Genomic DNA, 144,179 nt, shown 5'->3' on the forward strand with positions numbered 1-144,179 from the left:
GAAAACCCGCTCCCAACTCACCGACATCCGCGAGTCCGCAGATCTCGACGAAAAAAGAGTTCCACCCGAACTCGACTCGGACAACCCAGGAAATGTGACAACTCAAAACCGAACTCTTGGTTTGGTCGAGTTCGACACAAATTCTGATTCCGAAAAGCCTCACTTTTCCAAAACTCTTTGAAAATACCTGGCTCATCCGAAGACAATTAAACGCTCTGAGATCAAAAACTCAGAACTACTCGCCGGAGTAGATCAAGTTTCACGATCAATTGAGGGCTGCATCAAACTTGCAGAAATCGCTCTCAGTTCATCTACGCCTCAGCAGAACCCTAAAGCATTAAACCCATCGCAGAAGAGGTCGGGCGATACGCTCTCAGGGGTCGATCAGGTAAATTCAAAGCTTGCTAACCACATTAAGGTGGCCGAAAGCAATCTGCAAAACAAAGAGCAGAAACCGGGAGGAGGAATCTGCGAGGGAGCTGGTGAGACAAACCCCCGGCTTATTCGGATGGGACCATCTATCTCCAGGATATCTCAGAGCCCTTCACCGAAACCTGCTCACACTCGGACTCCGAAACCAGTCGAGTCCAAGTTCGATCAGGACTTTGATCGCTTCATGAACAGTCTCGAGAACTTTGAACCATTTGACGATCTCGAAGAATGGTCAGATAATGTCGAGCTGTTCATGAACGCCATGGCCAAACCAACCGAGCATGCCGACGCTCTTCGAGAATAGGCCAAGCTTAAAAAAGGAAAAGCCAAGGCCCCAGAACAATCCAGCGACTCAATCTATGACAAACCCTGGATTAAGGAGCCTGAGGGGCTAACTCCTACTCAATCATGGCTACACTGGATGAACGAGAACGCCCTCCATGTAGACATGGGCATATCGCTTCTCGCTCACCCAAAGCATACATACTCAAGAATCGGTGGGCTAACAGACTCCGAATCCGAGTACTCCTCCGACCCGGAGGAACAACTGGATGACCTAATCCAGTATAGTAAACAAGTCGAGTCCAACTCGGCTAAGAATCTCAAGTCCGATCAGGACTCCCTCCCTAACCTAATTATATATTCAACGCCGCAAGGACGGACAGTGCACCTCAGGAAGCCACAAGATCCCAACGCTTCTGCCTCACAGCTAGTGGATCTGCCCTACCAACAGAACACTCCTTTAGATCCGTCCCCAAGCAAACAAGACCAAGAAGTTCAAGACCTGTGCCGTGAAATCCTCATGGTTCGTATCGCCGAAGAACCTGAGGGCAATCCCACGGAGCGTCTTAACCTCGACGACTACAATTCTGATGATTTCAACGAGTACCTTTTCGACAACATGGAAACTACTCCTCCTACAATCACAGAAACCCAAGTCGCTACCAAGGATAATCTACCTACTCCTCCTCCTCCTCCAGCGGTGACCGTCACCGTCCAACTGGACGAGCAGCATCCAGCAGAAGACTTCTACGAACGTGATCGTCAGCTCAACCAGAAGAGGGCGTTCAGGCGTCAGCGCCTTGCTAACAGTCTTCAGGAACAGCAAGGCAACAACTACGACTACTCCAACTGCGATCTCCGCAGTGTGATCAACGTTCGGCGCGATGCGCGCAACGTCATCATCTCAAGAAGAAAGGAACAGAAGGAAGTCGAGGCATACAACCCTTCTTCCAACTACCGCATCCCGCCAAAGGCTTCCGCATCTTTCAAGAAGTACAAGCCGGCAACCACCAGTACCCGTGCTCAGGGTAAACCACGCAACTAGCATCAAGCTGAATCGTCTCAGAGCAGAAACATGATCAACAAAGTACTGCTATGCAAGTACTTTATCCACCCAAAGAGCTCTCACACGATCTTCCAGTGTGACTCACTCCGCAAAGCCCTTGGGGCACCTTTCCTAAAGGAGACACCACCAATAAATCTAGTCGACCTCTGTGTCGACTAGTGGTACTAGTCGACCATCATATCGACTAAGTTCCTTTTTCGAATGAGCCTTATTCAGTCATGTAAACCATTGCTCACGTCCAACGAGCAAGGGGTAGGTCTTAAGAGTCAGAGTCTGTCACTTTACAATTATTGTAATTTCGACAAATCCAAATAAAATTGATTTCTCCCATATCGACTACTTGGCTCTCGCTCGCACGACCAATACCCCACCTCGAAAGACCTTCTCAGCATTAGAGCAGCTATCGAGTAGTTTTTATGGTTGTCACTCGAGTGCTTTTTTGACATTTACATCTTGGGCAACCCGACGGGGTTCGTACCTAACAGTTCTGTCCTAAAAGACACTCTTGTCCTCCGGTAGGACACCCTACTCGTCCCGCTCGAGTAGGTCTTGGATACTCTTTCGGCACCTTCATCTTGGGCAACCCGACGGGGTTCGTACCTAACAGACTTGCCATAAGAGTTACTCCAGTCCTTGGTTAAAAGGACACCTTACTCGCCTCACTCAAGTAAGTTTTGGATAGCTTTTTGACATTTACGTCTTGGGCAACCCGACGGGGTTCGTACCTAACAGTTCTGTCTTAAGGATTACTCCAGTCCTTGGTTAAAAGGACACCTTACTCGCCTCACTCGAGTAAGTTTTGGATATCTTTTTGACATTTACGTCTTGGGCAACCCGACGGGGTTCGTACCTAGCAGTTCTGTCTTAAGGATTACTCCAGTCCTAAAGGACACCTTACTCGCCTTTCTCGAGTAAGTTTTGAATATCTTTTTGACATTTACGTCTTGGACAACCCGACGGGGTTCGTACCTAACAGTTTTGTCTTAAGGATTACTCCAGTCCTTGGTTAAAGGACACCTTACTCGCCTTGCTCGAGTAAGTTTTGGATATTCCTTCAACATTTATGTCTTGGGCAACCCGATGGGGTTCGTACCTAATAGTTATGTCGTAAGGATTACTCCAGTCCTTGGTTAAAGGACACCCTACTCACTGGCTCGAGTAGGTCTTGGATACTCTTTCGGCACCTTCATCTTGGACAACCTGACGGGGTTAGTACCTAACAGACTTGCCTTAGAATTACTCCAGTCCTCAGGTATGACACCTTACTCGCTTTGCTCGAGTAAGTTTGGGATGTTTCTAGAATATTCACGTCTTGGTTAACTCGACGGAGTTCAATCCTAACAGTCCTATTCTAGAAACCAATCCAGTCCATTAATAGGACATACTACTCGATATGATCGAGTAGTTTGGGCCATTTTCGTAAACAGCTGCATACTATCTGGGTAACCAAACAAGGTCTATCCTAAATGGTCAACTACGAAAACCCCTCAAGGAGTACAAATAAGTTCTTGATACTCTAAAATAATTTGACACAAGTTTCCCGCTTACTTAGTTTACTATGGGAATCTCCGTTACATAATCTTTTTGCCTCGAGTACTTGACGGGTACTCCTCGCTTGCTTGGGATACAAAAAGAACTCCTGTTCTCCCTTAGTAATCTAAGTACTTGTTGAGAGCTTCCTGTCTTCTTATCTATCGAGAAACTACTTAAAACTCCTAAAGATACTCTAAATGAGATCTCCCCCCAATTTGGACAACAAAGTCCACAATAGCTATGCGCTAATAAAACAGTCCCTTTGAAAAGGAAACCCATACTAAGCTACGGCTTTGAACACCCCCATAGTGCTATTTCCACTTGATTAATCCCAAGGGATTCAATCCTAACCGGTTAGCACCATGATTTCAGAACCATACAGATTCGATTCTATTCGAGAATGCCTCCCGAGGCACTTATGGATACAATGCATCGTATCTACTGTTATAACTGAGTGGGCGCGATGCTGCCTACACTTAGGACCCTCGAGTGCAGCTACTCGACACAACAAAGGATTCGATAATCCTACCTCCAAGTACTTAACGTTACACAAATATCCAACATTTGTTCAAAAGTACTTCTGGCTCACACGCCAATTCAATTACAAGACAAGCTTAAGGAGACTCTGCCCTACTCAAGGCTTCTACAATCTGATCAGCCACCCTGGAGGTTTCCGCCAAATACTCATGAAACTGTTCTTCCGTACAGTCAGCCTTGGCACCTTGCCCAAGGACGTCCAGACGAGTGGTTGGCCAATAAGACTTCACCAGCCCAAGCACGTGACCTACGTACTGATGGGTGATGTCGGAGACAAACCTCTCGAAGGCTCCAGGCACCCTGCGAAGCCTCCCAGCTAGCATGAGCAATTCGTCCCCATCCTCTTGTGGGATATCCATGGCCTCCGTCACCTCCAGGGCAGCATCTCTGATTTCTCTCAGCTCCACGAGTTCTTGCTGCATCGAGTCTCGAGACTCCGACAAAGTCATGAGTTGTTGCAGCACCGTCGCGGCCTCATGGTCAGAGTCCTCCTTGATCTTCTTAAGCTTCTCTATTTCATCAGCGTTGCGGTACATAAGAATCTTTAGATCCGGTACCAAGCTTTCTTGAATCTTTAAAGATTCTGCACAAGCTGTGTACTCGATAAAAATAAAATCTTATAAACACTAAGCAGATCTACTAGTCGAGTGCATATCAAATGCTAAAGACTAACCTTTCTTTGATTGGGAAAGCTTCTTCAGTATCCCCTCAAGAGCAGTCTTCTCAGACGAGAGTGTTTTAACCCTCTCTTTGAGAGCATTTAGCTCTATCTCATCTGGAGACTGGACACTCACTCGTCCCAGTGCTTCCTGCAAAACAAAAAGATCAGAATACTACTCGATCTACTCCAAAAGTACTCGAAGTATTCGACTACTTACTTCTAGCAGCTTGACAGCTAGCTCAACATTCTCTCTTGGCAAATTGCTTCCCGATGTGACCTGGGAAGCACTCACCACCACCTCTGTAATAGCCCTCTTGGGCACTTCTTCAATTTTTCCTACAGTATTCCCTGTGACTTGGGAATCTAAAGGAAGAACATGCTACTTAAATTACAATAAGGGCAAATAAAAGGATACTTTTTCCTACAAGGCACTACAAGCTTACCTGCAGGGGTCTCCGCAGGCTGTTTATTATTGCCTCCCTCAGGAAGCTTCCCGCCTTCTCCTTCTTCCGGAAGCTTGTCGCTTCCACCACCTTCCGGGATCTCCTCGTTGGCCTTCTCAGGATGGGGTAAAGGAGAATCCAGAAGCATGGAGTCGACCATAGCCTCAGCATCACGAGCACTCATATCGGGAGTACTCAGGGGTTTCCCCAGCTCCAGCTGAGAAGCCGAGTGGCTCTCAGCCCCCACGTCCTCACCAAGGACCGCATCTCTGCAAAGACAAAGTAGTTACAAACTACAAGATTCAAGACAGATCTTACATATAAAAGTTCTAAAGAACTTACGCAGGAGCTCTTATGAGGGCAAACCCCTTGATGCCAAATCTGCGGGCAGGCTTTGAGATCATGGCCAGCTTATCCGCATCGACGATTTTATTTATATCGGAACTACTCGATGAATGAGTAGCCCCGATCCCACTTGATGGGTCAACTGTGGTGGAGGGGACAGTTTGTACCACTGTAGTATCATCCCCAGATGATAAGCTCCGTGGCATCTTAGCCGCCGGACTTGGAAAAGCAAAAATAAAAATCAAAACTTGCAATTCGACAACTAGAAAGTACTCGATTGCAAATATAACTAGCTACTCACCTGTCACTAGTGGTTTTGGAGGAGCTGCTACGCTTCCTCGCTACTGACCGAGAACTCCTCAGGCGCTCAGTCTGGGCATCAGCACTTGGAGTGGGACTGTGCTCCCCATCACTCCTTTCTCCAGACGCTGCCTCATCTGCACAATCAAGTCTGGACATCAGTACTGCTTATATGAAATCTCATATGAGCAAACTAAGATTTGATTAACAGATCGAGGAAATTGGAAGATCAAAAGGGCGAATAAATGCCTGGTAGCGAAGGACTACTCTTAAAGCGATCCATGTCCTCCTACAGAAAGCAAATCCTATCAGATTTACACTATGATAAAGTACTCGATTTCTACATATTGACTACTCTTATCAAGTACCTGCTTCAGCGGATTCGCAGCAGAAAATGTACCAGGAACAACTTGGATTTTCTTTACATCCTTCAGAAGACGTTTTACTCGACTAAAAACTACATCATCCGAGATCTCTTCCTCCGAGAATCTTGACGGATCAGTTGTTCCCTGATGCTAGAATCCGAACGATTCCCGAGCTTGTAATGGCTGGATTCTTCGCTTCATCCAGTCAAACATGACTGCCTCCCCAGTCAACATATTTTATCTCAAAATGGCAATCCGATCGAGTGGTTCAGAGATTTGACTCTCATCGACTGGTTTTTTATTCCACTCGGGCCATTGGATTGGAGCGCCTAGAGTAATTTACGGAAAGCTTCCTAATCGGTTCTCGATAAAGAACCACTTGGGCTTCCACTCGATTACTTTATTGCTAAGTTTATAAGAAATATATTCTCTATCTTTCCATTGCCTAAGTTGGAGACCCGCACCTCCTACTACATCTAAAACAAAGGAGTCGGGCTGCGGCTTCAATTGGAAAAGGTAGCGGAAGAGTTCAAAATGGGGCTCGATGCCCAGAAAAGCTTCGCATAAATGCACGAAGATGGAAATGTGAACAAAGAAATTTGGGGTCAGATGATGCAACTGGATCCTGTAGTAGCGCAGGAGTCCAGAAAAGAAAGAAGAGCAAGTAAACCCCAATCCGTGTTCCAAGTATGAGGTGAAAGCAACAACTTCCCCCGTATTCTCATATGGATAATCCGAACCCAAGGCAAGACGCCATTGGATAACGGATCTGGGAACTAAAAGACCTTGTGACACTAGAGATTCCAAATCAGATTGGGAACACTTACTAGTGTTCCACTCCTCATCACGGGTTGGCTCCACAGCCGCACCCTTCCCCTTGGTTGATTTCTTGGGCGCCATCCGAAAATCCACAGATCGCTTCACGCGCATAAACTGGTGGAAACCCTAAGAGGAAGACGGGGAACGACAAGGAACAGGAACTTTGGATCTGGGAGCTTGAGAGCGGAAAGACAGGTCTAAAGCAGTAAAAACTAGTGGCAGCTGGTGGGGTAAAACCTAAGTCACCTTTTCATTTTATAATGACGGTGGCAACATGGTAAAAACACCCAATAGGCTAACAATCCGTTGCAAATCGCGGAAATAAGGGGATTTAAAAGAGACATTCCTTTTTCTGAGATTACATTTTGGAAAAGAAAATACTCACATCCCTAGTCAATTACTCGACATCCTTTCCCTTAACTAGGATTACATTCCAAAACAAGGATAAGTACTCGACACAGTACAACTACTCGATATTACAACTCGAGTACTTTTTCCTAACTAAACTTTACAATGACTCGGACCTACATGCTCATCATCAGGATCTCTTGGACCTTCTAGTCGACGTCTGCTGCAACTAGATCGGCCCGAGGCCATGACAAAGTACAAACTTGTTATTCCCATCAAGGGAATAATGATATTGTATTCAGGGAGATAAGCTATAAGAGGTTTGGAGGCAGATTACAGTAACTACCTCGCAAGTCCTCTTGTAGCATCTTACAGAGAAATTTCTTCTTCTCCCTGAACACTTTGTAACAAGATTAAGTCTCTCTACCAGAGATGCAGTTCTTGGGCACCTAGAAACAGGCAACCCCAAGGATGTGACACAACAAGACTCAACCCAGCAACCCCAAACCTGCCTCATTAGAATATGCAAGGACATGATGTCCAGCATGGATCCGATGAGAACATTGGGGATGCAGGAGGAGGCAGCAGAGACTTCTCTTGCTACTCACAAGTTCTCTTCTAGCATCTTTTGCTGGGAAGAACTACAAAAATCTCAGGAGGGTGAGAGCAAGAACACCAAGCAAAGGCCATGGCTGCTACACTTCAGTGCTTCTACTGAGGGGCTCTCCCCTACCTTTTATAGACACAAAGGGGCTTACTGAGGAGAACCCGTGAACCAACAGTGCACGTTTCACGGACGCATTCATGGCAGCATTCACGGACGCAGTCAAAGTTGCAATAATGTAGATTCTCCAAACAGTAACGTCCAACGTGAGCATTGAATAAAGAGCCGTAGATCCCGGGTTTTTCCTGAGGTTATTTCGGGTGCAATCAGTGTGGCGGATCCAATTGTATCATTTTTCTGGGATTTTACTCAAAAAAGAGGTCTTTTCGGATTCCGGATCTGATGAATCCTGCAAATAATCTGAAGGATAAAATCTGATGCCACGACTTAAATCCTTAATCCCAAATCTACGCTCGGGGGCTACTCGCAGCAAAAGGAATTTTGATTTAAGGCTCGGGGGCTGCTGGATATAGGCATCAGAGATTTATTTTTCAATTTTTTTGGAAAATAAAGAAGGAAAAAGACTGAAGTGACCCTCAGCCTGATTCTGCGATTCAACCTAAGGCTCGGGGGCTACTCCATATGGAGAACGAGTACTTCGCGCACCATATATGATCAAGATTTCGGGGCTTGAGCACCTCACAGCCTCGAAGCAAATGGGTACTTGAAGGACTACTCGACGTATTTGAAGGAAGGACCAGAAGCAACCAGAAGGATGTTCTGACTACTTGAAGTACTCGAAGACGCCCAGCCAAGTACTCAACGCCTGCAAGACTCGGCTACGAAGAGCTCAGGGGCTTGTCAGACCCGGGACAACAGGACTGCTTATAGACATAGAATGTTTTAGAGTAAGGGATAGCTCATGGAAGTACCTTACCTCTTTTGTAACTACCCGAATAGGCATAGAACTAGATGCAGTACAAAGGAAACTACCCGATTGTGTTGTAGTAGGACTCCAACTGTACTCGGCTAGGACTTTCCATGTAACCCTATCACCCCGGATATATAAGGGCGGGCAGGGAACCCCTCCAAACAATCATCAACACCTAAGGCAATACAAACCACACAGGATATAGGGTATTACGCAAACTCATGGCCCGAACCTGTCTAAATCTTTGTGTTCCTTGTACCATCGAGTTCTAGAGCAGTCGATCCCTACCTACAAACCCTACTGCTAAGGGTATCCCTGAGCAGGCTTGGCGGTAAACACCGACCCTGGAGCACAGAGCGCACTGGGCTATCCGGAAATGGAACATGGATTTAAAACAAGCCGGAGAGTACCAGAGGCATCAGATCTCGGAACTGGTGGAATGGAGAGACAAAGCTTATTATAGTGCCTCGATCTACAAAGAAAGAACCAAGAGATGACATGATAAGCGGTTGAAGCCTAAGAGTTTCAACCCAGGAGACAGGGTATTACTTTTCAAATCCAAGGTCAAGTTATTTGGTCACAGAAAGCTACAAAGCAAATGGCTAGGACCGTACCGAGTCATCGACACATCATCTCATGGAGCCATCATGATACAAGATAACGACGGTAACGCCTATAAGGTAAACAATCAATGACTTAAGCTCTTCCTAGATCATAATAAAGCTCTTGATGAAGAGAAAGACGTGATTGACTTAGTTGATCACATGTTTATATCTAATTAAGAGCCCTATAGGCCAAAAGGGCAGGTGGGCTCATCATAACTCTAATTTACTCGACCCCACCTGCTGACCAGCACAAACTGGGGCCTATCAGTGGTCGGCCGACTCCCCTGGTCATCCGAGCATGGGCTGGCCCCAATGTGGCCCAGCTTTGGTGCACGGCCTCCTTGACACACCTTGAGCCCAAATCCGTGAGGGACGACGACGTTCGTGAGGAGAAAAGAGGAGTTCTCGTACCTCTCTTCCAGAAAACTTAAACCCTCTCTTCTCCACCTTGTTTCCATCTACTCCAAAGCCTCCATTGATTCCAACTGAATCCCATAAACCACCTGCCACGGCCAACAAGGAGATAGTTCCATTTGTCGAGTCGGAATTTGCCAAGACAACCCTCTTAGCCCCATGGAGCAATACTTCGTGGAAGCCCTTCAAGAGGAAGTCTTCTATGTATCCGCGGCCTCACCAGCAACACCTCAAAGCACCCCCAGAAGGAGGGACCCGAGGGGCGCCAGGGGTAGATCGGCCGACCAACATGGTCGGCAGACGGCCCCACGGGTCCACTCGGCTCCCGGCCTCTCTGGTGGCTCCCTGTCGCCTGGTGAAGCACCTCCTATGGAGGGACGGCAGCATAAACCTCGGAACAGACCCTCGAAGAAGATGTTGGAAGTCTTCACGGTCAAACTGTTCCAAGATGAGAATGCACCCGGGCCAAGGCTAAAGCCCAATGAGGAGTACGTGCATTCTTGGGTAACCAAGGAGGGCCGAGTAATCAGTCACGATTACCAGCGCAACAAGATATCTCCTGATGAGCCACCACTCCAACCACGTATCATGATCTTTGGAGTGCGACCAGTAGCCAAGGTTGAAGATCATCAAGGCAAAACTGTGGTGGGGAAATTTTCCAGTGAGCTCACAAATGCTCATATGGCCAATGCCAGATTGAACACATCTCAACAAAGGTTGAGGCTGGAGATCAGGGAGATGCAAGAAGACCTCGACCTCTACATGAAGTTCCTTGATGATAAGATGGATCGCCTAGTGAAGGCACTAGGAATCCAGGACTTTGAGTAGGAATCTTAGACGAGATGCCTCGTTATCATTAGTTTAGTTCGGGCACTAGTCTTTAGTCTTTTCGTCTAGGTTTAGTCGCGCCCCAGGTTCATTTAATTTGTTTGGATTGAAAAACTTTGGCTCCCCGGTGTTAATGCCAGCAGGGCCCCTTTATCTTTCATGTTTTGGGCCCTAGGTTTATTTAATTTGTTTGGATTGAAAAACATTGGCTCCCTGGTGTTAATGCCAGCAGGGCCCCTTTATCTTTCATGTTTTGTTTTGTCTATGATCGATGAGCAGGTCGAAAACAAGTGTGTGTGGGGGGGGGAGATCCCATGACGCCACACATTCACGCTACTATCACATTCACACATCACGCGCACCTCCAGCTCCAAATCCTGAGTTTGCACTACCTCACTTGTTTCCTCCCTTTAGTGTTTCTAAACATGAGCAATACGTTCCAAATACTTGAAATTGTTTAAGAATATGCTAACAGGAGTTCTTGATAGATGCTTGCATAAATGTTTTTCATGATGCGCTTAAGTTTGTGAACCATATCTTATAGGACCCCATGATGCTTAGCTATTGACTAACATGATATGTCTGATTTAAAGTTGTTCATCTCTTTCGTGTTGACCAGTTTGGGAATTTTATAAAAACAAAACTGAGTTCATGGTCTTTCCTCTTTATGTCGTCCTACCAAAGCCATATGATACTTTCCACTTGAAAATCCCGTGCATATGCCTCTTGACTACATGTTGAGCTTGATCAAATTTTGTGACCCATTATGGTTTACCTTGTTTACGCTCCTGATTAAAGGTTATATGTTCAGATGAAACCCATGCTCCTTAAATACTGTCTGACAGTAATATTCAGAGAGAGAGAGATGGCATGCCAAAGAATCATGACCCAAAAAATAAAGTCAGACATGAAAATGAGCATGTAATTATTTGTGCACTAGCCTAATCAGTCCATAAATATAAGTATCAACCTACGGATCCAATCTTTGACCTTGCAACAGATTTGAGTCAAAGCAGATTTTGCCCTACCAATTAAACTCCACATACGCCATCAAGGCCGGTGAGGTAGAGTAAGGGTAAGTTTTGATAAAGAAGTTATGAGTGACTTTGAGAGATCCATAGAAGAGAGCAAGACCATGAACACCTGTTTCTATTAAATTTTTTTCAAAAATCCCCAAGTCTGGCAGCATGACAGGATGACACTTGAAGCCAAGATCATTCCGTTCTTCAACAACTCAAGATATCATGGTAGACACATTCAAGTTCACAAGCAAAAGCAAGGTATGGAATAACTTTTGTGCAGGATGTTCTATCAGGAAGATGCCAAGGCACCTTAGTCCTGACCTTTACTCGGGACGAGCAAAGGGCCAAGTGTGGGGGATCTTGTTGACGGTCACTAACGACCCATTTTGACCATCAACTCCTGCACAAAATTAAACCATAATGTAGAATAAATGCTAGGATAGACTTATTTACTAACAAATTCCACAGATGATGTTTTAGAATGTGTGCAGGTGATTTTGAGCTAATTTTGCAGCATAATGGTGAGGCATGATCCAAGACATGATGTTCCAGCAAATCAGGGCACGACACGTGTCAAAAACATGGATTAGAGGGCCCACCAGAGCAAGAAATCAACACACCAGAAGTCAACTCCCGTACCTATGACAAATGGGCCCGGGAAATAACCCACAGGCCAAAAGGGGAAGGTCAGTGGGCCCACTAGGTGGTCGGCCGACAGCCTAGTGGGCCCCACCGCCTTCAGGTTCCATGTGGAGGTCTCCCATTGGTTGGTTATGTCGGTTTGATGAGGCCTGGCTGTAGCTCACCCCGTGGCTCCCTCCTATACACTAGTGTGGTGTGTTTGATGAAACCCACCACACAACACAACTCAACTCACCTTTCTCCCTTGGAGCTTGAGGACTTCATCCTAGATGCTTAGGAAGACTAGGAGGTGTAGAAGAAGAGGAGGAGAGTGAGGAGGAGTCGGGGGACGTGCCGGGTTTGTCGGCACTCTTCTCCTCTTGTACCTCGACGGATTCTTATTCGGTTGTAAGTGTTCGAGACTTTCTTATTTAGAATTAGAGTTTAGATTGCAATTTATCATCTCTACCTTATATAAGTTGATGTGTATTCTTAGAGAGTAGCATTTGATCTTAGCTTAAGACCTTGGATAGAAAAGGCAAGTCTTGGCCAGGGCTAAGGTTTGTAGGGAAAGGCATAGACGTGGTGTCTAGGCTGGACTATACCACTCAGTTGTCTGATAGTCCCACAGTTTGTAGAGGTAGCTGGTAGGTGATGATAGCCCTGTTCGAGCCCTAGTAATCCTTCACGTTCGGATATTGGATAGAGCATGTATTATTGGAGCCATCGGCTTGTATAAGCCGGTCGAAACCAGTAGCTCGAAGTATAACGGCGACGTGATCCCTTCTTCTAAACATAGATTCTAGATCTTAGGAAGTCCTCTCTTCTATCTCTCCAACACTAGTATGTGTGTCCTTGGATGAGCCTGAACCCGTAGATAGTGCACTCACGTTCCGCAGTGGATACGATACCCTAGAATACTCTTGGGTGAAAGCTACAGCGGTATCCGTGCACTTGCAGATTTTTTTGTGACGTTACAAAGTACCAACAAGATTTCTGGCATCGTTGTCGGGGAACGGTAGCTACATTATCTTCAGACTCAGTCGTCCTCATATCTTCTTTTTCTTTGATTCTACCTCAACCCCCATTGTCTATAGAGCAGCTATCCCTTTTATAGCTCTCTTCACCCAAGAGCGAGTTCTATGAGCCAGCATCTTCCGCTGACCCAATTCATTCCAATAACTATGAACTCAACTCAGGCTTTATAGCCTTAGTTCAGGAAAATTCTTTTTCAGGAAGGAATTGTGAAAATCCCTACCATCATCTGCGCGATTTTGAGCAAGTGTGTTCGTGCATGAAAATTTTGGGCATGACACACGAAACTCTTAAATGGAAGTTTTTTCCTTTCTCCCTTTTCGAGGAGGCGAAACAATAGTACATTCGTGTTGTAGGCTCTGTGAATGGAAGTTGGATTGAACTTCGGCACAGATTCTGTTCTGCGTTCTTCCCGCTTTCACGAATATGTGCCTTACGGACGGAAATTTTAACTTTCTGTCAAAATGATAAGGAATTAATCGGTGTAGCTTGGGCTCGATTTACCTTATTGGTAAAATCAGGTCCAGACTTGTCATTACCTGATCATTTATTGCTCTAGCATTTTTAGACTGGTCTTGACAAGGAGTCTGCACACCATCTCGACCTTACTTCTGGAGGATCTTTCGCTCATCTTACCCCATCCGAAGGCAGGGAAGTCCTTAACAAAATTTTGGACAGAACCTCTTTCATTTGTATCCATGAGCCAGTTCTCACAGAACCCGAGATGTGTCATGAGGAACCTTCAGAAATCAAATCAGAACCCTTAGAAAGCCAATCAGTAGATTCGATTTTTGAGACCGCTCCTGAACTTATCAATTTTGGTGCAAAAAGAACTAGTAGAGCTAGAGCCATAAGGTTTATCATCAATTAAATCACAACTAACACCAATGCTCAATGTTGCTTTTCTTTCATGATTAAGCAAGGTATTGTGAGCTTCCTCAAGCTTCTCATGAGTTTCTTTGAGATTCTCATGAGAAGTCTTTAGCTCCTCATAGGAACTTGAAGAGAAGTAAACTTCAACTTCAAATCCTTTGACTTAGCCTTTTCCTTAGTCATGAATTCATCGGCATCATTGAGCATTTCAACAAGATCATCATATGAAAGTTCATCAAGTTCACCATCTTTTTGTTCCTTTGCACCACCCTTTGCCATAAGACAATGTGGTGTAGATAAGAGTGATGGAGCCTCCTTGATGGCGATCCCGGCAACTCCCTTGGATGGCTTGTCATCATCATCATCATCATCATCATCATCAGAGCTTGCATCGGAATCCCATTCAACAAAATAAGCTTGGCCATTCTTCTTCTTCTAGATGAACTTCTTCTTCTTCTTTTCATTATTTTTTTTGTCCTTCTTATTCTTGTCATCTTTCTTGTTTGGACAATTGACAATGATATGACCTACTTCACCACATTGGAAGCAAGTCTTGTCCACAAAAGGATTTTTTCTTGATGATTGACCTCTCTTGCCAAAGTTCTTCTTGCTCATCATTCTATTGAATCTCTTGACAAAGAGAGCCATCTCCTCATCCGATTTTTCTTCTTGGCACCCACTTTCTTCTTCATTTTTGCTATCTTGAGCTTTGAATGCCACACTTTTCTTTTTCATATCAATTTCTCCCCCATGAGCTTCATCTTGTGGTTGAAATCCGAATCCGGTACCTCAAATCCAAGTCCCTTGAGGTCATTCACAATGTCATTTAGCCGGTCGAACATCTCGGCTATACTCTCATCCTTCTTCATGGTAAATTCACTAAAATTGGCCTTAAGCAAATATAACTTGGCCTCCTTCACACTTGATGTGCCCTCATGAATTTCCATGAGCTTCTTCCATATGTCATTTGCATTTGTGAGGCTCTTGACTATTAAATTCAGTCATATCAAGAGCACTAAAGAGCACATTAACCCCTTGATCATTTAGTATCTCATTTTCCTCATCTAGGGGTGTCAATTTCTTTGAGTCCAAAATGACATATCCATCACTTACTACTCTCCATAGCTTTGTACTCATGGCTTTGAGATGAGCCGACATCCTAATCTTCCAATAATCATAATTGTTCCCATCAAAGAACGGTGGCTTCCCAACATGAATCCCATTATCACTAGTCATTGTTCTACTCCAAGATGGTTAAATCCGCAATTAATGGAGTACTTAGCTCTGATACCACTTGTTGGATCAAGAACACCAACTAGAGGGGGGTGAATAGGCGGTTTAAAATCTAAAACCAACAACACTAGAGAAATTTAATTAGTAACAAAGGAAAGCCCTATGTCATGCTACTACTATGTCTAGATGGGTTTGCAACCTAGGGTGACAAGATACAAATCAAGCTCTAGTAAAGTAAATTGCTCAAAGTAAAAACAAGAATTAAAGTGAGCAAGAGAGGTAACCAAGCTTGACACACGAATTTATCCCGTGGTGTCGATGGCTTGCCGGTCACCCCTAATCCACATTGAGGTGGATTCCAAGAATCAACCGCTCCTCTATCAAGAACCTCTTGATCTTGAGCCAGCTTGAATCAAGGAACCGCTCCACACCTCGATTCCACTAGAGTTGCTCTTCACCACTCCGGTGAGGTGAGCACAAGACCTCTCACAACCGAAATCGGGGCTCTTCAACAATCTCCTTGGAGGAGCTCCATGAAATTCTCTTCTCCAAGCCATCTAGGGAGCGGCAACTCCTAAGAGTAACAAGTCGATGACGCTTGCTTGAAGTTTCCCTAGTGCCACAAAGCTCAAACTCTTGATGCAATGCACTAGGAAGCCCTCACACTCTCAAGAATGCAATCTCTAAGCAAGTGTGTGTGAGAGAGGGATGCCTTAGCTCTATAGTGTCAAGTATGCAGTCCAAATGGCCAAGAGAAAGACCCAATGGCCGGGCATTGGGTATATATAGACATCCCCTCAAAAACTATCCATTACACTCTTTTCTGCGAAGTCGCGAACCGTCCGCTATTCAAAAACCAGACCGTCCGCCGTTATAAGCTAGAGAGTCAGAGTGCATTTAATGCGTGTCAGAACTAGCCGTTACAACCCTGGCGGACCGTCCGCGCCCCAGGAGTGGACCGTCCGCAGTTAAGTGTTCCACACCACCAGAGACGAACATCATCTCTGGTACAACTTTGAAATTAGCCGGCGGACCGTCCGCGCCCCAGGAGCGGACCATCCGCAGCACATATATTAAGCCCAACCAGAGAAAACACGCTCTCTGGTACATTTTGAGTTAGAGAGGCGGAACCGTCCGCCCACCTGAGCCGGACTGTCCGCCAATCACATCTAATTTCCACCAGAGCCAATCATGCTCTCTGGTACGGGTGCGGACCGTCCGCGCTCCAGGGAGCGGACTGTCTGCGCTTGTGCAGTCAGCTCTCAAACTTGTTCTTTTTCAAATCTTGTCAAACCATCGTTAGCCCTCATGCATGCACCTAGACATTTTGAGCAAAATAGCACTAAAGACCCGTCAAGCACGAGTACACAACCCCTCTTGATAGTACGGCTATCTATCCAACAAATCCGGTCATTTTTCATCCACTAAACGCCTTGTGACCTGTAAAATACAAAAGCCCTATTTTATACCTTTGCCTTGAGCCCGAGCTTTGCATATCATCTCCAAACTTCACACGTTCACAACCAAATCCCTTTCATCCGTGGATCAACCTATGCTCATTATCTCGAATGAAATTGTTAATCCACAAAACATTTTCATTAATTACCAAAACTCGAATTAGGGGCCTAGATGCTTTCAGATGTTTAAACATCAAGTTAGGGAAGGACATTCTCCACATTCTTGTGGATCAAGCATTAAAATGCTCAGTGGAAGATCTCCCTACTCCATAGCCAATCGAGAAAATCATGGCCAATTCCACTTTCGAGTCTTTTGACTCAGTCCTCGAGGAGGATATCGAGGAAATTCCGGAAGAAGTCATCAAGGCAGAAGAAGACTCCGAGGAGACCTTTGAATTTCCCGAGACTGAAAAGCCATCACGACCTCCGATTGAGCTGAAGCCTTTACCTTCCGGGCTTAGATATGCTTTCCTAAATAGTGATATAAAGTCTCCTGTGATCATTAGCGACAAACTCTCAAAAGAGGAGACACACAAGCTCATCGCCATTTTAGAGAAGCATCGATCAGTCCTAGGCTATACCCTACAAGACCTCAAGGGCATCAATTCCGCTCTTTGCACTCACCGAGATAGCGCCATCTAGGGAACCCCAAAGAAGGTTGAACAATGCTATGAGGGACGTGGTGAAGAAAGAGGTTCTCAAACTCCTAGACACCGGAATCATCTATCATGTGCCGCATAGTGAGTGGATAAGCCTAGTTCAAGTCGTGCCCAAGAAAGGAGGCATGATGGTGGTGGAAAATAGCAAGAACGAGCTAATTCCTCAATGAACCGTCATGGGATGGAGGATGTGTATAGATTACATAAAACTCAACAAGGCCACAAAGTAGGATCACTTCCCACTATCCTTCATCTATGAGATGCTAGAGCGGTTGGCGAAGCACTCCTACTTCTATTTCCTTGATGGTTATTCTGGTTACCATCAAATACCCATCCATCCCAAATGATCAAATCAAGACCACGTTCACATGCCCCTATGGAACATATGCCTACCGACGAATATCGTTCGGGCTATGCAACGCACCCGCATCATTCCAAGTTTAGATTGCAAGTTATCATCTCTGCCTTATATAAGTTGATGTGTATGCTTAGAGGGTAGCATTTGATCTTAGCTTAAGACCCCAGATAGAAAAGGCAAGTCTTGGCCAAGGCTAAGGTTTGTAGGGAAACACGTAGACGTGGTGTCTAGGCTGGACTATACCACTCAGTTGTCTGATAGTCCCACAGTTTGTAGAGGTAGCCGATAGGTGGTGATAGCCCTGTTCGAGCCCTAGTAATCCTCCATATTCGGATATTGGATAGAGCATGTATTATTGGAGCCATCGACTTGTATAAGCCGGTCGAAACTAGTAGCTCGAAGTATAACGTCGATGTGATCCCTTCTTCGAAACATAGATTCTAGATCTTAGGAAGTCCTCTCTTCTATCTCTCCAACACCAGCATGTGTGTCCTTGGATGAGCCTGAACCCGTAGATAGTGCAGTCACATTCCCCAGTGGATACGATACCCTGGAATACTCTTGGGTGAAAGCTACAGCGGTATCCGTGCACTTGCGGATTTTATTTGTGACATTACAATGTACCAACAGTAACCGGTGCGAAGTTTGTTTTTTCCTGGCTTGGGAGGCAGATTCAACCCTTGCTGAAGCGTTGCAATGCTAGGTTTGAGTATTCTGGTCAGGAAGATCCTTCTAGGTTTTCTTCAGAAATAATTCATCCAGATGAAGCTATGATGCTTCTGTATAGCATTTTTGAGGGAGTAGATGATGTGCCAGAGCTCCCTAAACTGTATCGACATAAGAATCCGCCAAATCTAGTAATTTTTTAAACCTTCGAGTGGTTTTTCCTTTCTTTTGTGACTATGGGCTGAATATTGTCTGTCTTTGCAGAATAATTTGCTTGTATTCCGGAGTGATGCTCCATTGCCAGAAGTTTATCGGCCGCTTCATCAAACCCCAAGTTCTCGTCGACCATTCATTGATTCTCACCCGGATCTAGCAGATTTGGATGATTTATCGGACGAAGGTTCTGATGAGGGTACTAGCCTTATAGAATATGTGAAGGGTAAAGCCGTCGAGTCCTTGGATCGGGAGGACAGCCCTGAGCCCGAAGCCGGCACAAGTTGTCCCAAAAGACCAAGGACAACTGTGCGGAAGAGGAGGGCTAGCATTGATATCAGGAAGTCAATCGAGTACTTTGGTACATTTTCTTTTGATTTGTTTGTGCTTGATGTCTGATATCTTTGTTTCTGTTGTAGCTCTGGACCCGCGCCTAAGCAAAGGTGGGTATTCGAGGAGGGTCCTGCTGCTGGTGCTACTGCTTTTGGTGTGCAGAAGTCATCATAGAAGACTGATGAAGCAGTGACTCAACCTCCAGAAGAAATCCCGACTGGTGAGCCGATCATACCACCTTATAATGGTTCAAAGATTCTTCTGGTTGCTCGACTGCTTCATGAAGAGAGAACAGCAGGTGCGTCGGTAGAACTTGAGGAGAAGGGGGCAGTCGAGTGATGACTTTGTGGATGAAATTATAGCATCCCCTCCTCCTTTTCAATATTATTATGGCGAAGATCTTGAAGATGATGCGCAGCTCACGCTTGGAAATATGAAGAAATTCCAAGAAAATGTTCGTGAATTCCAAATTCTCTGTGGTAAGTACTGAATCCGAGTACTTTTTATCTTCTGTATGAGCTTGTGAACTTGAAGCTGATTGTGAATTGTTATGTAGCAACTGGCCAATCGCTCGTATCTGAAGTCACAGAAACTGAAGGAAGCGGCTGCGGATCTCCAAAAGATTGATTTGCTCGAGAAGGAGAATGCTGCTTTGAAGAAAGATAAGGCGGCACTCGAGCAAAAGGTTAAGATATTGAAGGAAGTAATTTAGAAGAATCGAGGTAACTTCCTGTATTGTCTTGCTGTGGATCTCTCTTGTTTGGTCGCCTAGATGTTGATGTTCCTCTTGTGCTATCAATAGATGGGACCAAGAGCCACCAAAAGGAGCTGCGAGAACTCAAGATGGCTGCTCAGGCTGTTGTCGATTTGGTCGATCCAGTCGAAGATTCCAGCAGTAACTCGATTGGTCGGTTGCAGAATGCTCCTCAGAAGATTGCCGGCTACTTGGCCGAGACTTCTAGGAATTATGTAGCGTAGGCTTTGGGACTTGTTAAGTCCTATTGGCCTTCGGCGAAGAAATCCCTTCTTGGTGATGGCATGTGTGCCAAATGTGATCATGGCCAGTTCATCAAATATGTTGAGGAAGCTGCGCCTGTACTTGATCAGATTGTAAAGATGATAGAATAGTAGGATGTACTGTGTCTTCTGATTGCCATGTACTTATGACATGTTTGAATACGAGTTATCCAATTTTTTCGGGAAACCTTGCCTGAGCAATAAGGAATCGTGAAGTGGATGTTTGGTGTAGAAGTTAGAGAACCTATCTCTAGGGTTGCAGAGAGCATGTCTCTTAGCCTGACTACTTGGTAGACTATGCCTTTGATAGAAAGGTTGGTACTCGAGGTAGCCGAAGGAGTAGTGACTCCTGAAGGAGGTAGAGAACTTGTCTCTAGGGCCGCGGAGAGCATGTCTCTTAGCCTCAACTACTCGATAGGCCGTGCCTTTGACTTTGACATAACAAAGAAAGGTTGGCACTCGAGGTAGCCGAAGGAGTAATGACTCCGGAAGGAGGTAGAGAACTTGTCTCTAGGGCCGCAGAAAGCATGTCTCTTAGCCCCGACTACTCGATAGGCCGTGCCTTTGACTTTGACTTAACAAAGAAAGGTTGGTACTCGAGGTAGCCGAAGGAGTAATGACTCCAGAAGGAGGTAGAGAACTTGTCTCTAGGGCCGCGGAGAGCATGTCTCTTAGCCCCGACTACTCGATAGGCTGTGCCTTAGACTTTGACTTAACAAAGAAAGGTTGGTACTCGAGGTAGCTGACGGAGTAACGACTCCTAAAGGAGGTACAGAACTTGTCTCTAGGGCCGCGGAGAGCATGTCTTTTAGCCTCGACTACTCGATAGGCCGTACCTTTGACTTTGATTTAACAAAGAAAGGTTGGTAGTCAAGGTAGCCGATGGTGGCAGAGCTAACGGATGTCTTTGATCTGAATTCCACATTCTGATGAGGCGGACACTGTGTTCCTTTATTAAAATTCAAATCAGGAGAAATCCCTAGTAGTGGCCTATGGGTAGAACTTCCGTAGGTGTTCAATGTTCTATGAATTGGGCACTTCCAGTCCGTCTGGGTAAATCAGTCGATAGGAGCCTGGTCCTGTGACTTTGGTGACGATAAAAGGTCCTTCCCATCATGAGTTGAGTTTATGTAGGCTCGTTTCATCCTGAATCCTGCGGAGGACAATATCTCCCATGTTGAAAGACCTTCTCTGGATATTGCGATCGTGATAACGTCGCGTATTTTGGAGCTATTGAGTGGATCGTAGAAAAGCATTGCATCTCATCTCGTCGAGTGAGTCCAGCTCTAATTGGCGACTGCCATCTGCTTGTGCTGTGTCATACATCTCTAGACGAGGTGACTTCCACATGATGTCGGCTGACAGTATTGTTTTGGAGCCATATACTAGAAAAAAAAAGAGTCTGACCAGTAGCCTTGATTGGTTGGGTGCGTAGCCCCCAGATTACCATTGGTAACTCTGCAAGCCATTTGTCTCCTTTTTGCTTGTGGACTCAAAGATCCTTTTCTTTAGTCCATCAATTATCAATCCGTTGATGCGTTCTACTTGACCGTTGACTCTTGGATGTGCGACTGACACGTATTTGACGTCAATGAAGGAGTTCTCACAGTAATCCTAGAATTCTTGCGAGGCGAAGTTTGATCCCAGATCAGTTATAATGGTATTAGGAAATCCAAATTTGTGGGGTATTTCACTGATGAACTCTACTGCCCAATCTGACAAAATTTTCGTGATTGGCTTGACTTCAATCCATTTAGTAAACTTGTCAACCGCCACCAATATGTGTGTAAAACCTCCTGGCGCTGTGGGGAGTGGTTCGATCATGTCCAGACTCTAGCAGGCGAATGGCCAAGACGGAGGTATGGTGATCAAGTTGTGAGCAGGCAAGTGATTCTGTTTGACGAAGTACTGGCATCCTTGACATAGTTTGACGAGTGCTTCTGCATCTGATAATGCTGTTGGCCTATAAAATCCTGATCTGAAGACTTTACCAACCAGGGTACGCAAGCTGCATGGTTTCCGCATGTGCCTTCGTGGGCTTCTTGTAGGATCTCTTTTCCTTCTTTTGTTGTGACACATTTCATGAGGACACCAGATCCTGCGCCTCGTTTGTAGAGTTTATCATCAACAAGGATGTAATTCTTGCTGCGACGCATGATGCGTATTGCTTCTGCATCATCCTTTTTAATTCCTGGAGGAAGTACTTGATCCTTGATGTAGTCGATGAATGTAGCACACCAATCAACTTCAATCATTATGACCTCTCGACTGGTTTCTTGCGGAACTAAGTCGACTTCCATTGGAGTGGAAGTGTTGATTGAAGGGGGTGTAGCTTGTTGACGCTCACTAATGATCATTTTTAGGCGTCAACTTGATCAGAAAATCATGAGAGTTTGCATTTCTTACATGCATCCTTATTCAATAAAGTCCCTAAACCACACTTTACCTTTTAGAACATGCAAGTTGTATTTTGGAGCTAATATGCAGGTTGCAAGCACACTTCGGCCCGACATAAAATCACAAAAAATATCAGAGCAATGATTCAGGCTCAAATGGACCAATTGTAGCCCAAGAACCCAATTCAGACAAGTCAAGACAGGCCAACCCCAATGTGGATCAGACAAGGAGGCCTAGGACAGCCTACCAGAAGAAGTTGGGGGCGGTAGGTGGCCCGGGCAGGCCGACCGATCTACCACCTCAACCAAGACATGTGGCGTCTCCCCATTGGTCCCCTAGGTCGGTTGCAGAGGTTCTCACCCGTGGCTCCCTACTATAAATATAAGGGGCGGGGGTAGAGAATGAGAACACACACACACACACCGTCACCTCACTCACATCTTGCATAGTCTTTAGGCTTAGTGGAGTTTAGGAGAAGTCTAGGAGTCATCGAGTCGCTAGAGTTGCTCGAGAGTTCTGGTATGGGTTCATCTCTAGCTCTCTCTTATAATATTCAGTTTTTTGTAATAGAATTAGACTATGGTTACCGATATCTGCTCGAAGTATGTTCTGAGTTGTCGGATATATGCTTCTTGATATGGTTGCGTTATTATTCAATGCTTGCATTGTATGATCGCCCTGTGCTGGAGATGGTTAGTATTTCGTTATTAGAACTCTATCAACTACTCCAGTATTCGAATGATTGCTCTAGTGTGATGTCTGTCCATCCAGAGGGTGGGGTCCCCATGCGGGACACTAGAGTATCCGTTAGTAGTGTAGACATGGTGTCTAGATTAGCTAAGAGTTGCTGGATGTCAACTATACCCACAGTTTGTAGAGGTAGCCGACAGGTGGTGATAGCCCTGTCCGAGCCCGAGTAATCCTCCACATTCGGTATGGGGGGTAGGAGGTACATAAAGTCACCGGGGTGTATGGGCTCCTCCTGTTGCTTCGATAGCGATCTCCCTGTTGTGTAGTTTAATCTCTGACGAGCTAACCAATGAGAAAGTATAGATATAGCTAGCCTAGCACAGTTGACTCGAGCTCTAACTTCTGCCTTGCTCCCGGCCTAGAGCGTCTTTTATCTTTTTCTTTTATTTATCCAAGAGGGTAGTTCGTGTGTGTGTGTCACACTACCTCCTACCATGTTATTATCTTACCCCTATTTATGCCTGAGAATATCCAATCTAGATAAAGTTCATCAACTAGTCTATATCTCTTCACTCACCACCTTCCCTATAGAAATATAAATGACACCCCGGTTTACTCCCGGGTAAAATGCTACAGCGGTATTCCGTGCGCTTGAGGATTTATTCGTGGTTCATAAAATACCTGCCACCCCAATTGGCGTCTGCAAGCGTCATCGCTGTTTCCCGGTGGTGACGTTGGTAGGCACCAACAAGCATTTTTGGCGCCGTTGCCGGGGAAGGCACAGATTGAAGTATATAGACAAAGTTATGAACAAAATCAAAATTGGTATTCGCTTGCTAAACAAGCTAACTTGGCTTTATTGATATGAAAACAGGGTAGTGTATGACTGGTTTCGTATTGCCGCAAAACTTTCATTCCGATCCAGAGTTGCTTTTGAGGAGGACGCGAGCTCGTCTCGTATCACCTCGGAGACCACTCTCGACAGCCGAACCAGTCATCGCATCGTCGTTAGCTCCTCAAGCTATGGCCCAGAAGACACTCTGCGATTACTCTGCTCCGTCTGCTAACCAGTCCCTACCGGGCCCGAGGTTAACACCGGAGGAGAAAATTTAGAGATCAAGACGGGTCTCATTGCGATGGTGCAGGCCAGCCCTTTCTGTGGCAAAGCCAATGAGGATGCCAGCGCTCATCTCCAGCAGTTCCTGGAGCTCTGCAGTACTTTTGTTATCAAGGGTGTATCGCAAGATGCAATCCGGCTCCGTCTATTTCCGTTCTCTCTCCTGGAGAGAGCGAAGCAATAGTTTTATGCTAACAAGGCTGTTGTGGATACTTGGGACAAATGTGCCAAAGCGTTCCTCTCAAAATCCTTCCCAACAGGCAAAACCAATGCTCTTCATGGTCGGATTTCGAACTTCCAGCAGGCATCAAATGAGTCAATTTCTGAAGCTTGGGAGAGACTTCAGGAGTACAATCTGGCATGTCCGCACCACGGAATGGACAATTGGCTCATTCTACAGAACTTCTACAACGGGTTGACCCAGTCATCCCATGATCATGTGGATGCCGCTGTAGGTGGAGCTTTCTTCTCGCTGACCATTGAAAGAGCTACATCTTTGATCGAGAAGATGGTGTCCAACCAAGGTTGGAGCGATGATCGCCTCCAACCGTGCCAGCGAGGTATGCACTCCGTCAAGGAGGCCGACATGCTCGCTATGAAGATTGATCTCCTCCTCAAGAAATTTGAGGATTATTCCCAAGATAAGGCTCAAATGCAAACTCTTCAAGCTTGGAAACTCGCATGACATGCGAGGTCTGTGGGAATGTTGGACATTCGAGCGACAATTGCCCAAAAACCCAAGAAGAAGCACTATTCCTCAAATGGCAACAACAATGGGTTTCGTCCACAAGGAGGTCAGGGGTGGAATCAACTACGCCCATACTACCAAGGAGGTAATGGGAATTCAAATTATTTCAATCCCAACCAACCTACCTTGAGAGATCTTGTCTGCGGCCAAGCGAAGATCAATGAGTCCCTTCAGAAGAAGTTGGCCGCTATAGACAAATATATGGAGACCATCCATGCTAAGATGGACGGATTCTCCGCGGCTATGAAGAACCAGCTGAGGTTCAATAAGGCGCTAGAAACTCAATTGGCTCAATTAGCTGCTGCTACACCTGCTGCTAAACTAGGGAAGATTCCGGAGCAGCCCGAATCAACTCTAGAGAGCGTCAATATCATCAATGCTATGTGGAAAGAGCCACTTAGCAGGACACCCCTCAGCTATGCAGAGAATCTCACACGGCCAAGAAGAGGTGCATGGGGCGAGATCTCGGAACCCCAGTGATTAGCTGCTCAATCTTTGATTGTGAATTTGATCATGCCCTTTGTGACCTTGGAGCCAGCGTCAACATCATGCCCAAGGTAACATTCGAGAAGCTGGGCTATCCATCAATTTCCTCTACCACTATGTGTGTTCAACTGGCGGACTCCACGATAAGATATCCAGAAGCAGTTATGGAAAGGTTAATGGTAAAAGTCAAGAATACCTACATATTAGTGGACTTCGTAGTCCTTGATATGGAAGGAGATCATGGAATCCCGCTCATACTTGGGCGACCATTCCTCAAGGATACAAACGCCAGAATTGATGTAGGGACAGGAAGAATCAGCCTCTGTATCATGGGAAAGACCATGAAATTCAAGTTTCAAAACAAGAGGGAGGTATTCCTGATTCATGAGGATAGTGAGAAACAGGGATTATGGGCAGAGCCCAGTTAGGAAGATCAAGATTATCACCCCCCGTCCAAGCCAACTTGGGAGGATTGGGAGATTCATACTCCACCAACCGAGTCAGTGGGAGACAACCAGAAGATCCCAGACTTCATCACCAATACAGTATGGGAAGATCTGGAAATCGTCTATCCAACATCAGAGGATCCTGTTCCTGCGCCGCCTACGCCATCAAAGAAGAACAAGAAGAAATGGCACAAGAAGAACAAAACGTCATCGACCGCTACTACTTCTCCAGGTACGGACGAAACGACCTCAACCTAATCAGGTATGGAGAAAGGTCCTGCTTTTCGGACCCTAAACCAAGAGCTAGATTGGGGGAGGTTCCCTCCCCTAAGTCAATTGTATCCCTTTATTTGCTTTCAATAAAATTTGATAAAAAACTTTCAGAAACAAAATAAAAATTTACTGCTTTATTTTCCTTTTCTATCATGCGCGGTAAGAATGTTTTAACTCCTTATGGTAAGTTGAAAGGATGAGTTTTGCTTTGTTCTATCATGTCTGTTGTGCCTAGTTTCAAAATAAGAGTTCTCTTGAGTTTAAATCTGTTGGTTATGCAAATATCTTGCCAATGAACACAAAGATTTAGACAGGTTCAGGCCGCCGGAGCGTAATACCCTACGTCCTGTGTGGTGGTTTGTATTGTCTTAGATGTTGTTCGATGTTTTCAGAGGGTCCCTGCCCACCCTTATATATCCTGGGGGGATAGGGTTACATGGAAAGTCCTAGCGTACTAATAGAGTCCTACTCCAATGAGGTCGAGTAGTTTACATGTACATCAGCTAGTCCTACTGTGGTACGAGTAGTTGCAAAGAGGTAAGGGGTAATCCATGTCGTCCCCCTTACTCTAGAATATTCCATGCCTGTGAGCAGTCCCGCTGCCCCGGGTCTGACACCATCCTCTTCCTCTATCTTTCTCTTTTCCTAGTAGTTGAGCAGCGCGGTGCGCCGACGGCGGGGAGGGGAGGCGCGATGCGATGGGGCTAGCGGTGTCGCAGAGCCCGCGGTGCGACAGCCTCGCGGCGCGGCGGGGCCGGCTACAGGGAGGTGCAGCGCGGTGGGCCAGATGGCGGGGAGGCGTTGCGGCAGGCCGGTGGTGGCGGCGGCGGGGAGTACAGGAGAAGTGAGCGGCGTGGGCGAGGCCGGAGGCGGCGGACGGTGAACTCCATGCCGTGGTCAGATTTTTTTGTTTTTTTTTGTTTTTTCTTTTTCTTTTTGATTTTTGGTTGCAAAAATTTTTTACATAACTTTTTTTCAAACTTCTTTAGTTTAGATTTGGACGTAAAAGTTTTTCTTCAAATATTTTCCAACTATTCTCAAACATTTCTGTTTCAAACTTTTTTCATCATTTTTTTCCTTTTCTCTCTTCAAAATATTTTTTGAAAATTTTTCCCAAACTTCTTTTGTTTAGATTTGTTGCAAAAGTTTTCTTCATTTTTTTCAATCATTTTGAAAATTTTCTATTTCAAACTTTTTCTCCTCAAATTTTTTTCTATTTCCTCTCTTCAAAATATGTTTCTTAAAAATTTTCTTTGAAGTTTTTTGTCACAAAATGACAAAAATTTACTAGAAAAGGAAAAAAAGTTTGTCGGAAATTGACCGTACGGAACCCTCCATACGGTCGCCCGTAAATTAGAATACCCCCGTTGGTAGGCGCCAACATCATCCATATGTACATCGTGCTAATTTCTCCATAAATGTATACATATATAAACTAATTTCCCATTTATTTCTATTTAAAATTGGGCTTGGCAGAACTACATTTCCACGGGAGGAGCTCATCCTGCCAACACACCAAAAGAAATGACTATGTGCACCAACTCAAGCATCCTTTAGGTTCTGCGTACTGTGGGTACTACATGTGTGAAAATATGAGGGTGGAATGGAGATATACTACTGGTCGTGAACGTGTAAGGGACTAGGTTTTATTAGGAATAGATGCATATGTGTATATTATTTTTTTCTATTATTTTTTTACTCTAACTAACACATTCTTAATTTTTTGTGGATTTATTAATTGTAGACTGGACAGAAAAAGCACTAGACACAACTCCATAAGCAACAACTTCTATATGTCATCGCTGATTTATGTCGTTTCATTATGCATGAAGTGATCAACGTAAAGGACAAATATTTTCATGATGCACAGGGATTAGCAATGGACCCTAAATACATTGGTCTTCATGAGTGAAAAGTCAAGAGCATTGTGCTGCGTCTAGTAGCGTTGGTATGGAATAGGGAAAAAACATGGATTCAATATGCACTTTAATGATATACTCCAATGGTGCTATATACATATAATGATTTAATGTGTATGCATTATTTATATTTATCTTTATATTCCATGTCTCGATCACTGTGACATTAGATCGCGAACTAGCTTGATAGCTCAAAATTGGTAGGAATCTAAATTTTAAAACATAGCAGAAAACATAATTGCAAATTTCAAATTTAAATTGGCTAATATTTTGGCAGACTAGAAAAACCCATTTCTAGGGAAGGGTCACCATCACCTGCCCGCTTTTAAAAATGGGTTTTTAGGGGCGCTGGTGTTACCATCCCCTAAACCCTATGTTACCTGCCCCTGCAAATAGCATTCATACCTGAGAAACGGGGGCGGGTACCGTCCATAGAAATATATTTTTATCTTCCCCTAAAAATCATTTTTGTAATAGTATTTTATGATTACTTATATTACCATATATGCAAATTTAAGAGGAATTAATTTCCTATCATAGTTATTTTATTTTATAGTCAATATAATATATATAGACTTAACATATATGAAGAGTTATAAAGACTACATTTTTGTTGAAAGGAAGTTATTCTGCACTTGGTTCATGTAAATGAGAAAAAACTGGTTATAAGCAGAAAAATCTAATTAAGTTCATTACTATCATGGTTTACGTAGATCATGTTTTCTCTAAGTTTCTCACTAATTGACATTGTATAGTTAATAACCAAGAAAACTTATTAGTATACTCCAGCTTTGCAGCAGGTCTTCTTACGTACCCAATCTGTTTCAAATTATAGATCGTTTTGCCTTGTAGATATATAGTTTTACTTTGTAGCTGGACATAACCTATGTCCAAGTACGTAGTAAAAACTATGTATCTACAAAAGCCAAAGTAACTTATAATTTGGAATGCCGGGTGTATATAACTCTACTTGCACACTGGTGCCCTTTGGTTCGATGTATCTAGATGCCTTTGGTAAGATAAAAGGAACCTAGACAGAGGCGTCGGTGTTCTTCATTTGGAGTCTCTGCTTCCAATAATGGCATCGGCCAAAGGGGAACATATAACGCACAGGCATTGTACTCTCATTGTTCAGTTCTTGTCGGATGAAGCAACAATCAATCGAACAAGGGAGGGACCGAGAGACTGGGCACTGGGCAGACCTGCGTGAAGTGTTTTCACCAAGCTTTCGAAGGTACGTTTGCTTAATCTGTACCTGCCCAATTGTTTCTCTTGATTTGTTTGGTTTATGATTCTTCTGTGGCCATTGGCGAACAAGGTGAAATCTTCATGGCAAGTTATTATTGCTAACAATTGGAAGGTTTGCACTTATATTGATCGCGGTTAGTGGGAATGATCAATAGGGACATATATATGCTCTGTTGGCCATGCATACACTCTTGTTCCGGCTTCAGAATCTATCAAAGCTGGGTGTCAAATTTTACTATGATCTCCCATCTCCGGAGTAAACAAATAACTAAATGTAATATACAAACCAAACATTCCATATTTCCGCTGCGAGAGTCATTTTTTGACTTTGGCCCTGTTTGGATGGAGGGGTAAATGGAGTAAAAGGGGTAAAAGGAGGTACTTTTTACTTTTAACATCCAAACATGAGGGTAAAAAGAGTTGAGGCAAATGTTTTACTCCCAAATTTCCTTTACCCCTCTTTGGGTGTCAAATAGAGGTAAAACTTGCCTAGATCCAACCAAAAGTAGGGCAATTATTGCCTGGCTCTCTCTCATGGCTATCCTATCAAGCCTAGCTACCTACTAAACATTGAACGTTATCCCCAACCATATTTACCCCTAATCTAAACACCTTTATAGGGTAAAACTATTAGAGGTAAATGATAGGCGTAAAACATTTACTTTGAGATAAATTTACCCTGAATCATCCAAACAGGGCCTATGTCCAATGGCCGACAAAATCATTGACCACCAATGAGGTGGTGGAGGCAGGAACCGTGAAAATCCCAACGCTTGTAGTTTCTTTTTCTCGCTATCTCATGGTCTCATTCTCATGCCACTCTTACCCGCGCGGTGTGCGAGCCCACGTAGGAACCGGGAAGCACATGAACTCGTTTTTCTTCTTTTTTTATATTGTTTCTTAGGTCCACATTAGCAGACAACTTCAACACCGCCATTAGAAGCGGTCTTACATTGTATTGATAGAAATGGTGAGTGTTCGTTGACTTTTGAGACACTGCACTACTATATCAGAATTTTGTTATATGTGTTCAACCAATTTTTTGCGAGATTGCCACACATTGTAAGTGTGAAAGTACTAATGGCGTTTAGCTCCACGATGGTAACGCAAACGTAAAGGAAAAAGTTCTATAGGGCTGTAACGGTAAAAGAATGCACGATTCCATGCTTGGTTTGGGTTTGGCTGAACAGCGGTAACAGGAAAGGAAGAAGATGGCACCGAAGTCCGATCCGGATCTGGCTGAATGAAGAAGAGCAGGCATTTCCCTTCGACTCCTTGCCATACCACCACTGATTCCATCGATCACTGACGCGGCAAGGAAGAAGAGGAGGTTCGAAGGACCTTGCAGCACAGCAGAGAAGCAGAGCACGAGGTCAATTTGGGAGGGGCCAAGCTTGACCACCAGAGCAGAAGAGCACGTTAGGCCTCGCCAAACTCAATGCCATTGTTTGAGGAGCTCGTTTTGGTTGTCACTGAGTTTTGGCCGCGTGTGGAGGAACTTGTTTTGATCATCACCATGCGCGACCGGTGGGCGGACGAATTGATTTTGGCCACCGCGCGCAGAGCACAACCATAATCAACCATGTAAGATTGCTGTTCTAGCCCTCCATTCTGCAGTTTCAATTTGATAGGTTTTATTTAAATCTCCCGCTATAGCTTCCGTTATAACCCGTTATAGCTATTTGAGTCATGGTACTCCTATTTGAACTTATGTGTAGTTTAGCCGCTATAGTCCGCTGTAGCCTCATTTAACCCGCTATTAGCTATTTTTTTAGTCCAGCCGCTAAACTCCTTAACCGACTATTTAGGCTCGATTTGAACAGCACGTTAGGCGTCGCCAAACACCCACTTATCCTGATTTTGTGCGGAGGAGCTCGATTTAACAATCGATACTATGGACTGAGCTCTCGTCACTCGATTAGGGCGGCGCGGAAGGGATAGGAGTTATCCGTTCTTTGTCCTAGATCCTTGCAATGATGCGGCGCAATCGCTTACAGCACAAATCGGGTGTAATCACCTCACTGAAGGTCAGGTATCTGTTACCTACACTACTGCAAAAGAATATTTTTTAGGGGCAAATATTTTTAAGAATGGGTGCAGTATCCGCTCTTAGTTCTCGCAGCTAAAAATTTCATTTTTAGAGGCAGCTACTGCATCCGCCCCTAAAACTCAATATCTAGAGGTTGGTCATGCCATGATGCGTCCCTACAAATTCATGTCCAAAAAATAAAAAAGTACAAAAAAATCGAAAATACCAAACTAAAAAGGAAAAAATATTCTAGCTAGTTACCAGCCACCAACACTAGCCCTGTGTCGAGCTGAAATTTTTTTAATGAAATATGCACACTTGCATCACCTGGGATTCTAACTGCCTACCTAAACTGTCACGCGTAATATCCATACCACCACACTACATAGTCACTTATGACTCTATGGACTATGCTATTCTTCTATATTAACTCGGAAATTGATTTGTAGGGGCTGGTGACGCCATCACCCGCCCCTACAAATATTTCTAGAGATGGATGATGTCACCACCCCCAAAAATATTTTTCTATTTTATCCAAAAGTTTATTTAAATGTTTATATATATCAAAACAAATAAAAATGTGAAACTTCTACACTATGGTTATTGTGAACTATAGAAACAAAAAAATATGCTATGTATATTTAGTATATATAAAGATTAACATTGTGAAAATCTCAAAGTGTGACTTGAGTTATATGAGATACTATATAGTCATAGCTATTAGTGAACTTATAATATTTTTTGGACCACTAAATGATCTTAAATTAAAAAAATTATCAACTACAAAGTTTTAGATCTCGTCATTCTCTACAGTTTTGATATAAAGTTTGACTTCATCCGAGATCATATGAAAAAATTATTAACTTTTTACGTGGAACTATTTGTAAGGACGGGCCATACTAGGAAATGCCACAATTTTTCGGGGTACCCACCCCTAAAAATGCTCTTTATAGGGCGGGTGACGTCACCTACCCCTGTAATGACGCTCATTTTTAGAGGTGGCTGACGGGTGATCTATCCGTAAAAATAATTTTCTAGAGGTGGTTCGAGTACTACAGTAACTTCGCTCTATTTGTAGCAATATGTTACAATTTGAAACGCTCTTAAGAAGAAAAATAGAGGTGTTGCTATAAATTATTTTTGTAGTAGTGCTATCGGATTCCATCAAACATGAAATAAACAGAAATTATTGTTATCATTTCACGGTGTGATCAGATCACGCCGTAAAATAACCCATCCAAACAGGAAAACAAATTGGGCGCACCTCGAACGCAGCGGCCTCTGCGTGCGCCCCCTGCCTGATGCCTGCCACCTGCCCCATCTCTGCTCTGATGGCTATCAGGGGGAGATCGGGGGCTGGCCCACGTCGGCCTGACGGCGATCAGGGGAGTGCAGGAGCCAGATCAGGGGTTGTGCTATGGATGCATGAGCCATCAGATGTGGGATATGGGACAGGTGGCGGACATCAGGGTGGGGGTGCATGGAGGCGCTGGTGCGCCCTGGGTGCATCCAATTTTTTTCCAACACAGCACCTAAGAGTATAGAGCCCATGTATGCGTCCCGGTGGAACTTGATTTTGCCTTTCAACTGGTGAATCATGTAGCCGTTCATGCGTCCCGATCGGGAGTACCGAGTACGCATGGGTACAGCGGCACATCAAGCTTTTATACGTTTATTAGTGGAAAATTTCGCAAATTTCCAACTCTTGGCATCTCATCGAACATTCTCGCTGATGATTTAGATTTTAAATAACTGGCTATAGCTATCGCTATAGACGAATATAGTTGTTAGAAAGGGCAGCCGCTATATTATTTAGTGTAATAAAGCCGACTATAGTCCGCTAAACATGATAACGGCAGCCTTGCCGTCAAATCAAGCTACTAAGGGTTTGGATCTTAACCGGTCGAGTGGTTTGGTTTTGCCTCCGGATTTTGATTGGACGGAGACAAGCGGATTCTACGCACCTAAGATTTGGTCTGGATTGGTTTCAAGGTGCAAACGGTTTTATGAAAGGACCGTGATGTCGCCTAGAGGGGGGTGAATAGGCGCACCTACAAATTTTCACTCAAACGCAGTGGATAAAATTTTCTGTCTGCCAAACCCGGAACTTTCGGGTTTCAAATCCAGAACTTCCGGATTTGGGCTAAACAGTAGAGTGAACTCGGAACTTCCGGGATTGTCAATCCGGAACTTTCGAATTCACTCAGAACAGAGTGAACACAATAAAAGTAGTGCTAGTAAATAAAATAAATTCAAACCCCAATTGTAGAGTCTGCCCAGTTAAGTTCCTTTAGCAGGTTCACACAGATCCTGCACACACAAAACAATAATCTCTCCAAGACACAAGTGTCTAATGGAGAACTCCTCAAATCCACGAGTAAATGTAAATGCAATGAACACAAGGAATTGTTTTACCGAAGTTCAGATTCACCCCGTGCACCCACGTATTAATCCTAGTCTCCGTTGAGGAAGCTTGTATCGACCCCAAGGTCAAGCTATCTCTTCCTTCCACTATATGACCATGCGCCCTCGTGGCACAAGATCGGTGCGGCAACAAACTTGCCGCTGGTCACCACAATCCTTGGGAGCTAGCCGGCGACGCCTAGCCATCTAGGAGGCTTCACCTCCAAGAGTAACAAATGCGAGTCACACAAATCACGGCTAATCTCAAGTGCTCAAGATTTGCTGTTCTCTCTAGTGCTCTCAAGCATTCACTCTCTCAACCCAACTCAAGGATATACACTAATCACACAATCTCACAAAGAGAGGTTGGAGAGAGCTCAACTATGGCTACCAAGCTTCTTGGGACGACCAGCAATGAACTGAATAGAGTCTGGAACAGCAGCCCACCAAGGAGGGGGCTAAGGGGTATAAATAGTTGGTCGCAACAAATCTAGCCGTTATGTGACAGTTAGAACCCGAAACTTCCGGATTCTACAACCCGGAACCTCCGGGTTTTCAAACCAACTAACCGTTAGTACCACGTGTGCCAAATCCGGAACTTCCGGATTCCAAATCCAGAACTTCCGGATTTGCCCTGGCAGCAATGTTAAAATGTGTACGTGAGGCTTTTGTGTCTCTCTCAACTCACATGGGTTACTTGAGCACTGAGACTAAACCAAAGACCATTGTGATGCATCCCTCTTGATAGTACGGCATACCTAAACTCAAGATCAAAGATAAATTATATTTCAACTTCTTGAGCTACTCTTTTTCATCATATGCCGTGTGTTGATTAAACACAATCTGAGGTGTGCATCCAACTTGGCTTTTTTACTTTGAGCACATCTTCCTTGAATGAAATCCACTTCTAGTTCAAGTCACCGTCTACATAACAAGATTCTATAAAGATTGATACTTGCCAACATGAACATCATTCATGACCAAGATTCTTCAAGTTGAACTCAAGGAACGTTTCGTCACCCTAGCATTGGTTCCTCGGCACAACCATAATTTCCCTTCTCCAAGCTTAGTACCTAGAAACCCATTCTCGAATTCCAACTCTTCATCCTTGCATCACATATAGCTTCATGTAGGCTTGTATCACATTTAACTTTCAATGAAATCCATTTTGATCATGCCATCCTTTCTTCAGTACTTTGTGGGCATCAACATCTTCTTTCTTTGAGCATACCCGCTTTGAGTTAGTGACTTTGAATCTTTGATTTGCATAGGAGTGAAATCTAACTTGATTCACAAGTCACTTTCTTTACTTTAATAATGACACTCTTCAATATAGAGCTCTCAATGACTCTAGGATATCCGGCCTTTGACCCGTATCGGTTTCTTTGCTCCCCCCAAGCCGTCGCTTGCGTAGCCTCTTGAAACACGCCTCTCGGTCCTCTATCTTTATCCTAGCCGTCCATCTTGAACTCATATTGATTTGTGTCAAGCATGAAATCTTCATTGTCAGTTCGAATTCTCAATTCAATCTTATATACAAGCTTTCCAATTTGAGACATCATATATGCATTAACTCATGTCTCATTCTCTTTTGCCTTGCTTGCTTCTTTAGTTAATAACCATTTATCACATGTGACAAGATCTTCCACATTTGAGATTATGCATAAGCATATCACATCTCATTCACAAAACCTTTACTTTTGCTATGACAACATCTATGGTCTAAATGTAGGTGTTCTACCAAAGGAATCGAACAGATCAATCCTAGGTAAAGAGATCGAGCAAAAGGAATGATTTTGTACCATTGCTCATGGTGGGAAGGGTTTGAAATCGATTCCGGAGGGTGGATCCGGAACCTCTGGATTGAAATCACCAAGGGCCCACCTTTGCCCCTTGAAATCCTTGATCAAAACCTTGAATCGCCACAAAATCGCCTCTCCAGAACAGTAGAAGTGTCGGGCAGTATGTGGGAGAGAGAATGAGAGGTGAAAGGGTAAGTCACGGGCTGAATAGTGATATACCGGTTGAAATCCGGAACTTCTGGGTTTCACATTACCCCTCGGTCAAGACTTGATATTGGAGAATTTGTCCGAGATAAATGTGAGTTCCAACTTCTTAGATATCCATAAAAATTTTGGAACAAATATATCCATGGAAATTTCTCAGAACTTTGGTGGTGAATATGTTTACCCACTAAATCCGGAACTTCCGGGTTACAAACTCGGAACTTCCGGGTTTACAACTGTACTGGATAAACTTCAGAGAATCCGGGAGAAAAGCCAGAGTATCCGGGCCACCCCAGAGAATCCGGGCTGAAACCCAGAGAATCCGGACTATTTTCAGAATTGAGCAAAATATCTCAAAAGTGTTGATAGAGTTTGATTTCTAGATGAGAGGGCCTTGACAAGAGAAAAATTTTGATATTTTGGTTCCTTTGTCTTAGATATCCAATTGAAATAGGAACCTAGGCTTGAATTTGATGAGAGATAGCATTTCCAAACAAATATAGCCCTTGATATGAGATTGGAATAGATCCTATGGACTTGAAAGAGTCTTGTTGCTTGGTGGTTAGCCAACAATCAAACAAGTGTAACTATAACCACAAGGCAACTTGACATGGTCACAAAGACCAATAACCAAAAGTTTCCAAACTGCAAACAACCTAGCATACTAGTTGGGTTTTTCGAAAAAATCGATCCTATAACACTCATGTATCTAGTAACTCAAGTCAAACACCGTCCTTAGCATATTTGGCTCATACCTCACAACAATTTAGTTCTCTTGACACTGAGTCAATCTCAAAAGAAGGTATCAACCAAATATCTAAAGTTACACTAAATGACTTTGAATTACTTGATACAAAACATGCACACACTAGCATGTAGAGGGTCTAGATGCTAATCATAAATACTTGACTCTAATAAAACATACCTTGGCCCTTTAGGTTCCATGTCCTTCACTAGAGAAGGATCTCACATACATGGCTTGCACATAATTATTATAAACATAACTTGAACTCTTTTCTTTCGATTAATCATGAAAAGCTCAGAAGCCCAAGTAAATCACATTAGTAGTACAAGCCCTAGCTTTGTGCTTGATGATTCTTTAAATGTGGAAGGCAATGAATCGTCAAGCAGTAAAGCCTCATAACATGGACTAAGTTTCTCAAGAGTGAATAATGCACATATATATATGGAGGCAAGTATATGTGCATCTTTTGATCGATTAAAACCAAATGAGGAACTTAAGTCATATTATGGAGAACAGCCACACAAAGTGATAATCAATCCAATTTTGAGTTTAGATACACCTTTTTTAAGTTGGATTGGTGACCTTGAAGTCAACTGGCATACTTGTAGTGAAGCATATTACCCTTGTGATCATGTATATGTTCTCTACACACATGAAGCCTTGAAAGCGAGGTTAGTAGCAAGGCACAAAATATGAAATAATCTCCCCTAAATAAGTGCATAAAGGATAGGATTCCTGAGATATGCACTTGTGATCAATAAAGACACTTGAGGAGACTCATTTCATATCTTGGTCGAATTTAATCAAAGATTGTATCTAAAACATTGAGTAAGTCAAGAATGAGCTCACAGTCCTAAGAGTCAGGTCAAGAACACTGTCTTTCAGCAGATATTCCTCGACTGTGATTTCTTTGGAAATCCGGAACTTCCGGGTTTACCAGACTTTCTTGACTTATTGTAATCCATGAATTCTTAACCTTTCTTGATTCTTCAACACTTGTAGATGCTCCTGTATTGTTACTAAAGCACTAGCTCCACCACAGAGCTTGTTAAGAGCATCACAATTGATATTTGCATGGATAACTCAAATTTACAAAGGATGCTAAACAATTCTTCTACATGAAACCACACTAAGCAATTTCAGATATTAGAACTTGATTAGCTAAGAAGAAGATACTTGTTATCGGAGATGCATTGAATTGATGGATCAGTTTGAGTTGAACTTGACGATTTTCTAGATGAACTTTGGACAATGATATTGAGGTGAAACTCTTCTCATGTTCGCCAAGTCCACAATGCATCTCTGAGTACCTGCTAACTCTTTCAAGCACATTTTAGTACCCAAGCCAAGTTGGGTCCACGAAGGTTAGTCAACAAAGATTTGGGAACCCAAATGGCTCTTGGACGAGTAGTTGATGAACTCGTCATCCTACCAGCACCAACACCATTTGAAGGTCTCCTATAGTATAAAGGTACATTGTTGATCGAGTTTGGCTTAGGAGAGTTACCGTTTGGACAATCCTTACCAAGATGTAATTTTTCTCGACATGTATAGCAAACTTTGTGCTTGATGTTGTTTGATGGCTTGTTCTTATTATCCTTGACTGCTTTCCTCTCCAAGTATTTTTCTTGAGCCTTCTTGAAACCCTTGTTTGGCCTGAAATGCCGTTGTGATTTCAAAACCGGAACTTCCGGGTTGTACAATCCGGAACTTCCGGGTTTGCTTGACTTGTTTGGGCAAGTTGCAATTCTGTGTCCCATTTTACAGCAGCCAAAACATCTTCTTTTGGCAAGACTTCTTTGACGCTTGGAGAGAGTTTTCTGGCCTTTTGCATATTTGAGCACATTGAAGCATAATGTCCCAATTTGGAGCACTTGAAGCATTTGACATGAGCTAAATCCTTTTTTTTTGTTTGAGACTTGCTCTCCTTTGACTTGTGTATAAGGTTGCATGAGTTTTGCACGGTGGATCCTTTCTCAAGCTTCTTCACCATGGTTGCACGGTTATCTTGAGAAGGTTGCACAACACTCTTGCCTTTCAATTTTGACAAGTCTTGTGAGAGCCTCTCAACCTCTTGTTTGAGCACTTCATTTTCTAGAGCTAGGTCATCATTGCAATCTTCCACGATTACTTGCTCATATCAAGATTATTTCTCTTTGTTCTCATTTTATGAGCAAGTGTTGTCAATTTGCTTATTTGACTTTACCACTGTAACCATGACCTCATGAGCTATCTCTAGGGTGGCAAGTGAATCCATAAGCCTTTCATTTGAGCATTTGACTTCCATACCACGAGTTTGCTTATACATAAGCTTGTTTGTGAGCTCATCTACTTGAGTCTTGAGATCATGATTTCTCTCTTCTACTAGAGCAAGACATTTGATTTCATCATCCTTTTTGTTGAGAACCTTCTTTTGTTTCTTTATTTCTTGATCTTGCTTCATCACCTTTTTCATCAGCCCAAGGATTGTTTCTCTGCTCTTCTTGCTTACTTTTCTAAGTTCAAGCATTAGCTCCTCATCATCATCATCACTATCACAATTACTACCATTATCAATATCTAAATCTGTATTGTCTTCAGCTGTGGCCACAAAGCACTGATGATTACCATAATGTGATTGAGCAGAACCATTAGAGGCTGATTCATCATTTGATTGATATATTTCAGCATTATTCTCCAATCCGGAACTTCTGGGTTCTGAATCCGGAACTTCCGGGTTTGCTGTAATTTCTGGAGTTAAGTCACTGGTTTCTGTAACTTTATCTTCCCAACTCTTATCAGATGATTTTTGATAGGCTGTGCTGATTACTGATGGCACTGAGCAATCTTTGTCACAAAGATTCTTGAGAAATTTCCAAATGAGATGAGCATTTTCTCGCATTTCTTCATCCTCAAGAATGATATCATTAATTTCTGCGCATACATAACTCAGCAAATAATCAGTAACTAATGCATTGAGTTGCATGCAATCCATTTCCCTTTGATTTGTTATATCAACATTTTTCCAACTAAAATTTGGAGGAAGGATGCTTGCAACTACAACCCATTCAGCAAGCGGACCAAGCTTCCGCAAATGTTTACAAACCTGAATGGACCAGGAAGCATAATTTGAGCCATCACTTACAAGCGGCTCAATGGGTACCTCATAGGACGTCGACATCGTTTCTTCACGGCGGTTAAGCTTTGATGTGAAGTTAGGCTCTGATACCAATTGAAAGGACCGTGATGTCGCCTAGAGGGGGGTGAATAGGCGCACATAAAAATTTTCACTCAAACACAGTGGATAAAATTGTCTGTCTGCCAAACCCGGAACTTCCGGGTTTCAAATCTGGAACTTCCAGATTTGGGCTAGACAGTAGGGTGAACTCGGAACTTCCGGGTTTGTCAATCTGGAACTTCCGAGTTCACTCAGAACAGAGTGAACATAATAAAAATAGTGCTAGTAAATGAAAATAAATTCAAACCCCAATTGTAGAGTCTACCCAGTTAAGTTCCTTTAGCAGGTTCACACAGATCCTGCACACACAAAACAACAATCTCTCCAAGACACAAGTGTCTAATGGAGAACTCCTCAAATCCACGAGTAAATGTAAATGCAATGAACATAAGGAATTGTTTTACCGAAATTCAGATTCACCCCGTGCACCCACGTGTGAATCCTAGTCTCCGTTGAGGAAGCTTGTATCGACCCCAAGGTCAAGCTATCTCCTCCTTCCACTATATGACCATGCGCCCTCGTGGCACAAGATCGGTGTTGCAACAAACTTGCCGCTGGTCACCACAATCCTTGGGAGCTAGCCGGCGATGTCTAGCCGTCTAGGAGGCTTCACCTCCAAGAGTAACAAATGCGAGTCACACAAATCACGGCTAATCTCAAGTGCTCAAGGTTTGCTGTGCTCTCTAGTGCTCTCAAGCATTCACTCTCTCAACCCAACTCAAGGATATACACTAATCACATAATCTCACAAAGAGAGGTTGGGGAGAGCTCAACTATGGCTACCAAGCTTCTTGGGACGACCAGCAACGAACTGAATAGAGCCTGGAACAGCAGCCCACCAAGGAGGGGGCTAAGGGGTATAAATAGCTGGTCCCAACAAAGCTAGCCATTATGTGACAGTTAGAATCCGGAACTTCCGGATTCTACAACCCGGAACCTCCGGGTTTTCAAACCAAATAGCCATTAGTACCACGTGTGCCAAATCCGGAACTTCCGGATTCCAAATCCGGAACTTCCGGATTTGCCCTGGCAGCAATGTTAAAATGTGTACGTGAGGCTTTTGTGTCTCTCTCAACTCAAATGGGTTACTTGAGCACTGAGACTAAACCAAAGACCATTGTGATGCATCTCTCTTGATAGTACGGCATACCTAAACTCAAGATCAAAGATAAATTACATTTCAACTTCTTGAGCTACTCTTTTTCATCCTATGTCGTGTGTTGATTAAACACAATCTGAGGTGTGCATCCAACTTGGCTTCTTTACTTTGAGCACATCTTCCTTGAATGAAATCCACTTCTAGTTCAAGTCACCGTCTACATAACAAGATTCTAGAAAGATTGATACTTGCCAATATGAACACCATTCATGATCAAGATTCTTCAAGTTGAACCCAAGGAACGTTTCGTCACCCTAGCATTGGTTCCTCGGCACAACCACAATTTCCCTTCTCCAAGCTTAGTACCTAGAAACCCATTCTCGAATTCCAACTCTTCATCCTTGCATCACATATAGCTTCATGTAGGCTTGTATCACATTTAACTTTCAATGAAATCCATTTTGATCATGTCATCCTTTCTTCAGTACTTTGTGGCATCAACATCTTCTTTCTTTGAGCATACCCGCTTTGAGTTAGTGACTTTGAATCTTTGATTTGCATAGGAGTGAAATCCAACTTGATTCACAAGTCACTTTCTTTACTTTAATAATGACACTCTTCAATATAGAGCTCTCAATGACTCTAGGATATCCGGCCTTTGACCCATATCGGTTTCTTTGCTCCCCCCAAGCCGTCGCTTGCGTAGCCTCTTGAAACACGCCTCTCGGTCCTCTATCTTTATCCTAGCCGTCCATCTTGAACTCATATTGATTTGTGTCAAGCATGAAATCTTCATTGTCAGTTCGAATTCTCAATTCAATCTTATATACAAGCTTTCCAATTTGAGACATCATATATGCATTAACTCATGTCTCATTCTCTTTTGCCTTGCTTGCTTCTTTAGTTAATAACCATTTATCACATGTGACAAGATCTTCCACATTTGAGATTATGCATAAGCATATCACATCTCATTCACAAAACCTTTACTTGTCACTTTAAATCCCATTTTAAACCGAAACAAGTCTTCTCATATTAGAGCTTTTATATCAACCATGAATACCTTGCTCTATTTTTCTTTTCTTGTTTTGCTTGTCACATACACATTTTACCAATGGGATAAACACACTTGCTTGCAACACATGAGCCATCTCATTTAGTACCCATTACTTAATTAAATACCTGCTCATGATCTCATACAAACAAGTTAGTCCTTTATTCGTGTTGTCAATCAACACTCCAAAACCCACTAGGGGCTTAGATGCTCTTTCAGAATAGTTTGGATTGGTATGGTTCACTCCCTTACACGGTCCTAACACGAAGAGCTGGATTCTAAAAATAAAACATCGCGTTCACACTATAAAATTTTATCCAAATTGACCGAAACTTATTGGAGATGACTCAGTATAACTTGCAGCTACTCTAGATAAAGCAGTGTTGTTAGAATTACACGTGGGCCCCACATTAAGAGCCGGACTCTAGAAATAAAACATTGCGTTCACACTATAGAATTTTATCGAAATTGACCGAAACTTGTTGGAGATGACTCAGTATGACTGACATCTACTTTGTGCAAAGCAGTGTGGCTAGAACTACACGTGGGCCCCACATCAAGAGTCGAGCCCTAGAAATAAAACCTCGCGTATCGAAATTGACTAATTTTTTTTTGGAGAGGACTCAGTAAGACTAGCAGTTACTCTGTGCAAAGTAGTGTTGCTTAAACTATATATAGACCCCACGCCAAGAGCTGAGCCATTAAACTAGTTGGAGAAAATTTAACGTAGTAGTTTGAAACCGGTTTGTTTCGGTTGAAACTATTGGTTTGGTTGCTTTGGAGGAAGACAACAAGTAGTTTGGGTTCGTTTGGGTGGAATAGCAAGTGGATAGAGTTGGTTCCGTTTCTAAAATATATTAATAATAAAATAGTTTGGTGTGGTTTTAGTTTGGTTTTCAAATCATTAGCAAGGTGACCGTCGGATGCCTTAGCCATCGATTTAAAACTTTGCAAACGATACGACACGTAAATTATTTTTCTGTTGCATAAATTTCCTTTCACAAATAAAAGGCCCTGTTCGTCCGATTTGGATAAAGGCTAGAAACCTAAACAGAAACCGCAATTGTCAGGACATGTATAAGTATCGATCTAAGTTTCTACCCCAACTGTTTTCTTCCTTCACTGATGAGCAAACAATGACGCAGTGTGTCGACACATGATTGACATGTCCATGTCACAGCCCCCAGTACATTCATATGCGGTGTTATTACGTCACCACGCGCCGCGTCCCATGTCTTCCACACGAATCACTGGTTTTCCCTGACATGCATCCACTTTCACAATTCCAGATGCGGGCGGCACCGGTGCGTGCCCGGAAAGCGAACCGCGCCACAGAGCTGCTCCACCTCGCCGCTAGAGCACGACTCACCGTGCTCCCGAGCAGCGTCGACACCAGCGGCAGCGAGCACGAGGCGGCCACACTCTCCAGCCTCGTCAACGAGTATCTTCTGGAGACGGACGCCACTGTTCCGTCGTCGTCCCTGCTCACCGTTGATCAGGACTCGGACGGCGAGGACGGACACGGCAGGAGCGGCTCTTCGGCGCCGCCGGCGGGGGTAGTGGACGAGATCAGAGCCATTCTTGACCCGTCTGGCCCACCTGACGATCTCCGTCTCAGGCTCGTCGCTGTGGTTGGCAGCGTTGTGGAAGGGCTTGACGAAGTCCGGGAGAGCCGGTCGGCGTTCCGACGAGCGGTGATGTCGCGCCTTCGGGAGCGCGGTCACGACGCGGGCCTCTGTAAAGCGCGATGGGACAAGTCAAGCGGCATGGTCGCCGGAAGCTACGAGTACATAGACGTCATCGTATCCGAAGAGAAAGAGACGAGGTTCATCGTGGACATGGGCTTTGCAGCCGAGTTCGAGGTCGCGCGGCCGACGGCGGAGTTCGAGGCCGTGAGCGCGGTGCTACCAGAATTCCTCGTGGCGCCGGCTGAGGATGTGCGGCGATTGATCAAGGTCGCCGCCTCGGCGGCGAGGCGCTCGCTGAAAAGCCAGGGCCTCAGCGTACCACCGTGGAGGAAGCGGCGGTTCATGGTGGCCAAATGGTTTGGACCGTACAGGCGGACGGTGAACGTCGTGCCGGCGTCAGCAGGTGCAGCAATTGCCGGCAGTACTGGGGCGGCCACGGTCTGCGCCACCATTCTTGGGTTTGGACCGCTGCCAACGACGGGGACATCGTCAGCGCTTTTAGGTTAAGGAGGGCGATGGGAGATGCAAGAATAATTAGCTCCATTAGCTATTGAAATGCTAGTAAGATTTGGTTAGTGCTTCGATGGACGGGAGGCTAGGAGGGATGTACATACTCGATCTGTATGATACAATATGATTGCATTTGTTAATTGGTCCTTTAAGGTGTACTATGTTTGTGCCCGTGCGTTGTTACAGATATATTACTCATAACAAGCTATACTTTAGTTTCAGGAATTATAGCCACCACCATTAACCCTTTTCTCGTCCAACACCCGAAACCTCTTCCTCCTGGTCAAGGCCCTGTCACAAATATAAAGAGATCAGTAAAACATCAAATAATTAGAACCTAGAAGCTGAACAAATGATTCAGCTATTCTTGATCATTGAATCAAGTAGTAGTAGCTGCAAGTCACAAGCTCCTTGGGCAAGCAACAAGCTGACATACACATGAAGTTATTTCCAAAGCGACATTACAGGAGAAGTAGCATTTATCCATGAAAAAATGAGCAGAATTCTCCAAGAATAAGTACACATTCTAAGAGAACATATTTTAAGACCTTTTTAATAGGAAACCCTTCTTTGAATAACTGATTAATCAGATTTTTGCTACGTTGTACATATCAGTCAAATTGTTCTGAAGTTGGTTTATCTATGTGTACATAGCCTTTCCCACATAGAAAGATGCATGTGAACCTCATGAATTAGTAATATTGAGGCAGTATGATAAGCATCACATGTGATTAGCAGTCAGTGTTTACTCAAAAACTAAGATTGCAGTACAAAGAAATTACGATATGTTCTTACTTAGGAACAAAACAATCAAACTGCTATTAAAAATTGTCATATATTAGTAATCTGGTGAAGGCAGCTTAGTTGCGTCCTGTCAGCATCTGAAAATTCGAAAACTCCAATGGGTCTAAGCATGCTTATCGCCTACTTGCCCTATAAAAAATGTCACATATGTCCAAAAATAGAAATATGATTATCATCCATCCCATCAAGACTGTTTCATGTTCCCATCAGTGAAACGTCAGGACCAATTTCAATCCATGAAAGATCGCATATCCCTCCTCAAAATCAGCAGTGGCCAACCATACATACCTCTTTCAAATTAGTTTCTGAACCAAATAAATACATATAAATATATAGGTTTTTTGGTGTTCCTACCCCTGCTTTGAAGTGCAATTGTGATTTTGCCCTCATTTTTTTAACTTTTTGATTTTGTCCTTCATTTTTCACAAGTTGTTGTGATTTTGCCCTTAATCTTTATGTATTTGCCCCTGTTTTGACCATTGACTAGGGGTAAAATCGCACTGATTTGTGAATAGTAAAGGGCAAAATCACAAAGTTAGAAAAATAATGGCAAAATCACAATTACACTTCAAAGTAAGGGTAAGAACACAAATGCCCCAATATAGTTCCTCCTTTTCTAGATCATCTTGCCATTCTCTCGAACCTCTTAATATCATGTCATTTGCCATCAGCACTCTAGAGTCATTATGCTTATGTCCTGCTTAACTAATTTGGCCAGCCTTCAAGTTCATTTCTTGGATGCCGTTTGAATGATGAAGCACTCTACAACTTCTGCTCTTGTGCACTTCCTGCTCATTCTCCGCCAAACATCACAATAATTCAAAAGAGCATGCATAGCGAAAAACCTCTTTCAGGAATATGCTTGAGCATGTATTTCAATAACAGGAAAGTCCATATGAAATTAGATCATGCGTGTTAAATTAACAACAGCAAAAGTAAGGGTGAACCTAACCTTTCAATTATTCCCTTGAAGGTCCACATGCTGCTTTCATTGATCAAGGCTGCCATCACCAACAGCAAGCAGCCAATGTAGTCTAGAGCTAAGCATCTCCACCCCCACTCCATATGGGTGGCATAATAACCATGATCTTTAGATGGTGGCAACCTTCTGTAACAGTAGTTGTACTAATCTACAATCAAACTTTTACTACACAAAACCTGACAGTAATGTATCAGGAAGATAGTGAACCAACAACCAGTTTTCTTCTTGTAAAACTGACACAAATTGCTTTGGCTGCCAAACCTGCAACATATAGTTCCTCTATGAGGACATGCATCATATACACCTATCACTTAACTTCAAAATTAGATCACCAAGTACATAAAGCACTGGAATCAATATTTGTTTCAAAAGATTTGCAATAATTCACAGATAAGGAAAGCACTCGTGTGACAGGCTACGACAGTCAAGCAAGAAAACGATATGGCAAAGTTAATGATGATCCCTTATTCCTAATGTTTAGAACCAACATCTAAATCTATCAGCTATTTTCTGCTTTTCTTTATTTCTCTTAGATTTCATAACAAAATTTTGCTCTGCAGAATCTTCCTATAACATAACCATTCTAAAATAAAAGGTTGATTGCTATCATTAGTAAGTTCTACAATGCAGAAGGCATCTTTTGTTACTATTCATATCTACCTTAGGTTTCAAAGTATATCTATCAATTTCTAGATCTTTTAAAAAATCAACTTGTTCAAAGACCACTATCGATTAGGTCCTCCCAGGAGTACTGGTCAGCAATATATTGTTTGAACCATAAACTTTTGAATGCACGCACATCATCGATTGGATCGGCTGGAAACATACACACATTTGCAAGGGAGAAAAGAGGATTAGAACATGTCACAAGAAAAAAATTGAGTCCAATCTTACGATGTGCAATAAAAATAAGGTTTGCGGCCACCATTGAACCTCAGCAAAAATAGACCACGAGTAGATGTCACAAGAAAAAAATTGAGTCCAATCTTACCTCTGTGTAGCTGCATGGACCTTCTGAATCGCCTCCCTCCCAATGCTATACAGTCGTCTAATCAAACCTAGTCGCCATGGCACCGATAAGGCGACTAGTCGCGACTAGTCGTCGATCAGGTCGATTAGTCGACCCTAGTCGGTCCTAGTCGTCGCTATAGTCGTCCTATATATCCCATGACATATATGTACATGTATATGTACTTATATACTATATAGCAAGCAGGAACACCACAATGATAGTCAGTTTGGTGACACTTGTGAGATTTGATGTTTGAACTGTCCAGAACTCCATATTCTTGTCCCACACAGTACAGGCTAATGGCTAATGGCTAATGGCTAATGGTGCAAGTTATATAGTTAACCTAACCCTAATGGCTAATGGCTAATGGCTAATGGTGCAAGTTATATAGTTAACCTAACCCTAATGGCTAATGGCTAATGGCTAATGGTGCAAGTTATATAGTTAACCTAACCCTAATGGCTAATGGGCCTAATTGAGCCCAGTACAGGCGGCGGGCTGGAGTTCTGGTCTGCTGGACATCTTTTGGTTTTGGCCTGATCGTCCAAGTAGCTAGTCGGACGACTAATCGCGATTAGGCGACGATTAGTCGGACGATCAGACATCTGATCGACAAAAGCTAGTCGTTTCACTTATCGAAGCCAGCGGAGCGATAAGGTCGACTAATCGCGATTAGTCGGACGACTGTATAACATGGTGTCCCTCCCCTAAACCACAAGTACTCAGACAGTCAGACCCATGTGTTGGCTGATCCTTCGCAGCACATGAACTCAGTGTTCAGGAAGATAGGAGCAGAAAATTCTTTCATCCTCAAAATCCATAAGCAAGTAAATCTACCAATGTAACCCACATGAACCCATGAAAGTAGCAACCCATTAGGGGAAAAGGAACTGAATAGAAAACATGGGTGGACAAGATACGTGCCAGTAAACTATGAAGCATGCATTAACTGTGAAGTCATTACAAAATTTGACAATGGCGAGATGAGATCTCCCTCGCTCTGTCTCAATAAGGGGAGTACCGAACCATGGCTGACCAAGAAACTCGCTGAAAGCAGTTCTCAGAGAGGTACACACGTTTTGCAAGCACCCAGGTTAAGGCTACGTGGGTGGCCTCCTGGGACTATACAAAGTGAGTATGCTCGGTTCTTGGAATTACCCAATATAACAGAGAAGGTTTCCTAACTAAGTTTTGAGGGTAAAACTTTGATGCTGGAAAATGGGCACTTGGGCAGTAGCAGGGCATTTTACAAGAAAGAAACAACACTTAATTTAATCACACAGTCATAGTTGGTAGCCTGATTCTACTGAAACTTGCAGAGCATTTTACAAGAAAGAATCATTTAATTAAATCACATGGTACTGAAGGGATTTCACAAAAAATTGTGGCACTGAAGGAAGCTATACAAATTTTTGTGGCACTGAGGGAATTGGCTCAAACCCTTTATATATCAAAAAAATAGGATTGGAAGCACGTACACGAATCACATTCAATTATATATATGAATTAATGGAAAGTGAACAAAATATTAAGAAAAATCTTCAGCGATGTGCTAGGAGCATTTTTGCCTTGGATCCAGCGTTAAAAAACAGGTAGAGAGGAATGCAAGATCCACTAAAACGCAGAAGTTAGTTGACTTCAATGTATGTGTACAACAGTACAAGCATATAAATAACTAATCTAGCAAAGGGAAAGCTTGAATTGCCTATACCATGTATCCTGCTCGCTATCTATAATATATATACTATTTTAGCGTACTGGAAACATTACAACACCAGTTGAAAGGGATATAGGTTAATTAAATTGAATCAGAAAGTTCTATGCATGCACCCATCCAAAATGCTTCTAGAAATTAAGCTAAACATCACAACCAAGGAGTACCTTGTAGACGCCAAAGAAAAAATGTCTATGTGGCTCAGATAATGACATCATCAAAACTCCTCTAAAAGACTACTCGGAGTAATATATATGTGGTGCTTTTAAAGATGATGACAGGAACCAATCTATCTGGTAAATATAAAAGCAATACCTGATGCCTGGAACTAACAATGTGCCTGAAGATCTCCAGAGTATATCTTGCACCATGTGGTCATCAGCCTCACGCAGCTCCAAAACTGTTCTAGAACGAATGGTATGGATCAAATTGGGAACAAATAAGAAAGGTTATACATTCTAATCTGAAGCAGAAAAGCAATAAAAATTATTATCAGCAAAGGAAATTCAGTACTCAACCGTGTGTGTAATCAACTAAAATAGCACACCTTTTGAATCAGGTTGATAAGTCGCGTTCAAGGTCTCTTCAGCAGCATATTGAAAAATCATGGACATGCAGGCTTATAGCTCTTCTCCTGTACCCAACATGTGTGCATAGATCTACCCATATATGTCAGTCTAAATTTCCAACTGATTATATATAGTAATAAATTGATTATATAGAAAATGCATGGCTTCAGAGTTGTTTCTTTTACAGCCTTCCAATATAATCCTACTCTATTATTCCCCACAACTTCAAGTATGTTCAAAATATGTGATAGAGATATACCAGTAAAACTGAAAATTGAGAAGATTTTAGTCAAACTTGACACTGAACCTGCATCAGCTTGATTCTGTGATTATAATTCGAACTAGAAAAACAAAACGGCATGGCACATAGTCTAAACAAAGAATCATATGAGAGGTTTCGAGAATAGCATTATATGCTTGCAAAGATGTTTCAACTTTCAAGACAAGAAAACTTTGTTGATAACATTGAGATCATCAATACAAATTGTTTTCCAGTACGACATAAAGAAAAGATATCCCAATTGGAATACATGGTGACCATGATAAAGTAAGAAGGAAAGTAGCTTTGCTCAGAGAAAACAAACATATCAGCTCAATAGAGCAGCCACATGAAAGAAGCATACCAGCTCTAATGGAACAGCCGCATTGGCCACACTATCTCAGTTCTTCATAATAATCCATTTGCCATCCAATTCAACTGTCCTTAGTGAAATAGATAATGTTTTGAGATCCCCAGTGGACAGGATTGATGAGTTCACACAACCTCTCACATGTATGACATCTGAGAATCCAATGAAAAAATAAGGAAAAACAGAAGATATCAAACAATTTAAGTTCGGCTAGGCGTTAGTCGGATTCTAGGCGGTGACCCACTCACATGATCCTCAGTGGACAGGATTGATGAGTTCACACAACCTCTCACATGTTTGAGCTGATGAAGGAGGTTCCATCAGCACAATTAGTGCATATATTCATTATGCTTCTCCTCTTCCTATCTGACCAAGCATCAGTCATAATAGAGCACCCATTTTTCATCTTCTCGGCTTCACGTTCCTGCAGCAAACTCTTGGTTCTTGCATATTCTTCTTCCAGCAAACTCCCTTGCAATGCATCTTGAGATGGAGGTACAAGTCCTGGACCAAACTGTCCAATTGCTTCACACATTTGCTTGAACTCATCATTGTCACATGCATTGAAAGGTATTGCTGCCAATGTTTAAAAAAGGAAGCCTAATTAGTGTTCAGTTCATGAATAACAGCAACTAATGAATTTTAAAATGTAAAAACAGCATAGTATACTAGCAATTTACCATGATTATAGGCCCATCTTGCAATAAACTTATGCACCTCATGAACTCTTTCTTTCCACAGTTCTTTGTTCAGCTGTTGTTGCTTCAAAGAATCAGCATTGGTAGCTTTAGGATCAATAGCACGTGTCCATTTGTCAATTGGTCCTAATTTATGAGGCTGTGAACTTCCAACACAAGTGACTTCATCTGACTCTCCAACTCTAGATACATTAACTTCCTCTCTAAGTTCTAGCTCACGAACAGTCTTCTCCTCCCTCTTCCTCGTTGCATCTTCTAGTGCTTTCTTGCACTTCTCTTTAGCTTCCAAAGCTTGGGGTGTTCTAGCAGTGCATTTCTTCACATTCTTTCCAACATGGGCCAGATGCTCCTTCAACCTATAAATCCCTCCCCTCATCTCTTTGTCACAGAACTTGCACTTCACCTTCTCTTTGTTGTTAGCATCAACAAGAACACCATATTCCCATCCAACATCATCTGAATTCCTTTTCAGGAGATTCACTCCCTCTGTTTCAGTTTCATGTGCAGTTGCGGCTTCTGACATCGACATCCTATACAGTCAAGCACTCAGGCATCACAAAATTGAAAATACATGGGAGCGGCCATGGAGAAGGGAAGAAGAGTAGGGGAGCGGCCATGGAGAAGGAGAAAGGAGCATGGGAGCGGCCATGGAGAAGGAGAGAAGAGCAGGGGAGAGGAGCATCCGACGGGGGAGTGAAGATGAGCAGGGATCAGGGAGGGAGCAGCAGGCGGGGAAGAGGAGAAACGAGAAAGGGAGGGGACAGGGCAGCAGCCAACGGGGGAGGGAACTCACCTTGGATGGCCCGTGGCTGGCAAGGAGGAGCAGCGTGCGCCGTCGCCCGTCTGGATTCCAGGTGCCGCGCGAGTCGAGGACGAGCAGCGGCGACAACCGACGAGCTCGACCGGCGGGGGCGAGCAGTGGCGACGACCTCCACCGGTGGGGAAGAGCAGCAGCGTCGCCTGACCGGCGGGGACGAGCAGCAGGGAGGAGCTCGACCGGCAGGCCGAGCAAATGGCAGGCGGGACAGGGGAATCCTTGGCGAGCTGAGCAAATGCGCGCGCGGCCGCGCGCCGAGCGGGAAATCTTCGAGCGCTCGCCCGCGAGGCGATTTTTTCGAGCCTCCCTTGGCGCATCCGCCTAGTCGCGCGATTCGCCCGCTTCCGCGCCGCCTCCGCACCGCCTCGTCGCCGCCGGATGCCTAGACGCTCGCCTAGGGCCAAAACGACGCGACGGGCTTCGCCTAGCGAGTAATCGCGCCTAATCGCCGATTAATCGGCGCCTAGCCGAACTTGGCAAACAAATCATGGAAGTGACTGTGTATATATGTAAAAAGATAGATAGAGAGCAGAATGCATTATATATATAATCATGAATTAAATAAAGGAAGAACAGAATGCATCATAAAAATCAAAGCTCTATTTTGCCACCACATATGCAATCAAGTGTTTTTCTCCCATAGACGTAGCTCCAGAAAAAACAGCAATTGAATATATACACACTTAGTTTCCAAGGCCAAAACATCTCACCACCAGTCCAGATAAACATAATTCATATAAAGCAAACATGTTTTTCTTTTTGCCAATGGAAAATAATTTATATGCTCAATACGCTGCAGCCACCACCACGAGAACTGCACAAATGGATGCAGGAGGCAGAAAAAAATAGATTTACACATCAAGTTCAATGAGTTTCAATCCACACATGGCTTGGTTTAAAGTGGCATGACGAACAAATACTTGGTTCAGTCCAACAATGCAACTGGATCAACATGTATGTAAGCTGAACATCATGGCCTGGATTGACATGTAAGGACCAGCTGGATTATTCACACCCTCAATTGGATTGACCAGAAAATTGAACCCTAAACACTATTTGAATGGACTGATTGGGCATGAATTTTTTTAATCCATGGATCAGCCAGAACTCACCATCAATTGGATCGGCCATGGATTAAATGGATGGGCAAGGAACTCCATGGATTGAATCGGCTAGTAAATAGCATCGGCCAGGATCGCCTAGAATCTTCATCCATGGATTGAAGCATAGCACCTAGAACAGAGCGAACCAGCACCAGCGCTAGCAGAAGACCAAGCAGAGAAGAGGGTTTAAGCAGAAGCGAGTACCTGCTCGATGTGACCTTCGGGGGAGAAGTCATCGGAGCATGGAACGGTGACGGCCGTGGGCGGAGATAGCACCGAGTGGCGGCCCTTCGATCCGCCCGACTCAGATCGGTGATTTCGGTTTGCAGGGCTGCGTCATTGGGCGGCCATCCAGGAGCAGAGAGAGATTGGAGGGGCGGCCGGCTGGGACGTGCTGGGGGCGGCGGCGCGATGTGCGGGGCCGGCGGGTGGGGCGGGGAGGATGGTTAATCAATTCATGTATAAAGTCTATTAAAATCTATTTAATATTTATTTATTGAAAAATATTGAACTATGTTTTTAAAAATATTGAACTAGCATTTTATAAATGTTGAACTAATATCTGAAAAATGTTGAACCAATATTTAAAAATATTAAACTAGTATATTGAAATGTTGAATCTAAAAAAATGCTCACCTTCTCCGACGCCGGCGGCAGCTCCGGCGAGCCCAGCGGCGCGCGGCGCGCGCAGGGCGGTGGCTGAGACCAGAGGCGGCGGCGCGCGGAGGTCAAGGGCGGCGGAGTCCACGGCGCGGCTGAGGCCAGGAGCGGCGGCACGTGGTGGCCATGGCGCGGAGGCGGTCGGGGGCATCGGCCGGGCGCGACGGGGGCCGGGGGCTGCGGCGGCCATGGCGCGGAGGTGATCGGGGGCGACGGCGGGCAGGGTGGCGGGCGTGGTGGCGCGGGCTTCACGGGAGGAAGGAGACGGTAGGCTAGGTTTTACTGTGGAGATCCAATGGTGGTAGATGTTTGCACGAATCTCAAATATTGGAAGATGATTAGAAAAAAAACTTCTGGAAGATATATAGGTTCCACGGATGGGGCGGCGCCGCGGGGCGGGACATGCGGCAGAGCGGCATGCGGCGGGCAGGGGCGCGGCCCGCAGTGGCGCCAACGTGCGGGGGTGGTGGGCGGGTATAGTTGGCCAGGTGGGCTGAGCCCGACAGGCCGGCACGGGCCCAGCCCGAAAAAGCACGGCCCTAACCCGGCCGGCCTGTGACCCCACGGGCCAGCGCCGTGCCCGTGCTAGGCCTCGGACCGTGCCTGGGCCGCCATCGTGGCCCGCGGCACTAGCACGCGCTAACGCCCCAGCACAGGAGGCACAGCCTCGCCCTGGTGGGCACGAAGGCGGCCCGTTGGGGCACGGCGGCGGCCTCCACACACCCCTCGCTCACTCCCTCCCTCTCTCTCCACCAGACCCGCCGCCCCCTTCACGTGCGCCGTCGCCGATTCGCCCGCGCCTGCGGCCTGCCTCTACCCTGCCTCCAGCGTCGCTACCGCTGCACGCACAGGTCGTCCCCCCTCCCCGGCCCCCGCACAGGGCGCCATTGCTGCCCACGGCCCGCTGCCTTCGTAGGTCTTCCCCGGTCGCCGCCTGCGCAGGTCGTTTGCACCTCCCAGGCCGTCGCCGCCACCCCCACGCAGGCCGCCGCCACCATCTTCGAGCATCCATTCCACCCCATGCTCTGCGCCGGGCCGCCGGCCACCTCCGCCGTGCTGCCGTGCCCAGGGGCACGGCACGACACGCTAGCGCTTCGTAGGGTTGTGCCTGGGCCGGGATGCCGGCACGGCGGCACTACGCGGCACGGCACGGCAGCGCGCGCCGTGCCCCGGCGTGCTGTGCTCCGGCGTGCCATGCCTCACCGTGCTCGTGCCCGTGCCGTGCCGTGCGGCCCGGTTGACCAATTATGTGGGCGGGGGCGGGGGCGGGGGCGCGGTGGGGCGGGACGGGCGGCGGCGGATATGAAAAGGAAGGGCAATATGAAAGGAAGGCAGGAAAAAGAAAAGAAGGAGGGCAGGCGGACAGGCGAAAAAAAGTCTTTTTACCTCTGTACCATTATAAAAGATGGTGATTACCTGTATACCACTAAAAAGTTCACTCGCATTAGTATACCATCGTATAAACTTTCTTTTACCTACACGCTATTTTAGACAGAATGACTACTAACAAAGGCTAACAGAGGTGCACAAAGACAATTTTACCCTTCTGCCTTCTGGGAATGGGATGATCTGAACAAGGAGCCACTCGTAGAGAGCATGACAATTAAAAGAAAAGAAAAATAGGAATAGCGGCCGCATAAATTCCGCCGCATGAATTTATGAGCCGAAACCTGCAAGAAGTAGCGGCCGGCGGCCGCAGTTGCATCTACGAGCTCGCGATTCCAGCTGTTGGCTGTGTTTAGATGAGGTGAAAAGGGGAGAAAAAGTCGCATCAGTCACTGTAGCACACTGTAGCATTTTTCGTTTATTTGTGGTAAATATTGTCTTACCATAACCTAACTAGGCTCAAAAGATTCGTCTCGCAACGTACATCAAAACCATGCAATTAGTTTTTTTATTTAATTACATTTAATACTCCATACATGAGTTATTTGCTATATTTAATATATCGATGTAATAGGAGATGTGATGAATGTGATGAAAAGTTTGGAAATTTGGTAGGAACTAAACACACCCGTTGCCGCATGAATTTTTCCCGCATCAACGACCCTGGCTTGCCGTTGGGCTCCGCCTCCATGAACGGCGGCCATGTCTTACCCATCTTCTTTGCTAGCTTCAATTTGGGTAGGAACGCTTCCGATTTTGATTTGATTTTTTGCTAATAGGCTTCTATTAGTGCCACAATTTGGACAGCAGAGCTTCAATTTATGCATCTACTCCCTCCGTTTTAAATTATAAGTCATTCCAAGAATTTTGGAGAGTCAAACCATCTCAAAATTTGACTAAAATTATAGAAAAATATAAAGATTTATGACATCAAATATGTGCATTATGAAAATATAGCTAACAAAGAATCTAATGATATTTAATTGATATCATAAATGTTATTATTTTGTTATATAAATTTAGTCAAATTTAAAAAATTTTGACTCTCCAAAATTCTTGGAATGACTTATAATTTGAAACGGAGAGACTATTATGTGTGATAGGATTCGATTTGTGCTCCTGTGGTCTGAGGCGAGGGATACATCAACATCGTCCACCGCATCATGGAGGAGGTCGCCATTGCTGTGACCGGCGCGCGGTGGTGATACGTGTTGTCGCTGCCCCATTCTGCGAACAACAGGGCGGGCTGCCATTATTGCTCCCGCTGCCGCAATCCCTCATCGCGACGGCCCCTGGACGCGGCGGTCCTGGCACGCAGTGAATCGCCACGGGCCCCTGGCGAAGGAGGGCCGACGGAGGCGGCGGCCATGGCCGTGCGGCGAATCGCCGCGGGGGTCCTAGCGAGGGACGGGCCGAAGCTGGGCGGCGGCGGCGCCGTTGCCGGCGGTGGCGCTAGGGTAGGGTTCGGAGCAGGGGAGAGCACGGGACGGGGGCAGAGCGGCTCGCGGGAGGGGATCGGTCCCACCCGTCAGGATTCCTGGTAACTGTAAAATTCTATACACGTACCCGCACCCGCTTATAAAATTTTATACCCATACTCTCACCCATCGGGTCGGGCAACCGCGGGTAAAATTGTCATTCCTAGTTAAATGGTCAATTTACACACCCGGTCCCACCGGTCAGTGCTCTCAAACTGTTAATTCTAACGGAAGGTGGATGAAATGGTACACAGAGCAAACAAAGTTCACGCGATGGTATACAGGTGCAAACGAATTTTTAGTAATACACAAGTAAATCCTATTTTTTTAATAGTATACAGATAAAAGACTTCGAAAAAAATACAAACGGGCGGACGGAACCACGGACGAAACGACGGTGGGGAGAGGCGATAGACAACTGACAAACTAATGAGTGCTCGCGCGTTGCTACATAAGCTAAAAAATCAAATATAAAATGACCTATTTCTGAATTATTTTCCATCCGAAAACACTTTACACCCTCCTCCTTCCTACCCCTGCCTCTGCTGCACGGGCCCACCCACCAGCTACATTACCCGGCTATTGCCGACAGTACAGGGGCGGGTAACGCCGGCGCTCGGTGGCGGCGGCCTCACCAGCGGCCAGACCCGGCCCCTTCCCACCATGGCCCTGCACACCCAGGATAACCCAGGGACCACACGCACCTAACCACCGACGACAGACGCCATGGCCGGCGGACGCATGGCCACGATGGCTAGGCAGCACAGTGCCTCTCCTCGCCGGCAAACAGCTCGGGGAGCACCGGCGCCTTGCCCCCAATCCTCTTGAAACCCTAGCCAGGCCCCTCGGGGGTCGGAGCTGCAAGCTCCATGGCAACCACCCATGGCCACGGTGGGACATGGCGGCGACCGTGTTCTACCCAGCCATGGCACCAGTTGGCAACCCTCCCCCCTAACATAGCTACTACCTTCTACGAAACACCAGAGCTGTATCAAATCACAGGGGAAAAGCTTCTCGCCGTCTCACCCCTTTTCGGCGCGGCACAGAGATGCTCGAGGAAGAGAACACTTCCCCCGATTCTCTCGAACTCTCGTATGGTTACCGTTTGGAGAAGAGCGTCGTGACCGGCACACCTTATGAGTACCTCTATCCCTAAACTTTTTAAGGTAACTCTGGATAAGTGAAAATTCAAGAGGAGAGTGGAGTATGAGATGTCTCATTCGGGAGCCTCCTTCTACTATTTATAGAGGGGTGCCATGGCCGCTTCTGTCGTGAATTCAACTCGGAATCTCTTGGAACCGACCTTGGCATCAAATGCAGATATGACACGTGGAATATGAGCACCAGGAAAACCGACCTATGGTCGGCCGACCATGTTGGTCAGCCGGCCATAAACTGTAGCCAAACATCCCAAATCTTGGTCTGGACGCTGCTAAGTGGGGTCCTATGTCATGTATGGTTGGCATGGCTTGTCTTAAGGCAGTTTGCATGCTTTGGTGGGCCCATGGATTCTCGTGAATGCGCCTGATTTGTCGAGAAAGTTTTGCCTCACATCGATGACGTGCCACCTTACTTATGGGCTGCATTCTCTTCTCATTTCCAAGCATATGCAACCTGCTCACAAATGTACACCAACACTTTGTGGAATTCGTTAGCAATAACACCTACCACTAATGTTGACTGTAAGGAACATGTCCCCATTTAGACCATTGTTTGTGATTTTGGTGATTGAGTGACAACATAATCAATGGTACTAACAAGTTTGTGAGATCACACTTGTAGGAGTTTTTAGGTCTCATGGATATGAGTCGACATGTCTAATTCATCATCAAGACGCAATGTCTAATCTATCGTCGAGACGCCAAGTCCAATCCACTATCAAGATGACAAGTTCAATCCGCCGTAGAGATGTCAAAGCATAGTGGAAATCCAGAGATAGAATAAATTTGAAGGATCCAATTGATCGCTACGATGCATTGGACGAAATCGGTAGAAAACAGAGGCACCTGTTTAACCGATGCATGAGCATCGGTGCATCCGATGGTTGTCGGAAGATTCGATGCCCTGTCATCGGTGCAAGTCTGAGCGCCTCTCGAGATCAAGAAAAGATCAACTGAAGAAAGACTGTAGCACCGGTTGAACCGATGGTCCATTCAGAGGCATCGGTGCAATCGATGTACCATGTTCCAGAGACGATGTCAAGCGTGCCAAGCCTTCAGCACCGGATGAACCGATGGCCATCGGAGCAATACGTCGGTGCAATGACGTCAGCAAGGTGTAACGGCTATATGAAGATCAAGTGTCACCGGAAGTTCCGACGCTGTAGCATCGGTTCATCCGATGGTCCCTGAAGTTGCTGCAGAGAGACCAACGGCTACTTCAGAGCGCAGAGTGACCGGAAGAACCGATGCCCCATGCACCGGAAGTTCCGATGCCTACGCAGAAATGTGCCCAACGGCTCTAAACGGCTAGTTCAAGTTGGAGGCCTATATATATGTGTTCCCCCGGCCATTTGAGTTTGCTGGAGTCCCAAGACATCTCATACACACCCAAGAACACCTCCAAGCCATACAAGAGTTCATTGATCATGTCCTTAGGTTTTAGCACTAGCTTTGTAAAGTGTGAGTGCTAGATTAGCTCTTGAGTGAGTGAATAAGCAAGGTTGAGATCCTTGTGGCTGGTTCTAGAGTGAACCACACTTGTATTACGGTGTGTCGGCCCCTTGGAGCAATTGGTGGCTCTCCGGCAAGTCAACGACCCTCCGGCTTGGTGTGGAGCGGCGTCGACAACATTGTGCGGGGGACGGAGACCCCTCCTTCGTGGGCAATCTCCCTTAGTGAAGATCGGGATCAAGGTGACCGTGATTGTGTTCACGCAAGAGACTTGATTGTCGGGAAGCGATACTCTTCGTGAGTGCTTCAACAACGTGGACGTAGGGGTGCCTTTGTGGCAAACCGAACCACGGAATATATCCTCGTGTCGAGAGTTCGCTTTCTCTCATCCCTCTACTTTAGCTTCCGCATTTCATATTGCAACTTGTGTGACTTTACTTTCTTAGTGTAGTATCTTGCTAGGATTGGCTATAGGTTGCAAAACTCTTTTGGGATGAGGGTTTCACACTAAGGTGAATTGTAGTTGCACATCTAGATAGCTTATTTTAGTTTAAGTTTTGTGCAAACTAGTTGGAGCCATAGGTTAAGATTTTTAGAGTGCCTAATTCACCCACTCCCCCTCTTAGGCTAGAGCACCCGATCGCTTTCATTGACGCTCGTCTTTTATACGCTCATGTAGGAGATGATAGCTTGCTCTGATGGTTGGGTTTGTGTCTTGAAACTTGAAGCCTGTCTTATCTGCATTTCTGCCCGAGTTCCAATATAGCAATATTTTCAAGATGAAATGCGGAATTGTCTCTTTCTAGATGAAAGTGATCTAGGCCCCTAAGTGGGTTTTGGTGGTTAATGATAAAACACATGTGCATTTAATCGTGTAATTGAGCATGTGTGTAGGTGGTGAACATGTATAGGTGAATCAAGTGACGATATACGACCCTCGAAAAGGAAATGAAAAAGCGGAGTTCAAGTTTACTCAAGAAATTATATTTTGAATTTGAAATTTGAGTATAGGAACGCCGTACTATCAAGAAGGACTTGGTTCAAGGGTTTCGATTTAGATCTTGTGCTCAAGAGAACTTATACAAACGATTGTGAGCCACAAAACAACTCTAAAGAGCCATAAACCGAAGTTTCTCCATGCCTTACCCGGATACTCCGGGTATAGGGCCGGATACTCCGGACCCCATTGCCCGAAGTGTCCGGGTGCTGTTTCCGGGCTGAAAATCAGGGTTGCCCGGAGTCTCCGGGCATATACCCAGAGTCTCCGGGTACCCTTTCGCCCAACGGCTATTTTTGGGCTGAAGACTATAAATACCCCTCCATACCCCTTCAGCCCTCCTCTCTTGCCACTTTTGACGAACAGAACTCAAACCTAAGCCAAAAAGAGCTCTCTCACTCTCCCTTCTCCATTCTTGAGTGATTCCCTTGCGGGATTTGAGTGAGAAGCAAGCAAGAGCAAGGATTAGTGCTAGTGAGCCTCATTTCCATCTCTTGAGCACTTGGTTTTGGTCAAGCTCGCGGATTCAAGTTTGTTACTCTTGGAGCCTTGTGCTCTTAGACGGCTAGGCGTGCTTGTGATTGCTCAACCAAGATTGTGAGTTGCACAAGAAGTTTGTAATCTCCATTCCTCGCCGAGGAATCCATAGTAAGTAACCTTGGGCTTGAGAGGTGATCTCGCCCTTGGAAGAGGAGCATAGGGGTTCTTGAGCACCGTCTCTCGAATCCTTCCTCAACGGAGACGTAGCACCTTCGGGTGTGAACTTCGGGAAACAAATCCTTGTCTCCTTTGTGTTAGTTTACTTGATTTCATTGTCATTTCCTTGTGAGACTTCATTTCTAGGGTTTGAGCTCGATCTACTGACTCACGAGTCTCTAGTGAACTTTGTTTGTTGGATATCAACCTTAAGAAACCCCTGGTACTCAGACTCTAGCTCGATCTACTTTTCTTTCAGAGTTACTTGCAGTTTCATTTCAGGTCGCTCAAACCCGGAGACTCCGGATATAGCTCCGGATACTCCGGACCACCAAACCCGGAGTATCCGGGCATATACCCGGAGTATCCAGACTAGTCTGTGTCTGACCTTTTTGTTAAGTGGTTTAAATTGCAGATTGCCTATTCACCCCCCTCTAGGCATCTTAAGATCCTTTCACTAGATAACATAAGTAGGTATGAGATTTTATTCTCATAATTTTAGGCTCAAGATGACCCTTGAAATGGGTCGTTATCGAGCATCAATAGCTTCCCTCTTCAGAGTGCTCGGGATTCCGAAGACGTGGGTAGTGCCAACGACAGCCCCTCAGGTGCGGAGGCGGCGATTGTGCCCCCCTGTTCCGTCGACGCGCATGCATGAGGTGTAGTTTAGCGCTCCGGAGCCTGAGAGCGACGAGAAATCGCCAACTATTGAGGTCGACTCGCCAGTGTTGACGGCTGTTAAGTGCAAAATAAATGCCATCAACTCCTGCATAAACACTCAAAGAATGAACACCAGCAGCAGTGGTAGGAGTTTTTACTAATGAATTTCACGAGTGTTGGTGAATTGTTGATTGCAGGGACACAAGTCGGGGAACTAAGGCAAAGGTATGAGAGCTAACTCATTTAAACTTATAGATGAATATCTTTGCTATAGACCGCGACATGACATGTAGGTAAGAGTCAAAGTGATTTTCTGATCAACAACCTGATTTGTCCTACTTTGCTCGGGACAAGCAAAGTACAGATTGGGGGATCTTTTTGATGCTCACTTAAGATCAATTCTAGGCATCGATCAGAAAATTATGAGAGTTTGCATTTCTTACACGCATCATTTATCAAATAAACCCCTCATCACACTTTACGTTAGAAAATTGCAAGATGTGTTTTCGAGCTAATTTGCATGTTACAAGCACACTTTGACCCGAGATAAAATCATAGATAAATTCAGAGCAAAGATTCAGGCTCAAATGGACCAAGTGAAGCCCAAAGACCAATCCAAACCGGCTCAAGATAGGCCAAGCTTTAGTGTTAGGACAAGAGGAGGCCCAGACAGCCCAAACACCAGTAGTTGGGGGTGGTTGGGGCCACTAGGTGGCCGGCCGACCACCCTAGTCGGCCAACGGCATAGTGAGACCCACCACCTTCAACCAGCCACGTGGAGGAAGCGCATTGGTTCCTTAAGTCGGTTCACCGAGGATCAGCTGCAGAAGACAGCCCCCCTCGGCCATGGCTCCCTCCTATAAATATGAGGGGAGGGGTGAGAATAGAGAACACACACCATACCACACTAACCTCTCAAAGTTGTCTTGCATTAGTCTATAGGGTAGTGGAGTTTAGGAGAAGTGTAGGAGTCATCGAGTCCTTGGAGTTGCTCGAGAGTTTTGGTATGGATTCTTCTCTAGTTCTCTTGTGTAATTTTTGGTCGTTTGTAATAGAATTAGACTATGGTTACCGATATCTGCTTCAAGTACATTCTGAGTTATCAGATTTATATTTTGTGATCTGGTTGTGTTATCATTCGATGCTTGCATTATATGATCGGCATGTGCTTGAAATGATTAACATATTAGCTTTAGAATTCTGCCAACTACTCCAGCATTCGTATGTTTGCTCTAGTGCGATGTCTGTCCATCCGGAGGGTGGGGGCTCCACGCAGGATGTTTAGAGTATCGCTTGTTAATGTAGACGTGGTGTCTAGACTAGTTATGTGTTGCTGGATGTCGTCCTTTCCTACGGTTTATAGAGGTAGCAGACAGGTGGTGACAGCCCTATCCGTGTCCAGTAATCCTCCACGTTCGGATTGGGCGGTCGGAGGTGCGTAAAGCCGCATGGTTGGTCGGACTTCTCCCATCACCCATAGGGCGGTCTCCCTATTGTACCAGTTTAATCTTCTATTGATCTAACCATAAATTAGCATAGATATAGTTAGCCTAACACCTTTAACTCGAGTTCTAGCTTCTGTCTTTCTCCCTTCCTATAGAATATATTCTTTTATTGTTGATGGTAGTTTGTGTGTGTCACACTATCTCCTACCAGTTATCTATCTTACCCCTTGTTTATGCAATTGAATATCCAATCTAGATCAGTTCATTAACTAGTCTATGTACTTCTATTCGCCGTTTTTCTTTCGGAAACATAAATGACACCCCGGTATACTTCCGGATAAAATACTGCAACAGTATTTAGTACATTGCGGATTTATTCGTAGTTTGTTAAATACCTGCCACCTCCTTGGCGTCTGCGGGCGTCATCACTGTTCAATCAGTGGTGACGTTGGTAGGCGCCAACAACGTGCTAAACAAATAGTATATAAAATAAATAAGTTATTTCACACACCAACTAATAAGTCTATAATATGAATAAATCAGTATATGTTGAGCATAACTCGTTCGTAAATATGAATAAATAATTTGATAGGTAAGTATAGATCTGTTAACAATCAAACTATTAAATCCACATAGCAATTAAATTAGCAAAGTCCAAAATAATTGTGCATCATTAACTACTAAATTCATATTGCAACAAATAAATTTCACTATCAAAACAATATAATAGAGTGTACGTTTGGTAAGAGGAAAATTAAAGAAATAATTATGAATGCTACTAATAATTATAAAAAAAGAGTGATTAACTACAAACATGATGTATGCAAAATGTTTCTAACGCAGGGATTAGCGAAAAGAAAGGAAGGACAAATAGAATAAAAAGAAAAAAAGAAAGGAGAAAAAATAAATAAAAAGGTGGGCCTCCCGTTGCCTCTTACAGCATGTAGAAATCACCTAGCAAGCAAAAGGAATCATCTTATTTACGAGCCAATGCGTGATAGGCAGCAACACCGTGCATGCATATGCATAAGCCCAGTTACCTAAAGCCTGTCAATCTATATCCATAAAAATTGAAATCCTTTTTATCAAAAATTGTCTCCATCCCACCTCACAACTCATCACTTTTGGCCCTACCTGGAATCAAAATTGTTTGAGGAAACGCGGAGGCGGATTACGGTCGCCGGCGCGGTGCGATGCCGACGCCGCCTCCCGTTTTTTATCACCGCGCCCTCGTACCCGCCTCCTGGTCAAGGTTTTTTTTCCCCGACCGGTTAACCCAAACTGCCGGCCACCAGTTCCGGTTTACCAATTATTTCAGCAGAAGAAAACGAGCAATGTGAAACTGGTTGAATTCAAATCCAAATTCAAATAAATTCAAAAGCTCCCGTGCAACCGGTTCCGACCGGTTTACCGGCCGGTTTTACCGGTTTACCGGCCGGTTTGAATTCAAATCCAAATTCAAAAGCTCTAGTGCAACCGGTTTACCGGCCGGTTTGACCGGTTTACCAACCGGTTTTACCGGTTTACCGGCCGGTTTGACCGGTGGGCCTTAATAGGCCGGCCCATTTTTTCCTTTTTCTTTTTTGATTTAACTTCAAATCCCCGCAAACTATACTAAATGAACGGATTTTTGAGAAAATTTGACACCATTAGATTCGTCGCGCCTTGAAGTATTTTTAGGATTTTTTTAAAATTTTTCCATTTTTTAGAATTCAAATTTAAAATTTAAATTTGGGCTGGTTTCTAACCGCCCCCATACCGGAACCGATCCGGGCCGGTAACACCGGTAACCGCGGTAACCGGACCGATTCCGGCCGGTTTTTTTAACCCTGCTCCTGGTACCCGTTTCCTCATTGCTCTCCTCATCGCCGTGATCACCGCGGTTTCCCCGTTTCCCCCGCGGCGCGGTGCCCTCGCTCGCCTGGATCGTCGCCGTTTCCCCCGCTCCAGGTCGACGCCCAGGCCCCCTTGGCGCTGACCGAGCACACGCCCAGACTCCCAGGCCGCGGTGGTCGACGCCCAGCCCGCGGTGGTAGATGCCCAGGCCGCCTTGGCACTGACCGAGCCCGCGGCGCGGTGTGGTTCCTGTCTCGCTGCGTCGCCGTGCTGGGTCTCTGCCGTCACATCCCATCGTCGGCGACTGCCACTCCTCCCCCCTCCGCGGCTGGCGCCCGTGGAGCTCGGGGGTGCGCCGCCCCCTGGAGCTTGCCGCCGCCGCCCCGTGGAGCTCGATGGCAGCGCGCGGGCGGTGTGGAAAGGCCGACGCGGAGGTGGAAGGAGGGGTCTGCGGCGGCGCGCGGCGAGGCCGTCCGCGGCGGGGGCAGGGGCGGCGCGCGGGGAGCTCGTTCGCGGCGGGGGCAGGGGCGGCACGCGGGGAGCTCAGGGGCAGGGGCCGCAGCGGCGGGGGCAGCGGCGCGGCGAGGCCGTTCACAGCGGCCCGCGAGGAGGCGCAGCGCGACCCGTGCGGCGGCGGCCGCGGACAGGGCGGCGTGGCGACCTTTCAGGAGCGGTCGGAGTCCTCCGGCCCCCTCCCTCCCTTCTCCGCCCTCCTTGCTCCAGGCCGTGGACAGGGCGGCGAGGTGGGGGAGCTCGCGCGGCGCCGGCGGAGGTCTGCGCGGTGGCGGAGCGCGCGGCGACGGATCCAGGCTGTTGCTCCCCCCCCCCCCCTCGCGAGCGAACTGGCTCCCGGCGCCGGCAGGCAAGGCCCCAAGGCCTCCTCCTCGCCAGCCGGGGGGGGGGGGGCGAAGCACTGGCAGCGGATCCGCGAGAGGCGGGGGTCGGCGGCTACCTGGAGGAAGGAGCTGCACCTCGCCGTCGCATCGGGATCCGGCGGGGAAGAAAGGGAGCACGCCGCGCTGGCGCGGTGGCCGGCGAAGGCTGGAACCGGATTCGTGAAGGCGGCGGCCTCGCTCCCCCGCGCTGCCCGTGCCGGCCGCTTCCGTGTAGAGGAGGCGCCGCCCGGCGTGGAGCCGGGCCAAGTGGTCGTGCCGCCGCCGGAGGAGAAGGGGTGGCGGCGTGGGGGTCTCTGTCCCTGAATCGCGCCCCTGTTCTTCCCAATTCTAAAGCATCAACATCGTCCCCCGCCATGGTAACGAATGCGCATCCCATCGTCACAGTTCTTTTATTGATACATTTTTGTTCCTCACCTTGGTTCTTGGTTGATGTGAATCCAGGTGCATCGGCTCGTGGTCAACCGGGACCACAAGTTCACCAAATTCGTCGAGGTGGGTGGTTCACACTCTTGCTTTTGTTGTCAGAAAACATAACTTGATCTGATTAAAGGCAAGATCAAATCTTGCTTGCTATTGAGTTCTGATTGTGTCAAATCATATAAAGTTGATTCCAACTTTTTCTCTTTTGTTTGAAGATGTTCAAAAGGTTCTGAAGCACAACTTTGATACCAAGATTACCTCAACGATTAATTCCTCTAACTGTAAGGTTCCGGGGGTTGCCATATTGGTCTGTTTGCAATCTCGATTTGCAATGTCGAGTGAGTATCAACCTGGTGCTGATTCTCTCTCTCTCTCTCTCTCCCTCCCTCCCTCCCTCCCTCCCTCTCTCTCTCTCTCTCTCCTCCTCCCTCCCTCTCTCTCTCACTCACTCTCTTGTGGGGAATTTACTTAGCTGATTATGGGATGACATAAGCCTGCCTTCCTTTTAAATGTTCTAGCATTTCTCATCTCAGAAACACGGATACGCCAGTGTAGGCGCGTATCCCGTGTCAGATACGTATCCGATACGGATACGGCACGGATACGGCATGGATACGTATCCGTGGCGTGTCCGCGTATCCCAGATTAAATGGGCCAAAAACTGAGGAATGGATACGTATCCTTGCCATCGATACGGCCCGGCCCGGCCCAAACTTCTTCATGGAGGTAGGGGAGGAACCGCGCGGCTCACCGGCGGAGGGGCACGGGCTCGCCGTGGAAGAGGGCAGGGAAGGGGCGCCGCAGCTCCTCGCTCACCTTGCGGCCTTCTTCTCCTCCCGCTCGGGCACGTCGGCGGAGGGAGCCGCCGGGAGGAAGACGGAGGAGGGCGCCCCCGCAGCCATGGCGGAGCTCGCCATCTTCCTCCGCACCTCCCTCCATCCCTGCTCGCCGGCCGCGTGCGATGCTCGGTCCGCCCGCGCTGCGCCGGATGGTGCGCCATGGAGGGGAGCAGACGGAGCAGGGGCGATGCGCCATGGAGAGGGGAGCGGATGGAGCAGCGGCGCCCCCTTCTCCGGCAAGATTCGGCTGCGGGAAGGTCTCCTCCACCCTCCCCGGCGGCGGATCGGGTCCCAGCAGCAATGGATCGGGTCCTGCCTGGAGTAGAGCGTGAGGGGAAGGAAGAGTTGCGGCAGTGGCGGCGGCGGCGGCGGCAGTGTCGCTAGGAGTTGGATTGTAGGATAAATAGAGCTTAGGGCAAGTGGTGGGCTAGCTGGGCCGTAAAACAGCAGGCCGAAGAGCATGCCCGTCAAGTAGATGTGCTTCCTGGTAATTTTCACATTGCCCGTTTTCTTCTGCTGAAACAGTTGGTAGTAGATGCTTAGTGTTGATCATAGTTAATTGCATTCATGTGATGTCTACCTGCAATTGTTGGATAGACCACTCCCCTTCTCCTTTTGCCTAGAGATGGTACATATATGTGATGTTATGCCAAAGTCGAATGATGTTGTTAATCACCAGTGCTTTTACTTCCTGTTGCTGATGTGTTGTCAGAATATAGAGCACTATGTAAAGCTATTTTCATAACGTTATTTTCTTTTTGAGACTTATGTAGAGTGATGCTTAGGTTCTTTTTTTTTGTTTGTTTTTCAGGATGTATGAGCTCTAGGGAGCTGACAATTACTCAAGGTGCTACGTTCTCGTGCTTGGGTATGGTGAGCTATTCCCTTTTTTTTGTTATGAATATTTAATGGTAGAAATTGATGTTAGATGGAATCATTCAAACCATGCAGAAATTAAAGTTTCTTCAGATTGGGCCAATTGATTCTGTCAACATTGAGATTGAGACTGGCAACTGGATGAGACCATCACCAATGTGTTTGAAGGGTGAATCACTATTTTACTTTTTACTTCCTGCATGTGAATTAATCTTAATGTATTCTTATCTCTAGGCTGAGGACACTAGACAGGGCAGAAACACTTCTGTTTGTTGTTTTAAAGAAGTTCATGCTTGAAAGTTTGAGAAGGATGGAAATTTCATAGTAAGATGTTTATGCTTATGCCATTGTCGCAGTGAGAGGCCATGAATGCATTTCTCTGCAGTAGTGGTGTTTCTGAATGGTTGAGGCTTGAAAGCAAATGTTGCATTACAATATTGAAGTGTAGGTACTGGATGAATGGTTTATCTTTTTAACTTGTATATGGTTTCTATACCGGTCAATGATTTAGAGTTTGAAATTTGATAGTGTCATCACAAGATTTACTTAGATTTTTTTTGACACTGTTGTGTAGGCAGGCATGCTGTATGGGACTCTGCTCATTTTGCTCACAGTCACTTGGAAGGCTGAAGTGGACCACTCACGACTAAACTGAACTTTATAGGAAACATTTGATCTGAAAGCTTTTATTTGAATAATGCATTCCTTTTTTTCCTTCTTAGAACTAATGGCTGACTAATGGATTTTTTTTTGTTTTTGTTGCATTCTTTCAAATAACAATCATATTTTCATATAGATCACTTTGCTGTTTAGCCACAGAACATGTTTAGGTAGCTGCAGCTGATTCCAGGGCCCATAGCCGGAGTCGCGACCGTCGTGGATGCAGCAAGGATAGGTGCCCTACGCCGGCTGCTGGGCTGTGGCAGCGCGAAATAGTGGAGTTTAACTTGCTTGATTAATTCCAGTAGTAATGTGTATCTTTAAAAGTTTGTTGAATTCATCTTAGTTTGGTATACCGGTGATGATTTCCCTTTCTTCCCTATTTTGAAATAGGTTCGTGATGTTTAGATCATTTTTCTTATGATGATGTTTGGCTTAGGGGTAGCAGATGGATGGAGGGGGAGGAACATCACAGTACATGTGCGCGCTGGGAGGGTCCTACAGTCCACGCCACCTCCGCGGACACATTAATTTACCTATTTTCTTAATTATATACTTTTTTATATTTTAGATAGTCTATTTTTACAACAACTGAGATCTTATTGTTTGTTTTCACCATATACAACAACTGAGACCTTATTGTTTGTTTTCACTATATATAGTTTCTTAAAAATGCTTGTTGCAACTAAGATTTAGGGTGATTATTTTTTTCGCAACATTGTTCTTTAAGCACGTGCGTGCCGCACTGTCCTTTAAGGTTTTTCGCAACATTTTTAAACACTGCATTTTAAGGTAGCCATGATTTGGGAAATGATAAATTGATGTAGAAACAATATTGCTGCTTGTCCTCTTTAAGTTTTCACGATTTTATCAGAACAATGTAATTTGAAAAGAAAAGTTACTTCTACAAAATGAATAGGAAGTACTGTCTAACTCTAATTTGTTGAAGATGATATGGTTCCATATATGTTGGTTCTCTCGTCTGAAACTTATTTGCACAGCCATCCATTGGTCACAAATGATTAAGTGTTTTTGCAGGTGACTTTGTGATTCGTAAGTGTTTGCTTTTTGAAAAGACATGTTCTTAATGGTAATTTCGATCCATGGCATCCAACCAATAGCATCTTCTGTGTATAAAAGGGTACATAAATTTCTTGCTTCCCATGAATTAAATTCACCGCATCTGAAAGTGATGTGCTGATGCAATGGATGTTGGTTGCATTGCAGGGTTACAAAATGACTGATCAGGAGATAGATGATGTTCCTATGTCGCTAAGAAATGTTGAGCTTCCAAGATTTCCTCTAAGAAGTACTTCAATGTGTATACCAGTCAGGGATGATGAATATGAAGAAGAAACATACCAGATAGGCTGCCTCTATTCATTCAGCCACCAACTCAGACGACATTGGGCATTCCATTTACAAGTAGAAACATACCAGATAGGCTGCCTCGACCTTCAGTAGGGAAAACCAGTCAGCAAGCCACATGCCATCATGCCGGAAGAAACTGGAGGAAATAGGTGGACAGGTTCCAAAGAATGAACACTTATTGATGTCTGGACCTTTGGGGCAATTTGATAATCCTGATTGTGTCAATTGCCCTCCTGCTCGTAAAAACAAAAGACATTTCCACAGAGGCTCGAATGCTTCAGACAATAAGGTATGTCCTTGAAATAAGCCATTTGTTCTAACGTTTCTATAGTAGCTCTTAAACCTGTTGGCTGTGGTACTAACATGCTTTTCCTTTGTTCCCTTGAAGCTTCATAATACTATTTCTGGTCGTGTTGGTGGATGGAAGAAAAAGATTGAGAAGATTGTGTCAAACATTCCAATAATGAACCCGAATGCAAAGGTTGTTCAGCAGTGGAATCAATTCTTTGTGATATCATGCCTGATTGCCATTTTCATCGATCCACTATTTTTCCTCCTATCATCAGTAGAGCAGGTAATACTCACAAGTTTGTAGTGAATGATAGATCGGTGTTCATGGCTTCATGCTTCTTATATGCATTCGATTTCTGCATTTTCTTAGTCACTCTTGCTGTATTTTTAATTAGAGATGACCACATATTCCTTCTTTTATTTTCATCGAATGCAGGATAATAAATGCATAGTTTTAAATTGGAATTTTGCTACGGCACTCTAATTTACCAATTGGGTGAAGGATCAGGTTAACGTGAAGTTTAACTTTCTAGAGGAAAAAACATTCTAAATTGGTTGTAGGTTTAATCTTTCTTTCTTTCAGTCTGTGATGTCCAGTTAATCAAAATAATTGTGTTCAAATTATGAAATGTGTACACGTCGAAACGTAAATCTAACTAAAATAGGTGTACCATCTAATAGATGATGACTTACTTATGTGTGTTTACTTGATGACTGACCTCTGTTTGTTTGCAAACAATGAAGAATTTCATTACCATAAACGATTGTTCTTATTCTTTTGACCTGCTGGTGCCATTGAATTTGGCAGCACCTCATCATTTTCTGAATTTTTCTTCTCTGGCCTGTTGGTGCCACTGCTATATTTTTTTATATATCAGTTTGCCTGTTAAAGTTGTATCAGTTTGCTTAGATTAATAAATGGAGACCTGACAAATTAAGATTGTATTTTAGAAGAGAATATTGATATGTGACTTCTGTTCTCAAAATGGATTTTTTTTTGAACTGGTATAACCTGAAACAAAGCAATGCATGGTTCTAAGCACCTCTAACTTAGATCATATTGGCATGCAAAGAATCTGCTTCTAAGCATATGCAAACAGCATGTTTGAAAAGTCACACTATCTTGATTCTTCAATTCATCGTGCATTTTAATTGATGTTGGTGTAACCCTTGGATGGTAATAAATTTTCTTTAACTCATTATCTTTGCTTTCTCTTGTTAGGTGAGCTTCTGGGCAGTATAACAAATAAATATGCTAATCTGTGAAAATTACTTACACTTATTGCAAAGTTTCAGTTGTGTTGCGGTCCCTGATCTATCTTCCCTGCCTTCTTCTTGTTTGGTGTGGCATTTTTACATCACTGGAACTTTAGAATTGCAAATAAAATATGAATGAAGGCTAATTGTTACTTTATTTCAGATGCTTGGTAAGGCAGGGTCGGGAACAGATGGCCTAGGGTGATCTAAAAACCGGCGCAGTTCTTTGTGAGGTATTCCAGGATCCATTAATGTCTTTAACCTAAAATCTTGAACTGGTCCTTCTCGGAACGTGTTGAGATCTATTAGGGGTAGCATAAAACGCTAAGTTTCTACTCCATTTATCTATGTTTACCACTTCCTTTTGGACCTTTGGTTCTACAAATGGACATAATGTCATTGCAATGTATAATAACTTCATTTCTTCATTTATCTGTGAATTCACTTTTGATTGCCTGAAATTCAACTCATTGCAAATCTTCTAACTAATAAAGTTCTTATTATATTTAGAAATTCAACTTATTGCAAATCTTCAACTCATTTATCACATGAGCTTCATTTAGGTAACTTTTTTTTTGTTTAATAGATCTTTGGGATTTACATGATCAAGGACAAGAACAATGTGACTCTGGAGGGCGTGCTGCTGCCTGGCACGAACATGCTTGCTGCGGGATCACATAAAGCATTTTGATACACATATTGATGAGGTAAATATTTGTTTGCCTATAATGTTGACGCTTTCTTTGGGGTTTTCCACAATGGAACAGAATGGAATCTTTTAATTTATATATGGCCTAATTCGATGCATGTTCCCTATTTTTGCCTGCCAGCAAACGACCTGGTTGGTGTTATTACACCATCATGCTACACATGTTCTCTCTACAAATGGGTTGCTATTTTTTCGCCACAACTTTAATTGCCCGTTCACAATTGAGCTAATGCTTTGCTTATACCATCTGCAGCTGCTTTGACTACACAAATGGCTTGGCGGTAAGGTTTCCACCATTTTGAATGTGAATAGGTCTCGGTTTGGATGGACACAGAAAAGAATGACTTAGTTTCTTATCCTAGGCACTAGCGGCCTAGCTTTAGTACTTTGTATCATTGTCTTGCTATATATCTTAACAGTCTGCTCCCTACTTATCCTGGAGTGGAGAAGCAGCTCACAGCTACAGCTTGAAGATGGCGTTTTGTGGAAAATCTGTGCAGGCTTTAGTGGTGGGGTATCTGGCCGTGCCAAAATAGAAATGAAAGGTCCATCCTAGGAAAGCAATTTTGCATTAGCTTTCTGATTCGTAGACCTCCTTGGTTTTCTTTCAGTTGTAGTGTTGACATGGCAAATCAACTAATTGAGCACAGTGACCATGAGGGGCTCACGGTTGAGGTCTTGGGCTGGAGCAGAAAATATCGTCTTGGAATAAATGGCTTGTCTAGCATTGTACCCAACACCCAGAGCCTCAACATGGAGATTCTGTCCCTCGACCCTCAACATGCTCTGATTATAAGTCTAGAAAATTTGGAGATTCTATTTTGCTTGCAGATGCAGTGTTTATAGCACATGGGTGTCGTGTCGCTTGTTAATGCGCAAGTTCTATACATACAAGGAATATTCATGACGATCTGGTTGTTTCCAGATCGTAGCATTAAGTAGTCTAAGTTGTTACTTGACATAAAAGTTGATGAACATGGTGACAAGAGAATATGTTGAATTTTTTTATTGCCTAATAATGTTCATAGAGATCCTGATTAGGCATCGGTTTGAAGGAAATTGTGGGTTTTCAAAGAAAATGAAAGAAATCATATTATTGTTTGTATAGCGATATTGCGTGTAGAGCGATGTGAAATCAAATAAATCATATTATGGCCCTGTTTGTTTTCACTTAGCTTATAATCTAAGCGTGACCGAGAGAAGTGAAGATTTTCTCGCTTGTAGTTCAAATCTCTAAAGCAGATTACCACAAAAGCGAAAATAATCGAGGCGTTTGGTGGGATCCTTGCCACTGCCCACCGGTTTTGTATCGAAGCGTGCCGGTTCCCTAAACCCTGAACCCTCATCTCTTAACCCCATAGCGCATAGGTCTGATTGCTTGTTTGGTTTAATTCGGGCGTGTGTAGTGCACTCAAATGACGATCCACGGAGTCATGTCTTCTTTCTTTCTCCCTCGCTGTGCATGGATTTGATTGGCTCCAAATACTCATGTAAACTCCCTTTGGTTATTCCATTGTGCAATAAATGAGGCTTTCAACAGTAGTTCAATGCAATCTAATCACTTTTAAATAATTTTACGCTGGCGTGGGTGCTAGGCTGAAAAACATGAGTATTTTTATGATTTTATCCCTCCTCTGCTTGGCCCCTGCTCTTACCTGATAAAATTGCGATATAATTTTTCATAACTCTAAGCAGTGGTATGAATTCATTTGTTAGTTTATATTAGATTAGATTGGATTGTTATAAAATTAATAAATATTTTTAAATTTTTAGTAAGTGTTTGATACAATTCAATTATTTTTTAATAATTGTTCTTTAAAACACGTGCCGCCCTACTAGTCTTTAAAAAGAAAATAAAAGAGAAATGATGAAAAATATAGAAAAAATAGAAACTAATGGAAAAGGACAAAATATACTATAGAATAAGAAAGGAAAATAAAATAGGAGAGAAGAGAAAAGAAAGATAAAATACATGCCAAGAATATTGCCACACCAGACCAAAAGTAAAAAAAATGAAAACAGGAAAGAAACGAATAGAAAGAAAATTAAAATAAATGAGAAGAAATAAAGATCATACCTTCTTGAATGTTGCAGTTTGCATGTTGGAAGATAAACATGCCATAAGAAAGAAAATAAATTCTGCATGTAGATCCACGTGCAAGAAAAATAAACCATGCATGATGCATGCAACAAGACCTCCCACATTGGATTTGGCATGCAAGAAAAATAAATCTCTCCATGTTGCCTGCAAGCTGTGCATGCAAGCAGCGGACAGACCAACTGTACGGAGGGATTAGCGAAACAAACTGGCGGCAAGACGAGAAACAGAACAGAACACACCGCGTTGTTGAGCCAATGCCAAAAAAAACCCCCCCAAATGCCCACCAATTGCTCTTGAGGTGATGGATCAAGAATTTGGAGCCTAGGCAATAAATAGCCCACAACGCGCTTCCATTGCCATTAAACAAGAGAGGCACGGGAACCGTACCTCCTCTATCCACTATGAGATAGAGCCTCCCTTGTCCCCGGACGTTCTGTTATCTGATGAGAAATGTTATTGCACACATTATCAGCAAACAGATACACCATTAATCGTTAAAATATCTTAATATACTAAAAAAACAGCTTTTTATCCCTGTTCCATAGGGCGCCTTCCAGGACAAAAGGCTGGAGGCTTTTGTCCCGGGTGGCAGAACCGGGACAAAATGTCCCACACGCAAAAAATTTTTTTGCACCCCGCGGGATTCGATCCCAAGACCTTTTGTCTAGTGCATGGTTTCATTGCCCACTCACCTAAGTAGTACATGTGACTCAGTATAGAATAACTTCCTTTTGAACTGTCACGTGGAGGGACTTTTTATCCGGGTTGGTAACACCAACCGGGATAAAATAGTCACCCTTTTGTCCGGATTGGTGTTACCAACCGGGATAAAAGGGTTGGGCCTTTTGTCCTGGGTGGAGCCACCAACCGGGACAAAAGAAAGACCTTTTGTCCGGGTTGGTGCCTCCAACCGAGACAAAAGGCCCCTGACCCCCCGCTGACCTGGCGAGCCGTTGGACCCGGGACAAAAGCCACCTATTGTATCTGGCCCAAAGACAACCAGGATAAATGACTTGGAACAAATGCATGTTATGTAGTATAACCGACTAGATCTCAACTCATCTACCTCTAGACGCCTAATCGTGCAAATCTGCCACGGATCATGCATGCATGTTCCATTATCTTGGAGCTCGAGAGTTCCATCCCGTCAAAGGAGCCTAGAATCGGCTCGATTAAGCACTGTTCCATCGATGGTGAGCACTGAGCCGCGGAGCATGCACGCCTAGTGGAGGTTAGTCTACGCATTGCTGGCAGATAAGGGTGGAAGTTAAGCAGTGGTTGTTCAGATCCGAGGCACCTAATGGAGATCGCTTTGCTGTTGCTTCTTTTTTTTTTGAACGAACAAGTACAGACTGTGCTTATTTCTATTAATAAAGAAGGGAGTACAGGCGAGAAACCACGGAAGGTTCCTTTAAAAAAAAAGTAACAAGAGACTATACATAGGGCGGCTCAGGCCAGCCGCTAGTCACCAACGAAGCTCGCTAGGTGTCTGGCTCCCACGATTCCCCACGTCCTTGCCTCCTCCTTGATTTTCCCCAGCAAAGTTATAGTCGAAGCCTCGCGACGGTCAAAAGTTCTTGAGTTCCTTTCCTTCCAAATCTCCCAGTTTACCAGTAGTAGGAGTGATTTAATAGCCATCTTCGGAACGTTCCGAAGCTTTCCCATAAAATGCCACCACTCATTGACCGAGTACGTGCTGTCCCACCCACTTGGGTGCAGTTGCTGGCAGTTTACCCAATCAGCGATTAGCCTCCACATTCGTTTTGTATAGCGGCACGTGACAAGTAGGTGATGTGCCGATTCTGGTTCAGTGCGGCAGAGGGGGCACACATCGCTTCTCGGCCAGCCCCTGATTTCCAGCCGGTCGGACGTCCAAACTCTATTCTTGATAATGAGCCATGCAAAAAATTTACACTTTGGTGGCGCCCATGGTTTCCAAATGAGTAGATGCAGATCCGTTTTGACTGACCCCAGAAATTGTGCCCGATATGCTGAGGCTGTAGTGTAGTCCCCGTTGGCCGTCCACTTCCACTTGATTGTGTCCTCCGCGTCCGGATTAATGCTAGTGTCCATGACGGCGAACCAAAGCTCAACGAGTTGTTGTAGGTGATGCAGGCTGCATTTTGGGCCAACCCTGAGATCCCGGATCCACCGGTTGTCTGTCAAGGCTTCGTGCAACTTGCTATTCTTCCTTTTTGCATATGGAGTAGAGATCCGGCGCAATGTCCCTTGGCCGACGGCCGGCCACCCATGCTGATTCCCAGAAACAAACTTTCCGGCCGTCTCCAATCCTAATCTCAGTGGAAGCTGCGAAGAGTAATTTATCAGTCTCACTGCATGGTGTGCCCATGCCCACCCAAGGCTTCTCCGGCATCGTCCACTCCTGCCATAACCAACGTAGACGCAGCGCACGAGCAAATCTCTCTAGGTCTAGTATGACAGCCCCTCCCAAATCAGTCGGTCTTGCCACTGTGGGCCAATTGATCTTGCATTTCCCCTCCGGTGAGGTTTTCATCCCCCGCCCAAAGAAACTTCTTGCGAAGCTTGTCGACGGATTCCAGGACCTCCTTCGTGCTGTTTAAGGCCGTCAGAAGGTAGACGGGTTGCGAAGAGAGCACCGATTTCGTCAGAGCCGCACGACCCGCTTGTGAAATGTTACGACCCCGCCACCCAGTCAGCCGGCTTGCAGCTTTATCGATCAGCTGTTGGAAGTCAACTTTCCGTAGGCGTCTAACAGACAGCGGTAGCCCCAAGTACTTGATGGGGAAACTCGCTCGAGCTGCTGCGAAGTCCGCAATGACGTCGTCAAGGTTGATTCCCTCGCATCGAATTGCGGCGATCGAGGACTTGTGGATGTTCGTGTGTAGCCCTGTAACTTGCCCAAAAAGGTTCAGCAGATGGCTCAGGGCTCGCACTTCATGCTTGATTGGTCGTAGAAAAATGACGGCGGCGGCCGCATATAAGGACACCCGTAGTCTTGCGCGGTTCCTTGCAACCCTTGTTAGGATCCCAGCCTCAGTTGCTAGACTGAGGAGACGCTGCAAGGGGTCAATTGCCAGAATGAATAGCAGGGGTGATAGTGGATCCCCCTGGCGCATGCCTCTGCCGTGAGCAACATGCTGTCCAGGAATTATTTGCTGTTGCTTCCGGTTGGGTTTGGAATGGACAGTTCAGCTGCGGCTATCGTGATGTTTGCTTGTGCGCGTTAATTCTCTGAGCAATTGCAAATAACTTGGAACTTAAAGGATTTCCAGCAGTTCTAGAAAAAATATAAACTACATTTTCTTGTAAAATATGCATAAACATATCAATAGTAAGCAGACTTGAGCTATATAAATAGTCTGAAAATTTTAACTACTCGTTCCATCCTAGACCTAAGCATTTTTTGGACCGTATCAGATTCGGGACGGACCAAAAAATTGATTAACTTTGAGCCTATTTTTGCATAGTCCCGTCCCATGGGAAACTTTTTAGGACTATTTTATTTGGCTGGGCATCCTAGTATTTTCTAGTTAGAAAATACATAAATTAAATTGTTAGGCTAGCCTCGGGCTAACCTTAAATTTATGGGGAACGTATAGTGTATACATAAATCGGACAAGTTTTTTCTTTAGGGTGATTTCTAAAGTGGTTTTTTATTTTTCTAAGAAAAATAAATTCAAATTAGATCTAAAAAATCCAAACTAATTTATTTAAATTCAGAAAATATGTGAAACGGGCACCTAAATTTTTCTAAAAAAAATGTAAACTAGCAAATCTATTATCTATCATTGATCTACTTGAATCTTGTTTATTAAAAAACAACTGGTATAACTACAAGCAAATAAATACTTCAAATGTGAAAAAATTGGATCCAAATAACTAAGATGTAGAGTGCCAACAAATAGGTTATGTTTGCAAAACAATTTTGGTATTGGTTCCTATCTTCTGCTTTAAAATGAGTTACTTATGAACTTTTTAGTTCAAGTTTGAATATTTTTAATTTTCAAAAAATGAAAAACAACCTTTTAAATCACCCTATGGGCCAAACTTGCCCGGTTTCGACAGTTGGATGACCTCTGTTATCTATTTTTGTAGTTAAAGATTGAAAATTGGACTTTTATGATAGTTCAAAGGTGTAAAATGATTTCCCTCTAAATTTATTAAGGTAATGATTTTATTTAACCAAACCCAACCATTAAGCATAGTAGCAGTGGGTGAAGCATGGGTGGACCAAAACCCTACAGCCTCGGTTCCGGCCGTGACTGGATCTAAAATACTCAGGTCTACTCCGTCCCTGTAGGAAAAAAAAAACAATCCCACAATTCTTGTCTTCGTTACTATGAGTCAAATATAGCTAATAAATAGTAGCAAGCATGTGTATTTCATACTTTTACTAATTTCTCTTAGTTTTCTTTGTAGTAACGTTTTTTTAGGGATGAAAGGGTACTGGATTGTTCAAAAAGAATTACTTCACAAAAAATCTTTTGTTCCGAGGACTGATAACATATGTTATATAAGCTACAAGTCAAATGTTTAACACTGTTCCCCAAGAATTGGGAATTTTTGGTTCTACTGAAAGAGATGGAGTTATATTATTTCATATATTTAGAAGCAGAGGAAGTATTTTTATGTGTTTATTGTGTTAAAACCGTTAAAAAACTGAGTTCATTTTGTTTACTTGACACTGCAGTTTGTTACTCCCTCTGTTTTTAAACGTTTGACCATGTTGACCTTAGGTCACGAAAGTTTGACGATTTTACATATTAAAAAATACAGTGCCAATATGCAGAAATATAAGTAATGCTTAAAGTACCTTAAATGATGAAACAAGTCACAAGATTTAGTTTGACTCTATATAGATCAACAAGGAAAATAGTAAGATGAATGATCAAGTGAAGTACCTAAAATTTAATGGTATGAAACATTTACAAACAGATGAAGTATTTCCACAGAAATTCAATCTAGTTTGTCCCAAGTTAGACCAACTAAAGCTATCGAAGAAAGGTGAAGCCGCATCTCATTCATCCACTCAAAACCATCCTCTGACTGAGATAAAGACTCCAAAAGTGGAACTACAGAAAAATGTACTCTTTTTTTGAAACATATATAGACATGAAACCTGCACTTAAATTTGAGATCTACTGGAATCAAGAAACTTAACATTTCACACTTCAAAGTTCAAACTTACCATCGCCACCGCAAGCTACATCCAGAAACGGCTCCAATGCTCCATCCAGTTTCCCCTTTCAGAGATCTCTCTCCGATCCTCGTCTCCCCCCCACCACCCCACCCCAAAAAAAAAAACATTCTTCGAAATTAACGGTTGCGGATCGCAAACCGGGAAGCTCTGTCCTTCCCCTTCCCTCCTATTTCTTCTCGACTAGGCTCGACAGACATTGCGCACCACTAGGAGGAAGCGCCCACTAATCCCGCACCACGACGCGCACTCCCCGCCACCACCGCCGTCCTCGCGCCGGCACGCACGCACTCGGGAGCCTGCGCGGATACATTTAGGCGGCGCGGAGCTCGAGGTCGCGCCCTTTCCCCTGCCGCTCCCCTTTGTGTTCGTGTCGTGGCACCAAAGCAGCGGCAATGGCACACGATGGCTTCCTCGGGGGCTCCCACGACCTGCCGTGGCCGCTCTCTCATCATGCTGCTGTCGCCAACGCCGTCGGAGGCGGGCCGTTCGACGCCCTGCAGGTGGATGTGCAGCACGCCCTGATGGGCGCCGGCGCGGTGGCGGGGTGGGAGCACGACGCAGCGCTGGGCTCAATCGTGCCGTCGCGGTCGTCGTCGCTCGCGGCCGCCGCCGGAGGTGGAGCTGCAGCGGCGCCGTTCGGAGCTCCTCTGCTCGGCGCGGACTCGGAGCGCGCAGCGCGGCTCTCGTGCCTCGCGGCCTCCGGCGGGAAGCTGTCTCGAGCTGCAAGCAGCCAGTCGCTCCTCGGCGAGCCGGCGACGGCGCCTGCTCCCGCTCAGCAGCACGCAAGCGACGGGTCCAGCAGCGACGGCCCCAGCCGGAAGCGAAAGGCGCCGGGCGGCAAGTCCAAGGCCAAGGACGCGGTGACCACGGCGACACCGAAAGTACTAATCGTCTCTGTTTCCCCATTTTTGTACCATCGTAAAACCTGTCTTTGAATATGTCTAATTCTGCTGTTCAGTCCCGGGAGCCGGAGATGAGAGCCAAGAAATGCAAGCTCTCCATGGACGCCGCCGATGACGAGGAGCGGAAGCCGGCGGCTGGAGATGCAGGGCAAAGCAATGGCAAGGGCAAGGAGGTCGGCGCAGAGCCGCCTAAGGACTACATCCACGTGCGCGCTCGCCGGGGACAAGCCACGGACAGCCACAGTCTCGCCGAGCGGGTAGGCCGCCGGCGAACACCGTGTCTGACTCAATTACGATCTTTGGTGTAAACCTTCAGTCATTCACGTGGTTGCCGACGCTGATTGTCTGCAGGTGAGGAGGGAGAAGATAAGCGAGCGTATGAAGCTGCTGCAGGACCTCGTCCCCGGCTGCAGTAAGGTAGATTACGCCAAGAAATTTGTGTGTGTGTGTGTGTGTGTGTGTGTGTGTGTGTGTGTGTGTGTGTGTGTGTGTGTGTGTGTGTGTGTGTGTGTGTGTGTGTGTTGAATTTGAAACATATTTCAAGCAGTGGCCAGTGGGTAATTTTCAAAGCATTTGACTGAAGGTTACTGGGAAGGCCGTGATGCTTGACGAGATCATAAACTACGTGCAGTCTCTACAACGGCAAGTGGAGGTGTGTATGACAGTCTCTGCTTTCGACAGAACAGGGTTCAAAAGTTCATGGATGCTTGTGAATTGAACAAATTCTTTTGCTTTTGCAACAGTTCTTGTCGATGAAACTATCGACCGTCAACCCACGGTTGGAACTCGGCGTGGACAGCTTCATTCCCAAAGATGTAAGTTCCTCCTGACAAGAGTGTGATCGATGATCTTCTTGTTCTTTCCTTGGCAGTTTCGTGACGGCTTACGTTGCGCAGGCAAACCAGCCGTGCGTGCCTGCACCGCCACCGCCACTGCCAGTCTACTCGCTGGAAGGGTCAAGCGCGGCGCTCTGCTACGCCTCATCTCAAGGTGCTACGGCACCGAGCGTGGTGACCAGTGCCAAAAGCTTCGTAACGTCATCCACCTTTGCCAACCATGACATCCCTGACTACTCAATTGAAGGATTTCAAAATGCTAACTCTCAGGTATGTCAGGGTTTTGTTAGATAGGGCTACATGCATTTTCCATACCGATATCGATTCCCATAAGAGTTCAAAATCTTAGTTGCTTTACAATTATCAGCCACTGATAGTATCCTTGCAATTTGTGACGACTTTTAGATGGGGAGCTTGTGGGAGGAGGACGACCTCCAAAGCCTGGTGCTGATGGGGTTCCGGGGCAGTACGTGATCATTGACGCGTTGATTGAGGGACAGTTCAGTTTCACCGATCACCAATCAAGGCAAGAGATATGATCAATTGGGGGGGGGGGGGGGGGGGGGATGGCGCAGCGGGGGCATGTCTGGAGTAGGGCCACCTAACAACAGGGTTGGGCTCCAATCATTGGAAATTCTCCATGATTGTACATACACCCGTGCATAGAAAGAGGACTCTTACTCGCTAATCGCCTCGGCTGAAAGTTTCCAACTCAGCGAGGCTGAGAAGAACGGCGAAAAAAGACTATGTTGTTTTTCTTGCATTTCCAAAAGAAATTCGCAAAAGCACTGTACTTTCAATGTAATGTAATGATGTTTAGTCCATTAGACATCAAGTTGATGGATTTTATATACATGTGATGATTCCTGCTTTTGGTAATTGGTGCTGGTAGCTTTAGTTTTGTTTTGGTAGGTGACACATTGCTTGTTCCCCTCATCATAGTCTTAGCCCTCAGATGAGCTGTTGTCAACACTCTAGGTAGAATCTTAACCTCTTTTAGTGTCTCGCTTCAATGTATGATTGCGTTGTTAATCTCATCCGGACAACGAAGCTGGGGTTAAATGTACCTGCTCAATATTCTCTCCCAGAGCACCAAACTGCTGCTGGCATGGCAGAAAGGTACTTTGGTTGCATGATGAGCGGAACTGACATCGCCTCACAACCATTCCGAGCGGCAATGATATGTTAGCGCACCTGTCGTGTCCATAAAATCCGCTTTTAGGTTTGGTCGACCTACATTATAAACAATATTTTAAGAAAAGTCGCAGTGTCGTGTCTGTACATCACGTTACGTTCAATAAATTATTTACTTCACAAAAATTTGTTAATTAATCGCATAATATATTCCCTACACTTGCTGTTCTCATGGTGCGAGATTCAAAGCCATATTAACAAAACGGTTTGAAATGAGTAATCATGATGTTAAAACTGTGTTTGGTTGGCGTTTTTGCCACGTCGTTTGCAGGACAAAATAGAGGACAATATAACACAATGAAAACAAAGGCAGCTGTTGCGTTACAGAGTGGAGAAGATTCCATCCAGCATAGAAGCATATGTGACAGGGCGTCCTCTACCTCCCCCATCCTTTAGTCGTATACAAACCTGTGATGAACTTTTGGCACCTAGTCCTTCATGGTATCCAGAAAAACGACGACTGCATCTTTACACGACAAAAAAAGAATATTTTGTGCTCACTACTACAGAAACGATTTGTAGCAACGCTCAATTTTTTCAGAATCGGATCCAAATGTACCCCGCTCCTACAAAAGGAGTGGGGATACTGTACCATTTGACCCGCCCCTGAAAATACATCTTTAGGGGTGGGTGTTGGCATCAGCCGCTCCTGAAAACAGGGCTCATTTTCAGAGGCAGATGATGGTGCCAGCCGCCCCTCAAGATGAAATTTTCAGGGGCGGGTGGCGGCATACCCGCCCCTGAAATGACCCCATTTTCAGGGGTGGCTGATGCCATCACCCGTCCTTGAAAACATATTTCTAGGGATAGGTAATGAGGCCACCCGCTCCTAAAAATACCCATAAATATCTAGGCGCAGACGCAAACCTTTTTTCTTCTCCCAACAAAACAGTGTGTTCTCGAGGGAGGTGTTGTCAAAAAATACAATAAATTAAAAATAGAGGAGGGAAGGTTTTAAACTTGATTTTCTTAGAGTTGGGAGCTCTAGGAGGTAAGTAGATGCTAATTCTATGTTTTTTCTAAGTTTTTGGGTTAATTTTAAAGCTTAAATTGTGCTCTCATGCGTCCCTAGATAAATCCCATTGGGTGAATTTACCATTTAAGCCACGATTTAACTTTATTTTTTTGGATAAAGTTATGCTATATTAGTTGAAGAACATAATTATGTAATTATTTTGGCCCAATCTTCGTGTTTTAGCCTCATTTCTAAGTAAACAAATTCCTAGATATATAGAGGAGTGAGAAAAAGATTTGATTTCCCCCTATATTTACACAAATGAATGATAATTTTTCCCCAAAATGTAATGGTAAAATAATAGGTTGGGGTTTGATTTTTTTAGTCAGCACATACTAAATTGACTTTTTCCAATATCTATGCTTAGGTGTAGATTTATTTAGCATTTATTTTCCAAATTATTTAAGAGCTTGTTTTAATCCATTTAAATTATCTACTGATTTTCTGTTGTTGGTGTTTAGAGATGAATAGGACATGGATGTACAAAGCACGAAGAACGGATGCATATTTCTGTGGAGAAGTTGATATTCATTTGAGTTGCAGAATGCAAGAATTGAGAAGACACAACTGATACATTGTTCGTGCATAACCTGCAATAATGTGAGAGTATTCAGTGAGACAACTATAATTGGATCACATGTGTTGATTAGTGGTTTTGTAGACAACTATATGATCTAAAATAAACATGGTGAAGAAGCACCACCTCCAAGAGAGACTCAACTCGATGAAATATTGCAAGACCCTGAGTTTAATATATTATTTGATGATTTTGATGATACTGGTGGTGATGATGAAGATGTTGATGGTGGCTATAGTGATGGTGTGGACTTGGGGGGCCATCGATATTGGCAGTGATGATGATAGCGATAAACTTGATGATGGTGATTTTCTGAGCCAGTTGTTACGTCACACCAAAGCGAAGCTGTTGGTTGGTAGTGCAAAGGGGTTAGAAAATTTCGAGACGGTGAAGAAATCAGCAGAGAAAATATATACGAGCGATCTAAAGGATGTCGGAAACATTGGAATATTCTTCGTTTTGTACTTGAGCTATTGACTCTAAAGGCTAAGCACAGCTAGTTAGACAGTAGTTTCAATAATCTCCTAAGTATGTTGGCATGGTTGCTTGATAAGCGAAAAAAGACACACAAAAATATTGTAAGGAGAGTTGGTGCCTACATATTGCTTCAGATGCAACGATGGCAGGACAAGGATGTCATATGAGCACCATACCACTTCCGATATGTTAGTCTCAATCATTTATTATAATATGCACTTGGTTCGAGTAAATGTCTAAGAAATCATATATGATATTTTTTTTATAATGAGAATGGGCCGGGTCAACCCATTGGGTTGCTGGCCCGACCCACAATAGCAAGGCTAATGAGCCACCGGGTCGGCCTCAAATGAGAAACGGTCCATGGCTAGCCGAAATCTATTGATGAAATGGGTGGATATGGTCGACCCGGCGGCGTGACTCTTCCCCAATCCCCATGCGAGTCGCGACCCTTGCGCCGCCAGGCTCCCTCCCACTTCGGCACGGAGGCGAGCGAGCAGGTGGCGGCGGGCGCGCCGTCCTCCTCCCAGCTGCAGCGACTCTGCAACTCGCCCTCCCCTCCGGTAAGCTTCTCGTCTCTCCGGCCGGCCGACGTCCTCCCCTGCTTGCTGGTAAGTCTTGCGCCTGGGCCTTTCTTCAATCTCAATGCGGGATTGGGTTGCCTAGTTGGACAGCCGATAAGGCCAGCAGATTCCGTCACGCGGAGAACTGGATCACGCCTTCACTGAAGCACCTGCTCGACTCGTGTAGGCCCTGCTTGCTGCTGCTCCAATTCTACCCTATCACTGTCAGCCTTGCAGGCAATAACCCATCCGCGCTGGGCTCACTGTTGAAATTGCTAGCACCTTGCAGGCAATAACCCTATCGTGTAGGTGATTTGATTATTTGTGTACAATTTAGTTATCCCTTCATTGTTGTGCCTGTGAGATGGTTACTTGTTATGATAGGTCAACCTCTGCAGTTCTGCTTTTATTTAGTTGCAATGAATAGTACTTTTAGTTGCTTGCAAAAAATGATAGAATGAAAATGGAGCAAGTATTCCATGAATAGTACCCAATGTCTGTAGTGATCTACTTTTCACTAAGGGTCTAGTCATCTAGAGTTGTGTGGTACATCACGGTTTCTACATTGTGCAAATGTTTGTCTGAACTTAATTCATTTTTTGGTTTATGCAGTTCCTCCAGATATGGGCATTGAACCTTGTGTTGGCCTGTTATAAAACTCTATGGTGATGATCACAGCAATTTAGTTATGCACAAGTGATCCAGATCTTAGCTGCATGGTGGCACTGAACCTTGTTAATACCTACTGCTGAGTTTCTTTCATAAACTTTTGGAGTTCATATTTGACTGCTAGTGTGTAGCTTGCCAACTTCTTGTTGTTAAATTCTTGTTTCTAGTTGGATAGATTCTGTGCAGCTACATGTTTAATTTGTATGGGGTTAAATCATGTTGTATGTGCTCTTGCTGATTTTGTGAGAATCTCCCTACAATGGGCCGACCCATGATGCCCATTGGGCCATCAAGGCCATAGGCAAAACATTGATTTGGGTCGGCCCATGGTCTCAGAAGTTGGCCTTGAGGCCATGGGGGCCAGGTCTGGGCCGGCCCATTCTCATCTTGAATATTTTTGCAGAAAACACTGAATTGCATTTGCGATACAACCAAAGCTTGAAAAAATACTTGTATTGGACTCCGCTGATTTTGAGTCGAGCACATACAGTGAATTCGTATCCATCCTAAACATGTTAGCAAAATTGTTATCTCTACATGGACATCCTACTAAATCTTTCAGATATAAATAACTTCTTATTTCTTTTTCATAAAAAAATAGGGCTTACAAGCACTACATTTACAAAGGAGGAATTCATCCCCCAAATAGAAAAGAAAAAATGGTGATGCGCATAAACTTTCCATGCCACAAGCAACCTGCAGGTTCCGTGTACTGTGGATACTACATGTGTGAGCACATGAGGCAGCTCGAGAGATACACAAAAGATCTCGAATGTGTAAGGGTCTACTCTTTGCTAGGGATAGATGCATAACTGCATATTGTCATTGCTTGCATCTAATATACTTGGCTGAATTTTTCCATGCATTTTTTATTTGCAGGATCAACGGGAAACCCACGAAGGTCCACTCCATGAGCAACAACTTTTCCATGTAGTCGACAATTTATGTCATTTTATATTGCATAAAGTGGTCCATATAGATGGAGATTTTATTCACCCAGAGCATGAACTGTCAGCTGACAGAAAATATGAAAGCCTCCATCAGTGGGACAATCAGCAACTCCGAGTCGGCTATAGTAGTGTTACTCAGGGGAAATAGGACAAAACCATGCAATGAATTCTATGCGCACTTTGATGATGTATGCACTCTAATGATACACTGTAATGATTGTAATGATACTTCTATATGATTTTATTTTGAATTTATAATTTGTTATATTTAAGAAATATAATCATCATCGGTCACAAAATCCTCAATCGCGCGCTAGATTGATAGAATTGAGCACTAGCTTGATGGGTGAAAATTCATGAGAATCAGAAGCGAGAAACAGATTTGATAAAAATTTGCGGGAAACAATTTTTAAATTCTGAAATTAGGTGGCGGGCAACCTATTTCCAGGAGCGGGTGATACCACAACCCACCCCTGGAAATTGGTTTTTAGGGGCGGCTTAAGGCATCGACCGCCCCTGGAAAGAGATTTTCAGAGGTGGGTCGCTCCAGCACCCGCCCATGAAAATATGTTTCCAGGGGCGGTTGATGCCTTGACCCATCCCTGGAAATACATTTACAGGGCGGGCCCTTTACCCGCCCCTAAAAAACTCATTTGTAGCTGCGATAGACAGGGGTGGGTATCGCACCGCCCCTACAAATGCTGTTTTACCCAACCCTAAAAATGTTTTCTGCAGTAGCGACTTTTTATATCTCAATGTGGAGGCAAAATAACATGCCTTTGGGCTACAGGGTTACAATTACATAGACCCTTATTTTCAAAAAAAAAAACAATTACATGCACCCTCCTTTGTCATTTAGGCTCCACTCAATTGTAAACACAAGGAGATGCTTTCATAAACTTCAAGATTTTCTTGTGGAATCAATACCTAATTATTCACACTTTTGGAGCCAATTTTACAAAAAAAAAACAAGTATTTATTTATATTTGAAAACAACATTTATTTGGAGATGATGAAATTTGCCCGCCTTATTTGTATCCTACATTCCCACTTGCTTGTGGCGCCAGGGCATTGTCGACGTTGATTACGTGACCTAGAGATTAGTAGCGATGCATTCGTGTAGTTGAACTCTGTCTTCCCCTGATTGTATCGTGGCCCATCTCCGTCGCATTCATGCAGTGGGTACTTTGAGGCCTGGACAAGCGCAACAAACTCTGATAGGGGCTGAATTGGAGCTTTCAGAAGGTAAGGCAGATCCACGAATGGTGGTCCAGGCCAGATGACGATGGAATTGTTCCAGCTGCATAGGTCAGTGGGCCCAAGTATTATGAGGGTTCATTCCGAGGATAACATCAATATGGTGTGTGTGTGTGTCTATAGACCGTCAACACTGCTTCCAGAACAGCCTCGCCGTGGAACACATCTACCGCAACTTCAGCCGTAATCATCTTAAAACAGTCGCACAACTCCGCGACATGATGTAGTGATGAGCCGATCAGGAGGAGCAAGAGCGTGATCATCACTTCCCCAAGCGCAACAACGACAATGGGGGCAAGCGGAACAACGACCACCACTCCAACAAGAGCCAGTCGGATTACTCTAAGAAGCTCTTAGCCGGAACATGTCATCGCGGCTGTTGAGCGCAACACGCGCGGCAAGAAGTCGGGCAACCAGCAGGAACAATTCGATAAGATCCTGCACAAGCAATGCTCCCTGCACCTAAATCCAAGCACCCACATCGAGTGAATCAGCCTTCGCAAGTCCTTAAACACACCGGCCCTCGATAAGGACAGAACCATGACAATGACCAATCGGATGACCAGGGTTTCCAACAACCCACGAATGAGAATAGAGCGCCGGCTTTTGTGCCGAAGCCATTTGTGTTCCGTTAGATTTTTTAGGAGTTTTCGAGGGACTTGTTACGGTACATATCCGCTCTAAAGGGTACCTTTCACAAACAAAGATTTTCTGAACAAAATTTTCGGAAGATATATATAGGATTGGCGGAACATGGCATTTCCGGCGGGACACATCAGGATTCTTCCTCCTCGCACGCCCGCATTTCACGGCTCTTCTTGCTCCTGCGCATCACCACGTCGCTTAGGCCAGTCTCAGTAGAAGTTTCATAGACACAGATACTTAGATTGAGAACTGGTGATGAAACTCTACTCACATCTTATGAAATTCCATCCTTCTTTTTTCTTGCCATGTTAGCAAAATTGAGAGCACGCTAAACACCACGACATGTCAGCAAAATTGAGGGCTCTTAGTGGGGGTTGAAACCCTCCATAAAACCCCCACTAAGACTGTCCTTAGCAGGGTGAGAGCGCGCAACTATCTCATTGCGCGAGAGCCCTGGCAAACCGGGTCAGGAGAAATTTCTGCAGCTCCATGCATCCGAGCTATGGTGCGCTGTGCCGCTGTCGCTGGGCCATGCGTTCACCCTGCGCAGTCTTCGGCGTGATCGTTAAACGAGCCCACCAAGCATGCGTAGCTTCGAACCTTCATCAAGGTCATGTTGTTTGCATCCTAACCACAGACTGGTGGGCCTTGCTTTGCGACCATCGTAGCTTCCCTTCTCTTCTCCAAGCAGCCGCTACCTCCTCCTCCCCCTCCTCCCCCCTCCCCTCCCTCCCGATCTCTGTCCCTCTCAAGTTTCCCTTCCGAACTAGGTGGCGAGGAAGCACCGTGAGCAGGCCCACTGCCACCGCGAACAAGCTGACATGTGGGCCTCACTGTCACGTGTCGTTCACATCAGTAAAATCATCCTTCAAAACAGCCAGATGACCAAATATAAATAATTTTAATAGTTTGATGGTTAAGAATATCCGATTTTGAAGTTTGATGGTCAAAATCGAACTCGGGTGATAGTTAGATGATTAAAAATAGACTTTTTTCTTTCTCTCTCCTGCTATGTAGGTAAAATTCTTTCTGTATACTTTTCTCCCTTTATACCCACAGTTTTTCGCTAAAAAAAAAGAGAGCTGCAAACAAAGACTACATATATCCGACTCTCTTTTTTTACATATTATTATAGAAAAGAGTTATGTTTACAGTTCATACTACCTCCTTTTCCATGTATCTATTCCTAACCTTTTTCGTTTGTTTTCCTTTTGGACTGGAGGTTGTACTGGCAGTAGTTTAGATCTCTACCACATTTTGGGATTATGTTTCAATTATAACTTCTCAATAATTTACATGGTTTCCATTTTCTTTGGCATCCGCAGAAATCCCGTTGATTTTTGTTGCCCTGAATGGCAGTACAAACCTGAAGCAACTTGATGGTATATATTCCAGATTTGCATGCAGAGGCAGTAATTGATTAAGTGTTTTTTCATTTGGAATAGTGATGTATTTCATAAAAAGCTGTAAAATATAATTACAATTACAACATTTTATCACAGAACGGTGTTTAGGAATTCTAGCACGTTCAATGTCTACTGCTGCTTTACGTGCAATTAACATGTTGAGTTTGTGAGCACTGAGTTGTAAGAATATTGAATGCATAAAGTGGCTTTTATTTCAGCTGCAGCTAGTTTATGTTGTTTGCAACAAAACTATCATATATTTATTTTGCCGAAATAGCCAAAATCGTCCTTCAACTATCGCTCAAGGCTCTATTTCATCCCTGGACTTTAAAAACATCCACTTTAGTCCCTGAACTATATTAAACGGGTCAATTTTGTCCTCCTAACGATGTGGCATGCCACCGTGGACCGCAAGTCAGCGCCCAGTCCTCATATGATGGGAAATAATATTTCTATCCTCGAGCCAGAGCCTAGTAGTCCTCATATGATGGGAAATACCATTTTTATCCTCGAGCCAGCTAAACTTAAATTCGCTCGGCCCGGAAATTCCCATTGCAATACTGCATGTGTGACCCATCAAGAACAAATTCTCCATTGAAATAAAATCTAACAGTCAATACATCATCATCTCCTATGTTAATTCCGCCCTACAGATCCAATTTCGTGGTCAAATTCTATCATATGATGACTGGGCGCTGACTTGACGGTCCACGATGGCACACCACGTCGTCAGGAGGACGAAATTGACCCGTTTAGCATAGTTTAGGGACTAAAGTGGACGTCTTCAAAGTTCAGAGACGAAACTGAGCCTTGAGCTATAGTTGAGGGATGATTTTGACTATTTCGCTATTTATTTTTATCTATATTAAAATTTTTATTTATTTCTACTTTCCCTACCATGATAAAGCGCGCAAATGTGCCCACTGTTCTAGTAAACTAAAGATACGTGGATCGGCCCAACAAACTGTCCGTCCCCGCGGCCTGACTGAAATTCTGTTGTGCTTGTGTCTAACCGAGCTCCCTTATCCGGCGGAGAGACCAGACCAAACACGAAATCCATCCCCGCCGTCCCCTCGCTCCAGCTTCCCCTTCCGGGCAGCAATGGAGACGGGACCCAGGTGAGCCGACCAACCGGCCAGCCAGCCAGCCCGCACTGGCTCTCCGATGGCGTGCCTAGTGCCACAGTTTATGTGGGTCCCTTCCGCCGCCGCCCACGGGCCCTCCTCCTCCTCCAGGTGCTGCGCCCTCCGCGTCCACTGCGCCGTCACCTCCGCCGCCGCCGTTGTCGACGCCGACTGCGCCAACGGTGGCGGTGCCGCGCATCTCAGGCTCACTTACGCCGCGCCGGCGCTTCAGGTGACCCGCTCTGCTTGGCTCGATTGTCTCTCAAGATTGCATCATTTTTACTCTGTTTTCCTTTGTTTCAATTTATATAGTGCGTGAGAAAATATAGGGCACGTTTGGGAGGGCTCTGGGTCCCTGCAGGAAGGGTGGAGCCGGAGCTGGAGCAGGTGGAGCTAGTTTTTGTGGCTCCGCCTGCTCCACCTTCCGTAGGCAAAGCCGTTCTTGCGGCTCTCACAACCTCCGGGGCGGAGCCGCTCCACCTCTAGAGGGTTTGGTAGGGCTCCAGCCGGAGCTGGAATCCTCGCAAAGAGACCAGAATATTGAAGATACGTGATTGAACCAGGCAACCAGTCTAGTGCCAGTACCATTAACCACCCCTCGAACAGTTCCATTTTCCTTACAAAATCTGGGACTAGTATCTAGTCACATTGGCTGCAGCATTAAACAAATCACTAAAGTATTCACTGTAAAAATCTAGGAGCGTTACATAACGTAGGATGATGTACCAATTTATGTCGAGTCTGTTACTGGAGACGGTGCATTTTATACCAAAATCTGCTGAAATCGGTAGGAAAATTTTTGACCCACGGGGACACTTATCTTAACTAATCAAGCTAGCTTCATTTATTTGATTGATGTATCCAGCTGTATTGGAAAAGAATGAAATATGAAGTTTAAGGCTCCGGTAGGAAGGGCAATATTGTGTCACTAAATACTTAATAGAGAAGGCAGACATAATCATGTTTCCTTCAAGTTCTTATTAGTTATTAGTCCTTTTCTTTTCTATTTGATAGTACCGCTCATCTGCTGTTGCCTGTAACTGTAATGTTACAAATTCCTTAAGAGCAACAATAGAATATCATAGTATTTATTTTTTTATTATCTAATTTATGTCACAGAGAAACTTTGAGTCCACTCTAGCATCAGAGGCACTTCTGAATGAAGAAGCTGTAGTAGAAGCGGCAGCAGCAGAGGCAGTTGCTCTTGCCAGAGCAGCTAGCGAAGCTGTTCGCGAAGTTGTTCAGATGGTGCAAAATAACAATCACCAGCCAGTGATTAGACAAAATAAGGGCGTGGACAGCTACTTGGCAAATCAAATTCTTCGCACAGAGATACAAGTGAACAGTCCCGATGGATATGCAAATGATGCTTTGCTGGAGGACTTGGAGTCCTATGGTATCATGGATGTGGATGGAAAATTAGATGATGATGCACAGTACACTGAGAACATAGCTGTGAAGTCTGCTCGCCAATCTGAGAGAAGAGCTAGGAGAACCAGAGCAGCAATAAAGGCTGCAACAACTGTCCGTGCTTTACAAAAAACTGCAACATCTTCAAAGAAGAAACGGCTCAAGGGTTCCTCACCTAGCATGAATCCTTTAGGTTCCTTGTGGAAGATGACTGGCAGGAGACTTCTTACAGCTAAGGAAGAAGTTGAGCTCTCAGAAGGTATTCAGGTGAGACTACTGTATTAGAAGTCAATAGTATCTTTCTTCCTTTCAATTGTATGTTTACTAATGGATATTCTTGACTCAGATATTAGCTTGGCAGTTTAAGCATGTTGTTCTGCTCCAATGGCAATTAGTACCTAGACCATGGTTTTCATAGCGTCGCCTAGGCGACAAGGTGTTCCCCTTGTTTTGGGGCCTAGGCGTCGCCTTAGCCCGCCTAGGCGACTGCGCAGTAGTGACTTGCCACACCTCGCCTTACCGCCGCAAGAACCATGACCTAGACAACTGAACAACTGTCCATGTCAAAACCCAGGAAAAAGGTCTTAGGCCGAAGAATTTATTCTTTGCATGGATTAGCTGTAGTAGCTAAGGCTTTCAGGACTCAATATGCATAATTCTACATCAAGTGAAGTCCTAAAGTGCTTTCTGAATCAGGCCATTTTGTTGGCCATAACTTCATTTTTCATTTTGGTCGGGAGAAGGTGTCATTTGGACATCAATAGGGTACCATCAATTTTGTAGTTCTTATTTCGAAAAAGTTATAACTATATAAATGCACTTTTAAAGATTAATCTTCTCACATTATTTTCAAAGTTTCAATATGTAAGATTGGGTATAATGTGTGGGATACTGGGATGTATTGCATTGAGCCTCTAGGGCAAATATATAGGAGTACATGGTTTGGAGGGCAAGTAGCCTCTCCTAGAGATAAGAAAGGTTATCTCGGGATTACAATAAATCCTACTAACCATACCCGGAGTTGCCTAATATACTCTAATATTCCCCCGCAGTCGTAGTGGTAGCAACACGAACGGACAGACTGGAGAACAATGGAGATATGCCCCCGCAGTCAGAACGTCAATGCGAATGCTTCGACTGGAATAGCACATGCAGATGATAACCCTTTAGTGCCGAAGTAGACGAACCTCCAGGTACATTGATAGGATTGTTGATCCTACTGCGACTGCGTAGCGCGTATGGATGGGAGGAGGGAGGAGGACACTTGCGCAGTGGCCGGCGAGTAGGCGCCGTGGCTGCAGTAGGGAGCGGCGGCGGCGTGCGAGGAGGGTGGCGTGCGTGAGGGAGTCGCGCGAGAGAGAGAGATCGCGGAAGCTAGGGGGCGGCCCGTGAGGCCAACTAGAATTAATTCCCAGCCTAATCTCATTCCCTCTAGAGAAGAGTATTTAACTTACAAATTGTCCCACACTTTAGGAAAGAAAATGAAACCCTAAGGAAATAAATCGTGGCTCTCCTAGCCACTTGGGCGGCGCCCCCGGCGTTGGTACGTGATCCACGCCGGAGCCGCCGGCTGGGCCTGGGCCGGCTGCCCCTGGCCCGTAACATCTCTCTGCTCCTCGGGAAACAGCTCGTCCTCGAGCTGGAAGTCGGGCTAGCGCTCGACAAAGGATTCCAGTGGTTCCCAGGTCGCATCATCAGGAGGGAGCCCCTGCCACTCCACGAGGATCTCCCAGGCACCATGCTGGACGCGTGCCCGCCGCACTTGAGCAGGAGTCAAGACCACCCGGTCATCGTGAATGAGCGGCAATGGCGGCGTGGACGCAGGGGGGTCGCCGTGGAAGGGCTTCAGCAACCCCACATGGAAGACATCGTGGAGGCGGGACCCCTCCGGATGCTGCAGACGATAGGCCACCTGGCCAATGCGCTCGATCACCTGGAACGGGCCAGCGTAGCGGGGGCCGAGCTTACCCTTTGGACGGCGCTCCAGCGAGGGTCGGCCTGTGCAGCAGGCGAAGCCAGACCCAGTCACCCACCGCAAACTCCAGCTCGCGGTGATGAGCGTCGTAGTAGTGCTTGGCGTGCTGACGAGCCTGGAGGAGACGCTCGCGGACGTCGGCGAGGAAGGAGTCGCGGTCGCGGAGTAGCGTGTGGGCCGCGTCCGTCTGGGCCGCACCGGCGGTGTGTGGCAGGAGCGCCGGCGGGGGCGGGGGGGGGGGGGGGGCTGTAGACCACTTCGAACGGCGTCGCCCGAAGCGCCGTGTGGTATGAGGTGTTGTAGCAGTACTCCGCCCACGCGAGCCAGTCCACCTAGGCTTGCGGGCGGTCTCCCGTGGCGCACCGCAGGTACATGGCCAGCACTTTGTTGACGATCTCCGACTGGCCGTCCGTCTGAGGGTGGAACGCCGTGCTGAAGCGGAGCTAGACGCCGGCCATCTTGAACAGGTCACGCCACATGTGCCTCGTGAATACAGGGTCCCTGTCGCTGACGATGAAAGCCGGGAAGCCGTGGAGCCGAACGATGCCGTCGAAGAAGGCGCGGGCGACCGACGACGCCGTGTACGGGTGGCTTAGGGCGATGAAGTGCGCATACTTCGAGAAGCGGTCCACCACAGTGAGGATGACCGACTTCCCGCCGACCTTGGGCAACCCCTCGACGAAGTCCATCGAGATGCCCACCCACACCTAAGAGGGGACCTCGAGGGGCTGGAGCAGCCCGGCTGGTCGTTGCGTCGGCGTCTTGTTGCGCTGGCATGTCGGGCAAGCGCGGACAAACTCCTGCACCAGCCGCCTGTCGTGGGGGACGTAGAAGTCGGCGCGCAGACGCTGTAGGGTCTTCTGGACGCCCTCATGGCCTGCTGAATGGACCAATGAGAGCACCCGTTGGCGAAGGTCATCCTGGGCAGGCACGAAGATGCGCTTGCCGTGGAGGAGGAGCCCGGCGTCCCAGCGCCAAGGAGCCGTGAGGCCCTCGCCCTGGTGCTGTGCGGCCTCGCTGTCGGTGGAGGTAGCCGTCTGAATGTCGTCGATGAGCCTGAAAGACGGCCCGGAGATGGCGTGGAGCGCCGCTGCATCGTCAGTACTGGACTCGCTGTCGCGGCGAGAGAGGGCGTCGGCCGCGGAGTTGAGGTGCCCCGGGCGGTACTTCACGGCGAAGTCGAAGCCGAACAGCTTGCTGAGCCACTGGTGCTGCGGGATCGTGGACAGCCGCTGGTCGAGGAGGTACTTCAAGCTATAGTGATCTGTGCGGACCAGGAAGCGGCGCCCCCTAGAGGTAGGGCCGCCAGTGCCGCACAGCCTGTACCAGGCTGATGAGCTCCCTCTCGTAGGCCACTAGCTTGACGTGGCGGGCGGCGAACGACCTGCTGTAGAAGGCCAGGGGTCCGGACCCTGGTGGAGAATGGCGTCAAACCCAGTGCCGGAGGCGTCGCAGTCAACCACAAACTGCCGCTCGAAGTCCGGCATCTGCAGAACCGGGCCGGTGCAGAGCGCCTGCTTCAGCGCCACAAAAGCCTCCGCTGCTTCCGCGGTCCAGGCGAAGGCCTCCTTGCGCAGGAGGCGAGTCAGGGGGGCGGCGATGGCCCCGAAGTCCCGGATGAACTTCCGGTAGTAGCCGGCGAGTTCCAGGAAGCCGCGGACGCCCCGGGCCGAGCGAGGCTCATGCCAGGACGCCACAGCCTCCACCTTGGCGCTGTCCATGGCGACGCCCTCGGCCGAGATGACGTGGCCGAGGTAGGCGACCGAGCTGGAGCCAAAGGAGCACTTGGAGTGCTTGAGGTGGAGGTTGTGGGCACGGAGCGCGTCGAAGACGAGGCGGACGTGCTGCAGGTGCTCAGACCACGAAGAGCTGTAGATCAGGATATCATAAAAAATACAAGCACGAACCGCCGAAGGAACGACTGCAGGACGTTATTCATGAGCGCCTGGAACGTAGCCGGCGCGTTGGAGAATCCAAACGGCATGACGAGGAACTCGAAGTGGCCGTGGTGTGTGCGGAACGCCGTCTTCTCCACGTCGGCCAAGTGCATGCGCACCTGGTGATAGCCAGAGCGCAAGTCCAGCTTGGTGAAGAACTTGGCGCCATGTAGCTCGTCGACCACCAGGATCGGGAACTTGTCCTTGGAGGTCTTGTCGTTGAGCGTGCGGTAGTCGATGCAGAAGCGCCAAGTGCCGTCCGCCTTCTTGACCAGCAGCACAGGCGCCGAGAATGGGGCGGTGCTGGGTCTAATGATGCCCTGAGAGAGCATCGTGGCGCACTGGCGCTCGAGCTCGTCCTTCTGCAGCTGGGGGTAGCGGTGTGGGCGGACCGCCACCGGCGCCGTGCCCGGCAGGAGGTGGATCCTGTGGTCGTAGGGGCGGGACGGAGGCAGCCCACGCGGCTCGGCGAAGACGTCGTCGTACTGCTGGAGGAGGACGTCGAGGAGGGGGCGCTCGGGGTCGGCAGCCAAAGCCCGCAGGCTCGGCTCGAAGATGTCGTCGCGGGGGGATCCAATCCCCCGCCAGAAAACGCGGCGCCCGTGCCACGTGAACGCCATGCAGAGGTCCTCGAAGGCCCACAGGATGGGGCCCAAGGTCCGCAGGTAGTCGACGCCGAGGATGACGTTGAAGCCGCCCAGGTCAATGCCGAGGCAGCTGATGGTGAACTCCTTGCCGATGTGCAAGGCGACGTTGCGGGCCACCATCCCGCAAGGCACGCGGTCGCCATTGGCCACCGTCACGTGCGTCCTGGTCGTCGATGTTGCCAGGCCCATGCGACGCATCAGATCGACGTGGACGAAGTTGTGCGTCGAGCCGTTGTCGAGTAGGGCCGTGAGGCGGTGACCGTGGATGTAGACAGGTAACAGCATCGCGTCCTCAGTGTGGATGCCGGCGATGGCGTGCAAGGAGACCACCGGGGCGGCCTCCTCTGCTGGCATGGGCGTCGGCGTCGCCTGCCGCCGCGTCGTCCTCGCTGTCGGACGTGTAGTCGCTGACCTCCAGGAAGAAGAGGCGCTGGCACTGGTGCCCGCGGACGTAGGTCTCGTCACAGTTGTAGCAGAGGCCCTAGCGGCGGCGTTCCGCCATCTCGGCCGGCGTCAGGCGGCGAAACGTCTTGGGCGGCGGCGCTGGTAGGGCTGGCGCTGGGGCGGCCGGGGCCGGCAGCGCCGGGGCTGGCGCGGTCGGGCGAGGTGCCTGCGGGGGCGGTGGCAGGGGGAGGCGCTGGGGAAGGCGCCCTGAGCTCTGCAGCGGCGCGTTCGCAATGGCCGCCGCGCGACGCTCGAACGCCCGTGCCAAGTGCATGGCGTCCTGAAGTGTCTGGGGGGCGCGGAGCTCGACGTCGACGCGGATGTGGTCGGGCAGGCCACCCACGAAGAGGTCCGCCTTCTGCTGCGGCGACAGCTCCGGCGTGTGGCACACCATGGCATTGAAGCGCTCCTGGTAGTCCTGGACGGCGCCGTGCCAGGGGAGTCGTGCCAACTCCGAGAGACGATTGGCCCGGATGGCCGGCCCAAAGCGCTGGGTGATGAGCTCCTTGAGGTGCTCCCAGGATGGCATGCCCTCGTCCTGCTCGAGGGCGTAGTACCAGGTCTGAGCCACGCCCGTCATGTGGTATGAGGCGAGCCAGACACGATCCGAAGCCAGGGTGCGTTGACTGCGGAAGAACTGCTCGCAGCGGTGCAGCCAGTTCAGCGGGTCTTCAGCTCCGTCGTAGGAGGGGAAGTAGATCTTGTTGAAGCGAGGAACCCCAGGCGCTCGCTGGCACCGCCGTGCCCTTGCGCCCCGGACGCCCCGAACGCGGGCATGGTGAACCCATCCGGGATCGGCGATGGCGAGTGGGGGAACGGGATGTAGGTGATCGGCAGGGACGGCGCCGTAGTGGACATAGTGGGTGCCGCGCTCGTAGCGGCGGCGGCCAACGAGGAAGGGCCTACCAGCGTCGTAGATCCAAACCCTGGCAGCCCGTAGGGGAAGGGTGCGGTGGAGGTCGGCGCGCGCTGCGACTCCAACAATGTCAGGCGCGCCTTGATGTCGTCCAAGGCGTCCAGGCGGCCGAGGACCTTGGTCATCATGGCCGCTAGTCCGTCGATGGTCGTCGGTGGCGGAGTCTTCCCTTCGTCGCCTGGCATAGCTGATACCAGGTTGATAGGATCGTTGATCCTACCGCGACTGCGTAGCGCGTATGGATGGGAGGGAGGAGGACACTTGCGCGGCGGCCGGCGAGTAGGCGCCGTGGCTGCAGCAGGGAGCGGCGGAGGCGTGCGAGGAGGGCGGCGTGCGTGAGGGAGTCGCGAGAGACAGAGAGAGATCGCGGAAGCTAGGGGCGGCCCGTGAGGCCAACTGGAATTAATTCCCAGCCTAATCTCATTCCCTCTAGAGAAGGTTATTTAACTTACAAATTGTCCCAGCCTAAGGAAATAAATCGTGGCTCTCCTAGCCACTTGGGCGGGGCTCCCGGCGTTGGTACGTGATCCACGCCGGGGCCGCCGGCTGCTGCGTTGGCTGGGCCTGGGCCGGCTGCCCCTGGCCCGTAACATACTTCTTCCACAGCCACTCACTCGCGCTCAAAGCAGCAGTGCGGTGGCGCCGGTAGGAGGGGGGAGCGGGGAAGGGGCGGAGCCCAATGGCGTTGCCGCCTGGCGACATTGTCGATTGGCGATGCGGTGGCCTGACAGCCCCAACGACACAGTGGCCTGGTGACCCCACGATCTTCCTCCACAACCACACACTCGCGCTCATGGCGGCGGTGCGGCGATGCTGGAGGGGGGGGGGGGCGACTGGCCTGTTGCGCGGAAGGGGCAGTAGATCCAGATGCGTAGTCGGAGGCCACGATGACGCGGAGGCATGGCAGGCTTAACGGCAACACGGTTCCCAGCAAGGACGACGGGCTGCGCAGCCATGGAGCCATCGACGGCGAGTAGAGGCTGGCCCTTCTGTTGCTTGTTGACCACAATGGCGCGGCAGATTAGATGGATCGGCCACGCATCCTATGAGGGCGATGCCCCCGGCGGAGGCCTAGGACTTGAACCTAGACTCATGGTACCATGTAAGATTGGGTATAATGTGTGGGATATATTGCATTGAGCCTCTAGGGCGAATATATAGGAGTACATGGCTTGGAGGGCAAGTAGCCTCTCCTAGAGATAAGAAAGGTTATCCTGGGATTACAATCAATCCTAAAGTAACCATATCCGGAGTTGTCTAATATACTCTAACACAATCTCAATATTAAGTTGCCAATATTTAAATGGTTTTATTGCATATGACCCAAAAGGTTTTTTGTGATAAAAGGGTTTTAGGAGGATAATAGTACAGAGTACAAACTAGCTGACTTGATGGTTCTTCATAGCTAGAAATATTCCGAAGTTTGATCCGTGTATGTTTGCATAGTTCACCTGATTTTCATAGTTGTTTGCATAAGATGTCAATGCTTATTTCTGGTCCGCCGTTTCTTGTTTGAAGAGGCTAAAATCATGGAGAATAGGAAAAACTTGATATTTGATTTTTTGGAAAAATTTATTCATATGCGGAAGTATTTTCATTTTGGCGTCATGCAACATGCATGGCACACAACTTCTGAATCTTGCAGTAGTATTATATATGCAGTGTTTTTCTTAATGTACGATAACGATATAAGGTTCTGGAAAAACTTAGCGGAACATGTGACCTTTTCACATTTCTGAAGTTAATATTTTATCAGGTATTGTTATTTGGAAAGTTGCTGCTTACCTGCAAATCCATGCAGTGTTGCCATTTGTTGTGGTCCTCTTGCTGCAGAGTTAGTTTTGGCGATAATTATGGAAACTGTGTTCTTTGAACTGGTGCAGGATCTTTTGAAGCTCGAGGCAATCCAAGCTGAGCTTACAGAGTACAATGGTGGACAGCCAACATTCTCGCAGTGGGCAACAGCAGCTGGAACTGATGAGAAAACTTTGCGGAAGCGTCTGGATCATGGTATTTATTGCAAGAACAGAATGGTAACATCTAATGTGAGACTTGTAATATCTATTGCCAGGGAGTTTGAAGGCCCTGGAATGGATCTTTATGATCTTATTCAGGTAACTGTGTGCATGGAAGCTTCTTCATTATTGTAAAAATGGTATCTACCATGCTGTATTTAGCATCGGCATTTTATTTTAGGTCTTTGTTACAGGAAGGAATGCAGGGCCTTATAAGGGGAGCTGAAAAATTTGATGCGTCAAAAGGTTTTAGGTTCTCTACATATTCTCACTGGTGGATAAAACAAGCAATTCGCAAATCTGTCTCGGAGCAATCCCAAATATTTCGCTTGCCAGTACGTCCCCCTCTGCGCAGAACTTCTATTTCTATATACTGCTTTATCCCCAATTCTGTATTGATTGAGTGCACGCTGATTTTGGGTTATTCATGCATGAGTGACCCATATCTTTTCTAGCAAATTACAGAAAAAATATTATTATGAGCAGGTGATCATAGGGTGAAGGTTTTTCCTATATTTTGTGCAGACAGTCAATCCACACACATGTGAGATAACCATTAATGTAATAGATTAAAGCATACATGACAGTATGCAGATTTATTAGTAGACATAGCAGTTTGTATTGTCTTGCTTCCCTCATGATTTGATTGGCTTGCATGTTACTTCTCTATGATTTCTTTTGTTTGATTTTCCTGTTTAATATCGTTTGTGTCCATTTTTTATTCATGTTACTTGCCAATTAGTATACATGTTCCCAATGTATGAAATACTTATATCTTGTCGAAGTCGGTTATTTCATGCAATTTTAACCACTAATTGATTCTGGTGACTAGGCTCACATGGTTGAAGCAAGTTACCGTGTAAAGGAGTGCACAAAACGACTGCGCCGTAAGCTTAGAAGACGGCCCACTAATGAAGAAATAGCAGTGGACACTGGTATGCCAATCAAACGAGTAGAGGCAGCAGTAAACCTCCCAAAGTACAGTGTATCCCTTGATAGTAAGATTGGTTCCACAGACATGACTTATCAGGTATGGCCCTTCTATGCTCGATTCTCATCTGTCCTTCGTACCATACAACTCAAATAACAGCCTAGTCTCTGTTATCAGGAAGTCACAGCTGATCCCAGCGCCGAGACAGCTGAAGAGATGCTGAACAGATTATCTATGAAGAACGATGTGCACCAGGCACTGGACACTTTGACCCCACGCGAGAAGCAAGTTGTTGTGCTGAGATTTGGGCTCGAGGATGGTCGAATAAGAACCCTGCAGGAGATTGGCAACATCATGGGTGTGAGCAGGGAGCGAATTCGGCAAATCGAGTCTGGCGCATTTCGGAAACTAAGGAGCAAGAAAAGGGTGAAAGCTCTGAAGGATTATCTAGTGCCAGTAGGCAATTGGTGAACCATTTGTCTCTGCAGCATTTTTTTTCCTTTTGAATTCCTCAGTTTTTTCTTTTCGAGGATTCTTTACTTGTACCACTTACACGGGTCCTCATGTACTACACATCATCAGAAGATTTGTTTCACAAGAGTAGATTAGTTTTTCAAGGTGAAGGAATCCACAATTGCTGAGCTGCTCGTTATAACTGGAATTCAGAAATCAAACTTGTGCATGTACAACAATTTACAAAGACAAAAAAAATTATAGCTCTCCCGTGCGTTTGGCGACGCTCTTCCTGCTGTCTGTGCCGATCGCCCGCCGCTTCCAGGGGGCCTGCGGACTGCGGTGCCTCCTTTGCCGTTGTGTATGCTACTGGTGTGAGCCGAAATGGGTGTCCGGTGGCAGGGTCTCCTCAGCACTCCCCACCCCTTTGCGGTGGCTGCCGCTGCCGCTGCCACTGGTAGGCCCTTGTGGTGCCGTCTTTGTGTGGCGATCGTCGTCACCTTTGCTATAGGGAGGAGCTTTCGGCTGTGCCTGACTGCCTGTGTGTGCTCTTCGTTTTCGTTGTGGTCTGCCAGCCATTTCTGCTGCCATTCTTGTCGCTCGGGTTGCATTGTCTGCTCGGTCTCTATGGGTTGGTATGCGCAGGGTTCGGGTGTCAAGAGCCAATACTCTACCAGGCATCTGCCAGTGCTGATAGTGGCAAAGCTATTGAGGTAACTCCACCTTAAGTATCAGTTGGAAAGTACTGAAGGTCAGCCGGTAGTTAAAGGGCTAAATGGTTTCTTTTTTTTTTCTTTTTTTCTTTTTATTTATTTATTATTGTTTATTTATGCAAAATTACTATGCCTGCCTGAACTATGCTTTACTGTAAGTCCATTAGTCACCTAATTAAGTATATACAGATATAGGACTACTTATTTAAATATATTAATATTTACAGACATACGAGTACATAAATATCAATGTCACGGTCGATTAATGATCATCAATGTTTTGTCACGGTCAATTATAAGTACATATTTTAAAGAGGCTTGATACAGTGCTTGAGAGAGAGGAACCATTGGTTCCTCCCCCTCCCAATTTTCTGGAGCGTTGATTTTAATCATGGGTGTTTTATTTTAATCAAGGGTAGTTTAGTCATTACACCCCAGCTGATATACATTTTAGTTCATCCTTGACCGGTTAGTCTCATCCCCAATCGCGAGTTCGCGATGGTCAGTTCCTCGACGGCAGCGGCCTGGGCGCCATTTTTCTCTGACTGCGACGATCTGCGAGCGCCTCTACCTTGACCGCCGCCGATCTGTGTTCCAGCCACGGCTCCTCTGCCACCGGGCGCTTGCGGCGGCCTATGCGCGGCTCTTCTTCCCCGATCGTGGAGTCCGGCGTGCGGCCCTCTCATCTTCCGATTGGGCAAGCGCTTCACAGATGCCTGGGGCAGATCCTCGTCGCGCAAGCTGTCAGCGTCCTAGGCCTGTCTCCGTGCAGTGGCTCACTGGCCAGGGCCTCGTCGCGCACCGTCCTTGCCGCACCGCAATCCCCAGACCAGAGACATGCGGCAGTAGGACCTGGCCGCCGCTGGCACCGGCAGCAATGAACATAGGGGACTTCAATCGATTGTTTTTTTTTATTCTGTGTTTATTGACCAAATGAGTAGAAAAGGTACTAAAATACCCTTAAAATTATTTCTATAAGTGGTTCCTAACTAAGGTTGTATAACGAGCCAGCTTGGCTCACTTCAGCTCGTTACTTGTGCGAGCTAGCTCAGCTCAGCTCAGCTCGTTAAGCTAACGAGTTAAATGCTGAGCTGGGCTCGGCTCGGCTCGCTAAGAGCTCCAGTTAGCTCGATACAGCTCGTGAGCTATGTCACAAAAACATGTATAATGGGGATTGGGGAATCAAAGAAGAAATAGCACCAAATCGAATGAATTTGTTCTCAAAAAGAAAAGAAAAGAATCAATTCAAATGCGGTTTGAGAAAAGAAATCCTTAGTTCACAGCATCACGGATAGAAACATAATAGAAATCAGGAAAGGGAATATAGAGAAATTGAGGCCACCGCCGATCTCCTCGTGTCCTTGCCAAGGCGCTTGAGCTTGACGTCCGTGGTCGTGAGCCCGTGAGGCGGGGCTGTGAGCACTGGAGTTGGTCCCCTAGCTCCGTAGGCCATATAGGCCCAAGGCACAGTGCAGGCTTTGATGTTCTTCCTCTTGAAATCAGAGCAGTGGCGGTGTTGTATTCCTTGGCATGCGGCGATGCGCCGACGATGTGAGCACGCACAATTGATAGAGCAGGATGATAGCTCGGGAAAAGGGGAATGAATCCTGACCCTGTTCTATTCAAGTATTTGTTCATGAGTGGCGTGGGGTACTCCCAGAGGCCAACACTGCCTCGCGGGCCCACTCACACGCTCGAGCCACACAACTGGCGACACGCACAACAATTCAAACGCGACTTGTCTTCACTTCCAGAAATTTGGAGTGCCGGTGCGAAATCCAAAATGAGGTCCTAACTATTTTTAAAACTTGTATGTTTTAGTAAAATAGTAGAGATGTACGTGCGGCTCGCACGTGTTTAAAAAATCCTTAAAATTTATTTAAGGATTCACCGGTTGTAATTGTCGCATTAAAAATACAACTGCATCCAAATAGCAATCAACAAACGTCAAACCATCATAATACAAGGCCTCGTTTAGTTGCAGGGTGTAAAGTTTTCGAAATAGAATTTTTTCACATTTGAAGTATTAAATATAAACTAATCACAAAATTAACCCGTTCGATGTAATAGATTTGAAATTTTGAATTTTGCAACTAAACAAGGCCCAAATATAAATTTTTGGTTTGCCATCATTAAAAGGGGACACGAACTGTTACAACCACTGGGTCCATCTTGTAATCTTGAAGAGTGTCATCATTTTGGTGATCCATGAATTCTATGTATGGCTTCTCACCACCCATTGAAAATTAGCTAAAGAACGAAAGAGAGAAAGCTAAGATCTTTCACAGGTTGAGAAGTTCTTACACTACTTAATCGGTATAGCAATTCAGAGGCAATTTGTGACTACATTACTTCATCTTCGTTCTTTAACCAGGTAGGGGTGCGGCGCAGAGCACGGGTGAGCGGGACAGCGGGGACGTGCCGCGAGGCCCAGTCAAACGGCTGCGGGCATCGGTGGACGGGACCTTGCGCAGGAGCGGCGCTACGAGGCCGGCGACGGCAGGCCCGTAGGGCGCCATGCCGCCATGCCGGAGATCGCAGAGCCATGCCGCGAGGCCGGACGACGTCGAGGGTGTGGAAGCGAGGGAGGAGGACCATGGAGGCGGCGAGCTACCAGGCGCGCGGCGAGCGGGAGGAGACCATGGTGGCGGCAAGCGCTACCAGGCGCGCGGCGAGCGGAAGGAGGCCGTCGGGGCAGTGGCGTGCGGCGCGCGAACGGGCCATGGAACCGGCAACTGGTACAGCTCGGTCAAACGTGGAAATATGGGTACACGGTGGGTACAACGGAGATGGTGAGAAAAAAATAAGGTTTTTTTTTGGCAGAAACGCTCTCCAACATGTGATTTTTATGAGTCTCCACCTCCTCCCACATCACTCGGCCCTGACTCGTGGGTCCAGCGTGAGGGGTACAGCGGGTCCAGTTTGGGTGAGAAAAGTTTTCAATTGTTTTCGATCTTTATAGTATAGACTAAGGTATATTTTCATATAAATACCTGAAAGGATCTTAAGATGCCTAGAGGGGGGTGAATAGGCAATCTGCAGCTCAAAGACACTTAAAAACTTTTCAGATGCAGACTCAGCCCGGATACTCCAGGTATAAGCCCGAAAACACTGGTTTTTTTGTCCGGAGTATCCGGAGCTCTTTCCCAGAGACTCCGGGTATGAAATTACGAAAGGAAACTATAAGAATCTGAGCACTAAAAATAGATCGAGCTAATGTACAAGTACCAAGGGTTTCTAGAGATGATGTTCCACAAGTTTGGTTGCACTAGAAACTTGAATACGAGTAGATCAAGCTCAAACCCTAAAAAGAAAGACTCACAAGCAAATAGCAATGAAATCAAGTAAAGCAACACAAGTGAGATAAGAATTTGTTTCCCGAAGTTCACACCCGAAGGTGCTACGTCTCCGTTGAGGAAGGATTCAAGAGATGGTGCTTAAGAACGCTTATGTTCCTCTCGCAAGGGCGAGATCATATCTCAAGCCCAATGTCACTTACTATGAATTTCTCGGCGAGAAATGAAGCTTACAAACTTCTCATGCAGCTAACAATTGAGGTCGAGCAATCATAAGCACGCCTAGCCGTCTAGGAGCACAAGGCTCCAAGAGTAACAAACTTGAATCTGCGGGCTTGTCCAAAACCAAGTGCTCAAGAGGTGGGAATGAGGTTCACTAGCACAAATTCTTACTCTTGCTTGCTTCTCACTCAAATCCCTCAAGAGAATCACTCAAGAATGGAGAGAGGTGAGTGAGAGAGCTCTTTCTTGGCTTAGAGAAGTGTTCAGCTCATAAAATGGGCAAGAGAGAGTGAGCTGAAGGAGTTGAGGGGGTATTTATACCCCTCAGCACAGAAAATAGCCATTGGGCGAAAGGTTACCCGGAGACTCCGGGTATATGCCCGGAAACTCCGGGCAAACCTAGTTTTCGGTCCGGGAACAGTCACCCGGACACTCCGGGCAATGGGATCCGGTGTATCCGGCCCTATACCCGGAGTATCCGGGTAAGGCAGGGAAAATTCTGGTTTTTACTCTTTTGGAGTGGTTTTGTGGCTCACACAAGTTTGTCTATGTTCACTTGAGCACTAGTTTCGAATGGAAACCTTTAAGCCAAGCCCCTCTTGATAGTACGACGTTCCTATACTCAAATTTCAAATATAAAATCTAATTTCTTGAGTACACTTGAACACTACCTTTTTATTTCTGTTTTGAGGGGTCGTACATTGTCACTTAATTCACCTGTTCAAACTCATCACCGGCACACATGCTTAATTACATGATTAAATATACAAGTGTTTTGTTATTATTCACCAAAACCCACTTAGGGGCCTAGATCACTTTCAATCTCTCCTTTTTTGGTGATTGATGATAACCCACATGTAGCTCATTTGATAATTATAAAACAGTAAACATTTAGAATATAAGAGCTCCCCCTAAATGTATGTCATGAAATTGAATTTCAAACTTGACTTTACAAACGTCAAAAATGGCAAAATACACGAGAGAATCACAGAAGCTCTTATATCTTTTACAGTGGGGTGAGCAGGTGTGTGCAAAGCATGTGTGATGCATATGACATGTTATCCGCTCAATAAAAGATGTGCTTTGGCAGCAGACCCCGGAGACTCTGGGTAGGAACCCAGAGACTCCGGACAAGGAAGTCCGGAGTATTCGGCCTGTAGCCCGGAGTATCCGGCCCCCATATGCCAGAACACAGAAAACAACCATCATAACAAGTCAAATATACCACAAACTAGCACAACTTCCTTAGAAACACATTAAGTTCAACATCTAAGCACATAGTAGCACACAATACATGAGTTCTCACACCACATAGTCCTTACAAATAATCAAAGGAGTTCAAAGCGGAATAAGAACGACATTAAGTTTGATACAAGCCCAAATGAGTACATAAATGGCATTTTCACTCCCCCTTTGTCATCAAGTGCCAAAAAGGGAATGAAAAGCGGCACGAAGTCCATCTACTCATCATCGTCTTGGTCGGTGTCCTCGAAGGTGTCCTCATCTTCTTCGGAGTCGGGATGCTCGCGGTAGTTGAGGGGTGCCTCATCTTCTGTCTCCTCATCCTCATCAAAAATCTCTTGGCCACGAGGAGGAGCACAGCGAGAGGAAGTAGAAGTACGGCAACGAGGAGAACGAGCTTGGCGACGAGCACGAGGAAGTGGAGCATGTCAGCAGCAATAGCGGCCTCATGGCAGCATCCCATTCAGCGAAAGGATCATCAAACGCCGGTAACTTGCAGTGTGGATCCAAAGGAAGCCCCATGTGACCCCGAATCTCATTGATCGACCTTGCATTCTCATGGACATCTTGTGCAATGTTCCTACATGTCCCAAACAAGCTGCGGAGGGCCCTCTTCACAAAAGAGTCATGGTGACGGTGACGGGACGATGAAGAGGCACCCAAAGAAGATGGAGCAGGATCATATCTTGGGTTCCTTGTTGAACTAGCATGAGATGGAGGAGGTGCATCTCTACAGCGGGCACACATGTGAAGAGGCTCATGCTTGACAGTCTTTGGAAATGTGGCCTTTGTCACCCTCTCAATCATATACATGATATACGGCGCAGCATGGAGTGACTTCTTGGCCTCAATCATGGTCCTTCTCAGCTCATTCCAAAGAAAATCCATGATGCAAAAGGGTCTTCCACCTGGTAAGGTGCGGGCTAGAAGATTGACAGCATAGTATCTAAGTGCCGCCAAATAACCATCCTTTGCATCAATGGTGGCTCTAAAGAATTGATTTAATGCATAGTAGACCGGTAGGAGATAGTTTGCCTTTCCTTTCTCGGCACAGATAGGATTGAAGAACAATGTTGGCACTTGATATGGCTTGAGTTGCCGCTCTACATGAATAGGATCACGTGCCTCATCTCTAGTGCCAAGTCCCAGTATTCTAGAGAAGGTCATGTAATCCACTCCATACTTGGCTCCCTCAGTGGTCCAATAGAATGCAATCTCTCTTTCATCATAGTACAAGGAAGAGTGAAATTGAGCTAGGATCTCCTCATTCCAATCATAGCGAAAGCCCATGATATCATAAAGACCCATCTCCTTGCACGTAGCAATAGCCTCATTAAAGAAGGGATCATTCATGTCTTCATAATACTTCCAATCCACGTACTTACAAGGGACAATGTGTAACATCCCGTAATTTTTACGGAATGTTATAAACTCCAAAAATGCGAGTTTTCAAAAACTTTTTGTGTTGGAGTGAAATTAGCTAGAATAATATAAGAATGCCTTCTATTTCTCTCTAAATTCCTAGTAAATTAAAACCAAATTAATATAAGGATAATTTGCTAGTGTGTAATATTTGGAGTTATTTGGAATTTATTTGAATCTACCATGTTTATTTGAACTCAAACTGAATTTATTTTCCCTTGTTTGATTTGTGTGGGAATTTATTTGAAATTGGCCATTCAAATAAAATCCAAGAGCTAACAACAAACTTGGGCCCGAACCCAACTAACTTGCCCACCTAACCTACCCAGTTCTAACCGGCCCGCTAACCTCTCCCCTAACCCACCTAGCCCACCTAACCCGGCCTGCTTCACTTCACGACCCAGCACACCACTCCACCCTGTGCGGCCCGATCCACCCCGCCTTCGGCCCGTTAGCCACGCTCCAGCCCAAACCCAGCTGCACGGCCCCTTCCACCTTGTGCCGCTGACATGCAGGCCCCACATGTCAGGGCCTTCTTTCTCCTTTCCAACCACTCCCCTGCTTTCCACCGCGACCAACAACCGCCGCCGCACCTCGCGGCCAGCCCAGCGTCCGCCTTCGCTCGACAAGCTCTGCTGCCACCTCGGGCCCGCAGGTACCTCGACCTCGAATCAGAGAGGCTGTGGATGCTTGCCTCGTCGACCAGCCTCACGCCGTCCCATCCGTGTCGTCGAACCTTGGCGTTCGTGCCCTAATCAACCCGGCCGCCGACCCAAACCTAGCGCCCTTGGCCTATATAAGCCAACCCGGCCGCCGCAAACCCTAGCTGCCTTCCCTTCTTCCTCAATCCACCGCCACCAGAGAAGTAGAGCAAGGGGAGAGAAAAAGAAGAGAGCTCGAAGAGGAGCAAGAAGGAGGAGAGGAGGAAGAAGAAGGGGAGTGCGCCGTCGCCGACGTCGAACGCAAGGAAGAGGAGAAGAGGGGAGGAAGGAGGAGCTTGACGCCGCTGCCACGCCAAGGGAAGGAGGAGGCCGCCGCCGCCGCCGGGGACCTTCGTTGCGCCTAAGCCTGGACGACGACACCAACGATCCTGCTCTGCATGGCTCTGCCCCACGTCATCACGGCTGCACTTCGCCACTGCGCCAAGCCCGTTCTCCACCATACCCGAGCGGTGAGCCTGCCGTACGCCGTTCCCCTATTTTCCCGTTACCGCCGTAGCGCCACTGTAGCCTCGCCGCCGTGGGCCCAGGAAGCTGGTGCCCCGTGCGTGCGCGCAGCCTCGCACGCCCTTGCCAGGCCTCGCCTCGCTGTGGTTGACATTCCGACGCACCATGGCTTCACCATGTCGCCGCTGCCGGCAACCCGACCGGCCGAGGCCATGCCTTTTTGGCTGAGCCCTTTTGGCTCGCACCCTCGCCCTCGCTGTCACAAGCACACCACAGACGCGCCGTACTGGTACATGCGCACGCGCCGTGTTTCGCGCGCGCACGCACCCTGCCAGCCGAAAGGCCGAGCCCTTTGGCTCACGCCACGCCTCCGCCTTGACCTTGTACTGAATCCGCCACCGCTTCGTCGCCGTCTCACTGTCGTTCTGCCACGCGGACGTGCCACACCACCACCCTGTTCTGCTTCGCCGCTGTTGCGTCACGCCGCGCACACGCACAGCACCCTTGCCCTTGCCTTGCCATGTCCTCGTTGAAGCTCTGCCGCCGATCGCCGCCGTCGTCGCCTGGAGATCCCGCCGCCGTCGGACTGCGCCACCGACCTGCCTTGCCACGCTGCCATCTTGCCTCGGACCACCGCCGGTTGCCCTGGCTCACATAAGTCACCCCGCGGGCGCCGCCTTGCCACACACCTGGATCACACACGCGTGCGCACGCCTTTGCCTAGCTCACCGCCGTCGTCGTGCCTAGCCCTTGACCTGTCCACCTCGGCCTTACCCTCTCTGAACCAAGCACGCCGAGCCGGCCGCCTCCGTATCTGCTGCCCTGCCCGGCCATGGCCTTGTCTTGGACCCGCATCGAGCCCTAACCTCGTCGTGGCCGCAGCCGCGTGGACAAGCCACACCGCCGTGAACCCTGGCCGTCCGAGCCGAGGGCCATGCCCCTGGCAAGGCCGAACCGAGCTCGCTGCCGCTGCCATGCCTCGCGCGGACGTTGCCCGACGCATCGCCACGAGCCGTGTCCTGCCTTGCCCGAGTTCGTGCCCGGCCCGCCGTACCTCGCCGGAGCAGAGCTGCCGCCCTCGTTCCGTGGCCATGCCACCGCCGCCGAGCTTTGCCTCACAGAGATGCTCGTTGTTGCTGCCTGATGGATGCGTCGCCACGGGACCTCACTGTCACCGCCTAGGGGTCCCGTCGCCGTCGCCGCCGGACCTCCAGGATGTCTCCGCCTCGCCCTACTCCGTCACAGCGCGAAGAAGCACACACACTCTCACACGAAGCTGCCGCACTGGATCACCCAGCCACACCGGATCCTTGGGTCACCGATAGACGGACCCCACCAGCCAAAAGAAGAAGGAGACGCCGACCGGCGGGACCAGGACGTCAGCCAGAGAAGGAAGGAGAAAAGGAAAAGAAAGAGGTGAAGAAGAAGTGCCCAATCCGCAGGGCCATGAGAGAGAAAAGGAGGAGGAGAAAAGGAGAAGCCAACCCAGTCCACCGAGCCATCCAGCCTGAGGAGCCGAGCCGGCCTGCTCCGTCGCGGGCCGAGCCATTCGTCCAACCCAAGCCGGCCCGAACCTCTTTTAAGCCCGTTGCACCCTTTAACCTTTTTCTTTTTCTTTTACCCAGACCTGACACACGGGGCCCACTGGTCATTAATCCAGTATCGCTGACATGTGGACCCCACCTGGACGTGGACCCAGTTTGACCTATTGACTTGGTCAATGTTGAACGGGTCAACACTGACGTCATCAAAGGCCATGATGACGTCAGCATTTTGCAGACCCCGTGCTGTCATCATGCTGACGTCAGCAGGACACATGGCACTCCCTGGTGCTGCCACGTGTTAGCCTGTGTGTTTTTCTTTTTCCGAAAACCTTTTATTAATTTCAGAAATTGTTTTAACCTTCAAAAATTCATAAGTAATTAACCGAAGCTCGGAAAATTATGAAACTAGTTTTATAATTCCTCTAAAATCATGATCTACACGTTAGAGTAGGTTTTGTTGTGAGTTGGATCTTATTAGGGTAGTTTTATAAATTCTTGCACTTTGGTCACTATAGTAATTTGTAATTATGAATAGGTCCTGCTGCTGAAGAGAAGATCGACGCTCCGGACGCCCAGAAGACCCAGGAGGACGTCCCGGACTACGAGAAGCCCACGAGACTCCAGTAGACTACGAAGAGATGCCAGGTTCACACCCATCTTTGACTTGAATACCTATTAGGCATTGCTTGCTAGAATTGCTATCGCTATACTTGTGTGTGTGTGAGATAAGCCTGCATGGCCTGCTTGTTTACCATATTCCTTGCATCCCTATTGCACCTTGATTGATTCTTGGATGCTTTGGCTACTATGAGAGTGACTGGGTATGGGATTCCATGATATGATAGTCTTGGCATGCATGAGACCCACTTTGTGAGGAGCCAGAGATAGGACTTTTAGCGGGGGCAAGCTATTGGCCGGGGTTGTGAGTGGACACATCCCAAGGAGCACCTGTGGCGGGTGCGGTATGAGGAGGGGTGTACCTGTGTGGTTTCCCAAGGAGAGGCAATACCTATTATGGGTGCCTTTGGCGGACCTTTGCGTGGGACTGCGTGAGAGATGATGCTTGCCCCGGCTCTTATGGACATATGCGGTAACTATGATTTGTGGGATTTTATTGTACGCACCACTTACCCCCGAATGGGCAGGGGTTCCTGCCATTTCTGGTTGTGCGGTAGTATGACTGTAGCTGTGTTTATGGAGAGGGTAGGCCACGCACGCCCATGGGAATTCGGGGTGCATCGGGCTCGGTCGGGTTTTCCGACCCTTGTCTCCAGGAGTGGGTAGACCGCGCATGCCCAATTCAGGGTGCGTCGGGCCCGGTTGATTTCTTCGACCCTAGTCTCCGAGATTCTCGAAGCCATGGCCAGGTTAGAGATCCATAGCCCCGATACATTCGTTGCGGCGAATGTATCCCGCCCCGGAAATGCAGGATGGTACTGTCATAGCTTGGGAGTCATGGTTGTGGGCTGTGTCTCAAGATGGCGACGACCGTCTTTGCAGCCCGAGTGGGTACAGGTGTACAACCCCTGCAGGGTGAAAATTATACGTATAGCCGCGTACTCGGTCATGTACATTTCTACTCTTCTGTTACTTCATCTAGAATAGTAAACCCAGATTTCTACCTCCCTCTAGTCCACTTCCCCCTGTGGAGTCAGTTGAGGTGCAGGGAGAGGGAGTTCCTGCACCGGCCTGGGATGGGTGAGAGGTATGTATATAGAGATATATGTATATGATTGCATAGGAAACCTCAGCCTATCCTTGGCTACTTTTTGTACTCTTGCATCCACTTAAAGCTTGCATACGGATGGTGACGTGAACCTATCCCATCCTTGGGGATAGTTTGGTAAGATGCAGGATCCAATCAGGAGTTCGACACCAACAATGACAGATGGTATGATTGAAGCTTAGAAGCCCGTGCTACACTCAAGTGCTGCCTGTGGAGTTGAAGTTCGAGATGAAGGATGACCTGAAGACCAGCTACCGCTATCATTTTCTGTTTATTCCTGTTTAGCCCAATTGGCTTGTAATAAATTCGTACTGCAGATTCCTCTGAATTTTGTAATAATTAAATCCATGTTTGAACCTCTTTTAAGTGAGTATGAACTGATTTACTGCCTGAAATGAGTTTTGTATGTGATAGCTACTGATCCAGGGACTATCACGACGATATAGGGATTCAGGTTCTTCGTTCGAAAACCCGGGTCGTTTCACAATGGGTGCGCGAGACTTGCGCATCACAACTGAGGAATAGAAGTCTTCATGAAGCTTGCACAAAAAACACCTCTCAAGACCTTCACACTTGTCATACTTGTACACTTCTTCTTTGCGAGCCTCCCTAAGAGCCACATCTTGCTTATAGTAGCTTCTTCCCAAATGAGCTTCAAAACTAGGAACCACTCCGGGTCTCCTGAGTCTTGGAATGTTTGGATAGTTGCGCTGCTCAGGAGAACATGTAGACGAGGAGGGGTGCGAGGACATATGTCATGAGCAATCCCCCTCCTTGTTGGACTAGCTCGAGATGGTGGGGGAGCGGGTCCACTTTGCAATATGTAAGGAGCTTTCCTTGGCACCTTCCTTGAGCTGCTCCCAGTGGGTTCCTTGCCTGCATGTTGACGAGGATGCAATTCCCTTGTAGGATTTGGAGGAGGATCCTCCCTTTGAGCGCGAGGGTCATGGCAGCGCTTTTGCCTCCTTTGCACCGCGTCATCCATAGACTCTCCAGGACGTTGCTTCACCATGCCTAAAGGATATAAGCAGGATTAAGAACGGGTTCTAGAAGATTTGGATGAAAAAGGAAGCTTCAAAAGCCTACAAGTCCGGAGACTCCTGGTATACCTCCAGAGACTCCGGCCCAGAGGGTCCGGAGTATTCGGGTTCATACCCGGAGTATCCGGCCATGAGGCACCCGAAACCCTAGGTTGCAAAAAACTATGGATTATGCCATGGGATTTGCATGAAACTTGAACTAGAGGATCCTAAACATGCTAGGAAGAGATGCCCTAAAGATCCTTCTAAGAAACCTACGGCATTGGGAGATTGGGCGATCCGAAGTTCAAAATACATTGAGAGCCGTTGAGAGCACGGGAACTTCGAATCCAAGCTTTCCTCGGAGTTTGCAGAGTGGAGAAGAGCCTTCCTTCAAAGATTCACAAGTTCTTGATGGAAGGAAGGTTGAAATCGCCCCTAAGGTGTGAGAGGAGTTGAGGAGGAGAGGAGAGGTGGCGGCGGCGGCGGTGGTAGAAAATGAGAGTGTAACGGTTCACCCCGACCCCCCATGGTATATATATGACAGTTTTACTACCCAGAGTATCCGGGCCTTGGGCCAGAGTATCCAGACAGTCTAGAGACTCCGGTCCACAGGCCGGAAACTCTGGCTCCCCCTCAAGCAGAGAAGATATGGCACACTTTGAGCTTGATCTAGATGCGATGAAAGATATCGATAGATTTTGATAGATCTAATGGTGTGAGAGAAATTACTTGACTCGAGACCAGACAACAACCAATTAAGGAGAACTATGATCTCGAGCAAGCAACAAGAAAATCCAAACCTTTTCAATAAATAGAGTTCCACACATTTTTGAAAGTTTTCAAGATCTTTTCATTTTGGAAAACACTAAGTCTACAAACACACAAGTGTATGCAATAGTTCAAACTAGGTTATGAGAATCCAAGACGTTTAGTTCTCTTCTCAAAGCACAAAACCTTGACTCATCTACAGGCTTAGTAAAGATATCGACAAGTTGCCCGTCGGTGCTTACATGTTGTAAAGCAATATCTCCCTTAGCCTCATGATCCTGTAAGAAGTGATGACGAATATCTATGTGCTTTGTTCGGAAGTGTTGAACCGGGTTGTTTGCTAGCTTGATTGCACTCTCATTGTCACAAATTAGAGGAATTGCATCAAAATGACAACCAAAGTCACTCAACGTTTGTCTCATCTACAAGAGTTGTGCACAACACGCATCGGCGGCGACATACTCGGCCTCCGCCGTATACAAGGCAACCGAATTTTGCTTCTTAGAGATCCAAGCTACTAAGGACCGGCCAAGAAATTGACAAGTCCCCGTAGTAATCTTTCGATCTACTTTGCAATCGGCATAATCCGAATCGGAATAGCCAAGTAAATCGAAAGATGAGCCCTTGGGATACCATAAACCAAGGTTAGGAGTCAAGACCAAATATCTTAGAATTTTCTTAACCGCCATCAAATGGCATTCTTTCGGATTAGCTTGAAATCTTGCACACATGCACACACTAAGCATAATATCGGGCCTACATGCACAAGGGTAAAGAAAGGGATCCAATCATGGAGCGATATACCTTTTGATCCACGGCCTTGCCATCTTCATTCAGATCAAGATGTCCATTAGTTGGCATGGGAGTCTTGATGGGCTTGGTATTTTCCATGTCAAACTTCTTGAGCATATCCTTGATGTACTTGGTTTGACTAATGAAAGTGTCATCCTTGAGTTGCTTGATTTGAAATCCGAGGAAGAAGATCAACTCACCCATCATGGACATCTCAAATCTCTTTGTCATAATCCAACTAAAATCATCGCACCAAGTTTTGTTAGTAGAGCCAAATATGATGTCATTGACATATATTTGGCACACAAAGATATCTTTATCAACTTTGCGAGTGAAGAGAGTAGGATCGGCTTTGCCTATTTTAAAGCCTTTCCTTAAGAGAAAATCCTTAAGGCATTCATACCATGCTCTAGGGGCTTGCTTGAGCCCATAGAGCGCCTTATGGAGCTTGTAGACGTGGTTTGGAAACTTGGGATCTTCAAAACCCGGTGGTTGCTCAACATATACCAGTTCAGAGATTGGTCCATTAGGAAAAGCACTCTTCACGTCCATTTGATATAACTTGAAATCATGGTGAGTAGCATAGGCAAGAAAGATATGAATTGACTCAAGCCTAGCTACGGGTGCATAAGTCTCACCAAAGTCCAAACCTTCGATTTGTGTGTAGCCTTGAGCAACCAACCTAGCTTTGTTTCTTGTCACCACGCCATGTTCATCTTGTTTGTTTCGAAAGACCCACTTGGTGCCTATGACATTTTGTTTGGGTCTTTCAACCAAGGACCAGACTTCATTTCGAGTAAAGTTGTTCAATTCTTCTTGCATCGCCATCACCCAATCCGGATTACCCAATGCTTCCTCTACCTTGAGAGGTTCCAAGAAAGAAACAAACGAGTAATGTTCACAAAAAGTAGTCAAACGAGATCGAGTGGTTACCCCTTTAATTATGCTTCCAAGGATGTTGTCCACTAGATGATCCTTTTGAATTATGTGATGAACTCTTGGATGTGAAATGGAGGATTGATGTTGTATTGGTTCAGCTTCTTTGTCATCCTGAGATTGATCTTGATGTTGAGTTGTCATTTCGGCTTGAGTGGCCCGGATACTCTGGCTTGGAGTCCATATACTCCTGTCATGATGTCTGGAGTCTCCGGCTTCATATCCGGAGTTTCCGGGCTGTGCAGCGGATGTAGATATGGATGGCCAATATCAACTCATCATCATCATCATTGTTCACTTGTTCTTGAGGCTTTATCTCGCCAATTGCCAACTTTTGGATGGATTGACTTGATGATTCTTCCATTCCTACAACATTATCAACTTGCTCTCCTTGAGAGCCATTAGATTCATCAAATGTCACGTTACACGCTATTTCAACACAACCGGAGGTTTTGTTGAAAACACGATAGCTATGAGCATTTGTGGCATAACCAAGAAGAAAATATTCATCAACTTTAGGTGCAAACTTAGAGTTCTTGGGCTTCTTGTTTAGAATGAAGCACTTACTTCCAAAAACTCAAAAGTAAGACACGTTAGGCTTTTACCAAGTAGAAGCTCGTATGCCGTCTTTTTCAAGATCTTGTGAAGATATAAACGGTTGATTGCATGACACGCCGTGTTGATTGCTTCCGCCCAAAATTGATCTGAGATCATGTACTCATCAAGCATTGTCCTTGCGGCTTCAATGAGAGTTCTATTCTTCCTCTCTACAATTTTATTTTGTTGTGGAGTGTATGGAACCGAGAACTCGTGACCGATTCCTTCTTCATCAAGATATTCTTCTATATTGGTATTCTTGAATTCGGTGTCATTGTCACTTCTCACTTTCTTGATCTTGGTCTCAAATTCATTTTGAGCTCTTTTTGCAAACTTCTTGAAAGTTTCTTGCACTTCACTTTTGTCATGCAAAAAGAATACCCAAGTGAAACGAGAATAATCACCAACAATAACAAGACCATATTTGTTACCACCAATGCTAATATAAGCCACCGGGCCAAAAAGATCCATATGTAGAAGTTCAAATGTCTTGATGGTGGTGACGATGCTCTTTGATGGATGTGGAACACCAACTTTCTTTCCGGCTTGGCATGCACTACAAACACGATCTTTCTCAAAAGAAACATTTGTTAGTCCTAGGATATGATCCCTCTTTAGAATCTTGTTGAGATTTCTCATCCCAACGTGAGCTAGTCGGCGATGCCATAACCAACCCAAGCTAGACTTTGCTATCAAGCAAGCGTCAAGTTGAGCCTTCTCTTGTGAGAAATACACAAGATAGAGCTTTCCCTTGAGCACCCCCTTGAACGCAACGGAGTCATCACTTCTTCTAATGACAGTCACACCCTCGTTAGTGTACAAACAATTGAAGCCCGAATCACAAAGTTGTGAGATGGACAACAAATTGTAACCAAGTGACTCAACTAAAAGAACTTTTGAGAGAGTGAACTTTGAGTTTAGATTGATGTTACTGGTACCAAGTACTTTTCCTTTTTGATTTCCCGCAAAGGTAATGAAATGATCTCCACTTGATGTGGTTATTTTTTCAAACATACTCCTTTCTCCGGTCATATGATTTGTACAACCACTATCAATCTCCCAAGTTGAGCCACCGGAGGAGTATACCTACAAAACAAAGTTACTCTTTTCATTTAGGTACCCAACAATACTTGGGTCCTCTAATGTTAGTCACAAGCACTTTGGGCACCAATACATGATATTTTATTTTTGTGTTCCATGTACAGTGTCCTACAAACTTGGCAACCACTTTACCACGGTGGTTCCTTGTCAAAACATAATCGGCTTAAAAGGATACATGTGATGATTCTTGTGCCTTGATCTTGGTTGGGTTAGAGCCATTGAACTTATCTTTCTTGGATGAGGATGCAACTATTTTGGCACCCTCATCACATGTTGTACCTCTCTTGACACACTTGACATGACTGCTCTCTTGCGCCACATCATTTGTCTTGCGGATGGGAGTGGTCATGTTCACTAGACCTCCTTGAGTACCCAAGGCAGCCTTGTTCTTGTTCTTGATAAACAGCATGACATGTGGAGTACCTTGCCCATTCCTACCAAGTCCCTTACCTTTTTCAAACCCAAACTTGCTCATGTATTTTGACCCAAATCCCTTGGTGTGTTTCTCAAACTCACCTACCCTCATTGATGGATTTTTCCTTAGGATTTGAGCATGTGAATGAGCCTCTTCTTGCAACAATTGGGTGAGTCTAGAGATTTCTTTCTTCATTGCATTCATCTCAACATGGTTAGTAGCACAACTTTGAATATCAATGTTATAGCACCATGCACAACCATTACTTGTTGAAGGACTAGATGAATTAGATGTCTCTCTAGTCTTAGAAGCACTTTCCAAAAGAGTATTAATTTGAACTTCAAGTGCTGTTTGATTAGCTTGTAAGCTTGTTATGCTTTCTTGAAGTTTCTCATTATCCTTCCATAAGAAAGTGTTAGTGTCATTTACAAAAGAAAATTTCCTAGTAAAATCATCCACTTTTTCTTTTTCACTAGAGAGTGAGTCTTTTAACTCAAGTAGAGTGCCATCTTTGACTTTGATTGAGTTCACAAGCATCTTGTTTTCCTCCCTTTCATTGGCGATGTCCTTTTCAAGAGCCTTGAATTTTTCTCTCTCAAGTCTAAGCAACTCTTCTTGTGTTTAAAGAGTCTCATCCGCTTCATCTAGTTTCATTATTAATTCCATCATTTTAGTTGCGGCTCCTTTTCCATATTTCTTGACTAGTTTGGTAGCAACTACTTCATTATCTATTTCATCGTCCGATGAGTTTGGAGATGTTACCTTGGAATTTTTAGCCATGAAGCACATGATAGGATCTTCATCCTCATTGTCGGTGAGATCTTCAAATAAGCTTGTAGGATGAGGTGATGAAGCCTTGAATGCCATTGTTGCAACATCCTCCTTCTCGGACTCACTTTTTTCTTGTGAATCCCATTCTTGACCAAGATGAGCTTCCCCGGCTTGCTTCTTGTATCTTGATCTATCTCTTTTGGATGTGCTTTCTTTGGTGTCTTTGTTCTTCTTCTTTTCTTCCGGACAATCCGCAATGAAATGCCCAACTTTGTTACATCCAAAGCATGGCCTATTTGATCTTGTTTTTGGCTCATACTGCTTGTTTTTACCAAAGTTTCTAAAGTTGTTTTTCTTCAACACTCTAGTAAAGTTCTTGATAAAGAAGGTCATTTCCTAATCATCAATCTTGTCATCATCGTTGCTTGATGTATCATCTTTTGAGTGTTGAGATGCCTTTTCTTTGCCTTTTGACTTTGCTTGAAGTGCCAATCCATTGTTCATGGCCGCTTGCTCTTGAAGCTCGGCTAGATCTTGGTTAATCTTGACTCTCTTCAATTGATCATGGTGAGCTTCAATTCTTCTAAGGACTTTTTCAGCGGTGAAGTGTTTGAATCCTCTTTTGGCTCTTATCAAGCTAGGTAAAGTGACATCTCTAGCCGTGTAAATGGTCAAGAGCTTGTCCACAATCTCACGGTCACCCCACTTGTCACCACCAAGAGATTTGATTTGATTTGTGATCTTCTTCATGCGGTTGTACATCGCTTTGACACTTTCATCTTTCTTCATGGAGAACAAACTCTTGATTCTTGATTCACGGACTTTTCTTGACCCTTGATGATTTACTTGGAGAGTATCCTAAGCATCTTTGGCGGTTGGTGCATCTTCTATCTTGTTAAACTCTTCGGCACTCATGATGTGTGTAGAATGTTCAAAGCTTTAAAGTTTTTTTGTAGCACATATGCTTGAACCGGTGTTGGAGTTTCATGTTCATCCGGAATTTCACATCCAACTTCCACAACTTTCCAAAGATCCTTATGGATTGCATTCATGTAACTGAACATCTTTATTTTCCATTGATTGTATCCGGTACCATCAAAGTAAGGTGGCTTGCCCATGTGAATTGATGCATTGTGCTCACTAGGAAATGAAAAAGTGTAGTCATGAGCAACTCTTCGATAATCACCTTTTCCTTTTGACCTTGATGTGCTTTCCTTGTTAGAGGAGCGTGAGGCTCTTCTCTTGGAGTCGGTGTCGGAGTCATCACATGAATCAATGATAATCCAGGAGCTAGATTTCTTTTTCTTGCGTTGCACCTTGTTGGCGCCTACCAACGTCACCGCCGGGAAAGCAGCGATGACGCCTGCAAACGCCAATTTTGGGGTGGCAGTATTTCATGAACCACGAATAAATCCGCAAGCGCACGGAATACCGATGTAGCATTTTACCTGGGAGTATACCAGGGTGTCATTTATATTTCTGCAGAGAAGGCGATGAGTGAAGAGATATAGACTAGTTCATGAACTTTATCTAGATTGGATACTCTCATGCATAAAAAGGGGTAAGATATAGAACATGGTAGGAGGTAGTGTGACACACACACAAACTACCCTCTTGGATAAATAAATAAATAAAAGAAAGATAAAAGATGCTCTAGGCCGGGAGCAAGGCAGAAGTTAGAGATCGAGTCAACTGTGCTAGGCTAGCTATATCTATACTACCTCATTGGTTAGATCGTCAGAGATTAAACTACACAACAGGAAGACCGCTATCGAAGCAACGAGAGGAGCCCGTACCCCCCGGCGGCTTTATGTACCTCCTACCCCCCATACCGAACGTAGGATTACTCGGGCACGGATAGGGCTGTCAGCACCTGCCGGCTACCTCTACAAACCGTGGGTATAGTTGACATCCAGCAACTCTTAGCTAATCTAGACACCATGTCTACAGTAAGGGATACTCTAGTGTCCCGCGTGGAGCCTCCACCCTCCTGATGAACATACATCACACTAGAGCAAACATACGAATACTAGAGCAGTTGATAGAGTTCTAAGAATGAAATACTAACCATCTCAAGCACAGGGCAATCATGCAATGCAAGCATTGAATAATAATGCAATCATATCAAGAAGCATATATCCGATAACTCAGAACATACTTCGAGCAGATATCGGTAACCATAGTCTAATTCTATTACAAACAACCGAATATTACAAGAGAGAGCTAGAGATGAACCCATACCAGACCCTCGAGCAGATCCGGCGACTCGATGACTCCTAGACTTCTCCTAAACTCCACTAAGCCTAAAGACTATGCAAGATGAGCAAGAGAGGAGAGGAAGTATGGTGTGTGTGTGTGTGTCTTCATTCTCTACCCCCCCTTGTATTTATAGCAGGGAGCCACGGGTGAGAAGCAGCCATTCCTCGGTGAACTGCCATTAGGAGACAATGGGACGTCGCCACGTGTCTAGATTCCGACGGTGGGGCCTGCCGACCAGGTAGGTCGGCTGGCCTGCCAGTGGCGCCAACCGTCCCCAACCTCCTCTAGTGGGCTGTCCTGGGCTGCCTTGTCTAGTCCATGTCGGTATTGGCCTGTCTTGGCTTGCCTGAATTGGGTTCTAGCATCACTTTTGGTCCATATGAACCTGAATCGGTGCTCTGATAGTTTCTGTGATTTTATGTCGGGACAAAGTGTGCGTGTAACCTGCATATTAGCTCAAAAACACAACTTACATTTTCTAAAAGGTAAAGTGTGGTTTAGGGACTTTATTGGATAAGGATGCATGTATGAAATGCAAACTCTTATGATTTTATAATCAAGTTGACACCTGAAAATGATCGTTAGTGAGCGTCAACAAGATCCCCCAAGCTGTCCTTTGCTCGTCCCGAGCAAAGTAGGACAAATCAGGTTGTTGATCAGAAAATCACCTTGACTTGTACCTTACCTGTCATGTCATAGTCTGAAGCAAAGAGATTCATCTATAAGCTTAAATAAGTTGGCTATCATACCTTTGCACAATTACCTTACTCCTTCATGGGGCTTTTTAGCTGTCTCCTTGTCTTGGGCTGTTGAGAGTTAGAACAGTGCATATAGTAGTACTTACCATCTCATAGATCCGCAATCCATCTGCAGGTACTTTTTGAAAGATTTTTTAAAAACATGGCAAAGTTCCCAGGATAACTCTCTCGAGGCACTCAACTTGTTTTTCCTTACCAGGGCAGTAACTGCCTTTGATCTTTCCTACTACTTCAAAGCCTTTGTGGAGCTCAAGGTGGGATAAGAACAGGGCATACTTGCATTCCATATATTGTAAAGTCAAAGAGATGATCCATAGAGAAACAAGTCATGCAATCTCGATCAAAGGGTGCAGGTGTATGAGTGAATGGATGGATGGATGGATGTGGCTTACTCCTTGAGGCAATGGTTTTCTCTCTCGAATCATCCCTTGTCTCTCTTTTTTTTTGAGACATGGCTACCCCTTTTTCTCTCTTTTCTTCTTCTTTTTTTTGGGTCATGCTTCTTTGGCATGCCATCTTTTCTCTTTTTTGGAGCAACCATAATCTAACTTTATTTTATTTCAGGGATGTTCTACGAAAGAGATCACCAAGACATGGAGTATTTATTAATGTGGAATGGATGGATGGTGGTGCTGATTCCCAGTGTAGGAATGTAGCAAATGGATGGGACATGTACGTGCTTATGATCGAGAAAGCATGAAAAGCATCTCACTAGGGTCACACAATTTGACAGAACTCAACAAAACATCAAGCAGCATATGTATAAGGTTTTTCATGGAGTATGACATATGGCTCTGGTAGGACATTGCATATCACTGGGGAACTTGCCTTTTTAGATTTTTGAAAACAACTCTAGACTTCAAGCATCACTAGAACAAACTTGCACAACCTTATTTACCATATCTATACTCACAACAACTCAGACTTGGATCAAGCATATGCAACCCACGAAAATTTCAGGTTCTTTGGCAAGATATTTACATAACCAACAGATTTAACTCAAGAGAACTCTAATTTCCAAACTAGGCACAATAGACATGATAGAGCAAAGCAAAACTCATTCTTTCAACTTATCATAAAGAGTTAAAACATTCTTACCGCGCATGATGAAAAGGGAAATAAAGCACTAAATATTTATTTTGTTTTTGAAAGTTTTTTTATCAAATTTTATTCAAAAGCAAGTAAAGGGATACAATTGACTTAGGGGAGGGAACCTCCCCCAAGATAGCTCTTGGTTTAGGGTCCGAAAAGCAGGACCTTTCTCCAGATCTGATCAGGTTGAGGTCGTTCCGTCCGTACCTGGAGAGAAAGTAGCGGTCGATGATGTCTTGTTCTTCTTGCGCCATACCTTCTTGGTCTTCTTTGATGGCGTAGACGGTGCAGGAAAAGGATCCTCGGATGTAGGTTAGACGATTTCCAGATCTTCCCACACTGTATTGGTGATGAAGTCAGGGATCCTCTAGTCGTCTTCCACTGGCTCGGTTGGTGGAGTATGAATCTCCAAATCCTCCCAAGCTGGCTTGGAAGGGGAGTGATAGTCTTGATCATCCCAACCGGGTTCTGCCCATAATCCTTGTTTCTCACTATCCTCATGAATCAGGAATACCTCCCTCTTATTTTGAAACTTGAATTTCATGGTCTTTCCCATGATGCGGAGGCTGATTCTTCCTGTCCCTACATCAATTCTGGCATTTGTATCTTTGAGGAATGATTGCCCAAGTATGAGCGGAATCCCAAGATCTCCCTCCATATCGAGGACTACGAAGTCCACCAATATGTAGGTGTTCTTGACTTTTACCATTAACATTTCCACAACTCCTTCTGGATATCTTATCGTGGAATCCGCCAGCTGAACACACATAGTAGTAGGGGAAATTGATGGATAGCCTAACCTTTCGAATGTTACCTTGGGCATGATGTTGATGCTGGCTCCAAGGTCACAAAGGGCATGATCAAATTCATAATCGAAGATTGAGCAGCTGATCATTGGGGTTCTGGGATCTTCTCTTATTGTAGTTGCTAACTCGCCTCACGCACCTCTTCTTGGGCGTGTGAGCTTCTCTGCATAGCTAAGGGGTGTCCTGCTAAGTGGTTCTTTCCACATAGCATTGATGACATTGACGCTCTCTAGAGTTGATTCGGGTTGCCCTGGAATCTTCCCTAGTTCAGCAGCAGGTGTAGCAGCAGCTAGCTGAGCCAATTGAGTTTCTAGCGCCTTGTTGAAACTCAGCTGGTTCTTCATAGCAGTGGAGAATCTGCCCATCTTAGCATGGATGGTCTCCATAGATTTCTCTGTAGCGGCCAACTTCTTCTGAAGGGACTCATTGATCTTCGCTTGGACGTAGACAAGATCTCTTAAGGTAGGCTGGTTAGGATTGAAAGAATTTCAACTTCCATTACCTCCTTGATAGTATGGGTGTGGTTGATTCCACCCCTGACCTCCTTGTGGACGAAACCCATTGTTGCCATTGAGGAATAGAGCTTCCTCTTGGGTTTTTGGGCAATTGTCGCCCGAATGTCCAACATTCTCGCAGACCTCGCACGTCATACGAGTTTCCAAGGATTCAAGTGTTTCCAATTGAACCTTGTCTTGGAAATAATCCTCAAATTTCTTGAGGAGGAGATCAATCTTTATAGCAAGCATGTCGGCCCCCTTGACGGAGTCCATACCTCGCTGGCACAGTTGGAGGCGATCATCACTCCAACCTTGGATGGAAACCATCTTCTCAATCAATGATGTAGCTCTTTCAATGGTCAGCGAGAAGAAAGCTCCACCCGCAGCGGCATCCACATGATCACGGGATGACTGAGTTAACTCGTTGTAGAAGTTCTATAGAATAATCCAATTGTCCATTCCATGGTGCGGACACGCTAGAATGTACTCCTGAAGTCTCTCCTAAGCTTCAGGAATTGACTCATTTGATGCCTGCTGAAAGTTCGAAATCCGACCACGAAGAGCATTAGTATTGCCCGACGGGAAGAACATCGAGAGGAACACCTTGGCACATTTGTCCCAAGTGTCCACATCAGCCTTGTTAGCATAAAACCACTGCTTTGCTCTCCCAAGAGAGAGAACGGAAACAGACGGAGCCGGATTGCATCTTGCGATACACCATTGAAAACAAAAGTACTGCAGAGCTCTAGAAACTGCTGGAGATGAGCGCTGGCATCCTCATTGGCCTTGTCACAGAAAGGGCTGGCCTGCACCATCGTAATAAGACCCGTCTTGATCTCAAAATTTTCCCCTCCGGTGTTAATCTCGGTCCCAGTAGGGTCCTGGTTAGCATATGGAGCAGAGTAATCATGGAGTATCTTCTGGGCCATAGCTCTAGAAGCTGACGACGATGCGATGACTGGTTTGGCTGCCGAGAGTGGTCTCCGAGGTGATACGAGATGAGCTCGCGTCCTCCTTAAAAGTGACTCTTGATTGGAATGAAACTTTTGTGGCAAGTCGAAACCGGTCATACACTACCCTATTTTTATATCAACAAAGACAAGAAAACAAAGCCAAGTTAGCCTGTTTAACAAGCGAATACCAATTTCGATTTTGTTCATAACTTTGTCTACATACTTCAATTTGTGCCTTCTTCGGCAACGGCGCCAAAAAATGCTTGTTGGTGCCTACCAATGTCACCACCGGGAAAGCAGCGATGACGCCCGCAGACGTCAATTTTGGGGTGGCAGTATTTCATGAACCATGAATAAATCCGCAAGCACACGGAATACCGCTGTACCATTTTACCCGGGAGTATACCGGGGTGTCATTTATATTTTCGCAAGGAAGGCGGTGAATGAAGAGATATAGACTAGTGGATGAACTTTATCTAAATTGGATACTCTCATGCATAAATAGGGGTAAGATATATAATATGGTAGGAGGTAGTGTGACGCACACAAACTACCCTCTTGGATAAATAAATAAATAAAAGAAAGATAAAAGATGCTCTAGGCCGGGAGCAAGGCAGAAGTTAGAGCTCGAGTCAACTGTGCTAGGCTAGCTATATCTATACTATCTCATTGGTTAGATCGTCAGAGATTAAACTACACAACAGGAAGACCGCTATCGAAGCAACGAGAGGAGCCCGTACACCTCGGCGGATTTATGTACCTCCTACCCCCCATACCGAATGTGGAGGATTACTCGGGCTCGGACAGGGCTGTCATCACCTGCCGGCTACCTCTACAAACTGTGGGTGTAGTTGACATCCAGCAACTCTTAGCTAATCTAGACACCATGTCTACACTAGTAAGGGATACTCTAGTGTCCCGCGCAGAGCCCCCACCCTCTAGATGGACAGACATCACACTACAGCAAACATACGAATACTGGAGCAGTTGATAGAGTTCTAAGAACAAAATACTAACCATCTGAAGCACAGGGCGATCATGCAATGTAAGCATTGAATAATAACGCAACCATATCAAGAAGCATATATCCGATAACTCAGAACATACTTCGAGCAGATATCAGTAACCATAGTCTAATTCTATTACAAACAACCGAATATTACAAGAGAGAGCTAGAGATGAACCCATACCAGACCCTCGAGCAGATCCGGCGACTCGATGACTCCTAGACTTCTCCTAAACTCCACTAAGCCTAAAGACTATGCAAGATGAGCAAGAGAGGAGAGAAAGTGTGGTGTGTGTGTGTCTTCATTCTCTACACCCCCCACCTTTGTATTTATAGCAGGGAGCCACAGGTGAGTGTTGGTACTTTGTAACATCACGAATAAAATCCGCAAGCACACGGATACTGATGTAGCTTTCACCCAAGAGTATTCCAGGGTATCGTATCCGCTGGGGAACGTGAGTACACTATCTACGGGTTCAGAAAGTCCAAGGACACACACCCTGGTGTAGGATGATAGGAAAGAGAGGACTTTCTAGATCTAGAATCTATGCCTAGAAGAAGAGATCACGTCGCCGTTATACTTCGAGCTAAAGGTATCGACCGGCTTATACAAGCCGATAGCTCCAATATGTGCTCTATCCAATATCCGAACGTGGAGGATTACTAGGGCTCGAACAGGGCTGTCACCACCTGCCGGCTACGTCTACAAACCGTGGGACTATTGGACAACTGAGTGGTAATGTGTTGTCGGTCGAAACCCACCGACGAGCAGCGACAGGCAACATGAAGAGCCGGGAGGTCGCCGGGGCACTGGCAGGCACTGCTCCCTCGTCGACGGCATGCAATTCCAGCAACGTGCTGCGGCTTGTGAAGACGCAGGGCGTGCCACCTGACCTATACCCGATCAGAAAGGTGCGGACGTGCTTGCGATGATTGACCTGCATACACAAACACGTGGAAACGTAAGTCCGAGCCGTAGTCGGCTCCCCGGGACGACTCTTGCATCGGCTTTAAAGAGCCGATCGAGTCCCGGTGTCAGATGGGATCTGTTTGCATCCAGATGTTGACAGATAAAGCAAATAACTATAAAATTGCTTCAATTAAATCTAATTAATCTAATCCACAACGGTAAAAGCTTCACTGCTAGATCGGAACGTCCTACACGTAACTGGGCCTAATGAACGTAACAGATAACTAAACCATAACCAAAAACAGAGGCCTAAGAACTAGTGAGAGCCGATTCCCGGATCAATTCCCTGTTAAAGCTAAGATAAAGCATCTAAAACACCACCGGATCATCCAACCCGTTTGCAAGGCCTAACCTAGCAGATATTACGCCAACTCTTAAGAATAAGAACAAACCGTAACAGATCAGATCTACTAAACATAAAAGAAGCAGGATGTCGTCTCTGTGCAACTAATCCTATATGACAAGAACTAGCATAAGATTGAAATGTGACTGCACAGAGACAACATGATATTCGTAGATGATAAACAACAAGGAACGATAGATCTACTAAAAGCCATGCTACGAACATCAAGATAACTAGCATTACTCGCCATCAAAAATGCTTCAGTACGAGTAATACCAAGGTAAAAGCAAGAACAACGCTGCCCTGATGACGAAAAGTGATCAGGGCAGCATGGCGCTTACTTGGATGAAACCCTAGGATTAGGGATGGCGATGTGCCGAGAGTTGTTGTTTGTGAGACGTGATGACGTTCTCTTTTTTCATGAATAACATAGGGTACATATTTATAGTCCGGAGACTTGGGAAACAATCTAAACTAATCTTGTCCCGATCGGACTTTATCTCTAATCTTAAACTAAATCTAAGATACGTGGCCCATGTGGCCCAGATACTCACACAGGAGCCGATTTACAAGCCTTCTTCAATCTTCTGCTTTAAGCCCATCCTGCTTTCGGCCCATAAATTAATCCTGTTAATTTACGACGATAACACATGCCCCCTGGTTTTGACAATGATAGTTCCAAAACCAACCCGTCGCTTCATCTTCCCATTAATGCTCATTAAACACACTGCAACCACCAAGGAAGATGCAACATCTCTGCAACTGGCTCCTCGTAGAATGTGAAACTGCCGATCCGTCTTCCATCTTCTCACTATTTAATCTTACCCCGAATCGGCTCTTCTTCACAGCGAACTCCTTCCTCCCAAAGCCAGTAGCGCAGAAAACCCCAATCCTTCACCAGCCATGGCCATCTCTTCTTCCTCTGGCTCCAACTCTTTTGGAGATTCCTCTTCTTCCTCCTCCTCATCTCCTCCTTCTTCTTTCCTCTCCGCCTCCTCCATCGACTCTATCCCAGAGAGCCGAGAGCCGACCCCCGAATGGGACCCGATAGCAGTGCACGAAGCGCTGGCTCCTCTGCATTGGGATGCAGAGGAGTTCGATTTCGGGGTCGTCTCCGAGGAAGACGAGCCCGAGACCGAAGGAGAGGAAGACCTCCAGTTCCTGTTCCAAGAGGAACTGGAGAGCAGTGAAGACGACGCCTTCTCTTGGGAGGGAGTCGACTCCTCCTCAGAAGAGGAGATCGACTCCCCCTCCGACGACGACGAGCCGATGGGCGGAAAGCCCTTTCGGTTCCTCGGGTCCTCCGAGGAGGACAACGAGGAAGAGAAGAGCGGCGGCGGCGACGGCTGGAGCGACTTCGGGTCTGAAGGCGGCGGCAGCGCCTTCAGCAGCGACGATTACGACGACGACGACGATGGCAGCGGGAATGCGCCGGCCTGAAGCCCCAAGCACCGTAGGTACTAGGTACCTACGAGCAGTAGTAGTAGCATCGTAGGGGTAGGATCACAAAGCCGAAGGATTAATTCCTTTGTAACAATCGGCTTTCCTTGTAATGATCTTTCCTTTTAATGAAATCGAATTTCCTTCAATTTCGTGTATATTCACTTTCTTTCCAAAAAAGCCGATGGCAACGCATCAGGCTCCTATAAATATCCAAGAGACGACAGAATTCAAACTAGAAGCAACCCGCACACGAGTAGAGTAACACTTCCACCTTGAACTGAACTCTTGAACCCGAGCATAATTCGAAAACCCAGTTCTACAAATTCGAGCAAGAACTCTCCAAGCACCCGGAATTCGAATCAGAACCCACAGCAAACAAACCCTAAGTCAACAGATCTGGACCATGGTAGATTCTGCAGCTCAGTCAACAAGCTCTGCAATCGATGATGCGACAATCTGCGGCCTGAAGGTAATATTCGGCCTAATCCTTTAGTTTCTTCAGCTTACTAAGCCTCTGAAACTTTAAATCCTGAAACCTGACGCCGTATGCATACTTCTGAATTTCTGAACTTCAGGTGTCAGACATCCTTTTGCCGCATCCTTCCAACCCAAAATCTTTCTGTCTTGGCCCACGAACCTATGAAAATCTCATAGATTTGATCTCTTGTGAAGCAAATAGGATTCCTTTTGTGAGTCAAAACATCAATCTGAACATTTGGGCCGACTGCTTAAGAGCCTGGCCTAACCCCCCTGAAAGTTGGATTACATGGTACAGCAGAGTAGCAAAAACTCATATGCCCTTATTGCAAGATTTGAACATAGCCGATGCACTTAGCTTATCATTGTCTCCACTCGACAAAGATGAAAATCTTCTGAAAACCATCGATTATTTTTGGTATAATGCTCTGAACTGTTTTCTCTTTGGTCATGGACCCATGACTCCCACTCTGCTAGATGTCACCATGATCACTGGCCTAGATATTGGATCTCCTAATCCAGCTGCCCAAAAAATGGCAGAAGTTCCCTTCAAACTTTCATCCAAGGTTAACTGCACTTACATGAGTCAGCACATGAAAACAAAAGGTCCAGTGACTGAGAAGGAACACACAGCCTTCTTAAATCTTTGGCTAGAATACTTCATCTTCTGCGGTCCTTCTTTAGCTCCAACTAAGAATTATCTTCCCTTGGCCTATCACCTGGCCCATGGCAATTGCACCGGCCTAGGTAAACTTTTCCTTGGAGAAACCTACAGATATCTTCATTTGATGATATCTAACTTGCTTAACCAAAAGAAACTGAGAACTGGATGCCCTTGGTGGTTTATTCAGTTGTGGGCACAACTGTACTTTTAGCATCATATCCCAAACTTCCAAGGCCTGACCAAGAACTCTTTTCCTGATGAAAGTGGCAAACCAATCAGATGTACCAGCTATGGCCAAGCTTTATTGGTTCAGAACTGAATTCAGCAGATGCAATAAATTGGTTCAGAATCTTCTACAAAGGACTAGATAATCCACTCTATTTCCCATTTATTGAATCTGAATCCTTTGAGAACCCAACTGCCTTCAGATTAGATAACTTTGCCGATGACGACAGCACTCGGCATTTATACTCTTTAATGATCCGACCTGGCTTTCTTCCTGTTGGCATTAGCACTTCTAACAGAATTATCAAGCCAGGTTATGAATCTTACCAACCAGTCATAGCAGCTCGGCAATTTGGCCTAGGACAAGTCCCTCCCCACTTCCATATTCACCACTTGGTGGAGAGCAGAGCCGATCTGCCTGACGGCCTCACCAGTTCAAGATGCTACAGCATGTTTGATGATCTCCACATTCCAATACCAGCCGATCTGTCCTTCACCTCCTCATCAATCGACTTCAGCACATGGTGGAGAATGTGGAAAACACATGTATTCAGGAAAGCTCTAGGTCCTCGACTGCAGCAAATTGATCCTGAATATGTAATCCCTGAGGAAGAGCTACTGAATTTATGCACCTTACTCTTTCTAGATCATCCATCCTTCCACTTGTCTAATTCTTACTCACCCTGTTTGCAGCAACAAGATGGTCCAGAACCTATGACCAGCAACGGGGAACCATTCCACTCTCTTCCCATTGCCCCTGATGTACTCTTCTGCAAAGGATCACAGCCAATGAAGAAAGTGATAATGACTATCCAGCCAGACTTACTTCAGTCGGCTTCCAAATGAAGACAAACTTCTGCAAGTGTTGCCCCCCGAGTCTTGACCAAGAAAAGGAAGATGATCACGAGGCGAGTCATCAAGAAACCTGCACCAGCTCCCCCGAGTCCATCAGAGTCCGACACCAACCAGGTAACTCATCTTTCAAAAACTCCTTCTTTATTGCATACACATGTACTCTGGTTGACTGCAATTTTATTTTCAGGACGCAACTGAAGACATCCTTGAAACCAGTAACCCAACACAACACGAAATCATCGCTCATGAAGTTGATACTGGAACAACTGAAACTTCAGACACTCTGACGGATATACATGGCAAACAAGCTAACACAGTCGAAGCCCTTGTTGTCACCTCCAATCCAACAGGATCAGCTACACCAGAGCCGATCATCACCTCTTGTTCAGAACAGGTAACTTTCATGAGAACCAATTCTGATTCAGCCGATAGCTTTATAAATGCATCTTGCTCTAACTCCAAATATGTCCATAGGGCTTTGATATTTTAGGTTTGCTTTCCTTTGACCCAGCATCAATGGGTCTGACTGCCCCCAGAGCAGAAACACCATCTTTGCAGCAATCGGCTAACATGGCAAATCAGCTTCAATCCATCAAGGATCTACTATCTGCTCCAATCACTGCTCTTGTTGATGATTCCAGCAAGATAAAAGAAATTCTTGGGCAGATAGAATCCCAGCTTCCAGAATTACTTCGAGTCAAACTCTGGCCAGCCGGCCATCTTCCTTTCTTTCGGGCAGAGGCGAAGGCAGCTCAACAAAGAATAGATGCACGTCGTTCTCAAGTTTCTCTGAAAACTGACATAGCTCAAAAGTGCAAAGCCCTCAACCAAAAGAAAGCAACTCTGGATGCTAAAGCTGATGTCTCCGAGAACACAAGATGACTCAACCTCTTGGAAAAGGAACTGATCGAACTTGAAGAAAAGGTCCGCACTACCCAAAGACTAATCCAAGAGGAGCAGGATTCGATCGCAAACTCTAGGCAGGAAGCCCAAGAAATGACTGAACAAATACAGGCAGAGTTTGCAGAGATAAGCACCTTGAGTCGACAGATAATATCAGGCGATGACAAGGATGACGATGAAATCATCGCAAGAGCTGATGCTGTACGTGCGGACGCCATCCATGCCATAGAAAAATTCCTGAACTAATAGAACTGTTCAGAAAACATCTGATGTGGCCTGTTAAACCTGAAACTTGTACTCATTTAAAACTTCTTAAGTCGATGGCCGCACATCGGCTATCTTGCTTCTCATATGTATTTTTACTAGCCAACTCAGCGTGTTGGCTTTTCATTCATTTTTTTACCGGCCAACTCAACGTGTTGGCCTATCTCTTTCTTTTTTACCGGCCAACTCAACGTGTTGGCCTATCTTTTTTTTTACCGGCCAACTCAACGTGTTGGCCTATCTTTTTTTTTACCGGCCAACTCAACGTGTTGGCCTATCTTAGTATAGCCAGATGGATCTCATCGGCTCTTGTTACTAGCTTTCCCACATGCTTGGGAAATACTTCTTGAGGTGTTGACCATTAACAGCAACAGGAAACTTGACACCGTCTAGCTCCTCAAGCATGTATGCATTCCCAGGTAAGACTTGATCAATCTTGTACGGTCCGTGCCAAGTCGGAGACCACTTGCCATATTTTCTATCTTTAGTTCCCAATGTTAATACCGCCTCCCAAACCAAGTCTCCAACCTGAAAATTCTTTGGCCTGACCTTCTTGTTGTACACACGAACAACTTTAGCCTTATTCTCCTTGATCTTCTCCAGCAACCAAAGCCTTAGCTCTGTCAAATCCTCCACATTATCGTTCATCAAGGCTGCATACTGTTCAGTAGATAGATCATTCTGGAACTCGACACGCCTTGATCCAGCTGTAATTTCCCATGGTAGCACAGCGTCTTGGCCGTATACTAAATGATACGGCGATGTCTTGGTGGATCCGTGACATGAAATACGATATGCCCACAAAGCCTCTGACAAAACCTCATGCCAGCGCCTAGGATATTCATCGATCTTTCTCTTTATGAGCTTGATGAGGCTCTGGTTGGATGCTTCAGCTTGTCCATTAGCCTGGGCATAATATGGAGATGATCTGATCAGCTTAATTCCCATGTCATCGGCAAACTTCTTGAATTCCTCTGATATAAAAACTGACCCTCCATCGGCCGTAATAGTTTGAGGAATCCCAAATCTGTGAATGATATGCTGTTTCACAAAGCCGATCACATCTTTCGACGCTACTGACCTCATGGGCACTGCTTCTACCCATTTTGTGAAATAATCTGTAGCAGCTAATACCCATTGGTGACCCTTGCTAGACGACGGGTTGATCTGACCAATCATGTCCATGGCCCAACCTCTGAATGGCCACGGTTTGATGATAGGATTCATCACTGATGCTGGCACTATCTGAATTTTGCCAAACCTCTGACATGCCTGACATCCTTTGTAATATTTGAAGCAATCTTCAAGCATAGTGGGCCAGTAATAACCCGATCACCTAATCATCCACTTCATCTTATGAGCCGATTGATGAGTACCGCAGGCTCCTTCATGAACCTCATGCAAGAGCCGATGTGACTCTGAAGGTCCCAGACATTTAAGCAGTAGTCCTTCCAAGGTCCTGTAGAACATGTTATCCCCTATCAGGACATACTTCATGGCCTTGAGTCTTATCATTCTGGGTGCCCCCCGAGCCGAATCCTTCAAGTAATTGAAGATATCGGCTCTCCAGTCTCCAGGTTCCATAAACTGAACCTCTACGTCGACTCCATCGGCTGTTTCTTTGTAGCCAGAAGCCATTTGAGCCAAATCATTGGCTTCATTGTTTAGAGTTCTGCGTATCCAGTGGAAATTGATGTACCTGAATTGTGACATCAACTCACGGCACTACATCCATATCGGAAAAAGAGCCTCGCTCTCACATCTATATTCTTCCGTGAGCTGAGAAATCACCAGCTTTGAATCTCCAAAAATGTAACACCCGGTTTATAAAAGAACATAAACCGAGCAATCATATACGTGCCAGGATCAAGTCACACGTATATACAACAGAATGAACAGTATATCACAGCACATATCACGAATAAGTCATAATAAAGCGAATACGAATGTTATTTATTACATTAATGACATAAATGTCTGATACAACGGAAGCGAAGTACAAATACGAATAAAACTCTCCGAAGCTGAGCAGGGCGCCACAGGGACGTCGACTAGGAGACTAACACCTAGAAGTCCTCGTAGTCCTGGTAGCGCTGGACGAACTCCCTCGTGTCGGCAGGAACTGAGCAGCAGTAGCGTAGCCAAGAGGAAAAAGTAGAGAAGAGGCAAGAGTGAGTACACAACATTACCATTAACCCAGTTACATAGTAATTAATCAGAATTAATTATGTAACTACTGAGAACCATACCAAAACCATACCAAGGTAACCCGAGAGGCACCTCCCTCGTCGGAAGGAGACAACCCCACTAATCAAAAGGAGGATCTGGGCCGCTCATAACCGTGAGCACGGCTAGTATACCAGTTTTACACTCTGCAGAGGTTGCACATCTTTACCCACAAGTCGTGAGCTACGCTAGAGGTTCATCACACTTCCTTAGGTGAGATGACTAGCGACTCACTACGAGGCCGTTACAAAGAATCTCGTTGGTAAGGCGTAACCGCGAGAGTTAGGTCAGCGACGATGGGGCCCACCTCACGGGGGTACAAGCACAGGTACGCAAACCAAGCACAGAGCAGCCGGAGGAGCAGGGACCATTGAAGCTTACTACTCTTGCCCCGTAGGTAAGTTACTCCAAACCAAAAAGACCTAATTAGTAAGCCAAGTCTATCCCATTCTAGCCTTGTGGTAGCGCTGTTGTCCCAGGTTGTCGCTCTATGAACAGGTCCTTATGGAGAGTGGCCAACCAAGCACTAAGCACCGTGCTGGCCCCCTAAACCATGTTTCTACAAAAACCATCTTTTAACGAGATGTGAGCCACTCAAGCCACACAGAGTGCCACTCTCAGAATTAAGTTCAAGTAAACCATTAATCAAATTAATTAAAAAGGAACAGAGTGTGTTATAGCGCAGCAACCTAGCACAACTAACCAAAATGCAACCCAAAGGTATATATAAAGGATATAAAGTGGCTAGGAATGTCCTTATAGGCATACAGTATTAAAATGCAGTATGAAAATGTATTTAAACGTGATAGGTTGTTCATGTTATACTTGCCTTCCTCGTACTGCTCTGGCTGCTGCTCAAACTGCTCCGAAGACGGCTGCTCCGGGTACTGGTACTGGGGCTCCTCAGATGGATCAACGTCTACTCACGAACACATGGCCAAAAACAAGGCACAACAATAAGCATACAAGCAAACACTAACAAAAACTAAGAAACAGTACATCAATATATAAAAACAGCAAGAAAACCAAGCCTAAACTGTTCTACGTGTTACAACGATCGCGTGGACATAAAGAACGCTTAATTCGGAGCTAAAACGCATATTCTAGGCTAAAAACAAGGTTCATGGGCTTATCTGTAATAAAAATAGGTTCCAGGGACTTTTCTGCTACAATAGAGGGACTAAAACGCAATTAACCACTAAATCTAAGGGCTAGCGTGCAAAAGTCCAGGCGCTGGACGGCGGGTTAAATTTTTAAAGAAGCTCAGGGGGTAAAACGCTAAAAACAGGACCTCTGCGTAATTATTTTTGAATAGGATCGGACTGCGGGTTGATTTAGGCAAAGTTGGGGGTCTCTTTAGGAAAAGAGCCAGGCCGAACCGTTACGCGTGGTTTTCGGCCATTGGATCTAGATCTGATGGCTTGGATCTAAACGGCTTGGGTTCTAATCTCGGCCGTCCATCCGATATCGGGCGGCCAGGGCGGATCGGGCGCGTGGGGGCGGCGCGGCTCGCCGGAACTCCCTGTTCCGCGGCGGCGCGTGGCCGGAGAGGGCCAAAGCGGCGCCCTAGGGGTCGGTTTGGGCCGTGGTTTGGCCGGGAGGGTAGACCGCGGCATGCGTAATCCACTGGGGTGGATATCGCGGTGCTGCGGTGGGGCAAAGCCGGGCGCATGGCGTGGAGGCGGCTCGGCGTGGCGGCACGCCGCCGGCGGGAGCATCTTCGTGCCGCGTGGGTGGGCCTCGGGCTAAAATAGCTAGCGCAGAAGGGAGGGGTGGTTGTTGCGTGGCTCACCGAGGTTCGAATCGGGGGATGGTGTGGCGCAGGGTGTCGGCGGCGTGAACCTGGCGGCGGAGCTCGACGGAGCGTGGCGACGGGGTCGACGCGGGGCGCTTCCGGGTGCTGGATCTGCCGGAGGGGTCCGTGCGGGTCCTGCGAAGGTGGTCCAGGGGCCAAATAAGTCCGGTGGTCACCGGAGGTGACGAATTGAGGCAGAGCAGGGGCTCACCGGCGTGGAGGTCGCGGCGGCGCTCCGCTCCGAGCAGAGGCAAGGCGGCGGCTAGGGTTGTGCGGCGCGCTGATGGGGGGAGGGAGCAGGGGGGTCTCGGTGGGCTTAAAGGGGGCGCCCGGGATCTCGGGCGGGCGTGCCCCGGAAGGAAAGGCCGGCGTGGATGGCGGGATTATGGCGCGGCCGTTGCGCGGTGAGGAAGGCGGGGATAGGGATGACGAGTGGGACCCACTGGTCAGCGGCGGGGCGAGCGAGAGCAGCGACTCGCTGGGGCGAGCGGGGTGCGGGCCGCGGCGCTGGCTGGTGGGGTCAGGCGCGAAGGGGGGGCGACGCAGTCGCGAGCGGGCTGAGCGGGGTCCTGCTGGGCCGAGTGGGGACTTGGGCCGCGGGGAGAGGAGCGGGGGTGGCGAGCTGGGCCGGCCGGGTTGAGCCGAAGGGGAGGAGGTGGGCCGCTCGCGAGTGGGCTTGGGGAAGGAAGGGAAGTGTGGGCTGTTGGGGTTCTCGGGCCGGGTCTGGTTGGCTTGTTGGGTTTGGATTCCTTTTCTAATTTCTTTTGCATTTCTAAATCTAATCTTAATTCAAACTCAAGGCAAAAGAATTCAAATTTAAATTTGAATTCACACAAGCACTCAACAAATAAAACAATGCTCCAGCATGATGCAACAACAAAAATTAAACCTATGATAAATTTTAATTACTTATAGAACAAAAATTTAGATTAAATGCAAGTCTAACACAATAAACCTTAGAAAATTAAATAAAGCCAATTAAATTTATTAATAAATGCTGAAATTTAAAGTAGGGTGTTACAAAAAATCTCCACCGCTTCTGCACCAGCTTCAAGGAGCAGTTCCATCCCTTTGCGAACGGCTTCATATTCCACCAAATTATTGGTGCACGGGGCAGTCATCCTGATGGAAAAGGAGTAAGTCGCCCCTCGAGGCGACACCAACAGAATTCCCACACCGCATCCATCATCACAAGCCGATCCGTCGAAAAACATAGCCCAAGCACGAATAAATAGTACAGCAATATTCGTGCTGATCCTGTCTGCAACAAGATCCGCCAGTGCCTGTCCTTTAACTGCTTTTGCAGGCTCATACCGAATATCGAACTCTGACAATGCAAACATCCATTTTCCAAGCCGGCCTTTCAGGACAGGAGCCGACAGCATATGCTTTATGACATCCGATTTGCATATGACAATTGTTTCCGCCGAGAGCAAAATATGATGAAGCTTCGTACATGTAAAGAATAAGCAAAGGCAAAGCTTCTCAATTTCAGGGTACCTGGTCTCGGCGTCTAACATGCGCCTGCTGAGGTAGAAAACCACCCTCTCCTGGACGTCGTGCCTCTAGAACAACACTGAAGCAACGGAAGTGTCACCCACGGATAGGTACACGTAGAACGGCCTATCTTGCTGAGGAGGAACCAACACTGCAGGCTTGGACAAATATTCTTTAATTTCATCGAAAGCTTGCTGGTGTTCTGCCCCCCAGCGAAACTCATCATCTGATTTGATCTTTACTAAACCCATGAACGGTTCAATGCGCCCAGACAGATTAGAAATAAATCGTCTGACAAAGTTAATTTTACCGATGAACTTCTGCAACTCTTTCTTCGTAGTTGGTGGCTTTATCGTCTTCACAGCTTCTTGACTTTTCAGGCCGATCTCGATTCCCCGTTCATGCACCAAGAATCCTAGAAATTGACCGGCCGATACTCCAAAGACGCACTTCTTTGGGTTCATTTTAAACCCAAACCTTCGAGTCCGCTCCAAAACTTGACGCAGATCTTCTAGGTGCCCCCCAGTTGATTTGGATTTGACCACGACATCATCAATATAAATTTCTACCAGTTGCCGATGAGATCATGAAAAATGTAATTCATGGCGCGTTGGTACGTTGCACCGGCATTTTTCAGTCCAAAGGTCATCACCAAATATTCGAACAAGCCGACCGCGCCTAGTACTCTGAATGCGGTCTTGTTCACGTCTTCTGGGGCCATGAAGATCTGGTTGTAGCCGGCATTACCATCCATAAAACTCATCATTTTTGTGGCCGGCAGCTGCGTTGATCAATGTCTCTGCAATAGGCATCGAGTACTCGTCCTTTGGCATCGCTCTGTTGAGATCTCTAAAATCGACGCAGACACGCCATCGGCCATCCTTCTTTTGCACCGGTACCACGCTAGAGATCCATTCTGCATACCGGCATGGCCTGATGAACCCAGCATCCAACATCTTCTCCACCTCTTTCTTGACTTCTTCTACGACTTCGGCCTTCATCTGACGTGCTCATTGCTGAAACGGCCGAAACCCTTTTTTGAGCGGGAGCCGATGCTCGACGATGCTTCTGTCTAGACCGGGCATCTTAGTGTAATCCCACGCAAAACAATCCTGGTACTCTTTCAGTAGTACAATTATCTCCTCACGCAAGACTGGATCCAACTTCTTGCTGATAAATGTCAGTCGTGGCTTATCCCCAGGACCGATGTCAACCTCTTCCAAATCATCAGCTGACGTGAACCCGTATCCCAGCTTGCCGTCGTCTGAAAAACCAGCCGCGAACGCAGGCGAGTCTTTGTTATCCACAAGGTCAGCGGCAAACACAGGGAGATGACAAGAAAATTTATTTGGCCAACCGCATGGGCTGGCCGCTTCTATACTTCCACTATCATCCAAAACCAAATAAACAGTGAGTGGCCAACTGCTGGAGCAAGCCATCGTATGTACATGATGTAACAATTCCAACCCCGAATAGAATTTTTCTATTTTTCGGGGCCGATCGCTGGGACCGGCCTTTCTATTTCTATTACACCCCGTAGCATGCCAGGATGCTTTTACTCTGTGAGGCCAGTGGATAAGACCAGCCTCAATCCATTTTTTGTCGCTTCGATCCGATCACAATCTTCCAGGGCGATCCTTGAGATCGGCTCTTGTCCTTCTGCGTCCCAGGCATTCATATCTGCAAGCGAGACTTCGCTGGAATCGTCTGCAGGGACCACTTCTACTTCATCGCCATCCCATTGGACCGATACTGATGCATTGTGGAAGGGATACAGCAGTTGGCATGAATCCAGTCCCTGCCAAGCAGTACTGTGTATGTACTCTTGCTGTTGACGATGAAGAACGATGTTGGCACAGTCTTGCGACCCACTGTCAGCTCCACATTAAGGACCCCCATTGCCTCTGATGGTTGTCCGTTGAAGTCGTTAAGCATCACATTGGTCTTAATTAGGTCGGCAGAAGAACGTCCCAACCGGCGCAGCACTGAATATGGCATCAGGTTGACTGCAGCGCTGGTGTCGACCAACATCCTGTTGACGGGTTTACCGTTGATGAAGCCCTTGAGATACAGCCCTTTCAAATGTTTGTAGCTTTTTTCCTTTGGCTTCTCGAAGACGATCGGCTGGGGGCCAAGATCCAACTGTGCAACAGGCAAGTCCTCCGGTTGGGGCGCCCGGAACTCTGACGGGAGCACGAACACCATGTTCACATCAGCCGATGGCCTCTCATCGGCTTTCGTCTGCTTGGGGCGCCACTCTTTTCATGGAGGGCGCCTCTCCTCCCTTCGCGGTCGCTTGACCTGTTCTGCGAGATCCGAACGCGCCTTCCTTAGGACGTCGAGGTACTTTGCTTCTGCCTCTTCCAGATTACGCAAGCGTTGTACTCTGCGCTTCTGTGACCGATTAAGCCCGTCAGGACACCACCGTGGGCGATGGTACCTGTCTTCTTCTTCCGGCTCGGAATCACCCCTGGACGACCGGTGGATGTGATCATCGTGACGCACCTTGGAACCCAAGCGCCGGAACACTGATGTTTCGCCTGGCTGGCGTGTCCGAGGCCTGCACTCCAAGCAATCATCTATGGTAGGCAATCGGCTCATGCCAGAATTCCAATAGTACCTGAAGAACGGGCAATGCCAGTGGTCGCGTACAGCCTGGCGCCTTCCCAGCGTCCTCCTTGTGTGGTACTCGTACTCCTCTTCTTTCGATTGATATCGGTGACGCAACTTGTGCTGATATTCATACTTTTCCAGAAGCCGATCGGAAGCAGGAAGCTGGTTACGGATGTGACGCACTTGCTCCTCAGTAATATGCTGTCGCCCTGGTTCATCTTGACCCTGGGGCCATTTGCCAGAAACGGCCTCTCTCCTTTGCTCGTCATGACGGCGTACGGGCCCCGCCATGTTGATCTGGAATGAAAAATTTTGGCCCGTAGGAGTGAAGTCCGACAACTCTACCACGTTGGCTTGTGGGAAGGGCTTCGTGTCGACCTTCATCGTGTGTTGAGCTAAAATTAATCGGCCTTGCTCGATAGCCGATTGGATCTGACGACGCAGCTCCTTACATTCGCCCGTGGCATGAGTGAACGAGTGGTGCCATTTACAGTACAATCTCCCCTGCAACTCTTGTGCCGTCGGTAGCTTGTGATTCTCTGGGAGCTTCAACTATTTTTCTTTGAGGAGCAGATCAAATATCTGCTCTGCTTTGGTCACGTCGAAGTCGAAGCCCTTCGCAACCCCTGCTGCTTGATCCACTTGCATGAGACAGGGTTTGCCCCCCGAGTCCACTCTGCCACGGCCACTTCTTTCTCCTCACCAGAGTCATCAGATTCATCCGCCTGGGCCATGTTCACATGGCGCTTAAACTTGTCCTGGTACAGCTCAGGATGATAAAGCTCATATGCCGTAAGCTTCTGCACCAGGTGCGCCAGAGATGTGAACTCCAGCTGGAAAGCCAGATCCTTGATCGGCTTAGTGAGCCCCAGAATAGCCAAGTCGACTGCCTCCTTCTTTGTGATGCGCGATGAGTAGCATCGGTTCTTGACCTCTCTGAAGCGTTGTATATACTCTGACGCAGTCTCTCCTCGCTTTTGCCTGACTTGGGCGAGGTCGGCAATTCCAGCTTCAGCAGCCTCTGAGTGATACTGGGTATGGAATTGATCTTCCAGTTGCCTCCATGTTCGAATCGAATCTGGAGCCAACGACGCGTACCATCCAAAAGATGGGCCTGTAAGAGATTGGCCGAAGAACCGGACCCTCAGCGGATCCGATACTGAGATCATCCCAAGTTGCGTTAAATATCGGCTCACGTGCTCTATGGAGCTGGCTCCTTCTGACCCGTTGAACTTGGTAAACTCAGGGAGCTGATACTTGGGTGGCAATGGGATCAAATCGTAGTCACCTGGATACGGCTTGGAATAGCCGATCGCTTTCCTTTTGGGCAGGATGCCAAACTGGTCTCTCAGTATTGCACTGACCTGCTCCACACTAAGGACTCCTGGGGCTGATGGCTCAGCACTCGGCCCAGTAGCGTACTTTGCCAGCCACGCTTGTTTCTCCGCGTCTGCTCCAGAAGCTCCTGGGTCTACCATCTGCACCGAGCGTGCTGGACTGACGCTGTCAGGGATGTAGGTGCACGTGTAACCGTGCGGGATCTCCTTGGGTGGCTCGGTGAGGAACTGGCCTTCTCCAGGATCACCGCCGATCTTGTGGACGACGTAGATCGGCGCGCTCTGCGGTTTTGGAGCCGCAAATGAGAACGGCAATTGTGGCCTAGAATGCAGTGCAGCTTCCTCTGCGTGACCCCCCAGGGTTGGTCCCAATGGAGAGTACTGGTTCTTGATTATCTCTTGGATGACACGATGAGCCACGCACTCGAGCTCATTCATCAGGCTCTGAGAGTGCCGATGAAGCATATGGGCCACCATGTAGTTCATCTCCTGACGCAGGGCCCTGGTGCGCTCTTCAGATGGCACAGACAGATCTACATTGTCGAGAGTGCCTTCTGGTGAGAACCCCTTCCACCTGATGCCATGGTTGCGGGTCCTCTCAAAAGAGCCAATGAGATCGGCTTCCAGCAGAGCTTTGATCTCGTCATACTTCTTCTTGTGTTCAGGAGGGAGCTCTTCATACGTGATGGGCTTGGGAGCAGGTTCTTGATCTTGGACTCCCGTCATCTCTGTGGTGGGCGTTGCTGTTGATGAATGTCCCACCAATCGTGCCAGAATGTGTTGTCGGTCGAAACCCACCGACAAGCAACGACAGGCAACACGAAGAGACGGGAGGTCGCCGGGGCGCTGGCAGGCACTGCTCCCTCATCGACGGCCCGCAATTCCAGCAACACGCCGCGGCTTGTGAAGACGCAGGGCGTGCCACCTGACCTATACCCGATCAGGAAGGTGCGGACGTGCTTGCGATGATTGACCTGCATACACAAACACGTGGAAATGTGAGTCCGAGCCGTAGTCGACTCCCCGGGACGACTCTTGCACCGGCTTTAAAGAGCCGATCGAGTCCCGATGTCAGATGGGATCTGTTTGCATCCGGATGTTGACAGATAAAGCAAATAACTATAAAACTGCTTCAATTAAATCTAATTAATCTAATCCACAACGGTAAAAGCTTCACTGCTAGATCGGAACGTCCTACACGTAACTGGGCCTAATGAACGTAACAGATAACTAAACCATAACCAAAAACAGAGGCCTAAGAACTAGCGAGAGCCGATTCCCAGATCAATTCCCTGTTAAAGCTAAGATAAAGCATCTAAAACACCACCGGATCATCCAACCCGTTTGCAAGGCCTAACCTAGCAGATATTACGCCAACTCTTAAGAATAAGAACAAACCGTAACAGATCAGATCTACTAAACATAAAAGAAGCAGGATGTCGTCTCTGTGCAACTAATCCTATATGACAAGAACTAGCATAAGATTGAAACGTGACTGCACAGAGACAACATGATATTCGTAGATGATAAACAACAAGGCACGATAGATCTACTAAAAGCCATGCTACGAACATCAAGATAACTAGCATTACTCGCCATCAAAAACGCTTCAGTACGAGTAATACCAAGGTAAAAGCAAGAACAACGCTGCCCTGATCGCGAAAAGTGATCAGGGCAGCATGGCGCTTACTTGGATGAAACCCTAGGATTAGGGATGGCGATGCGCCGAGAGTTGTTGTTTGTGAGACGTGATGACGTTCTCTTTTTTCATGAATAACATAGGGTACATATTTATAGTCCGGAGACTTGGGAAACAATCTAAACTAATCTTGTCCCGATCGGACTCTATCTCTAATCTTAAACTAAATCTAAGATACATGGCCCATGTGGCCCAGATACTCACGCAGGAGCCGATTTACAAGCCTTCTTCAATCTTCTGCTTTAAGCCCATCCTGCTTTCGGCCCATAAATTAATCATGTTAATTTACGGCGATAACAATAGTCTAGCCTAGACACCACGTCTACGCCTTTCCCTACTAACTCTAGAGGCGTACAGGGTTATCCTTTTCTATCCGGAGCCCACTCTAGAGTCAAATGCTACTCGCTAGCATACACATCAACTAATATAAGGCAGAGATGATAACTTACGATTTAGACTCTAATTCTAAATAAACAAAGAAAGTCTCGAACACTTACAACCGAATAAGCATTCATCGAGGTACAAGCGGAGAAGAGCGCCGACAAGCCCGGCACATCCCCCGACTATCTCCCTCACTCTCGTAGAGTTACAATTTGGAGAAGAGCACCGTTACCGGCACCCCTCCTAAGTACCCCTACTCCTAAAC

At 46.2% G+C, this 144,179-nt stretch overlaps 4 protein-coding genes, 1 long non-coding RNA gene and 2 other non-coding genes across 17 annotated transcripts; 5 read left to right on the forward strand and 2 right to left on the reverse strand.

Moving 5' to 3' along the window:
• Positions 1–24,475: 24,475 nt before the first annotated feature.
• LOC120646548 lies at positions 24,476–24,582 on the reverse strand. The gene has a single exon (XR_005664452.1). It is a non-coding gene; the product is annotated as a small nucleolar RNA R71 (small nucleolar RNA).
• Positions 24,583–29,170: 4,588 nt separating this feature from the next.
• Positions 29,171–44,236, forward strand: LOC120644292. Its single transcript, XM_039920897.1, has 2 exons — positions 29,171–29,310; positions 43,167–44,236. Exon 2 carries the CDS (start codon positions 43,167–43,169, stop codon positions 44,070–44,072), a length of 906 nt encoding a protein of 301 aa, XP_039776831.1. The 5' UTR covers positions 29,171–29,310; the 3' UTR covers positions 44,073–44,236.
• On the reverse strand, positions 44,190–52,836 carry LOC120644290. Of its 11 annotated transcripts, none has more exons than XM_039920895.1 (8): positions 52,608–52,836; positions 51,277–51,797; positions 50,466–51,013; positions 50,034–50,361; positions 49,135–49,937; positions 48,903–48,987; positions 45,832–46,122; positions 45,078–45,667 (listed from the first exon to the last, which is right to left on the reverse strand). In XM_039920895.1, the coding sequence occupies exons 2-4, from the start codon at positions 51,615–51,617 to the stop codon at positions 50,075–50,077; spliced, it is 1,176 nt and encodes a 391-aa protein (XP_039776829.1). In that variant the 5' UTR covers positions 51,618–51,797; positions 52,608–52,836; the 3' UTR covers positions 45,078–45,667; positions 45,832–46,122; positions 48,903–48,987; positions 49,135–49,937; positions 50,034–50,074. The 11 variants fall into 11 exon arrangements, 9 of the variants coding, with proteins under 9 accessions (XP_039776830.1, XP_039776829.1, XP_039776825.1 ...); XM_039920891.1 differs by having other exon boundaries at positions 51,277–52,533; XM_039920894.1 differs by having other exon boundaries at positions 48,903–48,992; positions 49,135–49,246; positions 49,780–49,937; positions 51,277–52,836.
• A 26,043-nt stretch (positions 52,837–78,879) lies between these two features.
• LOC120644293 (transcription factor BHLH089-like) lies at positions 78,880–81,392 on the forward strand. The gene is made up of 7 exons (XM_039920899.1): positions 78,880–79,656; positions 79,734–79,934; positions 80,029–80,094; positions 80,261–80,329; positions 80,421–80,492; positions 80,574–80,783; positions 80,919–81,392. The coding sequence occupies exons 1-7, from the start codon at positions 79,168–79,170 to the stop codon at positions 80,985–80,987; spliced, it is 1,176 nt and encodes a 391-aa protein (XP_039776833.1). The 5' UTR covers positions 78,880–79,167; the 3' UTR covers positions 80,988–81,392.
• Positions 81,393–84,157: 2,765 nt separating this feature from the next.
• Positions 84,158–86,216, forward strand: LOC120644294. Its single transcript, XR_005663575.1, has 2 exons — positions 84,158–85,784; positions 85,888–86,216. It is a non-coding gene; the product is annotated as an uncharacterized LOC120644294 (long non-coding RNA).
• A 4,009-nt stretch (positions 86,217–90,225) lies between these two features.
• On the forward strand, positions 90,226–101,386 carry LOC120644295 (RNA polymerase sigma factor sigB). The gene is made up of 6 exons (XM_039920900.1): positions 90,226–90,622; positions 91,510–92,067; positions 99,603–99,833; positions 99,929–100,069; positions 100,567–100,764; positions 100,843–101,386. Exons 1-6 carry the CDS (start codon positions 90,431–90,433, stop codon positions 101,134–101,136), a joined length of 1,614 nt encoding a protein of 537 aa, XP_039776834.1. The 5' UTR covers positions 90,226–90,430; the 3' UTR covers positions 101,137–101,386.
• A 23,334-nt stretch (positions 101,387–124,720) lies between these two features.
• On the forward strand, positions 124,721–124,827 carry LOC120646537. Its single transcript, XR_005664441.1, has one exon. It is a non-coding gene; the product is annotated as a small nucleolar RNA R71 (small nucleolar RNA).
• Positions 124,828–144,179: the final 19,352 nt, after the last annotated feature.

This window comes from Panicum virgatum, chromosome 8K (assembly GCF_016808335.1).
Source record: "Panicum virgatum strain AP13 chromosome 8K, P.virgatum_v5, whole genome shotgun sequence".
NCBI lineage: Eukaryota > Viridiplantae > Streptophyta > Magnoliopsida > Poales > Poaceae > Panicum > Panicum virgatum.

Bases quoted from the DNA above. Each gene is read 5' to 3' on its own strand.
- LOC120644292 (XM_039920897.1), top strand. From the start codon at position 43,167: ATGCGGGCGGCACCGGTGCGTGCCCGGAAAGCGAACCGCGCCACAGAG.
- LOC120644290 (XM_039920896.1), bottom strand. From the start codon at position 51,617: ATGCGCCAAGGGAGGCTCGAAAAAATCGCCTCGCGGGCGAGCGCTCGA. The intron at 51,014-51,276 runs GTGAGTTCCCTC...TTGACTGTATAG, and splicing joins CCAGCCACGGGCCATCCAAG to GATGTCGATGTCAGAAGCCG. The intron at 50,362-50,465 runs GTAAATTGCTAG...AAACATTGGCAG, and splicing joins AAGATGGGCCTATAATCATG to CAATACCTTTCAATGCATGT.
- LOC120644293 (XM_039920899.1), top strand. From the start codon at position 79,168: ATGGCACACGATGGCTTCCTCGGGGGCTCCCACGACCTGCCGTGGCCG. The intron at 79,657-79,733 runs GTACTAATCGTC...TCTGCTGTTCAG, and splicing joins TGACCACGGCGACACCGAAA to TCCCGGGAGCCGGAGATGAG. The intron at 79,935-80,028 runs GTAGGCCGCCGG...GATTGTCTGCAG, and splicing joins GCCACAGTCTCGCCGAGCGG to GTGAGGAGGGAGAAGATAAG.
- LOC120644295 (XM_039920900.1), top strand. From the start codon at position 90,431: ATGGCGTGCCTAGTGCCACAGTTTATGTGGGTCCCTTCCGCCGCCGCC. The intron at 99,834-99,928 runs GTAACTGTGTGC...TCTTTGTTACAG, and splicing joins ATCTTTATGATCTTATTCAG to GAAGGAATGCAGGGCCTTAT. The intron at 100,765-100,842 runs GTATGGCCCTTC...CTCTGTTATCAG, and splicing joins CCACAGACATGACTTATCAG to GAAGTCACAGCTGATCCCAG.